The following is a 130,780-nucleotide window of genomic DNA, read 5'->3' as shown; positions in this document are numbered from 1 at the left end:
TACCCCTCACTCCTGACCTCCTGCTCATTCAGCCCTAAAACAGTTCTGCTGATACACCCCAATCCTGATCTGCTTTATTCCCTGCCATTCCGGTCAGGGACTTAAAGCAGTTCTGCCTCTGTGCTTTCAACATGACCTGGTGCACCCCTTCTGCAGAGCAGAATTGTGTAGTCATTGGAGGCTTTATGCTGTGGACCAAATCACCCCTAGAGGACTAGACTGAGACCTCCAAACTCATTCCACTTGTGTTGAGAAACCTACAAGTCTCCAGATATGTGAGATGCCTCCCCCAACTCGCCACCAAGACAAAAAGCTCCAAAATTAACACTGAGAGAGAGACGAGAAGTCTGCAGGAAAATCAATTAATGATAAAACCCTTCAGCAAACACAGGCAATTTTATCATTTTATGCTGCTATCTAAGCAGTAATATATATATGTGTGTGTGTGTGTGTGTGTGTTATGTATATTAAATTACGTCTCCAAGACGCTGGGTCAGAAATCTGTGCTCCTGCAGCCTGCTTTTTAATCTCCTATTAAACACTACATCTTCTGATTGCTTTTGTCAGCTCTCTAAATTTAATAACTGAACTAACCATCTTCTCCCATTGTTCATATATAAATAAGTATTGGATCGATACAGCGCATCTTAAAAAAGCCCCTGCCTTTGAAAAATGAGAGGAGTGAAGCCTTGCCAACAAATGCAAGAAAATTATGACTTTGCACCTCCAACACTGTTTATAACCAGAAAAACCCTTCCATTAAATGTTCTCTGGCACAAAAAAAAATTGGATCAATGAGGACTATATGAGCTTTTATTTTCTGAGCTGGGGAATAGATTGCCTGGGTGTCATTCATCCTCACCTTCCCTACGCTCCATGGCTAAATTTTGTGATGTAATTAGGTCACCAGTTACTGCAGTTGCCACAGCCTTGTAATGTTTGCGATGTCCCTGGCAGACCAGATGCCAATGCACGCCAAAGCTCCAGGCCAATTCACCTGTGTATTAGTAGAGATCAAAATGATGATGAAATATATGAGAGTATAGTTGATGTTTAAACTTCATGAAAGCTAATGAGATGTTACTTGCATTGTTTTCACTTATCTGTATCCAGCTATAATTCAGAACAAGCATTTACATTATGGATACCCCTGTAACCAAATAACCCATCAAACGAGGAAGAAGCCTTGTATCATGCAAATAAAGAACTTTAACAGACAAGTGCTAATTTCAAAGCAAGTGGTCGTTGTGTGTGATGATCGGAGGTCAAAGACTCAAAATGCATTCCTTGCTCTCTGTCTTCAAAGGCAAAGCCCACGTGGGTAGTGACCCTGTCAGCTTGTTCTCTGTGAGAAGAGGCTATAAGTATGGATTAAGGGAATTATCCTTCATCTCTGGACTGTTTGGATTCTTACAGGGTGGAATAACTGAATGAGAAGACTGAGATCCCCAGAGTTATTCTGGGTAGCCTGGAGAGACTTTTGGGAAACTGATAGATTACTACATTTCTGCTACTATTTGGACTTCTAGATTGTGCCTCAGCTGTATATATGTTACATGCTTTAACCTCTCAATAACTCTCATTTCCTTTTCTTAACTAATTAACCTTTAGGTAGTTTACTATAGAATTGGCTACCAGTGTTGTCTTTGGTGTAAAATATAGGGCAGGCTACCAAATGATCTGGGGTAAGTGACTGGCCTCTTGGGATTGGAAGCAACTTAAATTGGTCATGTTTGGTATAAGTGACCTTTTATCACAAAGTCCAGTTTGTCTGGGTGGCAGGATAGACTGGAGAGTCTAAGGGAACTGTCTGTGACTTCATGGTAAGACTGGTATAGTGATCCAGGCGCTCACATTTGTTACCAGCTTGGTGAAATCTAGTTATAGAACACACCACTAGTTTGGGATATCTGCCCTGTTTTCTGACCGTCTGCCCTAAGGTGGGCACTCATGGTCATGAGCGACTCCAGACAGCATGATAGTCCGTCTTTAGTGGCTGGTCCACATAGAACATAACAGTCTACTGTTGTTACTAGCTAATGGAGTCACTCCTTTAGCTCAAGTGGTAGAGGCCTGCGCAATGATACTGAAGGGGATCAGTCGGTATGGCTGTAATACATTTGAAAATGTTATGCTCCCACCCTGTAATGGCTGGTTCACATAGAGGATAATAGTTTACTACTGCTATCATATAATGGAATTACTCCTTTAGTTCAAGGGGCAGCAAGTCTGTGCTATGGGGATGAAAGTCCTGGGTTCAAACCCTGCTAATGACCCAAACAGGAGGCGGAAGTGGGTGTTGTTGCATCCTGGCTCCGTCACCCCATCCTCATATCTTTTCACCAGTTCTCCCCATATTCACATATCAAGATTCAGTCCAAAATTCCCTTAAGTGACACTAGAATCTCGAGTAACTCCAGATGAGTTGCTCTGGATTTATACCATGCAGAGAAACTCTATTGACTTCCCTGGAATTATGTCTGATTAAGACTGGCATAACTGAGTAAATAATTTGTCCCTGTCTTTGAAAATGCACCAACCTTTGCTCAGCACCCCCACCCACCCCCATTCCCTCTGCTCTTTTAGCACTGACCTCCTATCTGGTCTTCCCTGCTGGGAGAGCCTTCTTCATTGCAGCTCCTGGTGGCCTCCCTCTCTCTCGTCCTCCTCCTCAGTTCTCCATCGTCAAACCTCACCTCAGCACATTGCTTCTCTCCCCTGCCTGTGCCTCATTTATCCAAGATTTCCAACTGGACTTTTCAGCCCTCAGGGGTTTGGAGAGGCTGCCGGAAGGTATCTGGCACCAGGAAGGACAGACTGTTTTGGCAGAAGACTGGGAGTCAGGACTGCCTTCCAGAGAGAGACTAAAGAAGCTCCAGCTATTCAATTTATCAAAAAGAAGATTAAGGAGGTGACTAGATCATGGTCCATAAGGCCGAGATCCTTAAAGGTAGATAGGCACCTAAGTACAGTACCTTTTAGAGCCCTGTCTGAGGTGCCTTCACGGAGAGAGGATTTCTGAGAGTAGGGGGCTTTTTGGTTTAGCCAGCAAAAGCAAAATGAGAGCCAGTGACTGAAAGCTGAAACTCAACACATTTTGCTGGGAAATAAGGTGCAAATTTGTAACAAGGAGACTAATTTAACCATTGGAACAACTTACCCAGGACCAGACTCATTCTCCATCACTTGGAGTGTTCAGATCAAGCTCCGACGTCTCTTTCTAAGAAATATACCCTGTGGCTGAGCTACAGTATCAGGCTAGAGGCAGGAATTACAGGGCAACATTCTCTGTTCTGTGTTGTGCAGGAAGGTCAGACTAGATGGTCTGAATGGTCCCTTGTGGCCTTCAAGTCTGAGTGAAATCTTGTTCCCACTGAAGCCACTAGAAGTTTTGCTGTTGATGCTAATGGATTCCAGGATTTCACCCTATGAAGCTCTTCTCAACTCTGCTACTGCCTCACTAGTTGACCTTGGACAACTCAATTAACCTCTCTGTGCCTCCATTTCCCTACCTTTTCAAATAGAGATGGTCCTACTGACCTACCTCCCAGGAGAGGGATTGGGGTGAATCAATGTTTGTACAGTGCACTGAGATCCTCAGCGAGAAAGTGCACAAGGGGCCTGCCTTGCCATGTTAAATGAGCTCTCTCGTGCACACCTGGCCGTCAAGGAGAGAGGTGCCATTGCAGTCCCTGGGGTTACTCCAGATTCCCGCTGGAGGAAGTGATGTGAGAACACGGCTCAGAGACTCTCTGAGCCTGGTGATGTTTGCTCTTCCCTGGTATGTCTCCTCAATAATGGGCAGAAGGTGGGTAAGCGCCTTTGGGTTCTGGACAGACTCCGCTCCTGCTGTCGTCTTGCTCATTGCTGCAGAGCTCTCTGCTCCTGCTGCAGGAAGGAGGGAAGCAGGCAGTTTAGTTTAATGAGTATTGGAGCCCAGATCCTTAAACACTCCATTTCCAGGGCCCGGCACTTGGTTATAGGCCATGAATTTTTGCAGCTGTTGATTAATGGGGAAATAAATGTCCAGCTCTGTAAAGCCATTGGCCTCGATCTCTGGTAATGGCAGCTGGTAGCAACATCCACCCTGCCCCCTTCCTTCTCATCTGTGCCAGCTCCTCCCAAGACAGCAGCTCCCTCCTTACCTTGGTGAAACATGGGCACATCTAGATGCTTCCTGGTGCATAACTACAGAGAGCATCAGATGGCCTTGCAGCTATGAGTGGGCACAGAGCGGGGCCCTGCAACGGGGAACGATCCCGAACAGACCTACACGTGCTGCGTGTGTGTTGTGGGGAGAATACGGCCCCTTCATGGGGCATAAATCTAAGAGTGGGACTGCGCTTGTGTTGGACTGACATTCCAAGGAGGAAAAAATATGCCAGGAGGGGGAATTCCTTCCCCAGAGCCGTGTAAATCACTCTGGCTCAGCCAGTTGCATTTAGATCAAGCTCCATGCAGCCAGGGGCAGTAGTTGAGCTAACAGTGACCTCTGCCTGCTTTGCAAATTCCGGATGGATTTACTGTGGGCTGTCTATCCTCCTCCACCCTGCAAACACTTCATGCTGCCAGCTGCTTCGCATGTCAGCAGCTGACGGGCTGATGCGCAAGTGCCAGGCAGCTGCCTGGTGTAACAGAGACACAGGGGTGGATCATGGAGTGGGAGTTTGGAAGGGGAAGGGTGGAAGGGAATGTCTGGCAGGGCGGGGGCTGCTATGTGGGGGAGGAAGGTGAGAGACAGGCCCAGTCAGGGGAGGAAGAAAAGGAGACAGATTGAACAGCTGAGTCATCATCACTTTGTTACCAAGGTAGAGAGTGTGATTGCTGCCCAGAACTCATGGCTATTGGAAATGGAGGGCTTTGAAAGAAGTGGCATCATCTAGGGGGGTAGGGCACTGGGAGTCATTCCTCACTCTGCCACTGACCTGCTACGTGACTGTGACCAAATCACTTCCCTGTTCAGTGCCTCAGTTTCCCCATCTGTAACATGGAGATCATACCACTGACCTCCATTTGTTCTTGAAGCTTATGGAGGCAACATGCAAGGAACTTAGCATTAGCCACCACCAACCTGTGCAGCTGGTCCGAGGCTGTGGGTGGGTGATGAAAACAGGGTGAGGGCTTTGGAAATCTATATCCCCTCCTTCCTATTAAAACAATTCTGCCTAGATAACCCTTAAAATGATTTGCTGCCCTTGAAAAATTACCTGGAGTCCTGCTTCTACTGTGGGCTCATTCATGAAGGCCTGGTCTACGCTAGAAATATTATCCCAGTATTATAACCATGTTGGTTAGGGACATGATTTTTTTACTGATATACCAGTAAAAGCCCTAGCGTGGACATCTTTATATTGGTATTCAGGTGCCCTATACTCTTACAATTAATTTCACTTCCCAAAATGGAATAGGGTATACCAGGATAAGCATTTTTATACCAGTGTCACTGCATCCACCGTTTGCCACTTTAAGCAGTAAGCTTTCTAATGTAGCTTGGACCTTTGGGACTGATCCAAAACTCACTAAAGCCAGAGGAAGTCTTTCCAGTGGTGTCAGTGTGCTTTGGATCAGGCCCTAATACTCCCTCACTCCTGTGATTTGTGGAAACCAGCCGTGTTTCATGAATAGTTTTTGTTTCAGTGAACTGACATTTATTTATTTTTGTTAAAAAAAACAACAAAAACAGTATGTCAAAAAATTCCCAACCAACAATAGCTGCACCCTCTAACACAGAACACCCCCGAGCCTGTTGCTCTTTTCTCTCTGTTACCTATAGGCTCCTATTTACACTGTTCAGGATCAGACAGTATTATTATCCTCCCCAGGTGGCCAGTTGTGAATTCTGCCAGCACAGAACATGCCTTCGAAAAAAGAACCTATTCCCCCATTCGGAAACAGAGAGAGATATTTGTAGTAATGGGGGGTTGAATTCCAATCGTATGTTACACTCCAAAGTCTAAAGGGTGAGATAAGCAAGGCCTCCTTTGAACAGTGCATTTTCAGTCACCCGTCGAAAAAGGACCTGGCAGTTCCATCCTTTTGTTTCTCCCTGGCTTCAGAGAACAGCAAACAAGGCGTTTTTATTCCTTTGTAGGCAGAAGGAGGGTTCCTTTACAGGGAAGATGGGGGAGAAAGCAAAAGGGAGGGAGAAAGGAAGGAGGCAGAACAGAAATGAGTATAATTAAAACTACTTATTATTCATGTTGCGGTAGCACCGAGGAACCCCCATCTTGGACCATGATCCCATTGTGCTAGGTGCTGTACAGACACCTAACAAAAAGATGGTCCCTGGCCCACAGAGCTTACTTCATATTAAAACTCTGGATACAAAGTCTCACAACTTTTGGGGAAAAATTAGATCTACATGAGCACTCTGTCTGTGTCGCCCTCTCCTGGCTTACGTAGTGCAACTCCCCATGTCATTCACCAGCCACTGGAGGGTAGATATTCAAAAGAGGCATCATCAAGGCCCAGAGCTGTGTGCGTTGGGTGCTGGGCTCTGTTGAAAATCTGCCCACTGGTGTCACAATGGGAGCTGCTGGGTGCAAGCTGCTGGGAGCTGTCCCTTATTCCAGCACCTAACTGGGAGCTGAGTTGTTCTGCAAAATTTGGCCCTGGTTGTAAGGACTGAGGGTGAGATTCACAAATATATTTAGCTGCCTAATTCCCATTGATTTCCTACCCTGAGCCCTTAAAACTGGCTACACAAGACAGCTGGTTGTTTTGGAGCTAAAGGACCTAAGCTCTCTCCAACACACTGGTGGATAAGAGCTCAGTGCTTGTTTCTGGCCCCTAACTCACTGACGGCACAAACCGAGTTCAGAACTAGACCAGAACTTTCCCACATTGGTGGGTAACTCAACTCCCCTGGACCGGCTGAGCCTTTCCCATCATGTGCCTTTTGTTAGCTGGCCCTTTAAATCTGGGAGAAACAAGCACCTGTAACCCTAAGGTGTCCATTTTGCACCAAACTGCCCTCCTCTCCCTTCTAGCTAGCAGGGATATTTCCATGCTGTTAGGTTTTCCCTCCTTCCTTTATACTTGAGTCCATAATCGAGCTTCTTTGAGGGCTGGCAGGTGCATATGTAAAAGCTATATTACTGTCTCTTGGAAAGATGAGGGCCTGCTCTTGTTCACAGCCCTTGCAGACCCACTCCCTGAGCTCACCAGCTAGAGGCTTGAGTCTTTGGAATCAAAAGTGAGGAGATCAACTGCATGCACTGGGTTACTGGTGAACCATGTAGGGCTGGGGGCAGCTGGCTCATGCCTTGGAAAGAAAGAGTGTCTTTTGTTCATGCAGTCATCTATCTGAGTCATTCAGGAACAGCTTTGGTGGGGCTTGGAAGAAATCTCATGTAGGGTTCTTAAGCAGAAATCCCTCCTTAATATAGTGCACTGCAGAGGGGTAGTGTGAAGTGGGGAAACAAAGGACTCTGTGGGGAGGGAGGGCAGGGGTGTGCAATGATTGGAGCGGCTTTGAAAAGAATCCTCTTAAAGCCAGGTAGGGTGAGTTGTGCCTCTCTGTTTTAGGGAGCAGCCTGTTTTGTTTCTCTCTGGGTTGGGGTTCTTGCGTGCTCTGAATTCTAAGAAATAAAGCAGTGTTACATTGCAGCCTGCCAGCAAGAGTATTCCATGTTGGATGTGATTTCTCAGTTTGCATGCTGCGAAACATAACAGACTGATGCAGAGATGGGCTCCCCCTGCCTCCTTCCTCTGCCCTTGGGAGCAGAAGAACCACAGCTGGGAGCCTGGAGTGCCTTGAACCTCTACCACAACTGCATGTAAGTAGAGAGGGGAAGGGGGTGTATATTTTGTAGAGTGAGGAGTGCCCGAGGGAAGGAAGGGGAACATGGCTTGCAGCTTCTCTAGCTTCACTCCCGTTAGGGTTACCCCTAAATATCCAGGGCCAAAGGGGGAGAGATCAAAACACAGCCCCTCTCTTGGAATAACTTTCCCACACATCCTGTGGACTTCACACTCCCTAATCGCTTTCCCTTGTCGAGTCTGTTGGGTCTACAGGTGTTTGCTGCCATAGGTCTGCCTGGCAGCATACACGAAGCTTAATTACAGACTGAGTCCAGCTGCAGCTCTTTTCAAGGCAGCTATAGTATTGTGTTCAGCTGCACATGGCACACAACCTATTAATTAGCACCACCTTGCAGCCAGTAAACGAAACCCGTAGCAGCTTGCTCGGTCTCGGTAAAGCGTTTGGGGCCATTGGGATGAACGTCCCAGAGGCAGGAGCCGTGTTTGCTCGGCTTATTAACCAGGAGAGCAGAGGAGGAAAGTTTATTGCTTGTGACTTTGGTATTTGGTGCTGGATCTGCAGCCCTGGAGACTGAACCTATAGCTCTTAGGTAGTCATATGGCCCTGCCTCAGGAGAGACACCAAGGACAGAGTAGACTATGGGAACTGAGCTCTCCTCCCAACCACTAGAGCTGATCCCTCCAGATCTGCGTGGAGGCCATTGGCAGGCAGTATTGGGGACGCTTGCTCTCCTATCACCCAGGCAGTCCCTGCTGCATGATAAATGGAGAGCTTCAGACTCCAGAGCAGTGAAGTTGGCCCTAAATCCCACCCGCTTTTGAAAGCAAGGAGGAGGAATTCAGGGGGCAAATGTCACATTCCATTACCCTGGTATCACTCCACTCAAATCAGTGGGACCCAGGGAAGGCTACGTCGGGCTTCAGAGCAGAAATAGGCTCCAGTGCTGCCACATGCTTAATCAGACAGGGAGAGCTGTGGCTGGATCCATAGGATGGAGTGTAACCAAGCGAGTGCGCTTCAGGGTTTAGGGGGCATGATCCGAGCCCTGCTCTTGTGCCGAGCGATAGCTGGTGATGTCACGAGAACCTTGCATTAGCGGGATACTCATCCTCCTTCTTATATTTCGTCTGTGGGATTGAGCTGCTCCTTTCTCCATGCTGTCCCTTGTGGTGCGGAGGAGGGTGGTGTGACGGGTGAGGCTGGGTGATGCGCTGTTGTGTCAGGTGTTGGGCTGGATCCTGATCTCAGCCATGCCGGCGGACACCTTGAGTAAGCGAAGGGGCTGCTTTGGATTTACACTGGTGTTAGCGAGAGCGGAGTCTGGCCCCTTGTCAGCGAGGCTATCAGGAGCTGCGCCACAGTTTGTGTGGAGCAAAGGAAGTTGCATTTATTCACTGGAGATCGCCTGGCTGGGGGCCGCAGTGCTCCTCGGATGTTCTGCGAGTCCAGATGGTGAAGGGGGAGATAGAGGCTGCATTTCCCAAAGGAAATTCCATTAATCTCTGCTTCCCCCTCACCAAACTTCTCAACTTGCCTCCACAGACTCCTTAATCCTGCCAGTTCGTGTTGCCTGCAGCTGAGAGACTCTTAGCCTGGCACGATGTACATGGGAAAGCCGAGCGGGTGGGAGAGGAAAATGGCACCCACCTGCCTCCAACGGGTGGGGAACTTGATGGGGCTGGTGGCAGCTGGGACAACCCTGGCTGGATGGGAGAGGAGCCCACATGCTGAGCGGACACTGGGTTGCTCCTGTCCTTCAGGGTCACTGGCACTCAATGGCATAGGGAGGAAGGGAGGCGATTGGTCACTTGCTCTCCCCTTTCATTAATTTAAACCCTAGTTTGGGCCACATGGTGCCGCTTTGTGCGCTGTTCAGTGTGAGGGAATGGACTGGGCAGGGTTCTGATACTGGGCATGGCAGGAGGGTGGGGTGTGATCAAGCTTGTTGCTTTCACCCTCTTATCCCAAGGCCAGTTTCCAGTGTGGTTAAAAGGAATGGTTCCCTGAAGTAAAAGACCTGGGCTCTCACTGTGAGCCTGGAGCTCACAGGATAGGGGAAGACCTTGTGGCCTGCATGGGCTGAGGTTCCCCCTTTTTGTACCCTCTGCCCCCATCATAGGCTGCAGGGAGAGGGGGGGGACTCAGAAGAACGAGCTGAGTTCTAGGGTAGGCTGAAGAGGCCGGGTTATGGGTCATGTGGCTGGAGACCCCGGAACTGAAACCACTTAAAATGCCTGGCAGGTGAGGGTATGGGTGGCAGGGCAGGTAGCACCACTCCCCTGCATTAAGTTGAATAAAATTGACAGCCTGGTGCTTAAAATCCATCCCCTTGTTTGTCCTCAGTCGCCAGCATGCCTACACCAAAGGATCGCAGCTGGAAGGCCAGGCTGCAGTGCACCCACAGGGTGAGGACACCACCCCATGGAAGCCAGGGATGAGACAAGCATCCTTAACGCTTTGGGGTCTGGAGGCTCCGGCAATTCATTGTCGATCGTGTCTCTGTTTTTGCATAGCTCGTGAGTTCATTGTTCTGATTAAAGGAGGGGCTATAGCGGAATCTCCTATTTCTCTTCTACCGTGGCTTCTATTATGTCTCCCTCCCCTAGGTGGAGAATCTTTGACATGTGGTATTTCTAGTTGCTTCAGGCCAGGAGAGAGGGAGCGGGGGTAGTGGGGAAAGAGAGCAGCAGAAAGGGAATGAGACTGGGATCAGTCACTAGCCAGCTTGATAACAAATTCAATGACACAGAGAACAATTTTTCCCTGACGCTGCCAATTCTTTAATGACTTTGACGCTAAGGGCCCCAAAGGAGGGGAACTTTGACTCTGCAAAAAACCCTTTGCTGAAGCAGAATTGCTTTATTTAAGGCTACGTCAGGCGTGTTTAAATATTAAAGGTTGAGCAATAATGGATGATATTCGTTTAGGTTGTAAGTGCTGATTGGTAGCCCTCATTTACCGAAGGCAAGTGGTTGTGGGCATGTGCGTGCTGGTAGCAATAATTGGTCTTTTATCTTTTGGGCCAGCTGGCCCCTAGAGGGTGACATGAGCATATGTAACCCCCGCTCAGTGTATGCTACATGTTACCCTTTGTGCTTGATACACAGGATGCTGGTATGCTACAGCTCTCAATCTGCTACTCTGGCTCTGTAGTGCATGCTTTTAGCCCTGGAGATCCCCAGTGTGTCAACCAAGATGGCAGCTGTCACACGAGACCCATTAGGAGATCCCAACTGGGTTGCCATCTGGCCCCTTTGGCTGAGTAAGGCCAAGCACGGCTCCCTCTGGAACCCATCAATGCTGCTCCAAACATCATCCAGTGGGAGGGGCGCAGGAGCAGCACTTCCCGGAGGTGCCTTGTGTGTGCCTGTGTCCACAGTGAGTATATGAAGTAAAGCATGGGGAAGGACAGTTTCTGAATCCTCAGAAAGGTCTGGCTACCTCCCACCATAGAGGGGAGAGGGGAATAAAGGTGACCTCTTTCCATGACGCAGAAGCCCCCGGCCGAGGAATCAGACAGACACACCTCCCTTCTTTGTGCTGCTGGTGTTTATTTTGGGTTTGTTTTTAATCCCTACTGTTCAACTTTACAAAGTCCTCATGCCGATACGTTGGTTTATGTATAAAATATGTACAGGAAAGCACTGCAGGAACCATCGCGCCCCCTAGGCCGGCCAGGCGTGCGAGTGAAAGAGTGCTTCTCTCCTTGGCGGGGGAGGATAGGGTCGAGAAACGTAACGATTTCCAAGTACATAAGCAAATATTTACAGGTGACAAGACAAAAAGATATATCTCCATTGTCGTCTCCAGGAGAGAGGGGAGCAGCAAAGCCCCCTCCCAGCTCCATTTGTTATATTGATTTATAAAGACTGCGTGTATCGATTTTTACAGGCGGTGTGTCTGCCAAGGATGTACAGCTCCGACTTTTGCTTGTGCTGGCAAGAGGTCGCAGAAACCGCTCCAGCCATAGACTTTGGCGCAGCGTTATGGAACAATGCCTCCGAAATACTCCCATGATCTAGAGTAAATGCCACACAAATGGGGAGTCCATTCCAGGTGTGTGTGTGTGTGGGGTGGGGGAATCCAGCCTGAGCTTTCCCCAGGGCTGTCCTGGTGTTAATGCAATGGAAGCCTAAAAGCTGTCTTTGCAGATAGAGATCTCCCTTTGAGCTGCTTAATTTATTTGGAGTAAATAGGAGAACCTGGCTGGATTTCTGTGCCCGCCTGGAATGGATGCAGCTGGGGGATGCTCGAGTAGTTACAGCTTCTAATAGGATTTGGTGGTTAGAATGGCTTGTTAGAATGGAATGCCTTTAAATAGCCATGAAAGTAGATAAGCAGGGTGTGAGGTTAAAGGCAGTGGCCACCAAATGCTGTTCATTGACTCATTGTAACACAACTGAAAATGCTGATCTCTAAAACTAAACCCTGATGCCACTGATCCGCAAAATTCCCACTGATCTGAATGGGCCTGGGATTTGTCCCCCCATGTCTTCAAGCTTGTGGAGAGTGTAATGTGGATTAAATCTACAGCTGGGCAAGGGTTTCCCAGTACTTTAGCTTGAGGCACTGGGAAAAACCCTGCTGTACTTCAGTCTGGGTCTGGCTTAAACCCAGGAGCTGGGAGAGCTGCTAGTTTATTTCATGCTCTGCCCCATTGCATTGCATCAGCTCTGCTCTGCTTTGCTCGGAGATGGTGTAGAGGAAGGCGTGCTGCCCTGCATGCATCCTCTCCAGTCCTCATGCAACAGCTTGGGCAGCAGCCAGGCAAAGAAACAAGGTAGCGTCCCTCCCGGCCACTCTGTGAGTGAGAGGATGGGGAGGATAGTAAGGAGCAGAGACGGAATTACAGACCACAGAAACATGCGAGTGAACTGCTGTTGTGTTCCACTGCAGCTTCCGACCAAGGAGAGAGTATAATGCCAGGAACCATAAGCTCTGGGAAGAATGCAAGGGATGGATGTCTTCCCGCCCTGCATCCACTCTCACACACACTTTCGGACCTGCATGCATACAGGTGCTTGTACTTGTGCAGGCATGTACTTGTAGACTTTTGTATACACACGCAATGTTGGTCTGTGCTCACACATACTCGTGTCACCACATACACCCAGCTCACACACGTGCACAAGCACTTTAGGAAGGGGGTTTAAAGCTAAACCAGAGTTTGCTCTGCCCGTGCTCTACCTACAGGGCTGTCTTCTAGGATCTGCATTATTCCCTCTTGCAATGAATCATTTGCAGTGGTGCTTGATTGTAAATACACTGAAAAGTCCTGCAGTTCTCTAACCACTGAGAGCTATCACCTCTCTGCCAGCAAGTTATACATGCTAGGATGCAGCTGGCACAATGGTAGGAGAGCGCGGTATCCACAGCTGCTTCCACTAGCATTGATACTGAATTATCATGGTCCACTCCAGTGGACTGAGAATGAGAATGGGCGCCAGGAACTCCTGACTTCTAATCCCAGCTCTGCCACTGACCCCTTCTATGGCCTTGGTCACATCACTACACCTCTCCATCTTGCTATCTCTGCAATGGGAGCCCAAAGGGGTATTATTTTAGAAATGGAGCCACAGCAGCAGCCCTTGAGGACTGAAGCAGCGCTAAGAAATGAGGCTGCTGGCTTGTTCTAGTTCTAAAAACACCCATCAAGCACCAGGGTGCTGGACAACTTCCCCTCCATTGTTGTATGTTACCACTAGGGCTATTTCACTGCATGTGACACAAGCTGCATCACAGAGTGTGACGCATGGGCAGCCCAGCTCAAGGGGTTAGCTTCTGGGACCACTCTCTCACCAAAACTCTTCAGCCCCTGCCAACCTAAATCACACTTTATTTCCTTAAATCTATGCGCACAAGAGGGCGAGAGGTCATGAACAAGTGAGCGCAAAGGTCTGCACAAGTTGGTACTGGCTTTGCGTGAGTGTGTGCAGCAAGGCGTGCAAGGGTTTGCGTGAGAGGGCTCAGAATTAATTGATATTTGCACGGCAGGCTGCTTGCACAAGTGGTTTGCAGATGCACAAGCGAGCCTTTGCATAAGTGGGTTCTATATGTGCACAGCTATTTGCAGGGTGGGGCCACATTCAGTATCGACACCACTATTTTCACAGGGGAGGGCTCTCCTGTGCACACCTGAGCAGGTGTGATATGTGATGATGGGTGTACAAGGGAGTAATCGCATGAGACAAGCTCGTGGACCAGAGGGTACGTGGGTGCGTCAGTTTCTACTTCTTGATCCCAGAGCGTGGCAGGTCCCCCAAGTTCAAACTGTCCATGGTCTATGCTGGTGACACTTGACTGGAGGAGACGGAGGATACCTCGGTCTTGCTCTGGGATACGGTCGAGGAGACGTCATCATCCCCAAAGGGGTTCTTACCGCAGCAGATTGTGGTGATCATGCAGTTACGGAACTGAAGGGAGAGAGAGAGAGCAGTGGCACCTTTGCACAGCACATACCTCCACGATGGCCAGTGGAGCCGTCCCTCTGGTCACCAGACAAAGAGCACTTTGCTGGGTTAGATATAATACCTCGCCCACTACAGAGATGCTACCACCTCGTGGCGAAATGTGGCAGCTGTTCCAACTGCATAGGCAGCACTAAACAAATTAAGGCAGAAAGCGACAGATACCAGATTCAACTGGAATTTGTTCTGGGACTGGAATAGCAGGGGTGTGCTATTAGGCAGGAGGAAGATGCATCTGCACAGCTGTGGTGAAGCTCATGACTTGAGTAGCAAGAAGACTGTACGTCAGGATCAAGATGTGTTGGCAGCACCGACACTGGACTGGGATAATAGAGGGATTGAGTTGGGTTGGCAGGGCTGGGTGGTGTCCCAGGGAGTGGAGTAGCAGGGGTGCTGCAGGTTGGGATCAAGGTGCATTTGGAGAGCTGAGTAGAGGAGCCCAGGGATGGAATAGCAGGGGCGGAAGCTGCAGGTCAGGACTGAGGTGCATTGGCTGGGGACGCAGAACTGTGAGAGCAGGGGGTGCTATAGGCCAGGTTCAGGGTGCACCCTTAGAGTTCTGGGGGAAGCCTAGGACAGGAACAGCTTTGGCAGGGAGGGTTCCTCTGCCTGGCCCTGGGAGTCTCACCTGTTTGTTCATGAGGACATAGATGATGGGGTTGTAGAGAGAGGAGCTCTTGGAGAAGAAGGCAGGCACTGACATGAGAGTAGCGGTGAATTCCGCTCCCTTGTTGGTGAAGATCCAGAATGCCACCAAGGCATAGGGCGTCCAGGCCATGAGAAAGCCCAGAACCATTAGGATCACCATGCGGGTCACCTCCCTCTCCGCCTTCTGGGTGCTTGCCGACTCCTGCTGCTGCGCGGCTGCCTGTGGGAGAAGGAGAGGGCAGTGAGCCAAGGAGCATATTGCACAGTGCTGAGCTGTCTCCCACCGGGCAAGCTAGAGAGAACTGGATATCTGACATGGCTGGAGTCAGGGGACAGAGAGCAGGTCGGAACCCCTTTGCTGGGAAGGCTGACCCCTGGGCCGAAGACATTTCAGTTGGTATTGCGTTATGCCCAGAGGGGATCTAACCACTGCACAGAACATGGATGAGATCCAGGGGCAGGGGCTAGCTCCACGGCTCTGAACCCGGGCTAGTTCTGGAGCACAGACTAGATTTACACATGGAACGTGGAATGGCTCGCACCCAAGGCAGCACCCACCAAGTCATAAAGTGCAGCCGATAAACTCTCTTACCTGGAGAAAGGAGAGGCTGAAAGGGGCACACGCGTGACCCTGATTTGCGCTTGCGGAGAATCATCCCTGCTTTCGATCCCCCTGTGAGGCTTTGAGCCCCCTCACCGCCCGCTGATAAATTATGGGTGTGAAGTTTTATGTCTCTTGCCTCTCTGCTAAGCCTGGGCCTGCCTCCAGAGGAGATGGGGGAGTGAACAGAGCTAACACCGGGGGCGATTCATAGATTACAAGGCAAGAAGGGACCACTCTGATTGTCTAGTCTGACCTGGCCAAACCCATGCAGGCTTGCATTGCCCACTGGATGGTGCTCCTTGTGCTTCAGGGAGCCTGTTCTCCAGCTGAGGACCAACACCCTCTACCCTCTCATGCTCGTCTCTCTTCGTCAAACCCTGAGCAGCTCAACCCACACACTACCTCTCGGACTTTGCATATGAGCCGCCCGTAGGAGAAGAAGATGACCACCACCGGGATGATGAAGTGGATCATGAACATGTAGACGACGTAGGATTCATTGTGGTAGTCAGGGTTGAGGGTGTAGTAATCTGGGCCACAAGAGCACTGCATGCCCTCGGGTATGTATCTGCGGAGTGAGAGAGCAAGCAAAGCAGAAGGGTTAGGTCGCGCATTTCACAGGGGCCCCCGTGAGTGGGGCTGCGTTGAAACTGGTGAGGTGACCTAGAGTCTCTGTGTCTGCAGCAGGGTGTCTTGCCCATGGGCTGGAGAGCCTGCGGCTAAGCCAGCCCTTGATTACAAGATGAGCCCCACAGGAGAGCAACCAGGTGATTGCAGTATAAAAGGCAGCAGGCACCTGCAGGCAGGGTGTGTTTGAGAGCGTAGCTGAGACTTCCAGAGGCAGGAGGAAGCCTGGCAGTAACCCAGGGAAGCCCAGAACACAGGAGGTTGTGTGGTGCTGGAGCTGCTGGAAGAAGGCACTGCAGAGAGCACGCATGGTTCTGCAGAGCCCGAGCCAGGTAAAGCCTGTGAGTGGACATTGAAGAAGGGAAGATGGGGAACTTCGTGTGCGTTTGGACTTCTGAGTTCTGGTTTTGGATAAACTCTGTTGCTAGCCGGGGGAGAACGGGGGAAGAGTGAATGAAGAGATTGAGCTCAGAAGGTCACTGGAGCCTAAGCAAGTTCATAGAGGGGCTTGGATGACGGGGAAGTAGAGGCAGAACAGCCACAGAGGCAAACCTCGCCACGATGGGTCACTCGGCAGGCACGGAGTAGCCACGGTGCTGCATTAGCAATTCCTGGAGCCTCTGAGAATGATAGCACCAGCCAATGGCGCTGTGGCCAGGCACTGTGTGTGCTCCTTCCAAATTTCTCGGCCCATGCCCTTCAATCCTGACCTGCAGCCCCCACCCTCTGCAATGCCAATCATAGAATCATAGAATATCAGGGTTGGAAGGGACCTCAGGAGGTCATCTAGTCCAACCCCCTGCTCAAATCCTGGGCTCCCCATGCCCAGCTCTGCCAATGCACCCCCTCTGGCATATTGGTGTGAGGCAGAAGTGCATGCTTCCACATGGGGCTCTGGTGAGCCTGCCGCACTCCTTCTCTGGGTGACGAGAGCTGCCGTGCCCCAGGGCCATGCAGCCCAGGAGAGGATCATGCAGGGGCGGTGATTCATTCAGGAGAAGGCGGCATGTTTGCCGTTTGCTCTGTGCTGACACATTGCACTTGGACATGTAGACATCAGTTTGTTGTGACAGACGCTCTCTCCCACGGGGAGCAGGCGATTTATTCCCGTCCCTACACGGCTGAGCATTTGGCTGCCATGTGCCACCTGTTCTTTCTCCTGAGGAGCAGAGATGACGGGGAACCTACTATGGCTCAGTGCAGGTATGAACTCTGAGGCGTCTTGGACTCCCTGCTGCTGAGAGGCTGCGTCCCTGACCATCTTGCCTAATAGCCATTGATGGACCTATCGTTTGCGTCTGTTTAAATTTTTGCCTGTAGAATTCAAAGTAGAATAAGATTCTTTCCATAGGCTTTTCAGAGGAGCCTACAGAATTCAAAAGAGGATTCTTTCCCTGCTGTAAAATTCTATAGGAAGGATTTTGATTTTAATTAGACCTATAGGATGGATCTCGTCCTCTATGAACTCCCATTGGACTTCGGAGTAATATTTGTTGTGGGTCGAGCTTGGGTTGTGGGCAAAGCTAAATGGACCCCGGTTACACTTCTGCAGCATCCTATTGGTTTCATCCCTAGTCAGTTCTTTAGTGCTTTTCCATAAAGAGAGAGATTTGTGGGGGGCGGGGAGGGGGTCCAAACTAAAAACCCCTCTGATATTTCTTAGTTTATCAGATTTTGGGTTCCTATGACTCAAAAGCAGCTTTGTTACTTTTAATAGCTAATGTCCTGATCCCTGCAGAGTCACGTAAGTAAATTTACTCAAGCAAGTAACCCCATTGACTTCAATGGGTTTGCTGCCAGGAGTAAATCTAAGTCTTTTTCGGGATCAGGTCCCAAATTTGTGCAGCAGGAGGGCTGTGGCGAGGGCAGTTGCTTTGCCTGTGCTGGAGGGGAAATGACAAGTGAATTCATGTGAAAGACACCAGATTGACAGCCCTCCTTAATGCTCAAGTCCTGTGTTTATCCACGGAGTCTATACAGCAGAGGATTCCCATACTGTGCTTCAGTCCTGACCACCCAGCTCCTGGCCAGTGTGATATTTGGGCTCAACTTGAAACAATAAGGTCTACGCCATGTGTAACCTTAATCTTAATTCATTGATTTAACTGGGATTTACTGTTATATGTAAGGATTAGCCCCGGGAGCTGCCATTGCGGGATTGGGCCCCTACCTTTTCTTCACTCAGAATTCTGCTCTTGCTAGGTTAGTCTGCAGTGACTGCTGGAATGGGGACAAGTGTGTGCGTGGCTGGCTCCCCGGAGGAGAACACAGCTGTTCGACGGAGCGCAGCTGGTGGCCTATGGCATTAGACAATTGTATTATGAGCAGACCGTGCTTCCTCCTTGCTCACAAGCAAGTACAGAGAGTCTCTTCTCCCTTTGCTTGGTGGCCTGGGCTCCTTTGTCATTTCCCCTCTGCGGTAGCAAGAAAAGAATATGTAGGTCTGTATTTGCCCTTCCTGTGGTGAGTTCTCACTTCCTGTGGTTGGGCTGATCAGAGAGCTTTCGGGCCTGGAACAGCAAGGGAAGGGGTTGCAGGTCGGGATTGCGGTGTCCCAGCAGAACTCTGTGTGGGACTCAGAAATGGAATAGCAGGTGGTGATGTTGGGCCAGAATGAAAAGCATTGGCAGAGATGGGGTGAAACCCGGGACTGGACTATCAGGAGATACTGAAGATCAGGACTGAGGTGGTGCCTTAGCAGCGCTGTATGTGGGGAGTCTAGGACAGGAATAGCAGCGAAGGCTGTCGGGTAGGATAGAGGTGCGTTGGCAGAGCTGTGTGAGGAAGCTTGTAATGCCCAGATGCATGAGGTTACATTTTCAGGAAGCATCCCAAAGCACAGAGTCTGATTCTGCTCTCATTAGCGCTGGCATTAATCAGGAGTAAGTCCATTTAAGTCAATGGCATTACCCCAGTATCAACCCAAGATACACAGATCAGGTTCAGCTCCATAATTGCTTCCATGCTTCCAGGGCTCATGCACAGGGGGACACCTGGGTATTTGGGATTCAAGTATTTAGATGGCAGTCTTTGTCCGGATGGTGTAAATACTGTCTGTGTTTCGTATTACTCACCTGGACCAGCCAAACAGGGGTGGAGCAGCGCAGGAAAAGGACATGACCCAGGTAAAACTGATGCCCATCAAGGCATGGGTGGCAGAGAAGCGGAAATTGCCCATGGGCTTACACACCACGATATAACGCTCTATGGCCAGGACAACCAGCGACCACAGGGCAACCTGACCTGGGGGAGAAAGAGACAGACAGAGCAATCTAACATGAGTGAGCTGTTAAAGGACATTGGGGACAAGAACTTGTCTAAACCTGCTCTTATCTAAACAGAGGGGAAGGATGGTCTGGTGGGTACAGTACAGAACCAGGAGTTGCGTCACAGGGCTGAACTGGATCCGGTACCCTGCAGCTTCCCCATCTCACTGTGGCTTGAGCAGAGTCTGCCTTTAGAGTGCCTAAGAGTCTGCCCCCAAAATGGCCATATAAAGAGCCCAAGGGCCTTTTGAGTCTCTGAGTGTCTTGTTTAGGGCCCTGGTCATTTGTCATCCCCTAAAGTCAATGGGCCAAGTCTCGACCTGGTGTGAGGAAATACGGCTCAAGGCATGAACCCTCGCTTGCACCATGTCTGAACCTGTCCTGATGGCTCTAAGAGTCTAAATGGGTATTTGGTATGTGTTCCCACTGCAGGAGAATGAGCCTGGGCAGGTGCTGGTGTGTTTATTTATCAAAGGATAATCAAACTTTAGGGGATTATGAGTGTTTAGCCTGTGCCATAAGCCTGTTAATGCCCCCAGCACGTGCTCATCCGCTGATAGCTACACTCTCTGTTCAGCTTTCATGAAGAACAGTAGCTCTTGCGGCTTCCCTTTAGCATAAACTTTTTTCTTTCTTTCCCCCCACAGTTGAGACTCTCCTTGTTCTTTGCTGGGTAGAAATGGGAAGCCTGGATAAGACAGAGGGCCTGAAAGAACGTGAAAGGTTAGAAGCTGTTGTCAGGCACAGAGATGAGGCCTTTTCACTGAAGGAATTAGTGATGACACTAAGTGGCCCTTCCTCTGCTCCCTAATATAGACCTGGCCCCACTTCCAATCCCTGGCATAGACCAGATTTGTTGAGCCTCTTTTCCTGGTGGCAGGAATATCCCCATTGCCTCAAATGTATTCAGGAGTGAAAATTACCCAGTGAAATTTTAGCCTTTTTTTTTTTTAAACTCCTTGCATTGATTGAAAACTGTTCCCTTCAAGAATTTGCTCTCTGAGCTGTGTTTGGTTGGCCGGATAAGTCCGCAGGTATCATCTCTCTTTGCTGGTTGGATGAGCACAGAGATGTAAAATTAATTCATGTTGCTTGAAAATAGACTTTTTTTGCAAGTGGTTGTGCCACGGAGAGTCGATCGCAACCCTGCTTGCAGGAGTGAAAGATCAAAGAGCCACGAGTGCGGTCAGATCAGTTGGGTTTGAAAACACCGCTGGATAGTCACCGCTGGAAAATTTCTGCACTACTTGTGCAGCTCTGCTCAGAAATAGAGACTGAACCCTGTTTCCACTCCTTGAGACTGACCATGTCATTTTTACTCTTATTGAGAGCAACCATATCTTCCTTCAGCTCCCTGATACACAATTAACCCTCATTCTGCTCCCAGGTTTAGACCTTTCCTCCTCTTCCATAAGCACCAAGCTCCTCATCTCTAGCCCAGAGGAGACTCATTTTCCCTTCCCAAATACAGATGGGGTCATCTGTCCTTCGCTGATACTGATCGGATCTTCCTTCTCCTCCCAAATACTGACCTGCCCTTCCTCCAGTATAAAAAACCTGTCCTTGCTCCAAACTGCAGCATCGCTGCTGTAAGATGCATTGCTTTGGACCACTGGTTTTATATAACCGTGATAGCATCTTCCACTGGGAACCTGGGGCAAGCTTACATGCTCCTGGAGTTCTTACTGTTGCACCAAACATTATTTTGTATTCCCCATGACAGCCCTAGTATCGATGTCTTCCACTTCTCCACGGAACTGGAACAACATGGGGTAAGTTTCCCAGGCACTGTTCTAAAGAACCACCCTAAGGGAATTTCAGTCTCTTGGACTTTTTAGTCCTGGACCCTTCTGCTGAGGCTACCAATAAGGGGGCCCAATTAATGTTGGTTGTGATGCTGCCTGTCAGGGGATAAAGGCCCACCCATTTGACGCAGGCCACTGACTTGGTCTCTGATGTGGTACTAATGTCTGGCCGGGTTGACATGACTAGCATAGCCCAGGAGGTGAAAGCCTTTGTATTAGGGGGCAGTACTCAAACCTGGGCATCTGCCTTCAGGTGCTCAGTTCTGTACATGAGTGCTCCCAGCAGCACTGCAGATGCTCAAATACATGCGTTAGCCACCTCAGCCCAATAGCTCCAGGTCAGACCATGGAAGGAAGAGTCATTTTCAGTCAGGCTGCCAATGAGCGTTGAGAGTGACCTGCTGGGAAGGGCTTCCACACAGAATTCAGCAGGGCTTATTCTAAACAGTGGTGGAGGATCTTGCTAAAACCATGGCAGTTTCCAGATTAATCTCAAGATGTGCTTGCCTTCGTGTGGACCCTAGCGATGGGCTCAAACCCAGCCCTTCCCAATTCAAACACCCCTGAACTTTGGGTCCCAGATCCTTAGCTGAATTTTGCGGCTTGGGCTGATTTCTTTTCATTGCCTCCTTTCTGAAACTCCTGGTGTGGTTGCAGTCAACATGGGCTTCCAGAACAATTTTTAAAAGTCCCCAGTCTATTTTGGGCATGGCTCATAGCTTGTCATTGGGCTGGTTCTCAAATCACTGTGCCATACTGTTGTGTGAGGATGTAGCATGGCCGTTTCGTTTAACCATGTGGTACCTTTGCATTACAATGCAACACACCCTTCCGGGAGTGGCATAATGTACTGATGCCACATAAGGCATGTCTACGCTGCAATTAGGGGATGTCATAGCTAGCTCAGTGTCACCAGAGCAGTGAATCTGCGGTAGCATGGGGCTGTACAAACCTGCCTGGAACCCTGGGTAATTACTTGCATGTCTAGCCCGTGCTGAAACGTGCAGTGTCTAGCCCACTAGTGCAGCCAAGAATTTTTCAGTGAGGAGAAACAGACTGAATGAAAGCCATCTGCCTGGATGGCATGCTTCCAACTGGAAATAAACCCAGGGCAAACTAGACCTTCCTTTCGCTCCTCCTTCCTCCATCCAGGCAAGTGCATGCATCATTCCCCCTTCCCTGAACATCCTCAGCTCCCGCCGCTGAGCTCTTACCTCCCAGTGTCGCAAAGAAGCCCTCCACGGCACAGCCCATAGGCCCGAAGATAAAGTAGCCGTTCCAGGCCGTGTAGAAGGTGACAGTGAAGCCAAAGCAAGCCATGAAGAGATCGGCCACGGCCAGGTTGACCAGGATGTAGTTGAGTGGCTGCCGCAGCTTCTTGTGCTTGAAAGTGACAAGGAGGGTGAGGAGGTTGATGGGGAGCCCGGTGAAGATGAGGAAGAAGATGTAGCAGCACACGATTCGGTACTTCCAGGGTTCAGCTAGGTAATACTGTGGGTACTCAAAGGGGCTCCGCACCAGCCCTGTTTTATTGGAGAGCGGCACATAGAAATTGATACCTTCTGTCCCGTTCATCCTTCTGTTATTTTAGCAGCTGCTCTTTATTATTTAATTGTTTCTTTCTTTTTTAAAAACCAATTTAATTCTATTGTCGACCTCAGTAAAAAACAATCCCCCCACCCCCAACAGAAATCCTTAAGAGAATGCAGAGCTGGTGTGTTGTCCCTCATCTACATCCCAGAGCTGGCAGCGCCAGGATCCCATCGGGGTTTTTATATCCTTCGCCCACTTCTGCTGGAGTGGAGGAGGGAGTGAGGGCGGGAGGGGCGGATTAGGGTCTAGGCTAAGTTTGTATGACAAGGACAACGGGATTGAGAGGGGCTGATGGTTTAAGCGCCCTCTAAGCAGCTAGTTGGCCCCAAAACCTGCCTTAAGGCGTATTAATTTCCATTAAGTGTTTAATATCTTTGAAGGAATTTGGTTTATTTGGAAGTGAGGTGAGGCAGGAGCAGAGCGATAAATTGACAGGTGCTAACCATGAAAGAATGATAGGTGGGTAGAACGGTAGAACAGAGACAGGAGTATTGGAGAGGAATTTCTGTACCCACTTGAATTCGATGTAAATGGTAACCCTTGTGACTGCCCAGTAGCTAAGAAGGTGAGCTGGTCAAATTATTTGAGAGGAAGGATGGTTTGGGAGTTAGTGCACTGGCTTAAGACTTGTGAGACCTGGGTTAAATTCCCAGCTCTGCCACTGACACCCCGTGTGGCCATGGCCAAGTCACTTAGTCTCTCTGTGCTTCAATTTCCCATCTGTACAATGGGCTCTGTTCCACAGGGTGGAGGGTCTAGTGGTTAGTGTAGGGGATGTGGAGTCAGGACTCCTGGGTTCTATTTTTTACCTGCAATTGTTTTTGCTTCTGCAATTGTATTTGTTAGTTGCCAATATTCAGCAAATAATTTGGAAAAGCAATTTCTGACTGCTGGGTTGTTTGTAATCTGCTTGCTTGGACTGTTCAGTATTTGATATTTGCTGTGTGTGGTTGGTCACTTAAGTCACATGGTATTTTTTCTGCTCCCTCACTGGCTTGCTGTCTGAAACTTCAGACAGAAAACAGGTTTCAGAGTAGCAGCCGTGTTAGTCTGTATTCGTAAAAAGAAAAGGAGGACTTGTGGCACCTTAGAGACTAACAAATTTATTTGAGCATAAGCTTTCGTGAGCTACAGCTCACTTCATCGGATGCATTCAGTATTTTCCACTGAATGCATCCGATGAAGTGAGCTGTAGCTCACGAAAGCTTATGCTCAAATAAATTTGTTAAGTCTCTAAGGTGCCACAAGTCCTCCTTTTCTTTAGACAGAAAACAATGACTCTCACCCTTCCAACGTTCAGATTAATAATTGTTCATGGGAAAATTTATGAAATGTATGGGGTTTCATGAACATCTGAATACTCAAAATAGTGAACTGGATTCTGAGCAGAATCAGGTCCTCTCACTGCAGGTTCTGGCCTCATAGTAGGGACGGCTGAAGCAGCAACACTTGAATTTTGGATTGTAGACGCAGAGCTTGGCAAACCTGAACCCACACCCAGACTGGCTCACAATAGAATAGCATCTGAATAGGTGCCTTGGAACATTGCAACATTAAATGTACTTGAGCGATATCATCAGCTTTGGGCATGTCCACATGTTGGGAAGCAACCAGCCTTCTTCTTTTGCAAGGCTCTTCTTGACCAACCACTCCTGTCCACGGCCAGCTCCTGCCTACCTCCTGTCCTTCAGGAGGAAGTTATTATCATTGTTGTTTGCTGGGATGCGTTGTGGTAGCATCTACTAGCCATAGTTGTGCCCAGGAACCAGTTGTGCTAGGCATTGTACAAACACAGAACAAAAAGACTGTCCCTGCCCCCAAAAGTTTATAGTCTAAATACGTACTGGGGTTTCTAGGCTGACGTCTCAACTGAATTACTTTGTAAGCCAAATGCTGTTGCGATGCCAGGCTGCCAAATGGAACTAGCAAGAACAAATGCAGATGGTTCTGCTGGGTTCTCATTTCCATGCAATCCTTTCTTGCAGCCCCTGGTGCAGCTTAGCTGGGAGGTGGATTGCACTGGGTCTTTGTTGCAATTAGGTTTCTGAAGTATGTAATTGAACATCTGATCCTGCACTTGGAAAACCTTAGTGCTTTGAAGGGATACAGTGACTGGGAAATATCTCCTCCTTCCACTTTGGATGGTGGGCTGAATGTATAACCCTGTCCCCTCACCCTGCTCCTGCCCTGCTTTGGGGGATGAGCTTTTTTAAAAAAGGATATCATGGAGTCAGATCCATTGACTCATTCCACACAGACTCCTGGAGGAACAGCTACCAGAGGTTAATGAATTCCATTGCCTGCTGGGTTCTTGAACCAGAACCCCTGGGCATGTTCAGCTCCGAATCCAAACTTTGTAGCTTGGGGTCATCCATGACAGATGGATCTGAACCAGAACTCCAGCTCTGAACCTTCTCAGATTTTTCAGAAGTTTGAATCTGGATCAGAACCACATGGCTAAATCTCTAAGCATTTCCAAACTGACCTTGATTCAAACCAGTGATTTAGAAGTGAAAAGCTCTATAGCCCCTTTCCCATGCCCTGCCCTATCATGTCATTTTGCCCTAGAGATTCTGAGGACCATGTCTTCAAAGAGATACATGCCAACAAGCGTGCGCATGACCGGGGTGCAGAACCCCCAGCACGTCAAAGTCCCAAGCATGCATTTGCACATGTGTTATTAAAAGGAGTGGTTCATATATTTAATCCCCTTGAGCCAAACAGTCTGTAACCTCAAAAAGAAAAGGAGGACTTGTGGCACCTTAGAGACTAACCAATTTATTTGAGCATGAGCTTTCGTGAGCTACAGCTCACTTCATCGGATGCATACCGTGGAAACTGCAGCAGACTTTATATACACACAGAGAATATGAAACAATACCTCCTCCCACCCCACTGTCCTGCTGGTACCAGGCTTGGGGAGGGGAAAGCACTGTGGTGGCCTCCCAGCCCATCCCCTTTCCCCAGAGTGGCTCAGCTAGCCACATTAGGTGGTGTATACAATTCATTACAACATACTGGCCAATTAGGAGTCCTCAGGTCTTTTCGGCTCTGCTTCCACTCCTTGATCTGGACTGCCCTGCAAGAACCTGTCTCGTCTACGAGTATGCCATGGCTACGCAATAAGATGGTTGAATTAACCCAGCTGGGCCTTTCCTGGCCTCTTTAACTCATTCCAGAAACTGCAGTTACAGTGGGTCAGCATTTAATTTTGCAGAAAGCTGGCATATCTGTCTGCCTATATCCATATATGTTTGTCTGTCTGTGCTCATCAGTATAATATCTAAGCATGGGGAAACATGTCACCAGGTTTCACAGGATACTAAATACCTAATTATTTGTGTTTTGTTTTTCTTGGGCTGTTTTCTATTTTTGCATCGGGGAAGAAATATTGTATGTGTCACCCAGATTGAGGCGGGCATGAGTCCGAGTCCCAGTTTAGTGTCCCAGTTTATAGGAGAATGAGTCTACTACAGCTGCTAGCTAAAGGAGTTGCTCCGTTAGCAGTAGTGGCTTGTGCTTTTAGCCCTGAAGAGCCAGGGTTCAAACCCTGTTGTTCCCAAGCATGGTCATTATATGCATTCCGTGCTTGGCTGAGCGCCTTCCTGTAAAGTATTGCAGATGGTGGAAATAGAGTGACAAGAACCAGCTCTCATATTATTTCAACCCTGAGGCGGAGAAAAGCCATGGAGCTCCACAGCCAACCAAGGGTTCATTTAGTAGACTTGGGTGGACACAGCACTGGAGCGTTATTATTGTTTAGCAGTTATATTACAGCACTGCCTAGAGAGGCATCAGCTAAGTCAGGGCTCCATTGTACTAGGTGCTGTACAAGAATTGACGGCCTGACTCCCGCTGGGAAGAGGAAAATACTGTTTGCACCAGCCGCTTAAAAAACTACCGACTGTAGACTGACTCCCCTGGAACTGGGTGCAGGCTGTCCCCAGTGACTGCAATGCTGGTAGCATCCCTGCCTGCCTGGTAAATGCCTGCTTGGGTGCTATTCAGAACTGTACCCAGGCAGGGAGAACAGACAGCAAATCAAGCAGCAGCTGGAGAGGCTGGTGCATGATCTGAGGTGGCTGTTTGGAAAGGAGAAGGTCTGGAGATGGCATGAGAGAGAGTGGCAAGAAAAAGTGTGTCTGACCCACACTCAAACTGAGGGAGTAAATGGGAAGGAAAGGAAGGTTTCGCCCTGATTCCTCAGTGCTGAATTTGAGTCAAGGGGAGGTTACATCGCTCCGTGAAATCCGTCAGAACTGGGTCAGAAGTAGCCCCAAACTCATATGCTCCCTTTCTTGTCCGAGCTCCCCACTTTTAGTTCAGGATGCTGGACGCTGCTGCAATGGGAGAACTGCCTAAGGCTTCTTAACAGAGCTCTCCTGCTAATCTGTGACATATGGTGGTGTACATGACCCTGATCTGTTAATGCTGTAAGCTTCGGTCCCTTCCCGCCACCCACCCTCCTCAGAAATGAGGTGGATGGAAAAAGTCCGCATCATCTCCGTGGAGAAACTAGATCGTCCCAAAAGCTGTACGCGCGTGGGGCCAGGGTGGAGGGAGGTTTAAGACGGAGCTGAAGGGCAGGAACGGAAGGCCAAGGGGTAGGAAGAATGGTATCTTTATCGTTGGCATGCTCTGATCCTCCAGCTTTGGACTGAAAGGACAGAGAAGTAGGACATGGCTGGCGGAGACCAGAATAATCAGGTCATTGAAACCAGGGTGCCCTGGGGTAAGGGTTCCAGATAGGCAGGCTACCCCCTTGGAAAGGGGCTAATGCCATCTTGATACACGAGCGAGAAGTAACTATGGTGCACCAAGTCACAAAATGATCCAACCTGATTCTTTCTCCTCTCTAGACTCTCCTCGGGTTCCTTGCTGGTAAAACACAAACATCCCTTCATTCCAGAGAGCTCCCTTGCCATCATGTCTCGAAGACGCATTTCCTTGAAGGTATTTTATACCCCTCCTGAAAGTGGCAGAGGTTTCTAAATGTACCAAAACTGGATTCCCCCACAATGGGTCAATTTTTAAAGGGTTCATACTTCAGGGTCCATTCAGATGAGCATCCAAAAGTTCATATATTTCTCTGAACTTTTGTTTGCAAACAGGCAGGGGCCAGTTTAGCTATAGGCAATCTAGGGAGCTGCCTAGGGCAGCAGATTTTTGGGTAATTTTCTAGAGTGGCTGATTTGGCCTGGCTGCCCCTTCATCATAACAGAGGGGTGACTGGGCCAAATTTGAGTGTATGGTGTTGCGACCTGGTACATGGGGTCACAATACCACTCAGATTTGCTCCTGTCACCCTGGGTCATGAGGGAGGGGAAGCTGGGCCCAATCTGCCACCTTAGGCCTACGAGGAATGGGGCGGACACTGAAGTTTTGCCTAGGATGGCACATTATCTTGAGCAGCCTCTGAAAATGTGGGCCGGGAATCTCATGGGAATGTGCATTTCCACCTTCCAGACATATTTTCATGAAAATAGCCATCCTGACAACATTTTTGTGCTTCCATGTCCTCTCCTTAGAAGTGTAGACACACAAAATGAAGAATAATTGGGGAAGGAGGAGGAGGAACTAAGCCAGATATTTTTGGACTTCTAAGAAAGGTTCAGCTGGAGTTTGGGAAGAAAGTCATATGGTATCCAAAGAGATTCACATACGTGGACCAGTTTACATGAAGTAAACTGAAATAAAAGTAAAATGAAGTAAATAGAAGTCCCTGGACTTGTATTCAATTTTGGAGGATGAAAGTCAAGAGGATTGTATGTGGATTTGAACTTAGGTCTCCTGAGGCAAAAGGCTGGAGTAGTAACTCAGTGTGCCTGCATCCTCACACGTTTATGGACATGAATGTTACCTGATCTAATCTGATACCGTAGAAAAAGCTCTTTGATTTTCAGTAGAAGTGGGCTCCAGCCACAAAGTTCAGACCTGGATCCAATTCCAAATTTTCATAGAGGTGAAGGATGGATGAATCCAGAGGTAGACTGACCCCTTTTAGAGATGGGATTGAGCACAAAATATGGGAAATATTGTATGTGTTGAATTTAGATCCTGTATCTGGATTTGAACTTTACCAAAGTTGTCAGGTATTGAGATCAAATTCCAGTGGACACCCATGCACCATCCTGAAGCTACAAAACTAAGGGAAGCTAATAGAATTTTCAAATTCACCCAAGTCTCATGGGCTTTCAGTAGCACTTAGGCTCCTAAACCATTGAGGTGTTTTTGAAAATTTTACCCAGTTTTACATATAACATCCAGATGCTGGTGAATTGGTAGGCTCCATGTTTGCTGGCACCCAGAGATAAAGTCTCGGGATCAGATACCCAGCGGATGTAACTCAGATTAGCCCCATTGACTTCTATTTGGGCTCCGGTGATGAGGCTGGCAGATGTCTTTCCAGCATCATCATTCTTTTCATGAGGTCAGTTTTCTCCCTTTGCAGCCTAAGGTTAACATGTAGGTAGAGCAAAGATCAAGCTAGGTGCGGCAAGCTCTGGTCCTTGGTTGACATGGATTTAGAGTTCTCACTAGGTCAGCTGCAGTCAAAGCGATACCTAAAGGCCTCAAGTCAACTCGGAGGAGGAAAATGATACAGGGGAGGATGGCTGGTTTTTTTTCCAGGATGTGAACTTGGATTCCCCCAACCTTCTATGCATCAGTAATGAAAATGGAAAGTGATAGCTTTAATCTGGTATCTGTTAGGCCAGGAAACCTCATATGACACCTCTTGGAGGGATCTGCACGATTTAATGAACATCATCATACCAGACAGGTAAATGGGGAATTTGGGCCCTGTCTGGCAATTCTACCTCCTCCCCACCCCACACACACACTTCGGGATGCTCCTCCTAGGTGGTTGTATAGTACGCAGCACAAAGGGGTCCTGATCATGATTGGGGTCTCTAGGTGCTACCGTAATACAAGCAATAATAGTAAATGGGAAACCTTCATTAAAAGGCTGTGAAATGGGTTGGACTTGGATGAGAGGCTATATGCCAAATGACTTAAATCACTGCATTGACAGCCCTGGGGATCCCAGTTCTCCTCTGTCTGCAGAACCAGGTCCTGCAGGAGGAGGGATAGTGATTAAGGCACTGGACTGGGACCCAGGAGGCCTGTGTTCAATTCCCAGCTCTGCCACAGACTTCCTGTGTGACCATGGGCAAGCCACTTAATCTCTGTGCCTCAGTTCCCCATGGGGGTAATAGCAGTTGTGAGGATAAATGTCCATTTGTGATTGGCAGGTGCTCTGATACAGTGGTGGTGAGGGTCACACAAGTACCTAGATAGCAGCGTTTCAAACTCCCCTACAACTCTGATCCACCTGCCTCCTCTAGGGTTGAGAGGGGACTTTGGTGTCCCTGGCCCACTTACTCCTTTGTCCTCTCTGAGAGAGAATCAGCAAGGAAGCGGCTGTATTTGTGATGGGGATGCTTGGAACTGAGACCGTCCAGACCGTTACACACAAGCTACCATCAGATGGCAACAACTTTCAGCCTCTATGATGACTGAATTCAGAGAGGAAAAGTCCTCTCTCCTGTTACCAACCAATCTATGCCATCTGGTCCCCCAAATTGTATCAGACCAGATCCTCAGCTGGCGTAAATCGGTCTAGCTCCATTGACTTCATTGGCATGGGCACCTGTTTACATAGCTGAGGATCTGTCCCCATAGTTCTTTTGCAGCTGAATTTTCATCAGGCAAAAGCCCAAACTTTCCCAGAGTCTGAGTCACAAGCAGCTCAAGTCATGATCCCTACCAAGATCATAGTTGTCTTGTTTCTTCAGAGGTCAAGGGCATTGTAGGGAAATACAATTCCTGCTTCCCTGCCTCGTTCTGATTGATGCCCCGAATTCACCCCCTCCCAATCTGAAAGGGTCACACATCTCAGTGCCTGCTCTGTAATGGATTCCTCCCGAGCCGTGTCTCCACTTTCTGCCTTTCTTCCAAATGCTGGACCCTTTCAGGAGCCTGGTGTGGTTAGCTTGTGAACCTCAACGACCATTCCCTTCCCTGCTTCATAACATCCTCTCTCCCTCTGACCGGTGTGCAGAGGTTAACAAAGAGAAAACGATTTAGCGCAGGCCGAAAGGGAAAGGCTTTGGTGGCACAATAGGGTTTGAAAGGTGCATGGCCGAGAGGAGCCCTGGGAAATGATGAAACAATGTTACTGCTGGCCCAGCTGTATGGTTTGGTGACTCTCCGATGAGGAAGGAGGCCTTTGTGTCTTAAATAACAGGAAAAGTGATTTGTCCCCTGTGTGGTGGGAAGATTCTAAGTGAGCAAGCTGAGTCGAGGTAAAAATTCCCTGTGTAGTCCCGCAACGTCAGCCCACTGACTGGCTCCAGCCCTTTCACAGCTAGGGCCTGATTCAGAGGCCTGGACTACACTAGAAAATTTAATCGGCTTAAAAACGTCAATCGGAGCATGAAAAATCCAACCCCCCTGAGCAGTGTAGTTAAGACAACCTAACCCCCAGTGCTTCTGTTGACCTAGCTAGCACCTCCAGGAAGTGGATTATCTATGCCGACAGGAGAACTGCGCCGCTGTAGCATTTCAAGTGTAGACAGGCCTTCAGTCACAGTAAGGCCCCTTCAGCTGGTGTAAATCTGCTGCAAGGACTCTACACTGGTCCTGCTCCCAGCATGGAGGGGTGGGGGTATCTAGCTAAGGTAATTAGATGGCTATTACCATAGTGACTTTAATGTTTTTATCCTCCCAATGTGTCCATAAGGCCGGTCTCTTGTCCCCATGTTACAGATGGGGAACTGAGGCACAGAGAGGATAAGTGACTTGCCCACAGTCATACAGGGAGTCTGTGGCAGAGCAGGGAATTGAACCCAGGACTCTTAAGCCCCTGCCTAGAACCCAAATCATTAGAGCATCCTTTCAACGCATGTAAAGAAATAAAAACTCATCAGGAAACAAACAACCCTTCCCCAACCCATACAAGCCCTGACCCCACAATCCTCCCCACCCCAAAATAAACTCAAAATATAAAAATTCCACCCCATTAATGCTTGCAGCCTCTGCTTGTCCCCCGCCCCTCCAAACAGACTCAATCTGGTACAATAGGCTAGTCTTCCACTAGAATGTATTTTGGCAACCTCAGTGAAGGCATCCGACTGCTAATCTAGCAGCTAGACATGTCAAACTAGGAATATTGCCACCCACGGTAAATCATGTGGATAAATGTGAGTGGAACTATTTGTGGGTGCAAAATTATGCCCTTAGAAACCAGAAGCCAGTGCTGAAAGCCTGGCTCATGGTGCAGATTGTTGCTATGTGCATTTGGCCAGGTTTATAAATAATGCCCTGACCTGGATACCACTTTTCAGAAAGGTTTGTGCATTCCTCCCGGGGAGGGAGAGGGCAAATCTAGGACTGTAGCATTCTTCTTTGCCTCACGCCCCCGAAAAGAAGTCCCTCTCCCCAGGACAGATAGGAACTGTACGTAGCTGGTGAGCTGAGCTGCTTATCCCTGGCTTGTGAGCTCACCTGCCGGGAAAGGGGTTAAAACGAGATAAAGCCGGAGTGTTATGGAGACCATATGGAAGGGGAAGAAAACCCTTTAGCCTGTAATTGGATTCATTCCCAGAAGCTCCTGGTGGAGGTGAGCCTGAGTGGAAGTGACAAGTCATGATCTGTGAGGTGCTGTCGGATGTGTTGCCCAAAGCAGGATGTGTGTTCACAAACCAGTAGATCAGTCCATTAGGCTGGATCAAATAGATTTAAATGTGTGACAGGGAGAAGTAGAGCACAGATCTATATTACAATTCAGTTTGGTGTTTTCAAGTCTGGATTAACTACTGCAGGTGACGGTTCTAAGCAGAAGCTCCTAGCCCTCTGGCGGCTAGAGAAACGCACGTGTTTGCAGGGTGCAGACCGTTCCTCTTTGGCCTGCATTTATCTGTATTCCAGGCTTTACAGGGTTGTTTTCATTAGGAGGAGAAATCGATGCTATGAGTCAGGTACAGTCTTGTTTATTTACAGACAGACCCCCCCCCGAAGTCCTGGTTCCCTCAACACACTACTGAGTGTTCCCTGAACAGCAGCAGCTTGTTCAGAAATCTCTGTGTTGGGCCCACCAACGGGGTCTGTGCCCAAGACTTGCTGTCTGTGTTCCTCTCAGGGTCTTGCTCATAGTGCCTTCTCCAGACTTCCTGCTGGAATGCACAGGTTTGCAAGGTACACTGCAAAAATATAAGAGCCCTCGAAAGATCAGTCAGTTGCATGTGTTTTATGAGGATCAAGCGTACTCCATCTCCCCTCTCATTCATGGGCCTCCCTGCTCACCACTACTGATCAATAGCATCCCTGGGACAGCCCCAGCAATTGCTGACATGGAAAAGTAGGGTTCTCTGGGACACAGTCGTCTCCTGCCCATAGAACGAGGGATCCCAAAACAGCTGCAGATCTTGGTCTTTTTGTGTGTGGCACTGTCTACTTTTTTAAAAAATCAGGAAAACAGGAGGTAGTATATTTTATTGCCTTAGAAGACACAGATTAGATAATATTACTTCATATCTAGTATATTGCTACATGACATGGGCATTGCTAACCCAATGCAGCACAAACACATTGTCATGTGTCCGTTAGCTGCTGTGAAACAAACCAAAGACATCTTCTAACATGGGTGATCAGTGATGCAAGCAGGAAAATGTTGTCTGTTCCCATGAGGCCTTCCCTCACTTGCTGCTACCGAAATTAACTCTGAGCAAGCTTTGCTCTCCTTTCTAAAAATATCACACAATAGTCTAGAAGGGGCAGAGCCAGCAGCAGCATTGCCGGGTGGTAGAAGTAGAGGAGAAGGAATCAGGAGACCTGAGCTCTGTTCCTGCCTCTCCCATTGAGTCACTGTATTAGACCAGCATGTTCCGACCTGAGTGCCTATCTTTAGGCACCTAAACAAAAACTGCCTGATTTTCAAAGGTGCTGAGCACCCACAGCGCCCTTGGACTTAAATGGGAGTGGTGGGTAGCTCAGTACCTGTGTTGTTTGTTATCTATTATCTCTAGTGTGGTAGCATCTAGGAGCCACAGTCATGGATCAGCACCCCATTGTGCTAGCTGCTGTACAGACACAGAACAAAAGGTTGTTCCCTTCCCTAAAGACCTTCCAATCAGGCCATTTATTTAGGTACCTAACTATGGATGGTTTGAACCCTTTGGGCTTCACCTCTTTGTGCTGAACTCTGAGAGATGTGTATAAGAATGGCTCAGAGGTGTGTTGCGAGGTTTAATTACTCTGTGTGAAACATTCTGAGATTCTCAAATTATAGGTGCAATACAAGTGAAAAACATTAATTAATGCCAGTTTTTTGTGAAAAATTTTGAAGAAAAAAAAAGTTTTTTGGGGAAAAAAAAAGTTTGTTTTTTTCAAAATACCCCAAGAATTTTTTTTCCAGTTTTTCACTTGGGGATGGGGGGAATGTTTTTGAGAAACATTTTTGGTAAATAATTTTGGATTTTGTTTAAAAAAAAATCTTATTTCAACAAGCAAATACCAAATATTTTTTATCAAAAATAGACCAGTAAACTGAAAACTCTTCCCAAAAGATATTTACCAAATAACTTGGGATAGGTGGGGCCCGGGGGGATGTCAGAACTGGAAAATTTCAACCAAAACGAAAATGTTCATTTTGCCAAAAAGCCATTTTTCATTAAAAAAATGTTTCAGCGGAAAAAAAATATGACCAGCTCTAGGGGCAATGCCAGGAGAAACAGATCTAAAGTACAGAGAGGCTGGCACTGGAACAGGGACTGGTGGCTGCCCTCCGTTAAAATGAATCCACAGGCCTGTAATTTTGGAGATGCCTGAATTATTTATCCTTGTTTACGTGGGGGAAGCATGTTCTAAGCTTGTGTTTCAGGTGCTTTAATTTTGCCCTCTTTTCAGTGCCCTCCTTGTTTTAAAGCCTCGTCTGGAAGTACTCCAGACCACCTCATGCACCTTCTCTCTTTGCCCTTTATCCCGTAATTGGATTCTTTCCTTCCTCTCAGCTCATGTTGGCCTCCTCTCGGCCCCTTTACATAAGGGGCCTGATTCTCTGCTGCCTCTGCATAGTGGATGTAAAAATGCTGCCACAAGCGGGAGTGAGCAACGAATTCTGATTTGGGAGCAGGTTGGACCCAGTTTGCACAGGTGCAAAGGGTGGTGCAAGGATGCAAAGTTGCGGGAAATATGGGCAGAATCAAGCCCTGTATTGCCACTCTTTGGACCTGATCCAAAGCGCATTGAGGTCAGAAGAGGTGCTCTGTTGATTTCAATGAACATTAAATCTGTCCATTTTTGCAAGAACCTTCTTCTTTGCAGCTCATGCCATCTGAATCCACTTCCCTGTCTCTCTGAGCATTGCTGACTCTTCTTTTCAAATGTAAGTTTCTTTTCATTTTTGTCTCTTGCCTATGCCACTTTCTTTAGTGCTATTATTTGTATTGTGATACCAACTATGGGCCCTGATCAGGATTTGGGGCTCCATGGTGTTAGGTGCTGTACAAACACATAGAGTGAGACCCCCAAAAGCGTATAGTCTAAGTATATAGATGCATAGAATTAAAGGCCAGAAGGGACCATCATGATCATCTACTCTGACCTCCTGCACATCGCAGGCCACAGAACCTCACCCACTTGCTCCTGTAATAGGCCCATAACCTCTGGCTGAGCTACTGATGTCCTCAAATCTTGTTTTAAAAACTTCAATTTACAGAGAATCCGCCATTTACTCTAGTTCAAATCAGTGAATGACCTGTGCCCCCACGCTGCCAAGGAAGGTGAAAAAAAAAATATCCCCACATCTCTGCCAATCTGACCTGGGGGAAAATTCCTTTCTGGCCCCAAATATGATGACCAGTTGGACCCTGAGCCTGTGAGCAAGACCCACCAGACTGACTCCTGAGAAAGAACTCTCTGTAGTAACTCAGAGCCTGCCCTATCTAGTGTTCCATCTCCAGGCATTGGAGATATTTGCTAATAGCAGTCACGGATGTTCCATATGCCATTGTAGGCAACCTCATCATACCATCCCTTCCATAAACTTATCAAGCTCAGTCTTCAAACAAGTTAGGTTTTTTGCCCCCACTACTCTCCTTGGAAGGTGGATCCAGAACTACTCTCCTCTGATGGTTAGAAACCATCCTCTAATTTCAAGCCTGAACTTGTGGATGGCCAATTTGTATCTATTTGTTCTTATGCCAACCTTGGCTCTTAATTTAAATAACTCTTCTCTCTCCCTGGTGTTTATCCTTCTGATGTATTTAGAGACAACAGTCATATCTCCCCTCAGCCTTTGTTTTGTTAGGCTAAACAAGCCAACCGCCTTGAGTTTCCTCTCAAAAGGTAGGTTCTCCGTTTTCTCAGATCATTCTAATAGCCTTTCTCAGCTCCTTTTCCAGTTTGACAAAAACCACAAGGAGTCCAGTGGCACCTTAAAGACTAACAGATTTATTTGAGCATAAGCTTTTGTGGGTAAAAACCTCACTTGATCTGAAGAAGTGAGGTTTTTACCCACAAAAGCTTATGCTCAAATAAATCTGTTAGTCTTTAAGGTGCCACCGGACTCCTTGTTGTTTTTGTGGATACAGACTAACACGGCTACCCCCTGATACTTTCCAGTTTGAATTCATCTTTCTTAAACATGGGAGACCAGAACCACACACAGAATTCCAGATAAGGACTCACCAGTGCCTTGTATAATGTTAATAACACCTCCTTATATCGACTGGAAATAACTTGCTTGATGCATCCTAGGATTGCATTAGCTTTTGTCATGGCTGCATCATATTGGTGGCTCATAGCCATGCTAAGATTGACCAACACACTCAGGTCTTTCTCCTCTGTCGCTTCCAACTGATACATTCCCAGCACATAGCAGAAATTCTTGTTAGTCCCTAAATGCATTACTTTGGACAATTACATTTCATCCCATTTCTATTACTGTACTTTCAAGGTCATCCAATTTTTCTTGTATGATATTCCGTTCCTCCTCCATATTGGCAATACCTCCCTACTTTCTGTAATCTGAAAATTGTATTAACACCCTCCCACTTCTTGTTCCAAAGTCGTTATTGAAAATGTTAAATAAGATTGGTCCCAAGTCTGACTCTTGAGGAACTCCACTAGTAGCCTCCCTCCAGCCTGACAGTTCACCTTTCAGCATGTTCTGTTGTAGTCTCCCCTTTAACCAGTTCCTTATCCACCTTTCAATTCTCATATTAATCCCTATCTTCTTCAATCAAACCAATAATTTCCATGTGGAACTGTATAAATGCTTTACTGAAATCCAGGTAGATTAGATCTACTGCATTTCCTTTGTCTAGAAAAGTAGTCATCTTCTCAAAGAAAGAAATCAGGTTGCTCTGGCATGATCTACCTTTTGTAAAACCATGTTGCATTTTATCCAAATTACCATTTAATTCTAAGTCCTTGACTACTCTCTTTCAAAATTTGTTCTAAGACCTTGCATGCAGTAGAGGTCAAACTACTGCGTCACCTTTTTCCCTTTCTTAAATACAGGTACTATATTTGCAATTCTCAGTCATAGGGTACAACCCCTGAGTTAACAGATTCATTAAAAACCCTTCTGATTGCATGAAAGACAGCGGGTAAATACAACAAACAAACAGAATGGAAGCAGAAGGTAACGAGACTATTACGAACAGCATGATAATTCTTTTTCTCTTCCTCTGTTGATATTTATTTTGTAATTCCATAACTCTGCTGTTTAACTTAAGAATTTTGAGGTTGTTTGTATGAAAGAGGCTGTACTTTAATCACTGGATGGTGCAGTTCGTTCCTTAGGCAAAATTCCCCTTGATCTGAATGGGAGTTTTACCAGGTTTGGGGCAGATCCTGCCATCAGGCCTTTGAACCCATACAGCCCAGATTGCAGGATCAGGGCGTGAAATCTTGGTCGCAGTGAAGCCAGTGGGAGCTGTGCCATTGACATCAATGGAACAATGATTTCATGCAGGTTGCAGCACCATGTTTTAGGTCTGAGTGATTCTCTGCACTTCCTCATGCGTTCTTTGAATCCCTCTTGCCCCACCTTGTAAGTGTCCATCCACGGTGTCAGAGCTAAATATTATTATTCCTGTTGGAGTCTTGCCTCTCTTTTCACCCTGCAGGCATGTGGCTGGATTTCCTCGTCTCCTTGCGGAACGAATTAATGCCCTACTGTCTGAAACAAGATAAAGAAATAAATAGAGAATTCTTATCCCTAGTTGCAGATAAACTGCAACATTCACCACAAAGGATTCCTGGAATGAAACAGGCACCTCTCCATTGAAAGTGCTGATAAATCCTATGCATCCAAGGCTGGCTTAATCCAGCTCAAGCTATCGGAAAATCTCTAGGGACCCAGCAGCACTGAGAACAGCTATTTCTTGTCATGCTACAGTTCTCACATTGACAGATAATCTCCTTGGGCCAGGCTGACAAAATGCTCAAGATTGAATCCCGGGGTTCTTTCCCCTGGGGGTTTAGACTTGTTCCTTCCTCTGGCAAAAAGTCCATTGGTTTCAGGGAGGGTTGTGCCCAAGGAAGGACCTGGCCTGGAGTTCGGTGATCATGTTCTCCTACCGGCTAACCAGGACCTCATTTTGCATCCTCGGTGTGAGAGAGACTTCCATACGTCATCTTCCGGCTGATCTGGCTGTGCAAGAAGCCCCTATGAATGAGCTATTCAATGCACTTCTCGGTGCCTTAGCATTTCATCTTGCTATGCTTAACCTGCTCTGTTGTTCAGCATGGGAACAATGCAGGGGAGGAGAGGGGACAGGGAGAAGCAATAAGAAAATAAAAGGTCAGAGTGTAGTGTAGGAAGGCTAAATTGCACTTTTGTGAAATCTAATAAATATTCTCTGGCAGTGGAGAAATGAACTCTTTTCTAAAATGCTAAGAGACTTACCTGCTCCTAGAGTCAGGGCATAGGATTCAAATGGTCAGATGCACACGATGTTTTCCATTTACCAGCCTTCCCCTAGCTGCCTGTGGAGGATCTAGCCTGGTCATTCATTACATGTGTGACAGATATCGTAACCCTATGCAGTATCCTGAAAGGCTTTTATAGTCAATTTACGTCTGACTGTGTTCTATTCCAGCGGGGAAAGTTGCCACAGCTCTTTCCAGCAATAAAAAATGTGGGGGTTGGTTAAGGTGAATCACATTGGTGTTAACTCCTCCAGAGCGGTATATCCCCCCACCCTGGGGAGGTTTGAATGTACTAGTTCAAACTGATTTTTCCAGAAACCAGCAGAAGGGAGTGAGTTGTAGAAGGGAAGGTTCCTGACTCTCAGTTTTATGTTCATGTCACTTAATTAACCAGATCTCAGCTAGTCGAAATCAGTGTAACTCCATCAAAACCAGTTGCTGATTTATACCAACTGAGGATCTAGTTCTAGGTTTGTAGTCGTTTGGAAATATCAGTGCTGTAAGAGTTAAACGGATTTCTGCATTAAGCTAAAGCTGGGATTGCTAGCTTTAAAATGGATCTTTCCACCATCAGGTCCTGAGATGACAGCTCATTCAAAATTATTCCCACTGCTTCCTTTGACACCCATTTATAGCTTGGATGCAGCTGATGTGGGAGCCTGATCCAGAGCTCACTGCAGTCGATGGGAAGACTCCCAGTAATTAGGCCCTTGGTGCTCTGGATTTGGTACGTAAACCTGGCAGACACTGTGGGGAGAGAGAAACAACAACAGATAAACTCCGCACTAATCTATGGCATCAGTATTTGCTGCTACAAGCAGGAGTGTGAAGTGATGTCTGAAATCAGCAGGAGCTAAATCCTGCTATTGATTCTCTCTCCCATCCCGTGCTACGCACCAGTGAATTAACATGAATTACACTGCCTGAGTAGTCGGGAGAAATTTAACCAGTGTACTTGGAGGGGATGGGGCCAGGAGTTTGTCTGTGCCTTTGAAATATTTATGCCACAAATTAGCATGTGTTCTAAGCCCATGAATTTCAAATATTTATATAGCTTTAATATTAAGGAAAATGTATTAAAATTTCCCATAGGCGTTTTATTCATTAGTAAGGCTCAGCACTCGTAGACGACAGTGCCTGCTTGGTAATGCATCCATGTAACAGAGTGCAGAAAAAAATGGGAGCGTGATTTGTCTAATGCAGTGGTTCCCAAACTGTGGGTCGGGACCCCAGAGTGGGTCGGGACCCTTTTTTAATGAGGTCACCAGGGCTGGCGTTAGGCTTGCCGGGGCCTGGGGCCAAAGCTGAAGCCTGAGCCCCACCAACTGGGGCCGAAGCCTGAGGGCTTCAGCTCTGGGCTGTGGGGCTCAGATTACAGGCCCTCCTTCCCCCAACCTGCCGCCTGGGGCTGAAGCTCTTGGGCTTCAGCTTTGGCTTCCTCGCCTAGGGCAGCGGGGCTTGGGCAGACTCAGGCTTTGTTCCCCTTCCTGGGGTCATGTAGTAATTTTTGTTGTCAGAAGGGGGTCACAGTGCAATGAAGTTTGAGAACCCCTGGTCTAATGCTATCAGACTAAGACTTTCAAACCTGGAAGTCTCAAATTAAGCCCCCTCTATCCAAATTACCTGCCCAAAAGTTCTGAGTTCCTACTGAAGGTAATGGGAGCTGCAGCATGTGCAGCTCTTTGAAAATCACGCTGCTCATTTAGGTATCCAAAGACATACTTAACAGACTCACTTTAGGCAACTTTAAGGTGCTTAAATCTTGGTACAGATCGTCTGCCTGTCTGGGGTGTTCCAGGAAAACCCATACAAATATCATTGGCAGATTGAGGCTGTCCAGTCACTGTACATTCACACACCACTGCGGGCAGCTGGGCTCACTGCCTTACCCTAGAGGTGAAATTCAAACTCTGTTAGCTTCTTATGCCCTGGTTTTATGCAATCCTTTTGCCGCAACACTCCAAGCACAACACACAAAGGGGAGGGAGGAGAGTACAGGACTTAGAGACGAGAGTTCAGTGCAGAAGATTTGGAGAATTAGCTTTGCCATTATTCCTTGACATTGCAATTGAAATACATTTCCAGGAGGTTTACAGTCACTGCCTGTTCTCTTCTAAAATTACCCCACATTACGGTGAATGTTTAGCCTATTTCAGCTACAAAGCCAGTTTTGCACATACTTTCATTGAAAGGAAGATACTTTAGAGGAACTGAAGCTTGTGAGCCGTTGCAGGCCCGAGACTGGGTTGGGTATTTTATTTTTGGTCACACTTCTCCTGTAGGACACTGTAGAGCAGCTCCTCAGCTGGGGGCTGCAGTCATGGACCAGGACTCTTATTGTTCTAGGCGCTGTACAAACATCGAACAAAAAAAACAGTCCCTGTCCCAAAGAGCTTGCAATCTAGGTAATGGTTACACTGAAGTCAAAAGAGCTACACTGATTTACACTAGTTGTGGATTTTGGCCCCTAACTTGTAAATTCTGTAGATGTGCCCGGGGTTGCAGGAGGGTTTATATAGTCTGTGCTGAAGCTTGTCTCTCCATGGCTTCATTGCTATTTTTTGCCATGCTAACTAGCTTAAAGCTAGCACAGGTGTGTCTACCTGAGCTGCAGTCATGCCTGTGATTTCAGAGGAGCCATACCTTGTCACATAGGTAAATGGGGACACAGCCCTATAGCTGATAACCTGACCTGTAGTACCCAGTTAATGCAAATCTGATTAATTCTACGGTCTCCCCTTCTATTTTCAAGGTTGTTCCTTTGCAGTGGGAGATCTCACTGCTGATGGACTGGAGATCTGACAAGCAGCCACATTGCCCTGGTAAAAGGGGTGGAGAGGTGTGAAAGTTTGGCACTTGGAAAGAGCGACCTTTCTTTTGCTGCTTCCCAAGTCTCTTTGCCCTCTCGTCAGCCGCATCCATCACAGCCATACAAAAATTGAAAATTCGATTAAAATGAAAGCTGGTGTCAAATGGGTTTTCACAAGTTCTTTAGGGAAGAAAAGCTAATGAGCATTTGCACCCTCTCCCGTTGCCCTCAATGCACACTTGGTCCCTGGGAGCAAAACTATTTGATCTCTCTTGAAGTTTTACAGCTGCACTCATATTGCTGGCCCTGCGATAAGCCGTAATAAATACAGAGGGATCTTGGAAGCATCTTAACTACTGGCACATTTTTTAAGGAGTGTTTTGGACCAAATGGAAAGTTATTGACTGAGATGACAGCAGGGGGCCTATTGTAAAACCCAGATGAGGTTCCAAAGTTTGTACACATTGTATTGACCAGCTGTAATGCAGAACAGAAGAGGAAAAACATTTTAATTCACTTGTTTCGCAGCTCCCCCTGCGCGCGCTCTCTCTCACACACACAGCTTGTACCTGGCAAATATTGCAGGTGCTCAGCACTCAGTCAGAGAGGCAGGAATGCTGCTTCAAACAACAGATGTAGCACCCTAGAAAGCCATTAAGCAGAGCAGGATTTAATACATTGGCTAACTTGTTTGTCCTTTTGTTTCTCACTCGTTTATTTTCAGGTTTCCTTGTAAGCTGCCAGCAGTCCGAGAAGATGTGAAGCTGAGGTCCTGACCACTTGCCATCACTTCAGTTCCTGTGAAATCGTCATGAGAGCTGGAGAGTTTCATTGTAGGGTCAATGTCAGATGGTCAGTGGCCAGGGGGCGGCTTCCTTCCGAAATATTCCCCTGCCGTCTGCGGGGCGAGATATTCTTCAGACCCTACCCTACATTGCATGGCTTTGCAATGTGCCATTGGGGACTGAGCACATTGGTCCATGGGAATCTTTTTATGGACCTCAGTGGGTTTGGAATCAGGCCCTTCAGGAGCGGACTCTTTTTTTGCCCTAGATGCAGCTGCATTTCAGGGATGGGTGAAACGAGCCTTGGCTGGGATTTTCTAAACTGTCCAGGCGATTGACTGGCCTGATTCTCTGGTGCTCTGCATCCTGTCATCATTTACACCAGTGCACAGTGAGTGTAAAATGCTACCGATAGCATTTTACTCTTACTTTGCACCCTTTTTGCACAGGTATAAATGACAACACAAGGGGCAGCGTGACAGATTCTGAGCATTTGTGTCTAATGGTGTCCAGAGAGGATGGATGACCAGTAATTAGGGCACTAGCCTCGGCTTGGGAGAGCTGTGTTCTGGTCCCTGCCCTGCCACAGACTTCCCGTGTGACCTTGGACAAGTTACTTTTAGTCTCTCTGCCTCAGTTTCCCCAACTGTAAAATGGGGATAATAGCCCTGCCCTACCACACAGGAGGGTTGAGAGGTTAAATGTATTACAGAATGGCAAGTGCTCAGATATTATGGGAATAGGGAATATGGGAATATGGGAATACCATACAAATAGATAGATAAACCTCCTAGACTACTTTAAAAGGCTCAAGTTATCCATAAAGTGCTCTGTGATGAATGGTGATAGATTAAATATGTAAAACATTATTTATTATTTTAATATTTGGCTCTACATTCTTCTAGGTCAATCCTTACTTTAAATCCATGCAATTGTAATATCATAGGTTACATTTTATTACATTTATTTACATTGACTTACATTTTGACATACAATTTATATTGACTTACATTTATTTCAGTGGCATCATTGTTATTATTTGTTGGCATTTTGGTTGCATTTACAGCCCACCCAGTCAAGATCCAAACTTTACTGTGCTAGGTGCTTTATGGACACACAGTAAGAGACAGCCCCTGTCCCAAAGAGATCACACTCTAAATGGACCAGACAAGCAAAGGGTGGGAGAAAGGAAGGTTCATTACTAAGGCTGCGAATCATTCACGGAGGTCACGGCTTCTGTGACTTTCCGTGACCTCCGTGAATTTTGCATGCTGGTGGGGCTGACCCCAGGAACACCCCAGCAGCTGGGGAATCCCAGGGGCCAGCCTCACTGGCCGCTGATCTGGCAGCCCCAGGCAGCTGGTCCCCGGCGCTGCCTTGGAGCAGCGGTCCAGGACCAGCGGCTGTGGCAGCAGGGCCCCAGGCCGCCCCCAGACCAGCAGCGGCTGTGGTTGGGTGGCCCCGGGCTGCCCCCGCCTGCATCAGCAGTGGTGAGGCCATGGGCCGCCCCCACCTGGACCAGCAGTGGCGGGGCCGTGAGCCATCCCCCACTCAGACCCGTGGCGGCAGCAGGGCCCTGGGCCAACCCCCACATAGACCAGTGGCGGTGGGGCCCTGGGCTGTCCACCACCCAGAGCAGCGGCAGGGCCATGGGCCACCCCCCCACCCAGACCAACAGCAGCATCTGGGGGGCTCCGGGCTGCCCCCCGCCCGGAGAGGCAGCGGAGCCATAGGCCACCCTCCCCCAACCCAGTGGCAGGGGACCCTGGGCCACCCCCAGCTGCAGTGGGGCTCTGGGTTGCCCTCCTCCCCCCCCAGCAGAAGCGTGGCCCCACGTGGCCTGCCCCCAGCAGCAATCTTCAGGAGCGCCCTCCTCTCAGCAGGTAAGATTTAGTCACAGGTATTTTTAGTAAAAGTCATGGACAGGTCATGGGGCCTTGACTTTTTGTTTATTGCCTGTGACCTGTCCATGACTTTTAGTAAAAATACCCATGTCTAAAATGTAGCCTTATTCATTACCCCTGTTTTGCAGATGGGGAAACTGAGGCACACAGAGATTAAGTGACTTGGCCATGGTCACACAAGGAGTCTGTGGCAGAGCCTGGTATACAACCCAGATACCCTGAGTCCAAATCCATTGCCATAACCACAAGATCATCCTTTCTCTCTGGCATGAGATATAGGTCGGCTCTGAATTTGACCCACAGTGTTTCCATAGAGCCAAATCTTCTAGTGAGAATGAAACGTTTGCTGTTATCTTCCAAGGGGCCAGGATTTGGTTTGTGATGACCTCACACAAGCATTCTGAGGACTGCCACTTGTGGAGGCAGGCTGTGATCTTCCTGGGAAACTGGGAACTCTTAAAAAAATTCCTTGCAGAAGAAGTTGCTGCCTGAGCAACAAAGCCGTTTCTAGACACCCCAAGTATTCAGTGACCGCTTCTGGGAGCCACGGGCACCACTGATCATTGATGATGTAACTGGGCGCTTGTGGTGGGCCTATAAAGGGCTAAGAGATCGAGCAGGAGCACACAGGAGAAGTCAGAAAGCCCTGACTGCCAAGGAGAGACTGCTGCACTCCCTAGGTAAGTGATGAGTGTCTTCATTTCTGCTTGTGATAATGCTGCAATGGACAGTCAACGCTCAAAGGTTTTGAGACAGGGTCAGCAGAGGACAAAAGTTCCATTTCATGAAGGATTTTGAGATTTCAAAGCCTAGGTCCTTTCCAAATGGGAGCAGAAAACCAAACCTTTCTGACTTCTCTGTGAAGGAAGATTCTGGGGGAAAAGAAAAAAAAATGGGGGTTTAGACATGATCGAATACAGGTTTTTTTTAAACCGAAAAGTTTCATTATGGAAACGTCAAAACAGGACATTTCAATGTTGCCAGAACTATTTTTTCCCTCTGGTTTTCTTCCAAAACAACATTCTGACAAAATCGAGCTTTTCTGATTTTGGCAGAGCTGGATATTCCAGTGGAATATGGTTCCATTTAAATTTCTCTCCCCGGTTCTAGTGATCATTCCTGGTTCCCTTACATGAACCTTGAACTGTATATCACTAATAAGAGAATCAACCTCTTCCCATCTGGGGATGTCCCGATGCTAGAGCTGAGGACTGGGACTCAGGACTCCTGGGTTCTCCAGCTTGTTTTGTGGACCGTGGGGTCTCCATGCCTCACATCCCTCTCTGTAAAATGGGATGATAATATTTACCCACTTCATTTGGGGGGGAGGAGATTTAGTGAACTGTTAGGTGAAATTCACCCCTGTGCAGAGATCCTGCACAAGGCTGATATTCTATTATAAGCAGGACTTTAATGGGGCATAGATCTCTTGCAGTGAATTTCACCCTGGAGATTTTAAAGAACGTTGAGCTCCTCGGGTGGAAGATACTTTCCATTTTGGGGCTATTGTTGTTATTGTGCCTTGTCCCCTCTTTCCTCTCTTCCTTCCTTTAACATTATTTACCCTCCAACAATTCCTCTCTCTTAGTTCCCCCACGCACCCATCTGGTAATGCCCATTATCATGATATCTAAGCTCTTCTCCGCTCTGATTTCTCTCCTATTCAGAGATCTTTCATCCATTTTTCCATGGAGTTTAATTTCTTGTTGCTAATGAGGCTGCTGCTGCTGCTACTCTCAGTCTCCATCCAGATACATCCCACTGAACTCTCAGATAGGGAGAGCCAATCCAGCCTACCCTGCTACCCGCAGAGTTGCCATGGCAAGAGTTAGTTGATTGCAGCTCAACAGATACTTTTAAACAGGAGAGATGCCTCAAGCCTAATAAGAGGGATCAACATCACTGTTTAATCCAGGCGGAAGGTGCTTTCTGCACTTCCCTCTCTTTATCAGCATTGATTAAACTGACTCCCTTCTCATTACCTGCCTGTTAGACCCATCAGACAATGGAATATGTGGCAGAGATTCAGGGAGCCGTATAGGAATAGAGCACTCCAGGAGATAGATGCCCTGAACACAAGAGATGGAGCAGATGCAACTTCTGCCTAAATTAACCTTTTGATGTCCCTCACTGATCCTGAACCAATGCTCAGGGAATAAAGGGCTTGACTGCTCATTGTGCTGTGAGTTGTGTCGTCATTTAGACCAAAGGTCCCAGATCAGAATGGTGGCATTTTTACCGGAAATGCCAATGCAAGGTGCAGGGCAATGTAGAATCTGGCCCAAAGTGCCCAGAATACCATGCTGTACTGATGCCCACCCTGGAATCTTACCTCTTGGCACTTTCTCTTTCAAATGCTACCTGTGAAAGTAACTCACAAACAGCAAGCTATAGATTCGCCTGGGGAGGCACCGAGCTGGAGTCTTAAAATATGAAAGACGTGTCCTGTTTACAAAGTAAGGAAGGGATGTTCAGTGGACTGGCTGGATGGATAAAGTAAAAAACAGGAGCTTTTCTCCAGGAACAGAGAGAGAACAGCTTCACAAAGGGCTAGTAAGTGGGAGATGAAGGAGGTGACTGGGGTATTTGTTGCGGGAGGGCAGTAGTTTATTGATGTTACGGAATAAATGAAGACACAAAAGAATGATCCTATTGAGAGAGAATGTGCATCAGGACATAAGCATGGTAGAATCCTGTTTTAAGGAAAGACCTAGGCAATCCCCTTTTGATCAGTACAGCCAAGCAATCGCTGCATGGCACTAGGTCACATGGTGCAACTGATTTTACAGCAGAATCTCCCAGTGCAATCAGTAGGTCTGATAAACCAGCCACTAACTGCCTAGGGTCAGGAAGAAACCTCACCATGTGGGCAGGATGTTACAAAATTGTCTGTTGCGTGAGTTTTTAGCAGCTTGGACTGGCCCCTGTTGCAGTGGGGGGGCCGAGCCTCTGTTGCCCCAAACCTCATAAAGTCATCTGCACCTGTGCAAAGTGAATGCAATATGGGGGTAATCCACTACTGGGTCAGATCTTTTGCTGGTGTATATCAACACGATGCCAGTTTACACCACCTTAGAATCTGGCCCTACCATTCTGTTTTGGTATCATTTTGCACAGGTGTAAATGACAACACTTAGTGCAGGACAATGGAGAAGCAGACCCAAGACCAGCACACACTGTGATCTGATACAGAAGTCCTAGTGTTTTTTATTCAGTGGCATCTGAGATGGCTCTTCCTTGGCTTGCCTGGGCTAGCACAATGCCAAAATGATCGGGTGGCAAATGCTGTGGGACGGAATGTTTGTTAGTTTCTGTTGGTCTGTACAAGTTTATATTTACATGAAATCTAATTCTGGGGCCAGATTTGACCTGACAGTGTCCCTTTAATAATGCCTCAACCAAAAGCTTTTTAAAAATAATTAAGGATCAGGATAAAATTGGGTAAAGCAGTTACGTAGTGGGACCAGACTTCATTAAATGTGTTCAAGAGAGAACGTTTTAATATTTAAAGAGGAGATTTAATATTTACATAAATCCTCCCTCTGATGTGAAATTGCTGCTAAATCAGGTTGGAAACTGGTTTTTAAATCCCTTTAAACTGGTTTCCTGTAGAGCTCGGGTGGCAAATGATGTCTGCAGCTCTGTATGACCTAGCAAGATTTATTAAAGGGCTCAGCCCACCTGTGGGAGTTGCCCATACTGTCTTATAGGTCCCTTATGGGATTAGAGACACTAGCATGCTGGCTTGATTTCCCTTCTCCCCCAAAGTTTATTGAGAGAAAATAAAAATAATTATAATAAAACAGTTATACTAAAGCTGCTAAATCAGGACACTTCCCTCACTATGGAAGCTCAGCGTGGTAGCTTGAAGTATTTTCCCCTGAGCAAGTCTGGATTTCATACACACTGTAACGGAGGTGTAGTGTTGGCAGAACTGAATAGGTATTTAACGCTCCATAAAACTGTAGTTTAAATGTAAGAAGTTACTGCCCAGGAACACACCCATGAGAACTGGCAGTGTCTAGTGCTTAGAAAGGGGTCCTGCTAATAAGGACTCCTTGGTTGTATTTTCAGCTCAGGGACAGAGTTAAAGCATGGGATCTGTACTCTGCTCTGACCACTAGACCCCACTCCCTAAAGCACGACCCCTTAATTCTGTTCCCAGCTCTGCCATTGACTCAGTAACTGGGGGGCAAGTTACTTTGCCTCTCTGTGACTCAGTTTCCCCAATTGTAAGGTGGGGATAATGCAGTAAAGCACTTGGAGATCTTTGGAGGCAACATGCTAGGTCAGGAATACAAAGCATTATATTAAACCTGTTTATTAATTATTAATTATCCAGCTAGCAAAACCCAAGCATTCATCAAGTGCTGTGTATACAATTTAAAGTGCAAACAACTGGTATTGCATAAGAACCTGCTTCATGGAAGCACGCACTTAAGCCAGAGTCTGTTGGCGGAGTTCTAGGCAGGGCTGCATGGAACCTTCCCTTTCACTGCATAAAGGAAGGATTTCCCCTCTGGAGCAGATTTCCCCTGCCTTCCATCCTCTTCTGTGTCCATCTTCCAGGCTGCTAGAAGTCAGGCTGGGAGTCGAGAGGCTCACGGCTTGAAATGCACAGAGGTGCTTGGAGGTGGCCCTTCCTCTGGCTCGTGATTAGAAAATGAAGCTGCGTCTTTGTTGAGTCAGGCCCCGATCCAGCAAGGGTCTGTCGCAGGCAAGGAGTCCCAGCGAAGTCAATGTTCCAATGAACCCGTCGGTCCCTTGCTGACTCAAAGCCTAAAACCGTTGCGTTCTAGAGGCGGGAGTCTAGAAGTCCAATCGGCTTAGAGGACCCTTCTAGGAAGAAGACGAGGTGGCTGTCAGTCACAGCTGCTGCAGGTTCAGAGGGCATTTGTGTGTTTTAGGATGATGCAGTAGTCAAAGCAGCCTGTCAAAAGCCGGCACAGTTCCAAACTCTGCTTGCCAAAGGAAGCAGACATTCTAGACATCTCAAAGTGGGGAACTCAATGGGTATCTGCGCCTTATAGCCAGGGAGTCATTCTAACTAGAGACACACAAATGTATGCTTCACCTCTCAGTGTAAGTCAGACCAGGCCCTCCTCAGCCCGCAGTTGCTCCATACATTTTTAGGCCAAGATTTTCAAAAGCAACTGGTGATTTTGGGTACCCACTGCCCAGCATAAAGGGGCCTAATATGCAGGCAATGCTGAGCACCTGCCCTCTGGAAATAGGCCCCTTTTAAGGGGTCTGAAGTTGGGCACCCAAAACCACCAGTCACTTTTGGAAATCTCAGCCTGAACCTTTCAACATTTGTTTTGTTCAGCAACCCAGAGTTCCGGGGAGTTGGGGGGAAACCTTCCTTCCATATCATTTTTCGGCAGCATGAGGTCTGCCAGGAGAGCGCTCCCATATGCAAAATCTAAACGAAAATGTTCAGCCTCCAAAGTAGTTTTCTTTTGTACAGACTGAGAAATCCTTCCCAGCCAGTGGCATTTCCCAGCTCTGTGCTGTGCAAAGCAGGTGCAAGCAAGCCCAGGTATCTTTACCCAAGTGCTTGCTGAGAGCACTTTGCCTCCCATACCAGGTAAGCATCCCCAGCTGCCAAATCGTATGGTTCACTGGGTGTAGACCGTAGGGAAGAGGGAGTTGCAATTCTGGGATGTTTATCGTTCTTAAGATTGGGCCATTGGCTGGAGGTCAGGCCCTCAAGGGGAGGTTAAACTGTCACTCAATACCTAATGTCAGTGACAGAAGCAGCTTGGAGAACAAATATGAAGTCTATGGCTGTTGATCAGAAATAAAGGCCAAAGAAACCCAAGCTCTGTGTCCCAGGAAGGATAAATTGTCTGAACTATAACTCGGGGTTATTCCTTTCTGGGCTTGGTTCTTTGTTCCTGTTGTTGGTTGAACTGCTGTGCACCACGGCAGGCAGCCATCCCTGCTGGCATGTTCTGACCTTCCCCTCTCCTGTGTTGCTCAGGCTTTCTCAAGCTTCGTGATGGTTTCCAGGAAGGTGGTGGCTTCTCTGCTGGTGGTGTACGTGGTGGCCATGCTGGCTGAACAGACTGAAGGCTACCTAGCCTTCTTCACTCGCAGCGACATCGAGAGGATGCAGGTAACCTCTGAGAACCATACTGCAATGGCTGGAGCCCTGCGTGGTGCAGGAAGGCACATCCTGTGCACGCTTCCCACACACAGCTCATAGTTCATCCCCTCTGAGCAGAGACACTACCGTTTTGATGGGTGGTTTCATGATGTTGCCATAGAGTTTAAGGCTTCATAGAGTTTAAGGCCAGAAGGGACCACCACGGCTAGTCTGACCACCTTTCAGGCAGAGGCCACTACACACAACCCAGCCACTTCCACGCCAACCCCAACCACCAGAATTAGACCAAAGTGTCACAGCCCTCATGAGACTAAACTATTTTGTGCCACAGGCAGAGAACAGGAGGCACTGAGGTGCAGTAATGCCCAATGGTGCAGGGAATTGATTGAATGAAAATATACCCAGATGACCCTCGTCATCACTAGGGGTCTGGCTGAGAGCAGCAGATCCATTTGTCTTATGCCTTGAGGCGACCAGTTTTCAGAGGTGAAGGGCTAGTGTGCTAACCCACTAAATCCTTAAGTGCACCGGTGCCAGACCTCACACAGCGCAGGTGAGAAAAGACAAGGAGGATGATTTCTTTAAGTCCATGTCGTTGGAAAAGTGGGGCAAGTCCGGGGGCACTGGCTCAGTTTATTCTCAGTCGTGCTGCGGTGGAGCTGATATCCCTTAAGAGGGTTCAAACCACCAATCTTCCAGGCAACAGCCTAAGACTGTATTTATAGGGTGATCGTCTACAAGCGTGCTCAGAGTGCTGACTTGGGCCCTGATTCAGGAAATCTTGTAAGCCTGGGCTTAACTTTAAACACACATTTATGTGCTTGCCTGAAGAGCAATGCTTTTCTTAGCTGGGGCTTTCAATGGGAGATGAACCTTGGGCCAACATAGTTCTTACTGATGTAAAGCTCTCAATGGGTCAAAGGTTCAGACCAGCTCTCTCAAGTCCATCTCTAGTGGAAATGTAGCTGGAACAGACTCCCCATAGCATGACAGGTCCCACAGCAGAACTGGAATGTGGTCAGTAGGGCAGCTTATAGGATCCTCAAAGTGTGAAAAGCACTTTATTCACCAGTCCCGCAGAGGAATTTGAGTGAAAGACTCAGGATTAGGTTGCAAGAGCCAGGATTCAGTTGAACATAAAATAGGATAGTGGAAACAAAAGGCCCATTTACATTCGTCTGTGGATATTTTTTAACGGTTTTCTTTTATAATTGTTAAAAGAGCTAATGGCTTCGATTTTTATGGAGAAGCTGCAGTCTCCCGTCATAATTCTGTGGTGCCTCTTTGTTCTAACAAATAATTAACCATGCGCCAAATAGGTTTCAGTTCTGGGACACGCACAGAGGAAAATCCTTTCCTTTTGATGTGAAACTAATGTTGCTGAAAGGTGCCAGGCTGACAGCCCTAGAGACTAATGTTCTCTGTTTTCACACAAGCTTCTCACATCCCCCACCCCACCACCACCTCACTGATGTGCTTCATCCTGGAGAGACCATGGGTCAAATCCTGGCCCCATTGAAATAATTAGCCAGGCTCCCCTTGACTTCAGTGGGGCCAGGATTTCACACCCTGTGTAGGAATGAGCGGGGATGGCCTATTCCTCCCTTGGTGTCTCTGCTGAGCATCCATGCAGCCGCTTCTTGGGTGGAGCATGGTCATTCTTCACCACTATCAGAGGGCAAGGGGAAGTACGTGGATCCAGTTTAAACAATAAGGCAAACTAATGAGAAATGGGAAGCAGCCATGAAAGCTTCCCCATTGTGTCTCAGCACTAGCCTATAGAGTGTATACTGATGTGGACTTTTGCAATGTGTCATCCACCAGTAGCCCATACAAACTCGCTTCCCCCAGGGGTGCTCATCACAATCAAGGGTCCTCTGGAGCGAGAGGGGAGTCCCTCTTATTTTTTGTCCACAATCTGCCTCTCTCACACTGAAAATACCCCTTTTAAAATTCAGTGTAGCAGTTAGGGCAGCACTATGGACCCACCTCCAGCAGACAGACCCTGCCTTGAGCAACCACTGCAAAGATCCCCCCCCCCCGCCCCCCAGCGGGTTCCCAAAGCCATAGTATGAAATCTTTCAACCCCCCTCAATTGTTGCTGCTCTCCTGAGGTTTGCGCTGAGGAGGGATTTCACTGCATATATCATAGAGGGACAACACAACCCACCCCAGAATGGCCTATTAATAACGCATAGCACGAGTGACATGCTTCACCCTTCGCTGAACAAGCAGCCACTCTGCCCCACCCCAACCCTTGTCCGTGTGACCTTCCTGATCCTTGGTGTTTGTTCTTTACTGTACCTTGCTGTGTAGCTGCAGGAGAAAGAGAGGAACAAAGCGCAAAAGAAATCCCTGATGTTGCAGAAGCGATCGGAAGGCAGAGAAGTCACCGAGCTCTCTGATGTGGAGGGTGTGGACGAGGGCGAGATCATCAAGGTGAGGAGAATGGTGGAGGGGACCCTTAAGTATATGAGGAAACCACACAGGTGCAATTGGGTGTCCAATAACCACGTTCGCTGACCAGATACAAACATATGAGGCCTACCTATATGTGTACATTGCTGCTCTGTTAGGTTCTGATGGCTTCTGCAATAGAAGACAGTAAGGGCCACTGGCAGGCTCAGGAATCGTTTAAAGGGATACTACCCAATTCCTATAAACTGGACCCAGACATTGAGCAAGTTTACATCACAAGATGGGCGCAGGGTGCACCTCAGCCTTGCAGACTTGTCTTGAAAGTTTAGTAGCTCAGCCCCTGAGTCTACTTACCCTGCCTGGCATGCTGATGGTGAAAAATCTACTGATATTTTATTTACCTCTCAATAAACATCTGCCACTGCTGCTCAAGATTTTGCAAGTCTGCTTCAGGCTTTTGGTTTGGGATTTATCTTGATATTTACTAAAGTAGGCTTGTTATCACCTGTGAATTGTCCAGCACCTTTGAACCTGAAGGATTCCTAAGGACCTTGTAGAGGGGGTACCAAGTTTACAAACTTGAGTCCATCCAGCTTCACTCTTGGACTCTTTAATCAGCACTCAGAGGCAGAAAAATACCTGTTTTAAAACCTAAGAACATATTGGGCCATCTAGCCCAACATTCTGTCTTCTGACAGTGGCCAATGCCAGGTGCTTCCCAGGGAATGAAGAGAACAGGGCAATCATCAAGTGATCCATCCCTTATCATTCAGTCCCAGCATCTGGCAATCAGAGGCTTAGGGACACCCAGAGTTTGGGGTTGCGTCCCTGACCTTCTTGGCTAATAGCCATTGATGGACCTATTCCCTATTAATTTAGTTAATTCTTTTCTGAACCCAGCTATGCTTTTGGTCTTCACAACATCCCCTGGCAATGATTTCCACAGGTTGACTGTGCGTTGTGTGAAGAAATCCTTCCTTCTGTTTTGTTTTAAACTTGTTGCCTGTTAATTCCATTGTGTGACCCCGGTTCTTGTGTTATGTGAAGGGGTAAATAACACTTCCTTATTCACTTTCTCTGCATCAGTCATGCTTTTTAAAGACTTCTATCATATCCCCCCTTCGTCGTCTCTTTTCCAAGATGAAGAGTCCCAGTCTTATTAATCTCTCTTCATACGGCAGCCGTTCCATACCCTTAATCATTTTTGTTGCCCTTCTCTGTACCTTTTACATTTCTAATATATCTTTTGAGAGATGTGGCGACCAGAACTGCTTGCAGTATTCGAGGTGTGGGCATTCCATTGACTTATATAGGGGCATTATGATACTTACTGTCTTATTATCTTTCCCTTTCCTAATAGTCCCTAACATTGTTCACTTTTTTGATTATCACTGCACATTGAGCAGATGTTTTCAGAGAACTCTCCACGATGACTCCAAGATCTCTTTCTTGAGTGGTAACAGCTAATTTAGAACCCATCATTTCATATGTATAGTTGGGATTATGTTTTCCAATTTGCATTTATCTACACTGAATTTCATCTGCCATTTTGTTGCCCAATCACCCAGTTTTGTGAAATCCCTTTGTAACTCTTCACAGTCTGGTTTGTATGCATCTTGAGTAATTATGTATCATCTGCAAACTTTGCCACCTCGCTTACCCCTTTTTCCAGATCATAATGATTATGTTGAACAGCACTGGTCCCAATAGAGATCCTTGGAGTACCCCTCTATTTACCTCTCTCCATTCTGAAAACTGACCATTTATTCCTACTCTTTGTTTCCTGTCTTTAAACCAGTTAGTGATACAGGAGAGGACTATCCCTCTTATCCCATGACTGCTAGTTTGCTTAAGAGCCTTTGGTGAGGGACCTTGTCAAAGGTTCCCTGAAAATCCAAGTTTTTTTCGGCATCTACGTGCCGATCTGAGCCCTCGGAGGCATGTTTGCTCAGTCACCCAAGATAGAAAATTGGGCTCCTCAATTACAGCCCAGGAATTGTTTCACTCACCAGTCAGTGCAGCCACTTCTGGGTTGGAAACATCACTATTCTTCATCAGCAAAGGGGAAGGAGAAAGAATGTGGATCCATGGGAAATGTACCAGGGTAGGATGTAAAGTCTAGCTGAGTTGGAATTTGGCCAGGACGTTAGTTAACACATCTGTTCTTCCAAAACTGTCTAATATTAGTGTCTAAACACTGAGCATTCTCAGTCTGAAACATTAAATACCAGGCACATCCTGGAGTCTGACCACCACCCCCAAATGTGGCCTGAGCAATTCTGTTCACTTTTGTTACATCCTAGCAACTGTCCTGAGGTGCTGCATGCAGAAATGTGCCTCTTCATACAGCTCTTACTCAGGCATCGGAGTCAATAGAACGACTGGCCTGAGAAAGCGTTGCAACACAGGGGCTTGTCAAGTTCAAGGATCACTTTCTCCTTTGGGACCTCTGCTAATTGTAGAGGCAGTATGCTGTTCATTGCCAGTGGCCTATCCGGCCTACAATACCAAGCTAACATCTGGATGACCCAATGGATTGAAACTCTGGGATATCTAGCAACCCAAGAGTGAGTAAAGAGTTCAAGGACAGCCATAAAGCCTGCTGCAGTTTCCACGATATGCATCTGAAGAAGTGAGCTGTAGCTCACGAAAGCTTATGCTCTAATAAATTGGTTAGTCTCTAAGGTGCCACAAGTCCTCCTTTTCTTTTTGCGAATACAGACTAACACGGCTGTTACTCTGAAACTTATCCCTTGTGAAGACCCAGTCCATGTCAATGTCCACCATAGTAAGGGTGCAGTCCCTCTTCCCTTTCATGTCCATAGGGAAACTCCCATTGATTTGAACGGTGCAGGATCAAGCCCCAAATAGGAGACTAGATCAGCCCAGCTTTATTCCATGTGACAGAACTTCCAGCTTGTTCCTCGTGCTACAACTTTCAGTGGCTGGCTACGGGGTTGGTGGGGAAAACTCTAGCAAGCAGTAGCACGTAATTCTGTGCACAAGATCCCTTGTTTTTCAACACTGATAAAGTAGGAGGTTATCCGTCTCCCCCCCTTCTTTTTCCTTTTTTTGTTAACTGTGCTTTCCTTCACAGCTAACTGCTCCTGGAGAAATTGGAATGCGGCTCAATGCTAGGCAGCTGGAAAAATACCAGCACGTCCTGGAGGAACTGCTAACTGAGATGCTACTGGACGCTCGAAATGGTACTGAAAGGAACTTGAACTGTGCCTCTCTCCCTCCCCGAGTGATATTTATATTCTGGGAATGGCTTTTGTGTCATGTTTGCTCCCTTTACAGAGTCCTCATTTTTCCCCCCGCCCACCATGGGTACACTTTGCGCTTAAGAACATTAAGCTCCCTTCTCATTGCCCAAATGGTCTCTCGGTGCTGCTGTCGATTGTTACAGTGACATCCTACCATTTCCAAGCAACCACCCTTGGTACTGCTCCCTGCGTTCACGTCCCTCCTCCGTGGCTAGGGAACGACCTTGCAAACACATTGTTCCAGCCGTTTGAAAATGTGTTCGCGTAAAAGCAAGACTGAGGAGCTGCCTTCTCCTCCTGAATGGGTATTGAGGGCAAAATGCACTTTGCAGGCCAGCCCAGGTGGGCCACTGAATAGCTAAGGAGAAATCAGTGGGAGTTAGGTGCCTAAATACTTGATTTTTGAGTCTGCTTCTCTCTTCCCCTAAGGCCAGAGTGTGGCCCATCCTGCACACCAAGCGAGGGGACTAAAAGAGGGTGTAAGACCCCCCCCCTTTACTCCATTGAGCTGTCTACTCACACCAGGAGTACCAGTGCAGAGAGGATAGCAGCCTTCATGGGGCTGCCAGTCCCCATATATATGTGAGTGGAGCTTTGCGCTCCACCCCAAAATGCAATCAGTGTAGTTGTGTCAGCATGCTGGGGACATCCTCTGTGTGTCAGAGGTGGCATATCTATGGGGGATCTTACTGTATTAAGTATTATGCATCGTTGTGGGCCAGGGATTGTATATAATTCCCTGAGGGAGACCTCCAGTAGCTAAGAACAGGGGTGGGTGATGAGGCAAATTCATTCAAACTGGAACACCACACGAGAGGTCCCACCCCCTGGGAAGGCTCGCTTATACTGGCTCAGACTGGATTCTCTAGAGACCAGCGGACAAAGAAAGGACTTTTGTACAACTAGCCTGAGTTTAAAGTGACTGTGGGCCTACTTTCTGATCCAACAACCGGATAGGACCTTCTGTCCCAGGGACGACCCAGTCCTTCCTGGAAAGGGTTGGAAGGACTTGACCTGTTCATGGGGGTTCTTGTTCTGAGCAAAAGGTGTTCTGAAGTTGAAACCAAAGAAAAACCCCTTGGTGGGGTTGGAAGGGCTGACTCCTACCAGAGCTCTTGTTGGACCTGGGGGATGATCTCTGGAAGCCTTCTTAGCACATGTGTAGGTTCTTTTAGTGTTTTAGTGTTTTCTCTGTAATGCTATTACCTTAAGAATAAATGTGCTTGCTTAGAAAGGGCTGTGCGGTAGCTTGTACCTGTGGGCAATTATGTTCCTTTTAGCCTCCGGGGAGAAGCAAACCAGACCTGTTTCGTCAGTCTGACTTTCTGGGGAACTCACAGTATAGGCAGGGAACTGTGCAGTCTGGTAAAACCCGGTCTTGAGGGAGAAAGAAATGCATCTGCACCCAAGAGAGCTGACAGCTGAGGAGCTGGGAGCCTAGAGTGGGTGCCCTTGCTGGACCACAAGGGGAAAATACAGGTGCAGTTGCCCTGAACTGTGACACACTGCACCAGCCGTATGCCTAACACCATGTAAGTTCCCTTCCCCAGCCTCCTCCACCAAGGAAGGAGAAACACAGTCTACTTCCCAGTCTAATGCTTGGAGAGCACAACCTAACGCTGTCCTGTACATGGGGCTTCTGGCAGAGCGACAATTTAGCCTTTGCTTTCTGTCCCAACACTCTCTGAAGTCAAAGGGAGACTTTCCATTGTCTTCCATGGGCATTGGGTCGTACCTTTATAACAGTTACACATCAGTGTATCTCTGTTCTTTTCAGTGCAAATATTCTCAAGTTACAGGGGTGTGACAGAGATCAGAACCAGGCTCTTGGCATTACCAAGTTGTAGGTATTTGGGGGAATGTTGCTGTGCACAGAAACTTAAGGGCTAATTGAGGTGCTAATTGTTCAGCCCTGAAGTCAATGGGGTTTGCCTTAGTGAGGACGGAGGGCCAGATCACGCATCTCCTATTCACGCTGTTGTGCACATATGCGAGTCGCCCCGCTGAAACCAATGGGACTATGTGAGTAAAAGCTCAGCAGAGCAGTGTACAAAAGGACTGCACAATCCAGCCCTAAGTAAACACTGAGTAACCACTAAGGACCCCAGGATTTAGGGTGAAATTTTCAGCAGAATGCAGCACCCATATATTAGGCCACATTGGCCAAACAGCTCAGCACCTGCAATCGAGGCCAGATTTTCAAAGGCCTCTATCTAGGTGTCTGAATGGGAGCTGAACTCTGAAACTCAGGCCGCAATTGTGTTGCTGAGCACTTGAAAACCTAGCCCTGAGTTCTTCTGATAACCTGGCCTTCGGTATGTAAAAACTAGAGGCAGAAAAATTCTGTGACAGTAGGTTATTTAGTCAATTCATGCATGCCCTGTTGGAGAACAGTACGGGATTGTGATCTACAGTCAATTCTCTGGGGCTGTATCCAGTCTAGGTTTAAATAACCCTAGCAACAGGGCTTCCACCATTTCTGTGGGATTACGGTTCCAATTGCACATGCTGGTTTCAGTTTGTCATCATTTCTTCAAGAGTGGAAGCTGAGGAGGGTGGGTATTGCGCATAAAGCTGTAAAGGACTGAAAATTGTACGTAAGGCTTATAAAGGATTAGGAATTGTATGTAAAGGACTGGGAACTGTAGATGAGTCTTGTATAGGACTGTATAAGGCTTATAAAGGACAGGGCACTGTATATAAAGGACTTGGCAGTGTATGTGTGGCTTATGAAGGACTGAATTTGTTCTTTCCTCTCTTTACAGTTAACTGATGTCCTCAGACCCAGAAGAGCAGAGTGATGCTTCTTGCTGGACTACAGGTCTATGCTTCTGTAAAACTAAATCTGTAAAGTGCTTCAAAAGAAAAAAATTTGGATGCAAGGTAATAAAATGTGCAGTTGAATTAAATAAATGACTTGTTTCTTTAAAATGTCTTTAATAATCAGATGGTGAGCTCCAAGTGCATGAAAGAATCAAAATGGCTCTACAATGTGATGCTTTCTGGGTATATAGAATAGCACCTTTTGTCTGAAGAGCTCAGGGCATGTTGCACATACTAAATAATTAGGCCTCATTCACCCCAATGCAGATAAATATTGTTGATCTAGTTTTACAGATGGGGAAACTGAGACAGAGGGTGGTTAAGTGACTTGCCCAAGGTCAAACAGCAAAACCCCTGAGTTCTGCCTATCCATCCCTGATCTACTCTCTAGAGGATGTTGCCTTCAAGAGCTTGGAATAGGATCCTGGAGTCCTGACTCTCTGTTCCCCAGTCTGATCACTAGAGGACACACTCTCCCACAGCTGGGAACAGAACCCAGAAGTCCTGACTCGCAGTTCCCTGCTTTAATCACTACAGAACACGTCCTCCTGCTAGACCACACATCATGGCAATACTTCGTCATAACTATATGAAAATCCATCTTACTGACAGGTGCACTTTACCCATAGCTACTACACTGTGAGTACACGTGGCTTATCGTCCATGCTCACTTCTGCCTTGCAATAACACACAGATCCATGTTTATTTCTACTTTGCAAACACAACTGAATGTAAATGGTTAATTTAATGTAATATTCATTATGATGCATTTACATGCCTTTTGCTTAATTAAGAACAGTCACTCTATAGGTACCATGGAATTTAACATCTGTAAGATGTGAAATAGTGAGACAAATATGTCTGAGTGACAGGTATCCAATTCTAATCCAATTTTATCCTCCCAATTTAACATAAATTCTGCTGTCACTGTGGATCATTTAAATAGCTGCAGTATTAGTGCCAAAATAACACACATGCGATTGGAACTGCTCTGTATTTTGTGTTTTGAAAGCTGGTCCCTTTTTAGGAGAAGATAAATCTCCTCCCATATAACAGTACATGTAGTCAGGAGAGCTTGCCAGCTTTAACATGCATTTCAAACACATATTTCCACTGCACAGACTGATCAGGCTAAAGTAGCTGGAGTTTCGCAGGGATTGTTGCTGAAGGGGCAGGTTACACTATAAAATCACTGGTTACTGAATCTGAGGAGGGAAGATAATAAATGTGATGCATTCAGCAAGGCTGAAATGAAAACGGTGTGGTCTCATAGGGCCAGATCTTTGGCTGGTGTAAATCAGCTTTCCATGGAGCCAGCCCAGTTTGCATCAGTTGAGGATCTGGCCCACTGACTTACCAGATTTACAGCATAAGTGAGATCAGAGACTGGCCTGTTGTTCTTAATGGGGCACTCTCTACAAACCTGAGCTGTTCCCTCCTACAAGGGGAAAACCACGGGATAGGGAAGGAAAACTGGGTGAGGCTCTTCTTGAAGGAAGACCTAGGAGGTTCTGCTCCCAAGCCCTGCAGCTCTCCTGACAGCTGTGTGGGTCTCTGATTTGCTCCAGGCACAAGGCTGCACCTGCCCAATCTCTTTCATCCTGCTCTTTGTGATGCTGCCCTGTGAGGGCTTCCCCAGTTGGCAGATGCCCCTGGGGCTCCCCCCATGCAGGGACACTGCCCAGTGCAGAGGTTCCCCAAAAGAGCCTCTGGCTGTAGCAACTTACTTGAGCCTTGTCCTCAGGGCTGGCAATGGGGCCAAGACAAAATCTCTTGGGGAGCCCACAACCTGAGGAAGCTTCCATGGAGTCTAAGGGAGGGTCGGTTGGTGCCATGGACATGGTTGACCCTGTCTTCCATGCAGGAGGCATGAGATCCAGTTGTGGCTCTAAGGGGTGCGAACTCCCCCTTTAGACTTTTACGTGGGCAGAAGATGGCTCTGCCAGTCAGTACTTAGCTCATGACTCTTCAGCTGATGCACAAGCCGGAGTAGAACCCAGCTCCCTCTCCAGTAGCTCTGCAGGGCTAAGAGGAGTTACAGAGAGAGAGAATGAGAACATAATTTTGTCCCTGTCTGTCTGATCTGGCTCCAGATACACACACAAAACAGTTCTGAGCAGTAAGAAGGGGCCATCTGTGCAGTCAATTTTCTAACCCTTGCCATCATCAGAGCGGGCCCCTTTCTAGGCCTGACCTATTTTGACAGGGTCTTTTTAACTAGCCTTCTCCTTTCTCCTGGTTCTCTGTACACACACACTCACTTTTCCTTTCCCTTCAAGCTGCCTGCCTCTGATGTGCACCCCTGTAATGAACCAAAACAGAAAGCTGGCTCCTGCACCCATCTGTATGCACAGCATCCCGGCTGGCTGCTTAGAAGTGTCGGTTCTTTTCCTTTCCCTTTTTCCTCCTATTGTCAGCATTCGATTACCACCATCATCTCAAATAATTCCTTGCACTAGCAGCAGGTCATCCAGTTTCCAGGGCAGCAAACTCCATTACCTTACCGCAAGCCGATACGTGGGTAGCTGTGAACTCACCTCTCAAGAAACTGATCACATTTTCCTCTAGCTAAGCTGGAGGCTGAAGAAAAGAAAAAGACGAACTAAATATAAGGTCTTAACCTCCTCAGAAAGCCAGGCAGACTCAGGACATGTCACGCGATCTGGCCAGAGATAAGAAAAGTTCCAGCCACACCTGTGCTGAGCTCATGAGTGATGGGGTGTCTGGCAGGCACAAATACCGTGAGTATCCAACGTAAGTGAAGAGTGCTCGGTATGAAGGATTGCTGTCTAAATACCATGTAACTCTAGAGAGATGGGGCAGGGCTTGCAGCTACCTTCCCTCTTGTATTGGGTGGGGGTTAATCGGCTACACCCCTTTTTATGGTGTGGGATACTCTCCCCCGCTGCATCCAGGAGGTGCCTGGGGATGGTGCAGCCACGACTCCACATCTATCTACTCACTCAAACCTTCCTTGGTGACATTGGTGAGGCCTCATCTGGAGTACTGTGTCCAGTTTTGGGCCCCACACTTGAAGGATGTGGATAAATTGAAGAGAGTCCAGCGAAGGGCAACAAAAATGATTAGGGGACTGGAACACATGAGTTATGAGGAGAGGCTGAGGGAGCTGGGATTGTTTAGCCTGCAGAAGAGAAGAATGAGGGGGGATTTGATAGCTGCTTTCAACTACCTGAAAGGGGGTTCCAAAGAGGATGGCTCTAGACTGTTCTCAATGGTAGCAGATGACAGAACGAGGAGTAATGGTCTCAAGTTGCAGTGGGGGAGGTTTAGATTGGATATTAGGAAAAACTTTTTCACTAAGAGGGTGGTGAAACACTGGAATGCGTTACCTAGGGAGGTGGTAGAATCTCCTTCCTTAGAGGTTTTTAAGGTCAGGCTTGACAAAGCCCTGGCTGGGATGATTTAACTGGGAATTGGTCCTGCTTCGAGCAGGGGGTTGGACTAGATGACCTTCTGGGGTCCCTTCCAACCCTGATATTCTATGATTCTATGATTCCTCTCCCGTCAAGTAGGCAGCATCAGAGAAGCCACTTAGGCTGGCCCACTACCACAATCTGGGCAGGTCTAATGAAGTCGTGTTGGTGTGGGGGGAGTAACTTCTCCCTGCTCCCCCATGTGACCATGTTAGTTTGAGCCATGGTTGATCCTACACTAACTAAAGCAGAGCTGTTCAAAGTCACCACAGGGACTTGAAGGCCCAGTTTCTTTCATTTTCATGGGAACTGGGTGTCCAGACTTAGGTGGCTTTGAACATCTCAGCCTGACTGGCTCTGCAAACTACTTAGGGCCTGATTCCACCAGGGGGGCACCTCACTCTGTATGTAACCCCATTGAAATCAGTGGGGCTACTCATGGACTACGGTACCACAAATGTGAGCAGGAGTGACAGAAAAGGGCCTGTAGAAATTACAACTAGCAGACCCAACAGTCTCTATAATCTGCACTCTGGGTGAGACACTGGGAATAAACAGGTAGCTGCATAGCAGCTAATGGTACTATGGGCCAGTCTACAGCTTCAAACAGAAGTCGCCATCTATCGTCTTAGACTGTGCCCATCACTGTGGTATCTGTGCACCTTTGGCAAGGGTAAGTGGACACAGTTTGCACTAGTTTTCTATAAGGGGGGATTGGGTTCCACAGGAGGAGGAGGAGGGGTGACAGCCTCCCTGGGCCTACACCGGGGATGGAGGCCTCGTCTTGCATAAGGTCAGACCCTACGCATTCCTCATCCAGTCCCTCTCATCCTCCCTTCTGTGTGGTAGGGATGAAGTGGTGAAGCCACAAATTGCCCCCCCCCACACCTCCGTTTCACATCAGCCAGTTCTGGCACCCCTCTACTCACTGATGAAGATGAGCCAACCCAATCTATAATTATCTATATAATTATCCCACTGTAGCTGCCATTCAACTGCAGAGGTAACAGCCAAGAGTAATTATGATGAAACCTGTCTTAAGTGTTCACTCACGGGACCAAAACAATCAGTTGCTTAAAGAATATAGCCTAAAGTAGATAGGGGCAGGATTGAGGATTGGCCTTAAAGTCCATGAGTCTGTATTTCAGGGTGGTCTCTGAAAACAGGGTGGGGCTCTGAACACAGTAGGACACACAACTAAGGGCATGGGAAGGGGCAGAGGTACCAAGTTTTTCTGGATTCATTGGTGTCAAACTATTTTCAGTCTGCGGTTCTCAAGGCTGGGTCTCCTCGAGTGAGGGCCATTCCTACCTATTCCACTTATCTTTGATCAGCAACCAAATGTTCACTGGGGAAATAAAACAGCACAAGAGAGACTGCTTTTAAAGCAGAGGCAATTTAGGGTGCCTGGATTTTATCCCAGGGGACAAATCTGGTTGCACCCCGGTGACACCTCAAGCACATCTTCTTGCTGTATTGAAAGGTGGCATAAACCAGCAATGGCATAGGGTGCAAAGAGGCTGTTGCCAAGGCGCCCGGCAGTGTCCGCCTGTCACCCTGCAGCAAAGGCCACCATCATGCCACGCTGCAGCCTGGCACCAAAGCCCCCCCTCCTGCCAGGAGGGCACTGCCACCAAAGCATCGCCCCACGGCAATGCAACCTCTCATCGGTCACCCTCGGCAATGCCACGGGGCGTCCAAGTGTCGCCCCCCGGCAATGCCACGTGCCACCGATGGGTCATCTGGAAGCCAGGACATGAGGGCATTTCGCTGGCTCAGTCACAAATAAAAGGCTGAGCTAGCCACCTCCCCCCTCCCCCTCCCCCTCCCCCCCCCCCTCCTCCTGTGTGTAACTTGTTTCCTGTGAAGGGCACAAAACAGCCTTCCCGCCCAGCCCCTGCATGATAAGGGCTGAAGAGAGAGCCCCTGGGACCAGAGCTCTGACCTCCCCAAGATGGCGTCCCTGGGAGGTGTCCGGGAATGGTTGACTTTCCCAAGATGGCGGACGCACCGGCCCGGCTAGGCGTCACAAAGCACTTACATCGACCTTCCCAAGATGGAGACGAGAGGCCTTTCCGCCTCTCCCAAGATGGCGGCCCTTGCGTCCCCTCCCGCAGGGCGCTTCCGGCCTAGGCCCCGCTCGGGCGGTAGTTCCGGGCATGGCCGGCCCGTCCGACGCCGAGCTCGGCCGCGAGCTGCGGGCCTTGGGCTTCCAGCCGGGGCCCATCACCGACTCCACCCGCGAGCTCTACGCCAAGAAGCTGAGCCGCCTGCGGGCCGAGGCGGCAGCGGCCCCCAGCATGGCCGGCCCGTCCGACGCCGAGCTCGGCCGCGAGCTGCGGGCCTTGGGCTTCCAGCCGGGGCCCATCACCGACTCCACCCGCGAGCTCTACGCCAAGAAGCTGAGCCGCCTGCGAGCCGAGGCGGCGGCCGGCCGGAGGAGCCAGAGCACAGGCGCTGCCCCCAGGCCTGAGCCGGCCTCGGCCTCCGGCCCTCGCCGCCAGCCCAGCCCCCTGGCCCACCGGGCCCACAGCCAGGGCCGTAGGGAGAGTGAGGAGGAGGAGGGCTCGGAGGAGGAGGATGGGTACCAGCCCCCTCACAGGGATGTAACAGCGGGGCTAAACCCTTGGGCCCTTCTGGGGAAGACAGCAGCCCCCGAGGGGCTTGCCCCCAGCCCCCAGTGGAGGGCAGAAAGGGGGTTCAACCCCAGCTCCCAGTGCGGGGCAAGAGATGTCAGATTAGCCCCCAGGCCCCAGTGGGAGACTGAAAGAGAGTTAGCCCCCAGCACCCAGCGGGGGATGAGGGATGTGGGGTTAGCCCCCAGCACCCAGCGGGGGATGAGGGATGTGGGGTTAGCCCCCAGCACCCAGCGGGGGATGAGGGATGTGGGGTTAGCCCCCAGCACCCAGCGGGGGATGAGGGATGTGGGGTTAGCCCCCAGCACTCAATGGGAGACGGAAAGGAAGCTAACCCCCAGCACCCAGTGGCGGACAAGAGACGGGGGGTTAACCCCCAGCACCCAGTGGCGGACAAGAGACGGGGGGTTAACCCCCAGCACCCAGTGGCGGACAAGAGACGGGGGGTTAACCCCCAGCACCCAGTGGCGGACAAGAGACGGGGGGTTAACCCCCAGCACCCAGGGAGGGACAACAACAGTAGTAGGGGGATTAATCCGCAGGATCCCATGGAGGACAGGGGGAGAAGGGTTAACCTCCACAAGTCAGTTGACAGCCCCCAAGCAGGGTGCAGTAGGAAAGGGTAGGGGTCTGGAGTTCTACCTTTCCTGGTTCCTGTACCTGGCCACCCTGGTGCTGTTGGTGATTTTCCTAGGCATCCTCTGGGTGAAGATGATTTGGCCAGCCTGGCTTCTGGGGGCAGAGGAGAACCGTACGTGGGGGATTAAACTCATTTTTAAATCGCCTCTCCCCTTTTCCTCTCCTTCTTTCTCTTCAGTCCCCTCTTGTTTCCATCCCCCCTATTGTCCATCTTCACTGCATTTATTTTTCTTCTCCCTCTCCTCATGTGTTGTCTTTGCCTCTTGTCTCCCCAGTCCCTTTTCCTGGGGCACCTTGTTAGTCATGGAAAAGTGTCTTGTGGTTGTGTTGTTTTTTTTCAAGTGAACTTGGCTTGAGATTCTTCAAAACCATAGATTTTTATGGGGAGTTAAATTTTCATCTAGCAATGAGGACATATTTTATGATCCATCATAATGATGTACTGCCCATATAATTGCCCATCATCTGTTTTAATGTCATTTTATACAAAGCACAGTCATCCAGTGTCCTTGATCTTGACCACTTCAAAGGTAGAAGACTTGAAATTGCCTTCTGCTGCTTACCTCCAAGAACATTGGATTTTAAATATGCAAAAAAAGTGACATGCTAGGTCCCTACTGTAGCAGATTAAGTCTCCTGCTAGATTAAATTCACAGAAATCTTCTGTTGGTCTGGTTCCAAAATGAAGGAAAAGGGTTTGTGGAAGGAATTTGTGAAGTGTGGTTGCCAAAACGCAACACAGGTGTAGGTGTTTTGTGCATAGAGTAGGTGAGCAGGCGGCCCTGTTTTCTCAAAGTCAGTGAATACTGCAAGAGCATAAAACATCTCTTCTCTCTAGAATTATTTGCAAAATGGTTTGGAAACTCCAAACTATTTGCTTACTGAACAAAATTCCCTGTTTCTGCCCTGATATGTGTATGTTACTAATTTAGGTTTCGATATGGCCTACCTTAGTTGTTTCAATAGCACTGTTTGATTAGTAAGGTAATACTCAATGGGATGAATGGTAGAAGAATCAGATGCTTTAAAAGTAGCTATTTTTAATCACTGCTTTAACTACTAGTTATTTTCTCTGTCAAAGTTTTTATTTTCCGGCTGACTAACCCTTATTTTCTTCTCTCTCTCAGTTAAACTGTTAACTGTGGATTGTGAGACAAGGACAGATGATGTAAGTGTAAATTTAAAGTTCATTTTAAAAAAATCCTTACTGTAGGGGCAGGCATCTCAAAGACAGTTAACTATTCTAGCAAATTTCACAAATCAGTTACTGTCAATATCACTGCCAAATAGCCTGTATCATTTTACAGGAGGAATTTAGTGGTTTACTAGAGTTAGATTTAATAGGCTTCTTTTTCTTTTTTTGCAGGCCAGACTAGATTGTGACTGTATAGAAGAATGTGAAAGTTATAGATTTAAGCTACTGAAGATCTGAATCACTTGGTGTTATTTTCTTTTGTTAATTGTAACAGAAGTGACTTTGATTTGTGACAGAGATTTTGCCTATATAGTCATCTTTTCTAATAGAAGCTTTAAAAAGCTAAATCCCTAATCTCTGTTGAGATGTGTTTATGCAGCCCTGATTTATTCCACAATGTGCTATTGAGAGAGACAGAATTCTGAATCAAATTCAGAGTGGTGATATATGCTGGTAAATTGATAGTTGGTCTCTTGTGATGTTCTGGGGAAGTATATCGTAAATCTATTTACTGTACCTGAGTTTGAAGGAACTGCTCCCTCAGCTGCTGTTGGAGTAGAAGGCTATGATGATTGGGAATTGGAGGCATTTGCATTTCACAGGAGGTGCTCAGCAATGTACAGGATTAGGCCCTGAGACTTTTTGCCTCAGTAATCCTGTATTTTAATTTTACCAAGTTGAAGTAGAGCGCAACTGAACATACACTTCTATTAGTATTTTATTTTTGTATTTTGGCTGATCTAATTGCTATCTTGTTGCTATTGATGTTTATTATCTATTTTTGACTTTCAGTTCTGTCAAGCTAAACAGAAGGACATTTTAATGGCCATGCTGTATGAATTATATAACTACCTGGCAATACAAGCTGGTGAGTTCTGATTATCATTATAAAGCACTTAGGAGGGTTGAGCAAACTGCATCTCCCAGCTGGCTGGACATTTTCCTTGTGCAAATGACTTTAGGGGCACTGAGAAAGCAGGCAAAAGGTGAAGGAAATGTTTTCTTTAAATGTGAATTGTGCTGTACTGATGCACTTATGTCTCTGCAAAGGTACCTGTGTTTGTATGGTGGCGGCCTTATTTGCAGATCATATATTGGGAATTTGAGATGCAAATGCTCAACTTTATAACTTTTTTTTTTAAACCCAGTGCCTCAAATGCTTGCAAGACACCTGAGTCTAACACCAGAACGTTTCTATATGTTTATGTAAAACATTGGCTTAGAGCACTGGCCAAAACAGTCCAACCAGACATTAGAATACAAGCGGCTGCCCGGGTCAATGACTAGTGGTTTCATGTTGGAGAAGGAAATGCAGTCAGAAGTTTCTTATATTTTCTCATTATTCAGTCAAGCAAATATTATTAATATTGTGCTAATGGATAGAATTGTCAAAAGTGCTTGAGTTCCATTTTGAAAAGTGACTTAGGAGCCCAACTCCTGTACATGTTCAGTGAGTCTTATGCTCTTAAGTGCCTAAATCACTTTTGAAAATTTGTACTCAAAAGCATAGTAGCCATTATTTAATACGTCTGTTCTGACTTCTTTTCAAGTCAGGGTTTCATGGTCTGGGTTTGTTAAGTTTAAGTTCAGTTAAGTTGAACATCCGCCATACCTGATGGAAAGTGTCCCTAATGCATTTGGCCAAATGTGCAGTTTTGTAGAGTGAGATGGCCGTATTCTTCTTGGCTAGTGTGGTGGGTAGCGTATACCTTGAAGCAATACATTTGATTGCCCTTATCTTAACCCAGTGGTTCTCAAACTTTTGTACTGGTGACTCCTTTCATGTAGCTAGCCTTTGAGTGTGACCCCTCCTTATAACTTAAAAATGCTTTTTATATATTTAACATCATTATAAATGCTGGCGGCAAAGCGGGGTTTGGGGTGGAAGCTGTCAGTTCACAACCCCCCATGTAAGAACCCTGTGACCCCCTGAGGTGTCCCGACCCCCAGTTTGAGAACCCTTGTCTTAGCCTATATACAGTAGCTACAAATTTGATTAAAGGTCATAAAATTATCTGGCTAGAATATTTAACTCCAGTCTTCTGTGTAAACATTTTGGCTACAGCTAAAAGTGATTTAAAAGAATAACACTTCCAGATGGTTCAGGGCATTTCCTGATTGTTTAAGAGTTGTTTTTTTTCAGGGTTGTTTCCATCTATTCGACTTGTTTTCTAGGTAGTTTTGAGTGTGGAAACCCTGAGAAGCTAAAAAGTAAATGCATTCTGGTTAGTGAAGCAAAGGATTATGTGGCGGTAAGTAGGATTGGAATGAGTGTTAATTGTTGTGTATTGCAGTTAATTTCTTTCTATCTGTTATTTATTGCTTTATATAACAATGTACCATCTGCTTCATTTCTTCATCCAGTTCTGAGTCTTTCCAATCTTTCCAGCTGTTCCTTTGGCCAGTCCTGTTCTCCGCATTTCTTTCAGAAAACAATCTTCTACTCCATCTCTCTGTCAACACTAATTTAGCTGTTGTAAATCTAACTAATGATTAGTTTCAGAGTAGCAGCCGGGTTAGTCTGTATTCGCAAAAAGAAAAGGAGGACTTGTGGCACCTTAGAGACTAACCAATTTATTTGAGCATAAACTTCTGTGAGCTACAGCTCACTTCATCGGATTTTTAACTAATGATTTTTTTAACTAATTTTTAACTAATGATTGTTGCTCCACCTTAGTTGTCAGTCTTTTGATGCCAAAAACGTCCCTGTATTGAGGAATGGAAGCAGTAAGGTTTTCCCCAACTCACCCCCAAGTGATAGGAGGCAGGCTGTTTTGATCTAATGTTCCACTTCTTCAAAGAAGATTGTCAGCAAGATTATGTTGTGTTTAGCAGTTAGTCTCAGAAACATAAGGAGAATATTGTTTTACGGTGTGCTTCATGTATGATGTACCAAGTTACAAATTCTAGTCAAGATTCCAGGCCAGTCTGTAGATTTGGTTTGCCTCTCTGCCAGTTTGCCGAGTTAGTTAAATTGATAAGAAGTAATCTAGCAAAAAAATACAGGTAAAGCAATTTTTCCCTTTACGGCAAAGCAATAATGTTGTTCCACCTTCGCAAATGAATGCAGAACTAATCTTTTTATCGATTCTTTCACGTAGAATGTAACCGGCAGTTCCCCAGAGAAGTTTGAAGATGCCCTGCAATGGATACTGAACAGTAACAGTGATTTAGGGATATGGTGAGTGAGTGGCTGCACAAGCTGTTCAAGTTATAATTCACAGCACGGGCTGATCTTATGTAATTTGATATTTAGTGTATATTGGCTTGTTGGCATGTCGCCTATCCTGTTAGATCTCGTAAACTAAGCCAGGATTGGGGTGGTCAGTACTTGAATGGGAGAACCTCCAGATTACAAGTAGCGTGCTGCAGTAACTGTTGGTGATTCGGTAGGCGATGTTCTTTCCTGAGTCAGTGTCCCGGCGCTGTGCTCGTGGAGCTGCTGTCTTTCAGATGACTGGTAAATCTGAGGTCCTGAATTCTTGTGGTTATTAAAGATCCCCTGGTACTTACTGCAAGATTTAGGAGTGAGGTGATACCTTTTATTAGACTAACTTCTGTTGGTGAAAGAGAGAAGCTTTCAAGTGGCACAGAACTCTACTTTAGGTCTGTGTAGCTCGGAAGCTTGTCTCTTTCACCAACGTACGTTGGTCCAGCAAAATATATTCCCTCACCCGCTGTGTGTCTTTAATATCCGGGGATCAACACTGCTACAACAGCGCTGCAAAAAAATTTGAAGTGTTAGTCCACATGTCCTGCCCATGTTCCAAATCTGTGTGATTATAATCTGCCTTTTAAAATTCTCCCCTGCGCTTTCCACTGGATACCGCTCTCTCCAGTGTTTCTGCTGCAAATGCTGCTTTGGTGTTCTAATGTACAGCTGCATTCCACTACTGAGGTGACTGAATTTCAGTAGTGACTGAAGCAATCCTGGTAGTTAGTGAGTAAAATGCTGTGGGATCTGAGGATGAGGGTTGCTATTTTAAAAAGAAAATTCTGAATGGCATCTTCAGAGTGTGTCTGCATTAGCATGTATTACTAGCAGAATACCTGATCAATGGAAAGGCTCCCATTACCTTTACCGGGTGCTGGATCTGTGTGAGATAGAGTAGTTCCTCTTCTGCTTCATGGACAGCCATGATTTTAACACTTGAGAGGGGAGGGAGGAATATTTGTATTTGACAATCCTGAATTTTGTCTAGTTAGAAATCATCATCCTGTGAAAATCAGCTTAAGGTTTTGTTCAGCCCTTTGAAAAATATAAAATGCTATATAAGTCCTTTCTGTATATTTATAAAGGCTCCTCTGCCTGTCTCATTCGGATATCCTCATGGACTGTGTGGGAGATATTAAGAACCACTAATTGTAGGCAGGGACCCACTATAGACATAGTTTAAAGCACCAAAACGCAGATACATTATTTGAAAGCAAACTTATTTTGGAGAACTGTCAAGGAAGGAAATTATTAGCAATCTGAAGTTGCCCCTTTGCAGTTATCAGAGATTAGATTGAACTAGCATGTATTGTTATGCCATACCAGCACATCTCATGATTCTATGAGTTTCTGAAGGATCTAATGATGCAGGGAAACAAAATATTAAGCCTTATAGCCCTTATAGTTGAATATAACATTCAGAATGTTAACCCAATGCAGTATTGTCTTCCTGAGTCAGTGGACATACTAACATAACTCACAAAGATGTGACCTGTCTCCATTCAGTATTAACTCTGGGGTCTAGTAATGATAATTGAAATGTCAATATAGTTAGCTCTTTCACTGCTATGTAACTCATTTCAGGAGAAACACTGGAGTTGTGGGCATAGCTTGCGTAGAATTCCATTTTTTTTTCCTCCCAACCTGCCCCCTACAGCTACTGCTGTAATCTAATGTTCCAGGTGTTGTCTATTTCTTTAAAAAAAAGACGACAACAACGAGGAGTCTGGTGGCACCTTAAAGACTAACAGATTTATTTGGACGTAAGCTTTTGTGTGTAAAAAACCCCACTTCTTCAGGTGCATTCTTAACAACTTAATCAACAGCTCACCAAATTGATCCAGTGTTTGGCAGCTCATTGTGAAACTCAGTAAGAATGTAGAGTGTGCTAAAAACCTGCTGTTGGCCTTTTCACAGACGTTATGTGAAGTTATTTTGACACTGCACTAGTAAAAGCAGAACAAAATAAGATCGCTGTGCTTGGTAATTCATTTAAGATTTGGACTATAAATCAGACAAAGTGGCTGTGAAACAGTTGGGTGTCTCCAATTACAGCAAGGCTCAGTTAAAAAACTGTAAGCTGCCAATGGCTTGTTGTTTGTATGCTGCTGGACTAAGGGTTCAAGTAATTTGCACTACCTGTCTACAGTGGGCTATTCATTACATCTCTAGAGTGAATTGGTAGCTTTTAAAAAAAAAATCTTAATCCATCTCTTACAAATTGGAGCACTTTCAGTTGGATTTACCTAATGCCTACTGATTTAATAGATCCAAGAAGGAAGCAAACATAGATGTAGATTGGTCTGTCTCTCTGTGCTATAAGTGCAAAGGGAATCTGATTGCGTAGTGGATGTACGAATGAATTTGGGAATGTGTTATGAACTGTGCCATAAATGCTTTCCAAGATTGTGTCTGGTTTACGTTAGCCATATTTGATTTGGTGTCACTTTTCCAGCTGAACTGTTTATGCTTATCTGTAGCAAGGAAAACAGTGCAGGCTCCACAGACATTCACATGCTCCCAGCTGCTCTCTGCACAACTGCTGATGGGTGACTCAGTAAACATTTCCATTTCTCTATGCTGGGAGAGGGGAATCCAATTTTAAAGTTGAATCTTCTGCACCCTGAGAAGTGCTGTCAAAGCGTCTGCAGAGGGAGACTTCAGTTTACCAGTGGGAGTTCTGATCCTGCTGCCTTTTCTAAAGCCATATTCCTCCCGTGCTAAGCAGCCAGTGCTGAAATGTTCTGGAAAGACCAGTAGTGAGAATGCTTTAGTGTTTTCTACACGGTTTGCTGAAAGAGTTACAGCTGCTGCAATGTGTTTGCGTACCTTGTCCTGATTAAAGCCTGTTGCTGGAGTGTCTGCACTCTTCAGAGGTGGTTTTCTGCCTTTTCCCATCAGGTTAAAAGGGGAAGACCCATCAGAACCGGTTACCAGTGTAGACCAGGTGGTGTGCCTCGAATCCACCCGTCCTCGGATGGGGTTAGGCTGTCGTTTCCGCCGGGCAATAAGCACTGCCATTATGAACCTTTTCATCTTCTTCTGGAGTAAGCCTTTAGCCTTCATAGCTGAGCTTTCCCCGTCCGTATAACCACTCCCACAACCACATTAAACTAGTGATAAATGTTAAAGGAATTCTCTTGGTGAGTTAATTTCTATCTAATTAACCTGTGATCTAGCAATAGAAGGAGACCTGTAGAGACCCATTGTCCTGCAGTAAGTGCTTTTCCTTTATTTCAAACCACCAAGTTCATCAGCTGTCTGTCTCATTTAAGTGTTTCTCAAGCATTCGTTGTGATGGCCTGCAAAATTAGTCTAGTAACAACCTGCCCAAAGATTCAGTTCTCATCCCTTCCTTGTACAACACTGTTCAGTCTTCTGGCATCACTGTTAATGAGTTGGAGTATTTCTTTGTTTTTTGTCCATTTTTTGTATTGTGGTGGTGCCCAAATGCTTCAGTTGAGATCAGGGCCCAACTGCTAGGTGCTGTACAGACACATGGTGAGTTCCTGCCATGCTGTGAAGAGCCTATAATCTAAATAGTCAAAAGACAGACAAAGGAAGTATCATTATTCCCATTTTACAGATGGGTAACTGAGGCACAGAGAGACTGAGTGACCTGTTCATGGTCATAAAGGAGATAGATGGCAAAGTCACGACTTAAATCTACATCTCATGAGTCTCAGTCTGGTGCCTTAACCACAAGGCCTTCCTTCCTCTCCTTTCTGACCCCTTATTTCGAGAGCAGTGAAGCACGACTGTTCTTCTGGATTATTGTGGGGTGGGCTCTGTCAAAGTGAGGGGTCTTGAATTTTAATGCCGTAGAGACCAGTCGTCATCCTGATTTTTCTGGCGGAAGGGAACACTACAGGTGAGGTCTGCCAAGAAATCCCTCCCCTTGGGAGTTTGACTCCAAGCACTGTCCGTTTCAGAATTCCCATGCGTTGTGGTTGTCACAGTAAACAACATGAATAACTCCGATATAGTTCCAGGCGGGCCCTGGATAGCAGAGAACAAAACCAGTCTCTGATAAGAGTAGGAAATAGAGCAGCTCACATCCACTGAACACATGTATATGAGTGCACATGCTTCCATTTGTGTTCTTCCACTCATAGGTCTAATTGCCCTCTGGGGGATCCTGTTACTCCTGAAGTATCACTGGCGGAAGATGGAAGAAGAGGAGCAGGCCATGTATGAAATGGTGAAGAAAATCATAGGTAGAGGCCAACTGCTCTTTGGCGATCTAATTTAAAATGGTCTCTTCGTTTCAGACAGTTTCACTCCCCATTTGCCCCATTCGGTTTCCTCTTACAGCTGCTGTCCAGGATCACTACAAAGAGTGGGAACAGAGGTTGGAGCGATACCCATATGTAGGCATCCTTCACGTTCGCGACACCCTCATCCCACCCCAAAGCAGGTGAGCAAATCCTTTCCCTTTAGGAAGGGGGCCTTCAGCTCAGGTCATAGTGTACTTTGTGGGTAACCGACTGGAAGCAGACTTGTTGGGGAGTGGAGTGTGAGGAGTTTTAGAGGAATGAGTCTGGCCTTTGGGATTGTAACAGATTCTGACATAACCCAGACTGTTATAACCCACTCGGGATAAATGGGACCGGCCTAGTGCTATGCAGTGTAGTTGTAGCCATGTCAGTCCTAGGATATTAGAGAGAGAGAAGGTGGATGAGGCAATCTTTTATTGGACCAATGTCTGTTGACAAGAGAGACAAGTTTTCAAGCCACGCAGAGCTCTTCTCCTAGTGCTGACGTTTTGAACACTCACACAGGTGTGCTGTCATGGTCATATCAAGCAGAAATTAGCTTTTGTTTGCTTTTCCTGGCTGTTGGGTGTTCCGTTTGTGTTCCCTCATCTAAACTTGAATCAGATGTTATCCTGAGCGTCTCCACCGCTCTGACCTATCATCTGGCCAGGAGGACTGCAGTGCTGTGCCTTTCAGAATTGAGGCATCCAGTGTGTAGCCAGAGCATCAGAGTAGCTCTTTCCTGAATGGCTCTGTGCATTGCCTGCCATGGGAGTGAGACTAAGCTCATTAATCAATTTGGGTTTCCTGCCAGCCAGAGCAAAGCAATTGCCAGTTAGGCAAATGTAATTGGGAGACACTATCCAGTTACAGGTAGGTTACTGGGTTTGTTGCTCTTCAAGGAGGCAGTGTGGTCAAGTAGCTGGATCACAGAATGGGGCGTTAGTAGACAGGGGTCCTGTTTTTTCTTTGCTGCAGTATGCCATTTGCCTCATCTCTAAAGTTCAGTTTCCTCTTCAGTAAAATGGAGATCGTCCCTACTTTATAGAGTACTTTGAGATCCATGCTGTTATGAAGGACAAAGCCTTAATCATTCTCATCCTTAATCAGTCACTGTACTACTGGTAGGAAAAAGGTCTGATGTGGTTTGATCTGATCAAAAAGGTTTGAGCTTATTTGCCTGCATGCGGTCCTGAACTGAAAGTTGGGAGCACAACTAAACACGGATCCAGAACTGGGGCAAGCTCCACTTTGTGTTCTAAAATCTAAGGGAGCTCTGCAAACGTTATTGCAAGTGTCCTTGGGGAAAAATACTAATTGGGGTCTCCTTGCACCACAATTCAAGTTTGGAATTCTGTGCAATCCATAAGCCTCCTTGTACTGCCTGGAGGGCTCATCTTCCACAGTATTAGAGCCATGTATAAAGAGTTGGCGCCTTGACGCACTGTCTCAGAATTAGTTCTGAATGTTCGCTTTGATCTCCTTTACTGTCTATTGGAAGGCAATGGGAGGAGGTTAAGAGTCACTTTGTAGGCAGTGACAAGTGCGCTAAGCAAGCAAACATAAGGCAGAAATCACTATTCCGTTTTGCTGCTACTTCCAGGAAAAAAATGAAGCGGGTCTGGAACAGAGCTGTGGACTTCCTGGCTTCCAACGAATCGCGGATTCAGACGGAGTCACACCGAATAGCAGGAGAGGATATGCTGGTGTGGAGGTGGACACAGCCCTCTTACGTCTCCGATTCAGAGCACTAACCCGGAGCAAAGGAGGAGCCGTTGGTTCAGTCTGTGCAAATGGACAATTCCCTCTCTGGATGTGGGAAGGGATGGACAGGAGTTCTAACTTTCTCAGTTTAGAATCATCCCGACCCCCTTACCCTCTATTTCTGAGAGACACTTAACAGATTATTTTTAGGGCAATAATCTTGGCTTGTTAGAAGATGGACTTGAGCTAGAGAAGGAGCCAGAAGCACACCAAAGCTAGCTGTCCAGTGAGTGTTTGAGCTCCATGAGTAAACAAACATATAATCGCCCTTTAATATCTAACAGAAAGGGGCAAGGGATCTCTTTGCCCAAAGGGTAGGAGGTTTAAAGGTGATCTTTACTGTGGGAAGACCAACAAGTGGTTTTACCCATCAGCAAATGTTTTTTAAAAGAATTAATATTTCCCATGGAAACATCAGGAATGGGAGTTAGGTTCCATTAGTTTATGCTTTTATCTCACTAGCACACCAGGAATCAAGCATTTAACTGACACTTAACAGAGAAGAGCTCTGTATTTGTTTTGCCTTTACAAAGGGTGGGTGGGATTGAGTGATGGCAGTGTCATGTGCCTTGAGAGATTTGGGGGGCTGGAGGAGAGGTGATGATCTCCTGTGCTTTGTGTGTCAGCTTTCATTGTGCTTTGTCTTGTACCAGGAACGGGGGAACAGGTGGCAAATGACAGAACACAGGTGTACGTAAGGAGCACGCTCTTATGGCTGCAGCCAAAAACGATCACTCCATATGTACAAAAAAAACCCCTTGGGAATGAACATCCAGGGTGAATGTACATGTCTATACTGGGCAGCGCAATGTGTGTGTGTTCTTTTGGAGAGCAGATACACAATGCTTACAGTGTTGATGCAGGATTTGTTTGCAGAAGTTAATGTGGCAATGCCACAACACTTAATGAAGAATTGATCTCTGCTCATTAACACTGCAGGCATTGTAGTTTGTATTTCCAGCTGTTTGGCTACATATGTTTGGTTTTATGTACAATTAGGAAGTGTTTGTTTTTGAGGAGAAAATAGCACTGGAGTGTAGTGGCCTAGGCAGGGCTGAGATACTGTTGTTCTCAGGGTTCCCAACATCATAAACTTGTTGTCCCAATCTCCACTCAGACAGCCAGGACCAAATCCATTTCAGCCATAACTCCATTGGCTTCACCCCCTTATGCCAGCAGTGATTTGACCCCTTATAACCAGTGGATTTTATTTCCATTAGTGTCATAAATATAATATGCGTGTGCCCGTGTTCATGGAGAGCTGCTGCTTCAAGATTCAGGATCAGCAGGCAAGCTTGACGAGGCCATTGAATCCTGTCCATGGAATTGCGTTGAGAAGTAATTTTATAAAGTACCCAGGAAGGGTTGAACTGGTTTCTTAATGTCTGGAAGTGTGTTCTAACCATGAAGCTTGCACTTCTACTTCCCCTGCTGGCCACGCTGAAGTTTGAAGGATTAGTGGGGCTTTTTCACCTATGCATTCTGCTGGCTGCCTCAGATTCATTATATATCCTGCTGGCTTGTCAGAGAAACTCAGTTCGGAAAAGCAATCTCCAGAAACAAAGCAACGGGAGGCCTTATTAGTTAAGTAGGAGAAATCCCATGCTGAGTTGAATTTTATCCCCGTATGTTCCCTTTTATGGCATAGGCAGGGTGTTTGAACAAAAGAGGAAACTCAACAGCTGTATCCAAGACATTAACCATCTTTCCCACGGCTTATTGATTAAAACCATTGATAAAATAAAGGCAGCCTTTATTCTTTTAATGTGCAAGGACAAGATCTTCATATCCATTGGTGCTTGCGAAAACTCCCATTGTGCCTGCTGTCTTTTTAAAATGTATATGGTTTGTAATTTTTTTAAACCACCGGATCTAGAGCAAAAAAGCCCAACACTGCACTAATCATTTGTACTGTTGATGAAATTCTTTTTTTGTAGGATGCGTCTCACGGAGTTGGTGCAATTTATTACACATTTAACTTGTGTCTATACATTTAATTTGCGGAATAAATTTGTTAATATTATATATTAATGTTTGTATTGCAGTAGTCAAGGACCAGGATCCAGGTGTGCTAGGTGCTGTACAAACACAGAACAAAAAGATGGTCACTGCCCAAAAGAGCCTACAGTCTAAGTATAAGACGAGCCAACAGGCAAGCACAAGAAACCAGTGAGACGCTACTGGTCAGCATGATAGTCAGTGGTCTTAGCCCATCAGGAGCTTTGTTAGTCTCTAAGGTGCCACAAGTCCTCCTGTTCTTTTTGCGGATACAGACTAATGTGGCTGCTACTCTGAAACCTGTTGTCAGGTTCTTTTTTTATTTTGGGTTTTTTGTTTTTTTTTTCAGTTTCCAAATGGCATTTTATCAGCTTTTGTTTGAACATTGAATTTATCCTCATTTTGCAATCCAAAATATTACCTGAAGTTTACTTTATTGTTTTTAAACTCTTTAGCACAATTTAGTGGGTGTTCGGGCTGCTATAGTACAAGGCAGGAGAGATCTTGCCCTTTGTGTTCTCATTGCCTTCTGAGCACTTACATTTGTAGGCAGGTGAAACTGATTTCTGTTGGGAAATTATGATATTCCTGAAAGGTGTAGACTGAGAAGGATTAATCCCATGTGGACACTTGTGAAAAAGGGGATGACAGCTTTATGTGTAATGAAATATTACGAACATTAACTTCTAACAGCCGATTGACCAACACTTGGCCACATCATCAGTGGTTAAAGCTGCAGACGTGAGAGCAAGGAGATAGGTAATATGTTTAAAAGTGACTGTTGATTTTGGGCGCCATGCGTTCAAGGTGTCATGTACCCACGCTCTTAAAGCCAGATCCCTTTAAGGCAGCTCAGGTCGGGCATCCATAATCATTAATCGCTTCTGAAAATTGTGGTCCTGGGTTCTGTTCCAGTCTGTCACTGACTCATGGTGATGCTTTGGACAAGTCACTTTACTTCTGTGTCTCAGTTAAGAGTAGGATGACACCTGCCTTTCCAAAGTGGCGTAAGATCTTCAGATGAAAAGGGCTATACAAATGCCAAGGGCTATTGTAGGAAAACTAGGGAAGCAGGTGGCTAGGGTACTGGACTGGGACTCAGGCGATCTGAATTCTGTTCCCACCACTGGCCTGCTCGGAGACCATGGGCAAGTCACTTCCCCTCTCTGCTCCTCTATTTCTCCATTTTACAGATGGGATAATGATATTGACCTCCTTTGTAAAGCAGTTTGAGACCTACTGTTGAAATGGCTGTGTGAGTGGTCGGTAGTACTATTTCCTTTACCCTCGTGTGTCTGCTGTAGAAAACTCATGTCATGGTAGCACTTCTGCCAAGGATAGCAGGGAGAAAATAGCCATGACGGGGTGAAGGGAAAAGATCGGAAAGTCCCAACCCACCTCTTAGATATCTGAGAGGCCATCTTTCAAATGAGCCTGCCAGGTAGAAATAGTTTCTAAACCTTGCAAGAACATGAGCAAGCCCCTATTCCTGCTAGTATCCATCCACCTAAGTATTTCTAATGCATCTCTGTTAGCTGAAGCCTGTGGGTCAGCATGACTGTGCATCACAAGCTGACAGTGGCTTTCACAAGCAGGCTCTTGAAACGAGCAGAGTTTGAATCATCAACACTTAACTTCTATGGCCACAGCTGACTCATAGGCTCTGGGTTGGTGAGATATGTTTGTTTATCTCATAATGTATGTCTTGGTGACAAAGAGGCAACTCTTCAATGGCACAAAAGAGAATTAGCTGTCCATCTCCCACTGAAAGCTGACAGGAATTGGGTACCTAACTCCTTTTGCTGTCTTGGAAAATATTCTCTAAAGTGTCTCTCTTGTTGTTTCTAAGGTATCTGAACAGAAAAGGGTAGAAAGAGGAGTGGTGCTTAATGAAAAGTTAAACCTCCCTCCTCCAAGACCGCATTTCTGTTTAGATGCTAGTGCCCAGCATAGGTTGCTAAGTTACAGCTGGGATATATGCAGAGTTAGGAAATAGTCTGGGGGTTTGGTGTACCTATCTGTCTGCCTGCTTCAAACCAAACTGCCAAGAACTCCCCCGTAATGATCCCTGGGAGACGGGGCAGAGGGAAGCTTTGGGTAATAACTTTTTGAAAATGAAGAGGGCTTTAACCCTATATAACTAATTTAAGGCTATCCTTACTGTCTGTCTCTATTAGGAACCCTAGTTCCTGCTTGCTCTGTAAAACTGTACTGACAGTTCCAAACACCTGTACAGCGCACTCTGTAGATCCCAAAGTGCTTATACAAAAGATGAAGAATTGTCCCCATTTTCCAAATGGTCATTCAGCTATTTGATCAATCTCCCCTGTTCAGTGCTTTCCTTACCACTTGTACTGACTTTATCGTTTTTAAAGTCTCCCCCACTCTCTGTAAGCATTAGGACAATGTGAATAAATCCTCAAATGGGGGGCTGATAAAGCTCTCTCATCCCCTTGTTGTCATATAAATATATATATGTACCAGCAAGGAATCTAAAATAAAATTTGCCCTTTATCTTTTTATTTCCTTCTTCCGTTTAAAGGTTTTCATATTATTAAATGTTTGTCTCCCACCGACATGACAGCTGATGCTATGCTTTATTTATGGGAGGCATAGTTAGGGAGCGGTGCCAGTTCTACTGGAAAGAGCAACATGAACTAAAGAATAAAAAGAACATCCAGTGCAATCTGTCCAAAGGGACCCACCTCCAAAGGGCTGGCCCCTTGTTTCAAGCGATCCCTCCCAAGCAGCTCCGGGCTTTCCACTGCAACTTCGTTCAGCCTTTAGAGAATGACCCTTTGCACTTGTACAGTGCCTTCAGGGCAAGCATCAGAAAAGCTCCAATGAATTAAGCCTCGTAACACCACGGTGAGACAGGTGCCACTGGTGACAGGTAGAAAAGGTGGAAAACAAGTTGCATAAGGCTACACAGAGCCAGGGATGGAAGCCAGATCCCTGGGCTTCCCATCCTCTGCTTTAACCACTGGCCCATGCTTTCTCACTGAAAAACAGCCTCTCTGGAGCAAATTATTTTTATGGCTGTCTTAAGGCAGGCTGCTGCAGCTCGGACCATTCCTAGGGGGTTCAGATAGGGCCTGATCCAAAGCCTACTGATGCTAGCGGGAGTCTTTCCATTGATTTATTGGTTTTGATCAGGCCTCCAGTGTTCATGTACCTCCAGCTTGGTCCGTTAGCCCTCAACTGATGTTAGAAGATCTTCCCTCCTTTGCTTGTAGCTTGTCATACAAACCTGGCACTATTCATCTGGCAGGAGTGCTAGGCTGGGTAGATTTAGCTCACAGATGGCTCGATGGCAGCATAAGACCTACCTATTCATCCACCTCCTATAGCAAATGTTATTGACAGCACCTATCACAGCCTAAGAGCCCTGTTCCAAAAGCTGGAAGAGGGAGACTGTACCCTGCCCCTCTGGACTTCTCAGCCCTCCCCAAAACATCACTTGGCAAAGTATTTTCAGCCTTTGCCTTCCTACCACCAAAGGTATATGAAAATTAAACCATCAGCCCCAGTAGAGCTGGAATGGCTTGGCTGGGGTTGGATTTGGCTTTGTGCTCAGATCCCAGAGCAAGGCCCCAGTGGTTAAGTAATGCACACCCTGCGGTGGTATGTTAGGGGCAGTTTAATGCCTCACAGCTTATGGTTAACTGTAGCATGTTTTGACAACAACAAACTTTTCCTATGGACCTGGATCCCTATTCTGCTACTGCAGTGAGAGTAGCTCCCCTGGAGATACTTCAATATCCTCTAGCAACTTTGCTGGGAGTATAGGGAGTCTCTCAGTACTACCTTTCCTGGTGGGAGAAAGTGTCTTTGCCATTGAGTAACACTGAGCTCTTGGGAATCTCCTTTAGGGCCAGGCTTTAGTACTGTATGTAGCACTAACTATTCCAGAAAAACAACTGGATTCTAGAACCAGAAAAATTAGAATGTCGGGAGGGGACATTTCATGGTACCAAAAAAGCGTTAATGGAGACATTAAAGGAGACAAGGAGTGGATGATAGGGGGCTGTCATCCCTCACCGGTGCAGTAAAGCAGCCCCAGGCTCAGAAGCAGTAAGGGTCGAGGGTGTGTCCTGCTGGAAGCCAGTCTGTGGTATAGTGATTGCTGGTTTGTTTACATATTTTTTTCCCTACCTATAAGGTCCTATACATGCAATTCCCTGGTTTAGTGACCGCATCAGAAGGACGTAGTTGGTCAATCAGAGCATGGCTTTGGAGGCGAAGAGTCAAACCCTCCATTGATGTTAACCCACGCCACCCCACGACTGGCACCTGACAGCCCCACTGTTTCTGGGCTTGTTTCAGCTGCTTCCTCTGTCCCTGGTAGTGGGTTAGGGATGCAGGGTCTCGCCACTTGTGGGTGCTGGTTTGCTATGTGCGTGACTTAAGACCAGCAAGCAGGCAGCTGTTGCTTTTGCACCACCTATCCCTGACTCTCGGGCGTTACTTCCTTTCAGTGTGATTTTCAGCTCCAGCTAGCGAGGTGCTATCTCCATCTAGACCAGCTCTGGCACTTTTTTTTCCCCAACTGAGTCTGGATTTTTCCATCCACTCTTTCCTCCAGATGGCTGAGCCATGGATCATTCATATATTTTCAGCCCAGCTCTACAAGTGAGATAAAATTAGCCTTTTAATCTCAGGAGAAGTAGCCGCTGCAGTTCATACCGGGACAGGACGCCAGCGTCAGCCGGTGTTTAGATAACCTAGAAAAGCAGGAGGGCATCTATTCCTCATCCCCCTCCCTCCAGCCAAGTATCTTGCTTAGCGCTGTGCATCAGGCTTGCATTTTGTTAATAACATTAAGTAAAGGCTGGGAAATGAATTTCACTGTCACCCTGGGAGAGAATAAGATTTCGATTATGTTCTGGCACAGCATGGAGAGGCTTGTTCAGCTAGGCTGCTGGCAGGGCTGCAGCCTCACATTTAAAGGGACACAGGCGGGGCGGGGGGAGTAGAGTGTCCTTTTCTCTTGCCTGTCTGTTTGCAAGAGCAGTCTGTACAATTTGGGCTGTTTCCTTTTCTAAAACAGGGATTTATTTTAAACAAACACTGAAATACTTAAGCGGCAGCAGCTGTGTGCATGTAATGACACCCCAAGAAGCAAGCAGAGTGCATGGTGCTGCACTATCAAGCCACCCTCCAGTAACTAACCAGCATGCAGACACCACCACGCAAAAGTAATCCTCTGAGAGTAAAGCGGTATACACCGTTCTCTTCCGTAGAACAACCCGACATTACTAGAATAATGTCTACAGCCCGGCATTCATGAGCAACCCTACAATAACACAAATGAAATGCCCAGAATCCTGCAACAAATCTGCCTGCCCTCTTTGCACAAGTGCACAAGCCCCTCTATGTTAATAAGCTAGTGTGTGGATTCCTGTGTTAGCATACAACCCTCCAATAACAAACTAGCCTTGGTGTGGAGGTGGAGGAATGCAAACGGTGGTAAGGAAGCAAGGGAGAGGGGTTCCAACAAAGGAAAGAGAGTTGAAAACCTCATTTTAAAGACTAAAAGAAATGCCTTAATCAAGCACGTTGTTCCTGAGACTGTGTTTCTGTGGCATACATCCAGTTAGCACGTATCAGACAAACGTTAAAGGAATAGTGTGTCCCAAGGATGCACAAAATACAATTCTAGGAACCTCCTACTTCAGCAACGCAAGGTGCCAAGAGAGAACCTCTGACCAACCTCGGCTGCAGCCTTGAGCCGGCCACGGGTAATACGATCTTTGTGCCTACAATTAGTTCTTCTTAGCATAGTTTTAATATGAGAAGGGGCTAATGTCCCCCTAGAGCACTTGGCTTTTTAAGTACCTGAGTAATTGCCTCTGGTGCTCTGTGGCCCATTCAGCTAAGGTGATCAGCCCTGCTAGCAGTCCCAGAGACCTTGCAAAGGCTACAACCTCAGACTATTTCACGGGCTTCTGTCCAATCAACCTCAGAATACTTGTCTTAATGGTACCAGAGCTGCAAAGGGACATCACCTGGCATGACAAAAATGAAGTCTCTTCAGTTAAAGCATGCATTATAAATACATATGACATCCAAGAAGAGTGGGGTTTATGGGGCAGGGGTGTGGGCAGGGGCTAGGGCTTGGAGGCCAGGTATCCCTGAGTTCTCAGCCTGGCTCTCTCACTGATACCCTCTGTGGCCTTGGACCGGTCACTTGCACTTCTCTGCCTGTTGTGTAAAATAGGCACAAATGATACTGACTTCCTGGGGGGTGAGGCTTGGACTTGTGGTTAATATATTGGCCTAGGGTCAGTTCCCTGCTCTGCCCCAGACTTCCTGTGTGGCCTTGGGCATCTCACGCCACCTTCCTCTTCGTCAGTTCCCCATCTGTAAAGTGGGACTAGCTTATCTAGGGGGAGGAATAGCTCAGTGGTTTGAGCATTGGCCTGCTAAACCCAGGGTTGTGAGTTCAATCCTTAAGGGGGCTGTTTAGGGAAATGGAGCAAAAATTGGGGATTGGTCCCCCTTTGAGCAGGGGCTTGGACTAGTCTATGAATCTTCTATTCTATAATCTTCCTTTGTCTACAGTGCAAGCTCCTAGGGACAGACTTGTCTCACATGAAAACAAAAAAAATCTCACTTTTGTCATGAGTGTCTCCTCAATCTTTTGAGTTCTCTAAAGTTCCTAATCCCACAAAGATTCCTTACAGCTTTTCATGGCGGGGAGCTGGTATGGGGGTTATTTGGGAGGTGTCTGAGTTTCGCTTTAACTATTTGTGGGTGATTTTCAGTTGTGTTTGAAGTGATTCAAGCCAATGGACATCCCATCATTTCCTCATCTCTGGGGGGACTGTTCCCACAGTCTCATCAAAGGAAGTTTTTCCTGATGTTCTCCTTTCACTTATTCATGCCTGTGATGTTCACTGATCACTCAGTGATTGCAAGAGCTCTTCTGTATTCTATGTCTGGTTCCAAGTTTAGCTGTGCATAACAAAAGCTTCAAAGCACTCCAGCCAGACTCTCTGCCTGGGAAGTTCAGCCCATAAAGGCACAGACTCCCTCCATTCCCCATTAGTCCTCCCTTCCTCTCTGTCATACACCACCACCACCCTTCTCTCTACTCACAGTCCCTGGTGTAAATGTGTTCGGCCTTCATGTCTTGCTAGGTGGAAAATTCCTTGCAGTGCTGCCCAGCTAATCTCATTGCCTCTGCTTTGCCTGTTAAATTTGCTCCCTGGCCACGGGATAGCTTAGCTAGCAGAGACCAGGGAGGAACCATCACTATCTTTCGCAACTCTCTCTCATGAATTAGTACCAAAAACGGGTAGCTGAAGATGGCTACAACTGATTTCACCTCTCAGACGGATCTCTCCTTAGGTGAAACATTTCAGTGCATTCTAAGGAGCGGATGCACCTGAGACCCTTTCCTTTCTCCATCCTAAGGGTCAGGAAGAAATGCACTCCATCTGGCCCCTTTCCAAAAGAGCAGCTTCTAGGCTGTTACTAACTCTATCCCTTCTGACAGGTTTCAGAGTAACAGCCGTGTTAGTCTGTATTCGCAAAAAGAAAAGGAGTACTTGTGGCACCTTAGAGACTAACCAATTTATTTGAGCATAAGCTTTCGTGAGCTAGCTTATGCTCAAATAAATTGGTTAGTCTCTAAGGTGCCACAAGTACTCCTTTTCTTTTATCCCTTCTGAAAGGAACTTTTTTTTCAGCAGGCTTTTCTAGGGCTGGCCCTTTAAATGTGGCCCAGTCACACAGCTGCAGCCCTCAGGGGCCATTTTACAGAGGCTGCTGCTTGCTATTTGCCTGCTTTCTTAGTTGGTAAGTTATATGTTTTTCCTCTTCCGGCTGCCGTTTCCTCCTCTTATCATGGGGTTTAGTACCTAGCACTGAGGCACTTGGCATTGGTAGTGGTCAAGCAAACGTTAGATGAACACCTAGTCTGCCCTGGTGTCCTGACGAGGCTGCAGTATTGCTAACCCCAAGTGTTCAAGAATCTTCAAGCCTGTCCCTTAAAAACTTGGCTTTAAAAAACCCCAGATTTTAAAATCTGGGCATTTTCTGCTTTGCCTTCTGGTGCTAGAGCCTTTTGAGTGCACGCAGGCTGTGTTTTCAAGCTTTTTTTCCTGCAACTATGAGAGCTAGAACTTACCTTATTAATAAATGAAAGCTGAGAGTCTTTTGTGTAACTCCTGGAGCAGGGGATTTATGAAAAAAGTATGTGGTGAGAACTGGCTGCTCTGAGTGTGATGCTTGCTGTGGAAAGGGATGAATCTGATCATCTTTTACTCTGATGCCATTTTTCCTGCTTCCCTGGGTGACCGGAGAAGTATCTCTACAGCTTTGCCTATGCAGATAGAAATTACTGTAGTGGAGAGGAAGGCTGGTCCAGTGGTAAAGTCATTAGCCTGGCCCTTGGGAGAGTAGGGTTCAGTTTGCTTTTCTGCCACCAACTTCCTATGGGACCTTGGGCAAGTCACTTTGTCTGGGTCAGATCTGCAAAAGTATTTAGACTCTGCATGTCCATTGATTTCAGTGGCAGTTAGGAGCCTGCATACGATTGTGGCTCTGTGCCTCAGATCCCTATTTGCAACGTGCCCTACCTTACGGGGATGGTGGGAGAACAAACATATGGAAGATTGTGAGATGCCCTGCTGTAATGGGGCTCCTATAAGTAACTTAGTTACTGTGACACTTTCCACAGTATGCATCCGATGAAGTGAGCTGTAGCTCACGAAAGCTTATGCTCAAATAAATTGGTTAGTCTCTAAGGTGCCACAAGTACTCCTTTTCTTTTTGCAAATACAGACTAACACGGCTGTTACTCTGAAACCTGTTAGTTACCCATGTCCAGTCCAGTATCCGGTCACTCACCATGGCTAATATCAGGTGTTTCAGAGGAAGCTTTAAACTCTTGTTTTTCCGTGGGTACCAAGTGAAATTCACAGGAGGACCTAGGGTGCTTAACTGCTACTTTAGGTGCCGAAGTCCAACGCTTTGGCACCACTAACCTCCCCCAGCTCCCTTCTCAGCTGCTGCCTAGGGATGAAGTTGCAGGGTGAATGGAAGTTTAGTTAACGATAATAAATGATAGATATGATGGAGCCTGCTCTGTATTACCCAAAAGCCTTCAAAAGTTTCCCCAGCTTGCTTCTTTGGGTTGTGATTTGGGCCGTTATATTTGTGTTGCCCAAGGTTATTAGCCTCTTGATGGGAGGCAGCCCACAGTTCTCCTACCAATACAGGTACAAATTCCCAGCCCACAGCAAATAAGCAAAGTCAGGTGTCCAAGAATTTCCCCTGACCTCCATCTGTTGTGGTTTCTTAGAGGAGGTTGGGAGCTCTGCACCCACAAACCAGGTGACAGTATTGTTAATAATAATCCTGTTTATTACCGTAGTGCCTAAGAGCCAACTGAGAGGGGCCCCATGGTGCTAGGTGCTGTACATACATACACAGAATAGGATATGGTCCCTGCCCCTAAGAGCTTACGATCTGGATAGACAAGACAGAGGTACGGTGGGGCTGTGGGGAAGGGATATAACACCCAAGCAGAGTGAACAGTGTGATGGTAGCAAATGGCCTGAGATGAATGCATAGCTGATGGATGTGCTCTCCCCAATAACGTGAAGAACTCCTGCAGCGAGCAATCTGCGGGCAGAGAGAGAGCAGTTTGTCAGGCACTCGGGTTGAGTGAGCTTCTTGGCCGCTTGCTGAGGGCGGAGTTACGGCCTGGGCTGTATAAGAGGCGACATTTGGGAGGGTGCTCTTCTCCCACGGGGTCCTTAGGAGCCATTCTGGGCGCGGCGACTTGATGAGTAGCAGTGTGTCTGCTTGTGTATTTTATCTCCCCCAGACAAAGCTGGACTCTTAGAGCAGGGAGGTTTTGGTGGGGTGCAGGAAGTTTACGACTGGACTTGGAGAGATGTTAAAGAGCGGATCCAAGTCTAGATGCTGGCAAGTCAGCTACTGCCCTAGGAGCCTGTTCCTGATTCTGCACCCTTGACTTGGATGGGAGCAGGATTGGGCCCTGGGAGAATAAATGGACTTTGGCTGAACCGTAGGGTACTCATGGCCTTTCCGTGGCCAACTTGTCCTGATGGTGCACACCCACAAAGAAGCTCCTGTAGCAATTCCCTAATTCTGGGATGGTTTAGGGACAGCCCAAGGGCCGAGTCATCGCCCTGTCACTCATGTAAGGGGAACCAGAAAGGTCCTTAGCAGCCTCTTCAGCTCCCATGCCCCAAGCACATCTCTCCTGGTGCAAAGCAAATACCAAGCTCTTCCCCAGACCTTTAACTTGCCCATTGGGATTAGTCCACAACCCCGGCTCTGCTTTCTGACTCGGAGCATTAGCGGCTCGGCTTGGTTCTTCACCGCAGAGAATCCCCAGGACTTGAGCAGATTAGAAAAAAAGGCCCTAAAGCATGGCAGCCATTGCTGACACACCGAGCACAGATGTAGCTTCTCGTCATGACCCATGCAGGATTGGCACTTCTGCCGAACTGAAAGACCCCCTTGTGAATAGACCCAATGCCAGTTTAACAGCTGGGCATAAGCTCAGGAATGCCGAAGAACCACGCGTGAGCGTGATCCAGAGGGAACCACAGGGTCTGCCTGAGTCCAGCAGCCTCAGTAACCAATTTCTTTGCATTTACCACTGAGGAAGGATGGTCTAGTGGCTAGGGCACTAACCAGAAACCTGAGTTCAATTCCTTGCTCTGCCACAGACTGCCCCTGTGGCCTTGGGTGAGACGTTTATGGTATGTCTACATTGGGCTGGAAGGGTGCGATTCCCTGTTGGAGGAGACAGATCTGCACTCTCTCTGATTGAGCTAGCACGCTAACGATAGTGGGTAGGCGTGACACTGCAAGCAGCGAGGGGCTAGCTGATCCTGTCTGAGACCATAGATATGTACAGGAGGCAGTTGGCCACCATGGCCACCCTGCTACTTGTAACTCAGTTGAGCTAGCAGGGACATGCCTCCTTGAGCTGGAAATCACACCGCCAGCTCCATGTCATGGCCACCCCCTCAGTGGCTCTGTTCCCCTCACATGGCGATCACAGCACTGCCCTGCCTCACAGGGATGTTCTGAGCCCAAAAGCATTAAAGACTGTGAGGGGCTCAGATAGAAGAACCACGTGTGATCTAATTTCAGTATCAGAGACCAGCTATCGCTCCACAAGCCACTGTCTGGGAACAGCAGGCACAGAAGACCCCAAGTATTGGGGGTTTAAAGGTTTCCCCCAGGTCTGTAGACTGAGGCCCTGATCATAGGAGCTTGCAGAGACAGGCTGAGATGATAGCCCTGGGAGAAGGGAGACCCCTTCTCACCTCCATGGGCTGTTAACTCTAAAGTTGAATTACTTACCTGTGTTATTGAAAAGCTGGCAGATTTTTGGGGAGAACACATGCAGAAATGTAGATTCGGGGAGGAGGCTTGGGGTAAGGAATCCCCGGTGATGCTGGCCAAACTGTCCCTCTGATTTGTAAAAAGAAAAGGAGTACTTGTGGCACCTTAGAGACTAACCAATTTATTTGAGCATGAGCTTTCGTGAGCTACAGCTCACTGTCTCTGTCTCTCTTGGGGGCTAAAATTATAGGCCAGGACTTTCAATAGGGCATAGCACTCACAAACCAGGCCAGATATTCAAAGAGGGTACGCACATTGGGAGCTGAGGTCTTTTGAAAATCCATCCCCAGTGGTGGGTGCCCAGCGCTTGAAAATCTCACCCTGAGCTCTGGTAAATTTGGCAATAAGGTCCACCTGCTCTAGCTGAATGCTGGGTTGTCTCTGAAAATGGACTGTACAGCCAGGGCATTTAGTATCTACCTCTATTCCATGTATCTATCTTTGCTGCTTCTCTGGGGGCTTTCAGAACAACCTGTTATCACAAAAAGAAGGGACTTTAAGACACAATCTTGTTTGCTCAAGTACTAAAGTGACTAGACGGTTCCTCACAGGGGGGAAAAATGAGATTAGCTTTTTCCCTCTTTCCTCAGACAAAGCAAAAGAAGAATTATGCTTTTTCATCTGTGCTGTGATGGTGGAGATAGAATGAGCCCGTTGCAGGCGCCTTTCCAGGATGCTGACTGTCTGTAACAAAGAGCTAATGGCACTCTTGCTGTCTGAGCATAAAAGCTCATCGTCTCCTTTACTGGCTTAGGTAAGATTGACTGAAAGAAGCCGGCTTTTACTGCTGTAATTTATAACTTGCTGGGAGTGCAGTTATTTTGCAGCCCGTGGCGTGCGGCTGACTCCACAGAGGCAAGAGAATGAAAGTTAGCTCTTGACCTTTCCACCAGATGTGTGCCTGTTTTCCCCGGGGCGGGGAGGAGATATGATAGGAAGGGATGGGCTGTCAAGTTAATCTATAATTACTGGCAGGTGGGCTGATGAGATGGAGGAGGCTCTGATGAGATCATTACATGGGGTGAAACTGAACCTCTGGTATTAATTTTGGTACGTTACATCCCAGAATCATAATAATGAGCCTGGCTAGGGCCCGCTGGTCAGCTCCTTGCTGCAATTAACTTCCTCCTGTGTCACTAAGTACAGGCAGGTTTCAGAGTGGTAGCCATGTTAGTCTGTATCAGCAAAAACACGAGGAGTCCTTGTGGCACCTTAGAGACTAACAAATTTATTTGGGCATAAGCTTTCATGGGCTAGAACCCACTTCATCAGATGCATGGAGTGGAAAATACAGGAGTGGGTATAAATACAATCTCCTTGTGGCCTGTGGAAGGGGCAGAGTTCTGCTGAGCGGGAGGCTCCCAGCCTCAGAGGGCCCGTCTTCACTGCAGAATTAGATGGGGTGATCTGCACCCAGGTGTGAGCAGCCACACTGCAGAGCTGTGCTTGAGTTACTGTGTCCTCACTGGTGCAACATGCCAGGGTTGTCGTGTTTCACCAAGCCCAGCTAGCCCCCAAGCAAGCTGCTCCTTCGCAAACCCGCGTTAAGCACAGCAGTTGTGTTGACAAGCCGTTGGAAAGCTCTCACCCCGCTATCTCGTGCAAAGCTTCACCAGGAGAGAGTGAGGGAGCCCTATGTCATGTCCCACAGCCACTCAGGGCACTCACCTGCAGTCCATGAGGGTCCCAAGGGGGTGGACCCAAGATACAGCATCCCCCAATACAGTGGTTTTCAAACCGTGGGTCGTGACCAGAACTGGGTTGCAGAATGGAAGGCACTGGATCGCGGCAGCTCTGGTCAGCACCACTGGCTGGGCTGTTAAAAGTCCCATCGGCGGTGCTGCCCGGCTAAGGCAGGCTAGTCCCAACCTGTTCCGACACCGTGCTGTGCCCCGGAAGCAGCCAGCAGCAGGTCCAGCTCCTAGGCAGGGGGGCCACGGGGCTCCGCGCGCTGCCCTGACCCCGAGCACCGTCTGGGGGGGATGGTGCCTGCAGACGAGAGCACCCCAGAGCCCACACCCCCAACCCAAAGCCCTGACTCCCTCCCACACCCCAACCCCCAGCCCAAAGCCCCCTCCCATACCTGGACCCCTCATTCCTGACCCCACCCTGCAGCCCTCACCCCCGCACCCCAGTCCTCTGTCCCAGCCCTGAGCCCCTCCCACACCCTAAACTCCTCATCCCCAGCTCCATTGGGTTGCAGGCATCAACAATTTTCTTCAACTGGGTTTCCAAAAAAACAGTTTGAAAACCACTGCCCTAATAAGTCTCTAGCTGAGCGCTTCTTTTGGGTGGTTCCCCAGGGCCAGCAGTCTGCCCCCAGCTCTGGGTGGGGGACACCTCTCAGTTCACAGCCCCCAGCAATGATGCCATCCTCCCCGCTCCCTGATGTTCCCTGCTGCACTCACTGGCCGACCACAGCCTCTTTTGGCCCTCGGGGGTGCCCGAGACCTGGACAGCTGCGACAGCAAGAACCCCGCCCCCCGTTGTGGTCCTGGCCCCATCCGCGGGAGACCACCAGAGTAAGACACCCCTGCTGCTGGCTTTTGCCTCTGCTGATCCAATGGATCCCGCTCCACCCTCTGCTCCGTTTATATTCCGCTCCTCTGCCTGCTCTGTCGTGCCGCACGCCCTGCCTCTCTCACAGGGGAATGTGCAAGAAGAGAAGCACCGGAGCAACCTTTCCTAGCAAGAATGGGGAGATACAGGCTCCAGTGAGCATGGGCCGACTCCCTCCTGCCCTCTGTGGCTGAGGTGCCCGTGGTGAAGCAGGAGGCTGAGATCTAGTCCCAGCCTGTTTAGTCTCAGGGAGACCAGCTGTTTCTCGGGGAAAGCCGACGCACAACACAGGGCAGAACGCTGGGTGTAAATCCCCCCAGAGGGACTGAGTGCGCAGTAGCTGAAAAGCACAAGGAGGGGCTCTCATGACGAGCCTGGCAAAATGGCAATTTATGAGCCCGGGGCACTGAGCACCCACGGTTAGCGCCGACCTCAGTGGGTGCTCAGCACCTGTGAAGAGCAGACCGGCTGTTTCGGACGTCGGAGCCGAGCTTCAGGCAGTGATGGGGCTGAAGTGTTGGCACCGGTCTGTTTGACCTCCCTTTAATGAAAAGATGCTTGACTTGTTTAAGGCCAGGGTGTTATAATACTGATATACAATGGCCATCTGTGTGGCCTTTCACGGTAGAGAAGAGCCAGGATTCTGTCTCTCGCAGGGACTTATCTGGTCCCCTTTCCCTGATGATATCTGAGCCCCTCGCAGTCTTTAATGCATTTTCAGAATATCCCTGTGAGGCAGGGCAGTGCTGTGATCGCCATGTGAGGGGAACAGAGCCACTCAGGGGGTGGCCATGACATGGAGCTGGCGGTGTGATTTCCAGCTCAAGGAGCCATGTCCCTGCTAGCTCAACTGAGTTACAAGTAGCAGGGTGGCCATGGTGACCCAGACCTTAGCCCATATATTTCTTTCCTCCTTTGTTGTATCTGGCAAATAGGGGCCTGATCCTGTCAAGCCCCCTCAGCACCTCACAGGATCAGTCTCCAGTAGAACAGGAGAGTCCTTCAGCCTTCAGAGTAGTATCTTGATCGTGCTGTCGGTTTCCCATCAGTTTAAGGAATGACTGGTTTGTTTAGCGCTGAATCCCATTAATGATGGATCTAGCAGAGCCTTCTGGTACATTATGGGCATTCACCCACCTGTATTTTAAAGGCACATTCTCTGGCCACACCTGAGGTCTCTGTATCATTACCCCTCCTGTGTGTTCTTGGCCACTGTCACATATACATCCCCAGTGCTTGTTCTGCAGAGTCCTTGTCTGACAACCTAGCATGGGGCAGAGCACGCTTTCATGTGTGACCAGCTGCAACTCTTGTCGCTCACACGGCTGTCACCTGCCCTAAATAACTTTCCTCTGCACCTGGGAGCAATCAGGGACTCGGGCCAGGGAGAACAAGCCTCTCCTTTCCCCATCTCTTGCTCAGGGGGCAGGGGAGATGAGGGCTCCAGATAAATTAAACTCGTAAATTCTTGCTCCTCCAGTTCCCAGAGGGGACCAGGATTTGTTGTAGGACAAACTTAGTAAAGTGAGTGGAGAGAGACTAATTCCAAGGACACGTCTGTGATTTTTCTTTCCCTGCTTTGCAGGGTCTGGTTTTTCCCTATTGGCTTCAGTGAACTTAGACGAGAGGTGGATGCATCTCCTAGTTTCTTTAATCCAAGCACAATATTGATGTAACCTCTGGCAGCCCCTTTTCTCATTGCAGCGCTAGAAGCTGCAGTCAGAGCCGATTGCATTGCAACCAAGATGCGTTACCCCCCCGCCCCCAGAGAGACACCCGACCGTGCAGTCCTGAAACCACCTCCCCCTTAAAACAGGAAGCTTTTTAATTGGGGAGGGAAAGGACAAATCAAAACATGATATAGAAGCACATTAATGCTCCCTTGTAAATCAGAGCCTTCTGCACACGAGGGCTGATTTGTCACTAGAGCTGAGCAGGGAACCAGTTTTCCCATCCCGAGAGAATTTTCAAGATGAAAAAAATTGTCTCCATCCCAAATCAGGACAAAAAGCCCAAATCTCAGCTCTCCAGGATGCGGTAATCTGAAGAAAAGCATTTGGATCAGGTTAATCGGAACGTCTCGCTTCGATAACTTGGCGACGGTGTGTTCAGCTTTTGACTCCTTCGCATTCTTTTGACCTTTTACGCTCTGCAAAACTGGCATTTTCTGACCCCCAAAAATCATTTCATCAGAAATTGCTCGTCCAGCTCTGCTTGTCACTGCGATTGTGGGTCCAGCCCTTGGATGGAGGGGGCTTCCCTGGCTGGTGGAATGGCTCTGCACCATCCCCTGCTTGTGGCAGAGGCCAGATAGGGTCTAAAAATAGCCACTGCCTAAGTACCGCCCCATCAGTAGGTACTGGGCAGCTAGCCCAAGCTTTCGCTCTACTGTTCTTGGAGGCTAGTTTGAGGAGAGCTGGTGTGCGTACGTCTGCCTGAACACTGCCCTGCTGCTGTGTCGATTGTACCTTTAGGGTGTGCTCCTGGAGGTATGGCGTGTGGCCAGAGCATTGCGTGCACCTGCTGTTCCCTCCTCCCGGACCAGCGCCTGGGGACTACAGGCAGCCCGGTGCAGGTGAGACCAGCCCTGCTGCTGTTCTAACTCGGGTTGGGGGGCGGGGGGCCCGTTCGGCCCCGGCAGCCTGAAGGATCAGAGGAGCGTGAAGGTGTTATTAAGTCTGAACTCCGGCCCAGCTTGAAATCCTCTTCAACAAATGGACTTGGGGTTAGAGAGGGGCCCGAAGTGAAACCCTTGATCCCCAAATCCCTACACCTTCTGACCCAAGCTCGCCCCACCTTTACAACTGGCCGCACTGTGGGCCCAGCAGGAGCTGTGGGCACCCAACACCCTGCAGGATCAGCTCTTGATTGATAGAAAAGGAAGGAAACCCCCCTAGTGAATTTTGGGAGCCAGGCTTTGCAGCTAACGGGTCCAGGCTGTGCTTAGGATCCAGCCGGTGCAGTCATCTCTCAGGAATCCACCAGAACATCACATCATGTTAGTATCCCCTTGGCACCGACAGGGGGCCGCACAGCCCGCATGGAGCTTAAAGAGGCTTATTGCCTTGGGCCAGCCAGATAACCATGATGTTTTGCTATTCAATACTCGGCCCCTGATTTATTGAGCAATGCTCGACAATGCCTCCTGGCTTCTCTACAGAGCAGGATTCGTGACGGGTTTGAGTTGGGCAAGCGCCTTCTTGGCTACTAAGTTGATTTCTCTCTCAACCAGTCAGTGTAGTGGTTTCTTTCTCAGTCAGTGAACAGACACTGATACATCCCCATGGTTAATGGGCAGGAGGGGAAATGGCCTGGAAGGTGTGCTCTTGGGAGCCTTCTCCCCATGCTGGGACTCAGAGGGCCAGAGGCATCCCTGCACTGGGACTGTGATTCATTATTAGTATTACGCGGGCAATGCAGGGACCGAGGGGAGGGGCAAGCTATTTGGAGCCTCTGAGAGCTGTCCTAACTTGGGCCACTGATGAGATCCCCCCGATGGGCCACTGCAAGGATGCAGAATCGCCACCTCCCCCTTCCTCCTCCAGTCCACCCCAGAACAGCCCCGGTACCAGAGAATGGGGATAGGGTGGCCAACTGTCTAATTGCATAAACCCAAACACCCTTGCCCCGCCTCCTGCCCCGCCCCTTCCCTGAGGAGGGGGTTTGGGGTTCTGGCTCTGGGAGGAGGTTCAGGGCTGGAGCAGGGGATTGGGGTGTGGGAGGGGTTGAGGTGTGTGGGCTACAGCCGGGCGGTACTTATCTTGGACGGCTCCCAGTTGGCGGTGCAGCAGGGCTAAGGCAGGCTCCCTGCCTGCCCTGGCCCTGCACCACTCCCGGAAGCGGCCGGCACTTCCCTGGAGCCCCTGAAGAGTGGGTCAGGGGGCTCTGCCTGCAGGCACCATCCCCGCAGCTCCCACTGGCCACAGTTCCTGGCCAATGGGAGCTGTGGAGTCGGCGCTCAGGGCGGGGGCAGCATGCGGAGACCCACTGCCCCTCCCTCAGGGGCCGCAGGGATGTGCCAGCCACTTACGGGAGCAGCACAGGGCCAGGACAGGTAGGGAGCCTGCCTTAGCCCCGCTATGCCACCAGACTTTTGGCGACCTAAAATCTCCCTGTTTGGCTTCAGTAGCCTCCGGGAGATAGAGCCCAATTCGGGAGACTCCCGGCGAAACCGGGAGGGTTGGCAGCCCTAGGTGGGGATCCTGTGCAGGGGACACAGAGATGACTCTGTGCCCAGCATAGGGTCCAGTGCACTGGGAATACTCCTGGGTGAGGGGCTTGGTTTCTTTTTGCAGCAGCCTCGCAGTGGCAAAGGGGCTGCAGGGCAGCTGTGAACATGGCCCTTACAGCCCGGCTTCTAGACCCAGCTTCCAAGCAATAATCCAAAGGGTTCTTGAGGGGCCTGATTCTCCCTAGATCGTGCCCTGCCCAGCCCTGTGCAATGTGGGGGTACAGCACTAGTGTTTTACATCACCTTGCACAGGTGTAAATGACCACCCCTGGTGTAGTTCAGCCGGGAGTCAGGCCTAGGGCACATAGGCCATTAAGCATAGGAGTCAGCATGAAAGAAGGTTTTTATAACTCCTACTTAGAAGTCTGATGACAACCCGATTTCCGTATGGAATTTTTCCCTTTGGCAAACGCTCATTCCCCTTTCCCCGCCCCTTCGCCAGTCTAATGCAACAGCTGCCGGCGTGGCTCCCTATTGTTTATTTCCTTTCTTGAGCGCCAGCAGCTTCGGTTATGTCACTGCAGGATTGCCGGCAGCCCCGGGATTAGCGCTTCTTAGCTAAATTGGCCAGCCAGGGCGTCTGCGGGGATCCTGTGTAAATCTTATCAACAAGGGGGGTTAGGTGTGGGAGGGATGTTCCTTAGTGATAGAGGGAAGCAGGCAGAGAGGTGAGGTGAGGTCAAGCTTGGTCGGTAGGGTCCCACCTGCATGCCTGCCTGCATAACAGGGGCAGGAGCCCTGCAGAGAACTCTTGTGTGATTTTGGCCTCAGGCTGTAAGTAAAGGTGCCTCAAGGTCAGGGATCCCTACAAAACCTAGGACCAGCTCGGGGGGCAAGAAGTCCTGGAAAACTTTTCCCGAGACTTGGAGTCTCTCCCTGGATTCTGTACCTAGCAGTGGAAAGCCACAGAGAACGCGGGAGCAGAGGAGAAGGGATCAGATGCAATTCCCTGGTAGGCTCCCTGTGGAAACACCATCTATTCTGGTCAGGGAGTTATAAAAAGAGATTGTATCACTTAGGAAAGTACAGAGCTGGGGGGGGGACCTGGTGTCATTCTCCACACACATCTGTGCAAAGTGGGTGTGAAACCCTGCCATTCTCATGGGGGCTGTTACCCCCACAGTGCACAACTGTAAATCACAGCGCAAGGTGCATGGCGGTGGGGTGGGGGGATTGAAGGCGAGTCTTTTCACTGCGCTTGATTCTCTGTTCCTCTGTTCCTGTGCTTGGGGCAGACATGGGAAGATGCAGATGCTTTAAGCCTCCTCTGCATTCCTTGTATTAGGACTCCATTCAGGGGCCGGCCTGCCACCACAGTGTAAGTTAGAGCAACTCCTGGGCTGCTCCTAGAGTCTGCTTTCCATAGCTCCCTCTGGGCTCTGAGATGCGGAGAACCATAATAGGGCAGTGCATTCTGGCCCCACCCTAATGCAGAGGCCTGGGAGGAGGGCCAGTGCAGAGCCTTTCAGTTGTGGGGGGTGGGAGGGAGTGGCTATTCTAAGGGGAAAGTTTCTGCCCCCTTTCAGGCCAGAGCAGCATAAAAGGGCCAGACAATAGCTGAGAATCAGATCCAATCAGTGCCTAAATAAGAAGGTGATAAGCATCTTAGAAATACCATTTCACAGATCAGAGAGGGCAGGATCCCGAAGTAATTCCACTGACATCAGTGAAATTACTCCAGATTTAAATGGGCATAACCGAGATCAGCATTCAGCCCCCGGCCTTGAACATACCTTCTTCACTCTGCTGGCCTAACTCCTCAGAATCACTTAAACCAACCGAGGAACTGCCCGAGGAAAATTTACTCAAAGTGAGGTCTCCAAAACCACATAAGATAAATGTTTTTAAAAAAATGCATAGGCTAGATGTTAGGACTAAAGAAAGAGATCAGAAATGACATTTTGTTGAGGGGGTTTCCTCGGGCTACGCAGAGAGAAAGACAAGGGGCAGGCTTTGATCAATTTTCCCAACAATTTTTCCTAACTGAAAAGGTTGTTTAATGGTTCTAAATTTTTCAGTGTCTTTTTTTTTTTTTTTTGTAGCTGACCTTTCTTTCTCTCCCGCAAACCATCTCTTTTCAGAATGGAGGGGACTGACTCACAGCTGCCTTCACTTTGCGTGAGTTACCCTGGTGTAAAACTGAAGTAACACAGTGGGCTGTGTGCATACAAAAAGGACATGGCTTTAATTGTACCAGCGAAGTGAATGCGGCACAACCCTCCTAATGTAGGTGCCGTTATACAAGTGTAAATGCTTTTACCAGGATAGCTGTTCCTGTACGGGAAGGGAAATAAGTTAGACTGAGACAACTGCATCCACTCTAGTGGTTGTACCATATCGGTAAATAATTGTTATACAAGTACAAAAACGGTGCGTAGAGCAGACCTAAATCAGATGAGAATCTGGTCCTTTGTTTCATCTTCCAGATTCGTCATCTTCTGTCAGATTCTTAATCTCAGCCGCAGCCCCAGAGCATCAATTCAATTTCTCAGTGCTTTATGGTCCTGTTTTTCCCTGCCAGTAAGAGGGAATTATTATATCAATAGATTGTTATCTCAGCATCAAGATTTTCCTCTCAAATCCCTGCTGTTTTCATCCAGATCTTTTCAACTCCTTGTTCACTGCCACCATTGTGGCCTTAATTATGTGTAGTGATTTACGAATATCCACTGAGTTATTGTTTGATGAATCAGGGAGGCGGGGTGGAGATGAAAGCCGACAAGTGCCCTTTGTGATCACAGGGATTATTGTGGTGGTAGTTATATGACAGTAGTGCCTAAACAAACCACCAGTTGAGATTGGGGCCCCATTGTGCCTGGTGCTGTATAGACACATTAGTAAGAGACAGTCACTGTCCCAAGGCATTTATAATCTAAGTAGAAAACACAGACAAAGGAAGGAACAGATGGGGAAATCTAAGGCCCAGAGAGATCAAGTTATTTTACCCAAAATTATGCAAATTGGACTCCTGAGTCTGAGGCCCGCACCCTAACCACGAAGCCAGCCTTCCTCTCTCATAAAATTCATTTCTAGAGGCAGTTTGGGAGCAAAATGCTAAAGGCACCTCTTATCCATGGACTAGTCATGTGGGTAGGCACTTGCCAGTGTGAGCAAGGGCTGCACAATCTACTCCTGGCTTGTTAGCAGATTTACTGGTGTAAAATCTGGAGCAACTCTTGATTTCAGTGAAAAGGTTCCAGATTTACGCCAGCGCCATTGAGATTAGAATCTGGCCCCTAATTTAAAAAAAAAAAAGGACGTCACCATGAGGTGTCCAGCACATTTTATCTAGTAAAGGGTTACACAGGCTTCGGGGATGGAGAGACGTGTCGTCACTCGATAATCTAATGCCACTGGGCAATGTTATATCTCTCCCGCTCTGTGGCCGGCATATGATTATCCTACGCAAGGTGGAAGAATTGGATGGTGGCGGCAGAGCTCTGGAGAGGTGGGTTTGTGGCTAAGGTATTAGGCTAGGACTCATCAGTTCCTGGCTCTGCCACTGACTGGCTGTATGGCCGTGGTCAAGTCACGTAGGATATGTCCGCACTGCAAACAGGAGGGATGACTGCGGTATGCGCAGGCCAACTTTGAGCTATCTCACTGAAAAGAGCCGTACAGCTGTTGTGGCACAGGCTATCCTGAGTACAGTCCCACCTGGGACCCAGGCCATTGCGGCTAAACTGCTGCTCTGAGTGAGCTGGTCAACCAAAGCTAATTCAGGTGTGCTGGCTAGGTCGACCCTCCGTCTGGCTTCTTCCCCACCTTTTACATGAGGATAACAAAACTACCTGGGACTGTCTTGTCCCTTTAGATTGCAAGCTCTCCAGGGCAGCAGGTTGTCTCTTTCCATGCATCTGTGCAGTGCTTAGCACGTTCCGATCTCAACTTCCAGCTGCTCCTATAATCCAGATGAGTACAGATGAGCACACCGGTTCTTGCAGAGGGCAGGGTAGTATTCCTGACCTCTGCAGGCGATCTGCTCTCTCACACATAACTTGAGTGCAAATGTTATTTAGGGTCAGAGCCTTGTCCAGCCTCTCTCCAAGTCCAGTGGCAGCATTTGCTTTGCTCTCCCGCTCCCCCGATCAGAACCTCACATGTGCCAACCACATGTGGCATAAAAAACAATGTCTCTTTGTTCTGGCTACAGCCCCCACTCCCCAGCACTAGGTGGGACACAGGTATATACATAGCTTTTATGGCCAGAAGGGACCATTGTCATCATCTAGCCTGGCCTCCTGTACAACACAGGCCAGGGAGCTTCCTCCGAATAATTCCTAGAGCAGATCTGTTAGAAAAACATTCCCATCTTGATTTAAAAAATTGTCAGTGATGGAGAATCCACCATGACCCTTGGGAAATTGTTTCAGTGGTTAATTATTCTCACTGTTAAACATGTAGGCCTTATTTCCAGTCTGAGATACAGCCATCTATCTCCATTTTTAGTTGTCAGCGAAAGGAACGTAGGGAACTAATATGCTGTCCTCACATACACTCTAAGGAACAATCCCACATTGGCAGGGAGCTGAATGAGCTAATAGGCCTTTTCCATCTCTCGCTCTTGAGTCAGGCACATTACAGGGAGATTCTGTGGGTATGTCTTCACTGCAGAGCAGGGGTAGGCATACCCATGTTAGCTTTTATCGACTTAGCATCGGTAACAATAATAGTGAAGACATGGCAACATGGACTAGCAACTTGAATATGTACCCAGGGTCCCTAGCCGGATTGTATTCGGGTTGCTAGCCACTTCTGCCACGTCTAAGCCACTGCATGCCTACCTGATCACACTTTGACTTTGCAGAGAAGATGCCCTGAGTCAGTTTTCTCTAGGCAGCTGTACCACTAGCCTGTCAGCAGTGTGGTCTAGTGCAGGGTCCGTGTACCCCTGGGGCTACGCAGAGGTCCTCCAGGAGGTGCATCAACTACAGGCTGTATAAAAAGCACTAGTGAAGTCAGTACCTACTAAAATTTCATGCAGACCGTGCCTTGGTTCTACCGCTCTATGTATTATACCCTGAAAGGTAAGTACAGTCTTTATTTTCCAATCGATTTATTGTATAATTATATGGTAAAAATGAGAAAGTAGCAGTTTTTCAGTACTGGCATGCTGTGACGCTTGTGTATTTTTGTCCGATTTTGTAAGCAAGTCGTATAAGTGAGGTGAAACTTGGGGTACACAAGACAAGTGAGATTCCTGAAAGGGGTTCATGAGTCTGAAAAGGTTGAGAGCCACTGGTCTAGAGGGTAGGGCGCTAGACAGGGAGTCAGGAGACCTGGGTTCTTTTCTCGGTTCTGCTGCTGAGTGAGTCACTTTCCCCTCTTTAGGTTTGTTGTCCCCTCTGTAAACAGTCTTTCTTTGCAAAGTGCTTTGAGATCTACAGATGAAAAGTGCTGTGTGAGAGCTAACTGGGGCTGGCTTGTCGCACCTCTGCCATTCTGCTTCCTAGTGCCGTTGCTTTCATGGAGCTGATATTCGCAAACCACAGGTGGCTGAAGGTGAAATCCCATTGTGTCACCCAGCCTGCCTCACTCCAGCAAAAGAGCACTAACATGTACGCACCCATCTGTCCAGGCTCATGGGATTAACAGATCAGAAGAATGTTTTTAGAACCACCTGGCTGGCTGTGTAGCTGGCTAGCTAATATCTGTCCCCAAACACCTGCTGAGTTTCACAGCCTGCCAAAGGTGAGCAAACAGGGGCCATATCCCCCTACTGATAGCAGCCAGCTTTGCAAAGGCCAAAGCTATCCCAGATGGAGCAGAGAGCCTTTTAAAAGGGAAGCAGGTGAGAGGCGAAAAACAATAGCTCAGTGAAGCTTTTACGAAAGATGATGCCGAAAATAAATTAGCGGGAAGCAGAGTTGTTTTCCTGGAGTGCTGATTGCAAAACCAAGCAAGGAGCTCTTACAACTAGCCAAGAAAAGGAACACACTGCTCCCTGCATCCAATGAAGTGAGCTGTAGCTCACGGAAGCTTATGCTTGAATAAATTGGTTAGTCTCTAAGGTGCCACAAGTACTCCTTTTCTTACTGCTCCCTCTAGGGATTCCCATGCAGCTCCCCTTTATTTGCCAACTTACTCCTAGCCAAGGCATCATTTTCTTTCCCTTATTGTTTGTGTTTTCTTCCTCCTTTCTCCCTGTAATCCCCTCCTTCCCCCACCCACTTGCCTCAGCTGTTGGCTGTACATAACCCACGGCTGCCAGGAATTTCCCATAAAGTCAGGTGACTCCCGCTGGATGTCAGCTCACTTCCCTGCCCTCCTCAATTCCATGTACCGAGGCTGGGCTTTCAAACTTAGGCTGCACTGAAGGGAGCCAACCGGGCTGACCAGCACCCAGACAAACTGGGATACTCATACAAAATCTCACTGCTGGGGTAAATGTCCTACCAGCCAGGCAGGCGCTGATGGGTGAGTATTTTTGTCATGGGGTAGTGTCGTGCGCTCGCTACACGCCTCCTTTAATAACTGCTTATTTGATTTTGCAAACGGGCAGGGAGATGATGAAGAGCTCTTTGAGCTTGGCCTGCCTTGGTAGTATGGATCGGCAAGCGGCAAAGGGAATGTAAGAAGAATGCAGGGTAACTGGCTGAAATGAAAATTCAAAAAGGGCTCATTAGACTGTGCAAAGATGAGGCTAATTTCCATTCTCAGTTGCCTTTCTGGGCTCTCCAGAAATCCTGTGGCTGACTGGCATAATTCTTACATATGCTTCATTATGTATTTGTATTATCGGACACAATCCCTTTGTGTTAGGCGCTGGACATATACAGAACAAACAGACAGTCCTAGCCCCAAAGAGCTTGCAATTTAAATGTAAGACAAAGACAAGAGACAACCAGTTGATATAGACAGACAGGGGAGCAGAAATGCCTATGACCAGACAACACCTGGCTGTTGAATGGCAGTGTGGATTTGACGGTTGTGTTGACTAAACCCCAGGGATGGACAGAGCCGGGGCTATGTGGGAATCTCATGGATTTTGCTGGTTGCGGATTAGCTTTTCAAAGCCGGGGTCTGTTCTGATCCAGATCCCAATTTATCCAGACCTCAGTGATGGTGGGGGGAGTGGATTGGATAATTATTCTGAGGGCAAGATCCTCAGCTGGTGTAGATTGGTGTAGGGACATTAAAGTCACTGGAACTCCGCTGATTTGCACCAACTGAGGTGCAAGACACTAGTCTGGGTCCAATTCTGATTAATCCTGCCTGTAACAAAGCTAATTATTTTCCTTAGGTTGAAGAGCTCCCAAATAAAACACCTATTTGGTGTTCAGCTATTACAGGGATGATGCCTGTATAAGCACCCGGGTCGATGGATGGGGGCTCTAGAAATGGGTCTGCTCTAACCCCCCCTCAAACGCTGGGGTGTCTGAAAACTAGCTCTTGCTCAGAAGGTGGCAGATCCGGGCCTCCTCTTTGCTGTCACGTTGTGTATCAGTTTGTACATTTGCTCTAGGATGCAGTCGCTGAGCTGCTAAATGAGATGGGCTTTGGGGAGCTCTGCTTTAGTCTGTGCCTTTGACTCCAAAGTATTTTCCTGGCTACAGTGGAGCAGATTCCTCTGGCAGTCACGCTGGTCTAAATCCAGAGTAACGGCAGCAGCAGTGCCAATGAGCTAACTCTGGATTTACACCGCTGTCAACAAAATCCCAGTCTGTCCTGATGCATGTAACTAGGACACTTGGGAAAGGGGAGCCATAGCAGGAGGCAAAGCCTTCCCATCCGAGAACAGCAGCGTGTCTCGTTCAGGTTCACCCCAGGCCACGAGCTTCACTGCAGCGGGGGGAGTTAGGTAGGCTTAGCAGAACGGGCCCTGTGAGAGCAGCAGCCTTCCTTCGGCTAAGTTAGCATCAGCCCAGAATGGCGAGTGCAGTGTGCAGGAGCAACTGGAGCTGACCCAGAACGAAAGGGTAAAAAGACACGGGTGTCTCCGTGAAGTTTCAGGCACCTAAGCAAAGGATGATGCAAGGACAGAACATTTATAATCACAACAACCATATGCCCACATGTCATGGCGCTGCACGGGCTGGGCAGCGTTGCCAAGGGCTTACAGAACGTTTACCCAGCTACCAGATCGTGACTGTTGCTTTGCACTTTATCCCAAACGCCCCAGCAATGGAAGGCAGAGGAAATATGTTTTTTAGCTGCCTATCAATCCAGGCTAATGCGATTTCTACCCTTCCTCCCTATGTCCTGCTGCTGTACAAAGCAGCTGAATAAATCCATCGGTGCCGCACACTGCATCTTTGCATCATGTTCATGAGGGACGTTGGCACCAGCCATAAACTTGATGAACATCAGATTATTTCGGGAAGGGAGATGCAAGATAAAAGGGCTCAGGGCTTCTGGCCCTAAGGATTTCTGGGAGGATGGTTAGAGCTCCTTGCAGAGAACAGAGCTGTTCATTCTTGGCACTCTGCCCCCATAGGTAGCTATTCTTTCCCCATTTGGCCGTGGTCAAGGGAAGAGCAGAAAAAGCAGATTTTAAAATCCCTTGAGCGCGAATGTGGCACCTACTTGGCTGTGCATGAAAAGTCTGTGTGGAAATACAGCGAGGGCCGGATCTGAAGTTCAGGAAAAGGCTTATACTGATTCTGATGAATGTTGAATCCAGCCCAAAAGCAGCCTCCCGCCGAGGACACAAGGGTTTGTAAATAAGTCTGGGGCTCGGACGAGAAACCCACCTGTGCAAAAGAGAAGGGAGAGTTAATGATTCTAATAACGTTTGAAAAGGGGAAATTTAGGGCTGGTGAAACAAGGTCGGCTCCGGAGGCCTCTGTTGATCCACAGAGCAGGGACCCTGCATGGACAGCGCTTAGGGCAAACTGTTCCCACGCTGCTACAACCAGTGTGCCACATGCCAGAGCCCTGTGAAAGAGCGGGGATTTAACCTGACCGGTCAGCCCCCACGCTGTGTTGCAGGGAGGAGCTTTAGTGTGTTTTGAGGCCAAAGATCAAAGGGAAATGGTGTGGTAATACAGGATGTGGAAGAAATGTCTGTCTGTCTCTGAATCTGTAGCTATCTAATCTATGGGCCATATCCTCAGCTCCTAAACTGCATTAGCGCCATTGACGATTTATACCAGCTGACTATCTGCCCTGAAATCTGTCCGTCTACGGATTTATCAGCTCTGGAGCCTGGATTTATCAATAGACAGACAGATATTTTCTATTTCTTTTCGTCCAAGTAAAACATAAATAGCCCCCTAAATGTTTTTAACTAGATTGAATGAATGTCTTTATTTTAAATGCAGTAGAACCTCACTCAGAGTTACAAACATAGGGTTACCATATTTGAACATTCAAAAAAGAGGACACTCCACCAGGGGAGGAGGTATTTGCTCATGCCCCCCAGCCCCACCCCAACTCCACCCCTTCCCTGCCCTCATTCCAACTTCTTCCCCAAAGTCCCCGTCCCAACTCTGCCCCTCCCTGCCCCATTGGACCCCTTCCCCAAATTCCCACCTCTGCCCCACCTCCTCCTCTGAGCGCGCCGTGTTTCCCCTCCTTCCCCCCTCCCTCCCAGCTGTGCGAAACAGCTGTTTTGTGGCGCACGCGCTGGGAGCTCGGGGGAGGGAAAGCGGGCACTCTCTCGAGTGATCAGCATTCACTTTCTTTCTCAAATGATCAACATTCACTCTCTTTCTTGAATGACCAACTCTTCTTTCGGGGAAAAATAATAATGGCAAAATCCCGGATGTTTTTAGATATTTAAAAATTCTTCCCAGATGGTGATTTAAGAACCAAAAAGCCGGACATGTCCGGGAAAATACGGACGTATGGTAACCCTATACAAACACCTCGGGAATGGAGGTTATTCATAACTGTGAGATGTTCTTAACTCTGAACAAAATGTTCTGGTTGTTCTTTCAAAAGTTTACAGCTGAACATTGACTTAATACAGCTTTGAAACTTTACTATGCAGAAGAAAGATGCTGCTTTCCCTTTTTTTTTTTTTTAGTAGTTTACATTTAACAGAGTACTGTACTTGCTTTTTTTTTTTTTTTTTGGTCTCGTCTCTGCTACTGCCTGATGTCATATTTCCGGTTCCAAACGAGGTGTGTGGTTGACTGGTCAGTTCATCTCTCTGGTGTTCGTAACTCTGAGGTTCTATTGTACAAGGCCAGATACTGTCTGTCTGTCTTTATTTTGCCCCATCACTGTAGAATCTGAGCAGTGAGATTTTTGCCTTGGGAAGAACCTAGTGGAAACTGAGTAAGGACCTCATGATTTGGACTTGATAATATATTTATTGTGCACGTGTATTGTAAGATCACAAATAAATAATATAAACTGCTTTCACTTTTAAAAGCTGGCCTGCTTGAATTGGTGGAACAGAAGAGCTAAGCCTGTGTGCATCATAGCCCTCTGCTGGCTAGAGTCTGCTGGCTTATAATTTATCTCTGCCTTGGGCAATACTTCCAACTCTTGTCCTCTAAAATGGGCATTGACTATAGGGCCTGACATCCGACACACCTAAGATAAGGAGTGTTTTTTAAATAGTGGAGCGTTTCCCCCTTCTAGTCCTTATGTGTGGGAAATGCAAATCACCGAAACACACACAAATGCACTTCTGTGTTTTCATAAGAGCTGACTGGGAGTTTGCGAACATTTTGAAGAAAAATGTTTTGAACAAGATTTTGAGAAAATGTTCAGGGATTTTGACCAAAAATATGGGGAGGAAAATTCACGAAACATGTTTCTTTTTTCAGACAAGTAAAAATTTCAAACATTTTGAGATTTTGTCAAAAAAAAAAAAAAGAAAGAAGAGAGGGGCATTTCCCGCTCCTTATATTTGGACTATCTCTTAGTTCTACCCACAGAGTCACTTTTTGCTACGTGGATTGCATCTCACCGTCTTTGGAGGAAAAATAAATCCCTGCAGTTTCTAATGAGAAAATTTGGAGGATTAAAAATGATTTGTAACCCTCAATGTTTTGGGTTTTTTTTGGCCTAAATATCTTTCATCACTTGAGATAATTTAAGCAACAGATGGGATTAATTTCAAGGCTCCCTTGTTTGAGACAAGCAGAGACACGCTACTGGTGACTCATTGAGGGCTCACGGTAACATTTATGTGGTCAGGATGGACTGCTTCAGAATGCCAGCAAATCAAAACAGCCCCTTTCACTTAGTGCAGCTCTTGTTCAGAGTTTTGCTGAGGTGTGAACAATAACAGCCTCGTGAAGCTGCTTTTATTCCTGACGCACATTGAGATGTGAAGGTTGCTAGGACGGTGAGCGCATTGTTTCAGTTATTTTCCAGCCTTGGAATATCTCCAAAGCAATACATGCTGGATTGAAATCACACTTTGTTCTCTGGCTTGAAAGGTGATTTACGATAAATCTATTAGCAAACAAACAAACAAAAAACACTTTAAAGAGCAAAATAATCGGTAAAAGTTGATGGAACTCAGAAATGTTAAATACTTTTGTTTGTTCTCGAGTGGCTCTAAAGACATACATTGAAAAACTCTCAGATAAATGGCTCAGCATTGTGCCTTCAGGAAGTAAGTGCTAGTTTAGACTGTATCTATGCAACGTTATGGCAAAAATCCCATTCTGTGGCATAGGGTGATGATAAAATTGGCAGGGGAAAGAAATCCTGGGAAATGTTAGAGCTTAAACACCTCAATTTGGGCAGAGTGGAGGGGAAGAAATTTCCCCCAGAAAGGGACTTGTTCTTAAACCTTTTCATCTCATTTCTCCTTGGGGACGAGTGTATGTTCCCTTAGTCCAGTTCATCTAACTTGAACAAGTCCTCCATGCGAAAACCAGGCACCCAAGCTGAAGTGTTCATTTATTCAGGGATTTCATTATTAACAGGAGAAAGTGTTGAAGCACTTGAGCGTTGATTCTCCTGGTGTTTTCAAGCAAGAGAACTTGTTAGATTGGGAGTCCACTGCTGCTAAAAGCAAATCAGAGCGTACAATGTTTATTTTCAGTTTGATGCCACATTGCAAAGAGGGAGAATGGCCCGGTGGTTAGAGCACTAGCTTGGGAGACCAACTTCAATACCTGGCTCCTCCACAGGGTTCCTGCGTGACCTTGGACAAGACATTTAATCTCTCTGTGCCTCCATTCTCCATCAGCAAGTGGGCAGAACAGCTCTTCCCTCCCTCACAGGGATATATGTGAGGATAAATGCATCGAAGATAGCAATGTGCTCGGATGCTGGGGTAAAGCGAACCATATGAGTACCTAAGATAGGTAGACTCTGCTATTCCCACTGAATAGTATCTTATGCCTTGAGCTCAGTGACACTTCTTGTACACTACGGTGTTACACAACATGGGGCAAGGCCACAAAACCTGTGTCTTTGGCTGAGAGGAAAGGAAGGGCAACAGAAAGGAATTTCTCCAGACCCTTTCCGTGCCCTCTTTTGACTGGAATGGTCAAGTGCTGGCAGGTTACTGGAAGGCCAGATCACCATCCCAGAATGTCTCTACCATGCACTTGTTTACATTCCCAGTGTCCCATTTCACTCACCAATCCTGCATGCATAAGAACACATCTCCCTCTCTGTTTTCCAGCATTGGCCATCGGAGTTGGGGCTGGGGAATTGCAAAGAAACTGTTCCTTCAGGTAGACTGGCTTCGTAGGGCCAAATTCATCTTCAGTGCAACTGCAATGCAGGCCCTTCAGCAGAGGGACATTCTGTGGCTGGGGGCTCTCCATGCCTTGGGGGAAACAAACCTTCACAGGTAGAGCGCTTCTGGCAGCAGAAGTCCTGTCCTCGTATTCAGCTGCCGTGGGGCAGAGTGAATTGGGCCTATTATTATTATCCCCAATAACTGAGTCTAATCTTGCTCCAAATGACGTCAATGGGCAGTTTGGCTTAATAGAAATTGGGTAGGAGGGCCACCAGGACAAATACAGGGCTGTGTGTTTTTTTTCTAGTTGATTATTCTAGGCCTGGGGCCAAGTCCCATTTCTATGGAAGTCCATGGAAAGCTCCTATGGGGTCAGGATCAGGCCCTTTGGCGTAATGCATGTACTAGTTGTGGGTTTCCTTATGTTTTACCCCAGAATGGAGTATGTCTTGGAGAGATGCGGGGGGATTCGGGGTGGGAGCTGTTTATCAGCTTAGCTGTAGATTGTGGTCAGTGTTAATGTCACTACTGTTCCATCTTGACCTAGAATATCCTGATCCCAGCCTCCTTTAGAAAGGGGAAGGGAAACCTTTACTAATGTCCTAGTGTTAACTGACAAGGAATGTCCTGGTCTGAGGTTCCTCTAAGGGTAGGAGGTGGAGAAGCTTCCTGAGGAAGGGTAGGGGGTGGGAGATAGGCTTTATGTGAGAATGTCATTCACAGAGATTTCCAGAGTACAGAGGTCTTTATAAATAACCCACTGGCAGGGAATGTCCTAACCTTGGGACAACTTGAGAAAAGGTTGAGAACTTCATCAACAACGTGGTTTTAGTAGATCAGGATTATTATCCTAACCTCAGGTTACCTGTAGGAGGGGAAAGGAGCACCAAGATCATAGCTTGGTGTTAGCTGGCAGAAGGAATGCCCTGATCTAGCTAATCTCAGAGGGAGCCACATTAACCCGATAGCTCTCTTAGATTGCCCTTCCCTACTTTTTTTTGCCCCCCTCCACCAGATTTAAATTGGATCTGCAGCTCAAGCTCTGGACTCCAGCCATGTGCATGTATAGAGCTCACCTTATAAGGGTGGGATTTGCACATGCCTTCAATGTATAACTCTCCCTGCTTGCATGGGAGGCTTCTCTTGGGTTGGAGAGTGATGTATGCAGGAGCATAGGGGGAGCTATTGGAGGCAGCCTTAGCCTTGGGAGAGCTCCACTGAAAAGCAGGAAGGTGTTTGGAAGTGATTTGTTCCTGTTTTCTCACATTCTGTATTTATCCTTCACTTTGCAGAGATGTTCACTATAGCGCACTGAGAAGCCAGAAGACCTATTCGTGGTAAAGCAGCAAAGATCTAGGCTCCCTGGGGCTGATAAACCCAAGCCCATCTTCTGGTTGCTTCCCTGCAACAGACCCCGGTTCACTGCTACTTAAAAAAAAGAGGGCACTTCCATCAAGGAGCGTGTTTCGCTTTGGCCCAAGTACGAGTTGGCCCACAGGTCTCCAGATAGCATGGTGGTGCAGAATAAGTTGGACACGGGGGACCCCAGGAAAGCGGTCCTCTTGGAGCCATTCGTCCATCAGGTTGGGGGCCACATGAGCATGATGAAATACGATGAGCACACCGTCTGCAAACCCCTCATCTCCCAGGAGCAGTGGGTCTACGAGTCGCTCCCCACAGCCATTAAGCAGTTCACGCCTCAATACAAAGGTAAGAAGGAGCTGGATGATCCAGGAGAGAACTGCGGGGGCGGGAGAATTTATTAATGGTAGCCATGATCAAAAGAGAAGATGTTAGCTACCCATAATTTCATGGATCCTTTCCTTCCCTTAATGAGACAAAGGGCCCGATTCTCTTCTGGCTTGTTGGGTTTAATGCCATTGGCTTCCATGAAGTCATTCCTCATTTACTCCGGTGTAAGAGGATATTCTGGGCCAGTCAACATACTTCCAAAATATGCCAAGCCCTGAGTGCCTTCACTTCACTTTTACTCATGCAAACTCCCATTCGTTTCAGTGTTTTGCCTGAGTATAGATGTCAGGATTTTGCTGTATGACTCCAGGACCTGCAAATGCAACTGGTTTTCTTTGCCTTTATTTTAAGCTTCCTGGGTTTGCAAAATTGAGTTGAGAAACTCACGTCAGGTTCTATCTCTTGAGTTCTCTGGTACTTGCTGTTTCCAGTGGGGCTGAAAATAATGCAAGAAATCCTTTCTTGTCGTATTTTGACTCTTAGCCCCCACTGGAAGCAAGTAGCGCATTACATAGAAAAAAATTAAATGCTATCCTAACATCTTACATCTTCAAAAAAGGCAGTTTCTCTTGTCTTCCAATTTTAATGGAGTCATTGAGGATGGGCAAATTGGGGGGGGAGGGAGAGAGAGAGAGAGAGAATGTGTGTGTAAAGGAGGTCTACTCTTTGGAATCTCCAACACTTAGTAGACTTTCTCAAAATTCTTAGCAATACTGGATGGTTCTTATACACACTCTCTTTCAGTCTTGCAATCACTGTAGAGAAAGTTGTGTGGATTTCTAAAAACTAGCAGATCCTCTCTGATGCCTAGATTGGGCGTCTTTCTAACAAAGAGTGCTCCTGTTCCACCGTAAGCTTTGGGCTAGATGCTGGAATCACTGTATGGCCTGTGTTATGCAGGAAGTCAGACTAGCGGCTCGTAATGGTCCCTTCTGAATCTATGAAGCAGTGAATTTTAACAAGAGGAGTAGGTGATAAAGCCTCAGTGCTTGCTAAATTCCAGGTAGGATTCCTCCAAATAACAGGGGTTTTGGCTGGACTCTCTAGAGGTTAGTGCTGCTGGGAAAGCATCACTCAACAGAAATGTGAATTCCTGCCAAGTGCCCCCTTTTGGAGCTTGGGTGTTTGAGCTAGTGAGTCATTTGAAGCTATCCAAAGGTTAACTGTTCATGAACATAAGAATGGCCAGACTGGGTCAGACCAAAGGTCCATCCAGCCCAGTATCCTGTCTTCCGGCAGTGGCCAATGCCAGGTGCCTCAGAGGGAGTGAACCTAACAGGTAACGATCAAGTGATCTCTCTCTTTCTCCTGCCGTCCATCTCCACCCACAGGCTCAGACTTTTTTGTCAGTGCTGGTGGGTGCTCATGCCCCCCCACCCTGCCCCCGCCCCGCCCCAACTCCACCCCTATTGGATCCCTCCCCAAATCCCCGCCCCAGCCCCACCTCCTCCCCCAAATGCCCCGTGTTCCCTCTCCTCCCTCCCAGGCTTGCCGTGTGAAACAGCTGTTTTGCGGCACAAGCGCTGGGAGGGAGAGGGGAAAAACAGGATGCAGCGGCGCGCTCAGGGGAGGAGGCAGAGCGGAGGCAGAGGTGAGCAGGGTGAGGAGCTGCCAGTGGGTGCAGAGCACCCACCAATTTTTCCCTGTGGGTCCTCCAACCCTGGAGCACCCACAGAGTCGGCGCCTACATCTCCACCCTCTGACAAACAGAGGCTAGGGACACCATTCCTTACCCATCCTGGCTAATAGCCATTAATGGACTTAACCTCCATGAATTTATCTAGTTCTCTTTTAAACTCTGTTATAGTCCTAGCCTTCACAACCTCCTCAGGCAAGGAGTTCCACAGGTTGACTGTGCGCTGTGTGAAGAATAACTTCCTTTTATTTGTTTGAAATCTGCTGCCCATTAATTTCATTTGGCGGCCCCTAGTTCTTATATTAGGGGAACAAGTAAATAACTTTTCCTTATTCACTTTCTCCACACCACTCATGATTTGCAAAGAGTGAGAGATTAGCGCTTAAGTCAATGTTGTTAGATCAACACTGTCAGTGCAGACACTGCGTCGCTTTCATCGACTCTTGCTGCCTTTCAGAAGCCGCCCCACAATGCTGCACACTAGCAGTTAAATCAGTGTAAGTGCTCCTGGTGAGGGGACACACCGCTGACACCAGCATATTGTGGATGTGTAAAACCGATTCAATTACTGTGGTGGCCTACAGCAACGTAACTTAAGTCAACTTACTGTTCTCCTATAGATTTGCCCTTTGTGTGTGGAAACTCTACACCAGTTTAAACTTGGCTCATGTAGGTGAATTAAGAGGTGCAAGCAAGGTGGATGTGAGCCAGGTTTAAACTGATATCAGGATGTCCACACACAAAGTTGCTCCAGTTTAATTATGTGGGTTGCAGCCTCACACCTTTAGTTAAACAGGTCCGCGCTATGGGCAGACCAGGCCCAGTAAGAGCAGCTCGAGGGAGAACAAGCGCTTGTGGCAGGTGTCATGCTGTCAGCTTCAGCCCACGTGATAGTCAGGATTCTGGGCCAAGGTCAGCACGGTGGCAGCAGTCTAGCCGGGAGGCGGGTGAGGCTGCCGAATTACGATCCAGGAAGAGGTGGAGGAGTAGGCGGTGCAAGAGGAGGGGAGGGCGCATGATCTTTCCTGAAGAGGTAGAAAAAGGAAAAGGGGACGAGGGGGAAGCCCGTTTGCACGTGGTGGTGACGAGAGCATCCAAAGACATCCCCATTTCACGTGCAGAGCCTCTTCCCGCCTGACGCAGCCGATCGGCTCCGGTAACGCGAGACTGAATCACCACGAGCCTGGTGGCATATTAGTGCTCGCGTGCTGTCTGCGTATATGAGATGCCAGTGACCAGCCTGGGAGAAACTGTCCTCCTGGCTGGGCATCACTGTCAGCCAGCGAAGCGAGTGGCTGCCTCAGCAACAGCAGCAAATAGTTGTTCGACGAGCAAGTTTCCTCCTCAAGCATTTCTCCTGGAGGGTTTTATTTTGGCCGCAACAAGAGGCGATGGAAAGCAGGGCTTGTGACGGCTGGCTGTGGAGCGTGTCTGTTTCAGAGACCTCCTGCCACTTCTCCTTACTAAGTAGCTGCTTTTGTAGTTGCCTGCATTCCCTCAGGGTGAAAGTCACCCCTGTGCTGAGAGCCCAGCACAAACTGGGCACTGCTCACATCATAAGAAGTTATAAGGGGGGTCTATGTGATCCATCCAAGGCTTGTGCTGTCTTGACCTTGACACACATCCCTGGTAATTTCTCTCCCCTAATAATACACCTAATTTCCCCTCCCTTGTGACCCTGACTGAGCTTTCTGTACTCCGCCCTCCTTGTCACTTGGCCTTCAGCTGGGGTAAGATCTTCCGTGCTAGGAAGCGAGCAGAGCAAGGGCCCTGCACCGTTATTCTCCTGCTTCTGAACAGCTGCAGAGATTAACATGAACTGGTGAGCTTGGCACCTGGGTACCTGCAGCCAGCAGGCGCTTCCCCACAGGAGGTCCAACAGAAGGGAGGGAAGCAGTCTGGGGGAGGAAGTGAGGTGGGGAGGGTACATCATGCCACTGGGCCCATTGTAGAAGAAGGATTATTATCATCACTGAGCTTCTGTCTCTTGCTGTAGCAAGCTCACATGGTGCTCCCAAATATCTGCCTGCTGCCAGCTAACTGAGCTCAGCGCACACCTGTGCCAAACGTGCATTGCAGCTGAATTGTCACCGATTATATGTCAGCAGCATGAGTCACATGCCTGTTGTTTTATTGCCAGTGGCTCGGGAAGAGGGTTCTACAGGAGAGTTTTTGGTGTGCTGGAGAAATGGGCCTGATCTGGTTGCCCCAACTCAGTCCACACCCCTACCCAACACCCATAGCAACCCAGCTTATAATTTCTCCGTATACACAGCACACATGTCCCTTATAATTTCTCCTCTAACTCAGTACACATTACATAGGCCTTATCACTCCTCCCTTAACTTAATACACATAGGCCCTTTTTTACACACACACACACTCACACACACACACACATTCTCCATCGGCTTTAATTGTGCGATCTGTGGGCACTGAAGCCTCAACAACTGTAAAAGCGAGCCAAACAAAATGGAAGCTCATTCATTCCTTTCCTAGAACCCAGTACCTGTGTGTTTAGCCTGGGTAAGAATAGCAAGTTCTGACCCCCTAGTTAGCAGAAAATGAGAGAAATGTATGTAAAAGTTAGAGACCTCCAAGCCAAATGGTGCTCTATACAACTGTTTATCCGACAAGATATCGCGGAGGCCAGGGAGAAATAATACATTGCATTTCTATAGTGACTTTTGTCCTGAAAGATTCCAAAGCACAGAGAACCAGTGCGATGCAGCTATCTCTGGGGAGGCGCTGTCAACCAGGAGGATGGGGCAGCCCATAACACAACAGTTTCCATGCTGAGAGGATGCCTTTTGTTCATTTGTGAATGTAAGCCCTTGAAATAGACTTCTCTTTATATACAGATAGCATTTAATTATCCCTCAAAAGGAAATGACTGATGCTGGCCTGTAAGCTGTCGTTCCCTCACTCAGCAATAACCTGGCCTTTTGTTAATGAGACTCCACCGCGGGTTGCCATGCAGAACTAGCCCAATGCCCCTGGGACAATGAGGAGTGAACAGGTTTGTGGCTGTCAGCCCCATCCAGCCTGGCCAGACTCTCACAGATAAAGAAAGTGTTCATTTTTTTAAAGGCTACTTTGGAATAATAGTCTCAGTTAAATTCCTGCATGCTGGCATCTATTAACCCTTTCAGTCTGAGTCGGGATATGAGTGAACTGATCTTGCTAAGAGACACAGCTCAGGGATGCTCTAAGCTATGCTGGTTTGTTGCAGCACCTCTAAGGGCCTTTTATATATGTAGGGATTGCTGGTATACTATGTGTTCTGGCCATGCCCGCTCCTGATCTAATACACCCCTCTGCTTGGCGATGGATGGATGGAAAGAGAAGAGAGCTGGCCGTACAACAGGTGGGGATTCCCCCATGCCTGATCTTCAGAGGTGACAAGTAATTGTAGCACCAGTTGAAGTCAATGGAGACTGTGGGTTTCCAGCATCTCTGCAAATCAGACTCAGTATTTCCATTAGCTAGAAAAAGATAATTAAAAAAAAATAGATTAGCCTTGAAAAAACATGAGTTTAAATTAGCTTTGTGAAACCAAAGCATAATAGTGAGATTTGGAAAACTTCCATAAGGTTTATCCCTTCCTGCTTGCCCCTTATTGCCATTGTTGCTGAGTGACTTCCAATCAATAACAGATTTCGTCCTTTGCTTGTGAGGAAGAGGAGTGTTCCATCTCCCTTTTACACAAGGGAAACTGAGGCACAGAGAGACTAAGTGATTTGCCCAAAGTTGCACAGGGAGTCTGTAGCAGAGCTAGCAATCAAACCCAGATCTCCAAAGTCAGACTCCAAAGACTTTATCGCCTTCCTACTATCGGTCCTTTAGCCCTCTTCCTGATGGGTCATTGGTAACCTTCACAGAAGACCACTGACTATGCAAACCTTAGGCCAGATCCTCTGCTGGTGGAAATCAGCATAGCTCTGTTGAAGTCAATGGGGCCTTATTGATTTCCACCAGCTGAGGATCTGCCCCTTATCTCCAGCACTTGTTGACTGGATGTCGGTGACCAGCAGCTGAGGTTTGACATTGATGGAATGAGAAATTGGAGCAGGGATAGACTAAACTTTTCACATACTCAAATCTCCACCCTCTCCAGTCCCTACTCTCCTGGGATCCATTGTCAGGGTCTCTAGATAACCAGACACATAATACCAGCTATCTTCTAACAAACTGAATCAGCTGCTGTGTCAAAGGCTAATCTTTCTGAGGTAAGAAATGACCCCTCTCTGCCTTCCAAATAAGCAACAAACTCTTTCTGTGCGCAAGATCCACCATAATACCCCGTCTGTGCAATTTCAACATCCACCATAATGCCCCATGCTTTATGAGTTGACTCTCATTACTTTACAGTTTAAAGGGACACACCCTGTTCAGTGTAAGTCCAAATGTTCTATAAAATCTCATTTTAACCCACCATTGCATGAGTCTTTAAATTACTTTTTCCTCCCCAAATTTTTCCAGCGATGCCAACTCTCACTGTGGTATTGTGTCGCATGAAACTTAGTGTTTTTCTGAAAGCCCCAACTCCTGGAATCCTGTGATTAGGTGAGAAACTCAACTTTCATTTTTTTAAAAGAATAAGTTTATGTCCCTTATAATTGCAGAGAAAAGCTTGAAAACATGTCCTGAGTGCACCCTAAAGGCTCAAAAAACAGAAGACAAATAAATAGAACCCAAAACTTATTGTTTTTTGTTTTGTTTTGTTTTTTTAATTTCTTTGGTTTAAAAACCAATCTCCTGATTTGGGGGAGGCTGACCCATGATTTTGGAATGCTTGGTGTTGGAAAGAATGGATTTCCCTGCCATGTTTGCAACCCAGACACCACAGAATTGAAGTAATGTGTGGTAATTAAAGCCTTGATCCTGCAACTGTATCTGCATGGACCTTCCTCTGCATGCATGCAGAGCCCCAATTAAGTCTAAGATGCCCCAGGTGGAAGAAGGGACCGACCCATGCACGTGCAGTTGCACGATTGGAGCCTGAATTGATTAGAAATTGACCCAGCCGAGTTTCACTGTCCAATTTCTGTGAAATAATAATGAATAATAATAATTAATACCTAGCTCTTTTAGCGCGTCTCACCCATCGATCTCACAACTCTCTACAAAGGAGATCAATATCTTTATCCCTATTTTACACATTGGCCTGGTGGGTTTACATGACAATATTACACAGCTGCTTCAAGGAAAAGCACCTGCATTCTAAGCATTTTTCTGCAGCTCACCAGAATGCAGGACTGCATGAGCCTGACCCTGGGGTTTGTCCTGGAACTGTGCAGTGTTGCCTGGAGTAGGTAAGGCATCAAACGCCTGCAGATTTGGAGACAGCCTTGTTGTGTTGTTTTGTTTTTCCTTTTTGCCTGTGACATCTCGGTGAGTTTTGCAGTAAGGGGCGATAAAGCGGTGATCTGATCTTTCTCCAATCTATTGTTCTAGCACAGGTAGCTTTTGTCTCTTTCCCACGAATGAGCCACTGCTGGGAGAGATAAGGCTGTGCACATTAGAAAGAGGTGAACAAGGAGGAAGGGAAGGTTAAATGTCAAAAGGAATATTCTTGAGACCTCTGTCGCCAATTGGCACATATAGAAGTCCCCTGTCTTTATTGTTAGCCCCTCTCGGGGCTTGGGGACCATTATGTAATGATGACACTGTGCATGGTATTGTTCAAATGTCATCATTTAAATCCAACACCGTGTTAGTGTTCTTTAAAGAGCATCTGCACAGACTTGGCAGCTCACTTACCCATTTCAGGCAGATTAGATGACCTTGAGGCAAGCATTTTCCCTCCCTTCCACCCCACCCTGTCTCTCAGTGCTGTCTGTCTAGTTTTGAGCTGGCTACAGGATTATGGATTTATTTTTCAGACGCACTTCTGTTCAGATTCCTATTGCGCGTGGCAGTAAATAAACACACTTTTAAATTTAAAAATAAATACACGAGAGAAGAGGTAGCAAGCTACATAGCAAAACAGCTCCTGCAAATTGTAGAGATGCCTCTTGCATGCAGATAGCTTCTGTAAATATACTCTGTCTGCCTAGCTTGCTTTGTATGGAATGGGACAGAATTTTTGGTGGGACTGGAAGGAAGGGAATGGAAAGCACTTTAATGCGACAAAGCTTTGCTTTCAGATAATAAACCCACAGTTGGAATAAAAGAGAAGTAAAGTAGCAGCCAATATGCCTTAAACCATGTATTATATATTTGTTTTGTCAATTATGTGATATAAGCAAAATTCGCCCAGTCCCATAGTGCTATATAACATGAAACAAAATATATTTATTAAAGCTGGGATTTTCAAGTGTGTCCATATTCCACTGAAATTTTGATGCCTCACTGCCCCTTGCACCTTTGAAAAACGTCCCTGTTAATCTTCATATTAAGATATTTAAGACCTATCCATTTCATACTATATAGTACATTTAGGGCAAGACCAGCATGATTCAATGGAATTATGAGGCTGATTTACACCATCTGATGCTATGTAATTGGGACAGCTTTTGAATGTTGCACACAGCATTTGAGATATAGCTACAATGTATTTGATAAGTAATATACTCTGAAAACAGGTTTCAGAGTAACAGCCGTGTTAGTCTGTATTCGCAAAAAGAAAAGGAGGACTTGTGGCACCTTAGAGACTAACCAATTTATTTGAGCATGAGCTTTCGTGAGCTACAGCTCACTTCATCTGAAAACAGACTGTAGAGTTAACATTGAGGAGTCTTACGTTTGTCTCACAGTGATTGCATCGATTTACCTTAGATGAAATTGTTTTCTTATCTGCCTGCTATGCAAACTCAAACTGGGACTCTGAGAGGCAAGCTGGATGTTTTACTGGTTCTTGCATGATCATCTCTAATACAGATTTGGTAACTGGAATTTAGTTTACAATTCTGGGGGTGATGCACAAGCCAGAATAAAATCTAGCTCCCTCTCTTTAAACTGCGCTGGTGTTACAATGCTAGCACGAGGGGAGGGGGGGAAGATAAGGTCCAGATTTTCAGAAATGCTGAGCACCCACAACTCCACCTGAAGTGGATGCTCAGCACCTCCGTAATTCAGGCCATGAGCGCTTGTTTTAGTCTCTAGGGTGCCACAAGTCGTCCTGTTCTTTTTGCGGATACAGACTAACACGGCTGCTACTCTGAAAACTGTTTTAGTCAGCAAAGTCAGCAGATATGACTTTGAAGACAAGCAGGGGGGCAGTTCAGTGGAGTACGACACTGCCATTTTCACAGTCATTTCTGACGGTAATCTCTCTCTAAATGGAAAGAAGGGGGCCTCCATAATTGTTTCATCATATTTCCTTCGGAAAACAGAATTTCCTTTGTTCTAAACTTCGAAAATACATCTCCTTTCAAAGACTAATGAAACGGGGAGGTTTCCACCTAGGGATTTCTGGATAGGAAAACCAGATCTATATTTTGCCAAGTTGTGTGGTTCTTGCAGTTGGTGGCTTTTGTAGGTCCCTAAAGCCATTGTTACAAGCTGCTTTGGACTGTGGTTACCATTGTGGGAGTTGGAAATGACCAGGCACTGCTGTGAGAAGCTCACGTGGCTGGAATCCTGTCTAATATTGAAAGGGCAATGCTCTGACAATGCCTGTACTGCTGGACTCTGGGCTGGCGCTGCTGTGAGGAAGTTCACAAGGAATTGACAGAGGAGTCCTCCCTGTCAAATCAGGGCTGTTCTTAGCAAGGGGACCACTGCAATCAACCTTTCCCTGAAAGGGGATAGCTGCCTCGAATACAAGCCATGCCCATGAGTCATTTGTCATTTGAAGCGCTGAGGCAAGGGTCCCTGTTGTAAAACTTTGCTAAGAGAAGGGTAGATATGTAAAAGGTTGCATGGCAGAAAGGTTCAGCCATCTGATACCTATTAAAGTCAATGGAAGTTGCACAGCTAAAATACTGGGGGATGTTTTGAATATTCAAGGATGGTGCCTAATGGTTAGCACTCCAAGCTTTCGTAAGTCAAGCAAGAGAGAGGTATGTATCCAATTAGTGTTCTCTTCTGTTCCCCCCCATCCCCCCCTCCATGGCAAAGTATGGAGTGGTTGCAGAGGCAGTCTTCAATTCCTGATGGTCTTTAACTCCTAGGGAATAAACCATACAGTGCATTGGAAGGACAAGCCCAGGCCAGCATAGCTGATACACACAAAGGTAATTACTGTGGGCCAGTGTTCAGACCCGCACACACGCTTTAGCAGAACTGGCCCTGTGTATTTTCCTTAGTTTGCAATCGGAAGAATGTCCTCCAGCTGGGGCATTATTGGCTAATTCCACAGCCACTGATAGATTTCATGCTGCTGCCTACAAAAACCCCCACAAACCTTTTGGAATTTGGAAGGCTCTAAGTCACCAGGCTATCCTTTAACTTCAACAGTGCAAAGGGTGATACAGTTTGTTACAGTGCAAAGGGTGATAAAATAGGTCACGCTGCTAAGATACTTTTCAGAGTAGCAGCCGTGTTAGTCTGTATTGTGTTATGCTCAAATAAATTTGTTAGTCTCTAAGGTGCCACAAGTACTCCTGTTCTTTTTGCTAAGATACTGTTACGCTTGCTCTTGTTTCTAAAATAATCTGATAAAACTATTCAAGGCCAGCTTTCTAAGTAGTCAGTCTTCCTCTGTATTTTTCAATGGTAGTGTTTTTTCTTTTTTGCGGTCACTAAAAATGCCATTGGCCATTTATAAGAAATCTGAAGACTGACTTCAGTGGAGTTACATTAGAGATGAGTTTGGCTCAGAGCAATGGGGAAAACTGCAGAAATGAGCGAGAAATCTTTCGGTCAACAAAGCTATTTGACTACGTAACGTATTCATGGATGGATATATAATAGTTCTGCATGGCACTTGTATGGGACTTTTCATTGGCAGAGCTCACTGTGCCTTAGAAGAGTGTCTTTGTTGCCATGTGGGGAAGCTGAAGCACAGGGAGGCTTCAGCAGCAAGCGAGGGGCTCAACCTTGCTGAAAACCAAGCCCAAGATGTCTCAAATTGGGCTTCCCAAAAGCCCGGGTATCCAAAATTAGAGGCTACAATTGACACTGAGTCAAGGCAGAGCTGGGCCTGGAACTGTAGTCTCCTCGCCCAGAGTTCTGTCTGCCTCTCCTGGACAGAATGTTGAACCTGCTCAGATGCCACTGCATGGAGAACCCTTGGAGACCACAAGACCATAATGCTGGTACAGGCAATGGGTCTGACTTAATGCTGAAGACCTATTACTTTGGAGCAGAAATTCCTTAGTTCTGTCCATGCTGATGACCATGAAGTCCTGTGTGGCCGTGGAATCATTGCAATAGGCACTTCCCGACCTGGGCTTTACTGAAACTCCTTATGCCAGTGCAGCACTTTTCCTGCAGCCGTGGCTCTTCTAAGCTCCCGTGCTGTCGTGCAGACTGACATTTGTTTCACGGATTTCCCTCTCCCTTCCGACCCTCATTTTGTTCCCTGCTGCTGGAAAACTGCTCAAGAGCGAGAGACCTGAATGGCTCCTTGTCAGCGAGCCAAGCCCTCTAGAATCCTGCGTCTGGCCCCTGTTGGTTTAGCTGTTACGTAGCTTGGAAAGAATGAATGCCCAGGGTGGAGTGGAGAATGCAAAGAACATGATGTACAGGACAGCTTCCATGTGAGGCAGGAAGGTGGGGGTTGGATGGAATGGTAGTACCTGGGGAAGAGAAAGGAGCATCTAAAAAGCCTGCAGCTATTTTCCAGAGGCTCAGGGACTGCTTACATTTACAGGGCAGAGGGTCTGATTTCAGCAGTTGCTAGAGCACTAAGCTATCTATAAGGTGGGTAGAAAGCTGGCTAGATTGTCGGGCTCAACGGGTAGTGATCAATGGCTCCATGTCTAGTTGGCAGCCGGTATCAAGTGGAGTGCCCCAAGGGTCGGTCCTGGGGCCGGTTTTGTTCAATATCTTCATAAATGATCTGGAGGATGGTGTGGATTGCACTCTCAGCAAATTTGCGGATGCTACTAAACTGGGAGGAGTGGTAGATACGCTGGAGGGGAGGGATAGGATACAGAAGGACCTAGACAAATTGGAGGATTGGGCCAAAAGAAATCTGATGAGGTTCAATAAGGATAAGTGCAGGGTCCTGTACTTAGGACGGAAGAACCCAATGCACAGCTACAGACTAGGGACCGAATGGCTAGGCAGCAGTTCTGCGGAAAAGGACCTAGGGGTGACAGTGGACGAGAAGCTGGATATGAGTCAGCAGTGTGCCCTTGTTGCCAAGAAGGCCAATGGCATTTTGGGATGTATAAGTAGGGGCATAGCAAGCAGATCGAGGGACGTGATCGTTCCCCTCTATTCGACATTGGTGAGGCCTCATCTGTAGTACTGTGTCCAGTTTTGGGCCCCACACTTCAAGAAGGATGTGGATAAATTAGAGAGAGTCCAGCGAAGGGCAACAAAAATGATTAGGGGTCTGGAACACATGAGTTATGAGGAGAGGCTGAGGGAGCTGGGATTGTTTAGCCTGCAGAAGAGAAGAATGAGGGGGGATTTGATAGCTGCTTTCAACTACCTGAAAGGGGGTTCCAAAGAGGATGGCTCTAGACTGTTCTCAATGGTAGCAGATGACAGAACGAGGAGTAATGGTCTCAAGTTGCAGTGGGGGAGGTTTAGATTGGATATTAGGAAAAACTTTTTCACTAAGAGGGTGGTGAAACACTGGAATGCGTTACCTAGGGAGGTGGTAGAATCTCCTTCCTTAGAGGTTTTTAAGGTCAGGCTTGACAAAGCCCTGGCTGGGATGATTTAACTGGGAATTGGTCCTGCTTCGAGCAGGGGGTTGGACTAGATGACCTTCTGGGGTCCCTTCCAACCCTGATATTCTATGATTCTATGATTCTATCCCTGGGTAAGTGCACTGCTAAAGTATCAAAGTTCTGATACAAGCACCTTGAACAGAGTGGGATAATAATGCAAGCAACGACTGGTCTGTAATGGCTCTGTGCAGGTCAACCCGTCGCCTGAGAGGGACATTTTTGCCACATTCACACAATCCTCCCTCCTTTTGTAGGTATCATCTCGGTGTGCCTCAGAAAGGACAGCTTGGGGAACGTAGGCCTGATAGCCAGCCCCAGCCTGCCGACCGACAACTGCAGCTCCTTGGATAAGGAGCATTCGGTGATGTTATGGCAGGAGATCAAGCGGACGTCAACCACCAGCAGTGAGCGCTTGTTTGTCGAATGGAGTCAGACACCTTTCCCAAAGACCATCAAAGACAGGTGGGTGCCCCATGCATGAGTCGAGGGGCTCTGAAGCAGCAGAAGCTCTGCTTGCAATCTGAGCCGAATACAAGACTGATCGCATTTATAGTCTGTGCCTTCTAGGCACGAAGCCCAGGTGTGTGGTATGCTTATGTTTGGCATAGGAATATTCCAAACAAATAATGGGCCGGCATCGGATCTTGCTCTGGTTTTGCAACGGTGTAACTCCAGTGGAGTGACTCCTGATTTACTGCAGTGTAAATTAGATCAGAATCCAGCCATTGGCTTCAGCGGCGTTCTCTCCCCGTAATCCCCCAAAACAATAGGCCAGATTCTGATGTCACTTACACAGGTGCCAATCTGGAGCGATTCTACTGACTAGTGGAGTCACTCCTGATTGACACCTAGGTGATTGTGACCAGGATTTGCATCTTTTTCACAAACACCTCTTATTTGATCTCCACTTGCCAACAGGCAGAATTGCAGTCCCTGAATTCTGGAGAGAGCAGGGGATGCTTTTCACCTCCTCTGCCAGGTTGCAGGGTGCCCCAAAGCAGCAGGAAGGAAGTGAGGCCATGGCTGTGCCCCGTGGCCCGCAATCACTGCCCAGAGAAGCTCAACAGTGACAAAAGCTGCACAAAGGACAGTGAGCTGCACCCTGTAAAAGGCTGTAAAGGGTACGTGTGCAGCCTTTACACTCATAAGAATACCTCCTGATAGTCTCCTTGCATGGAGCAGCTCTGGACCACCCCCAATGCTGGCTTATGTCTACAGCACTCAATGGAGCTCTGAACAGTTGCTCTGCTAGAATTGCAGGGGAGACCTGCCTTGACCTTTTACATTCTCAAATGTTTTCAGTGAGACGCAGGATCATTCACTCTAACTGGTTCAAAACAGACCCAGCTCAGCTATCGTTTAGGGGTACGATTCAGCTCCCATTAAAGCCAGTGGGAGTTTTGCCACTGACCTCGATGAGAGAGGAATCATACCCATAAGATGGATGAGACCAAGGGCTGAATATACAGGGAAAACGAATCCACTCTCCCCATCAGAGGTGGTCCCTCTAACCCACAGATAAGGCACGTTGGCAGGCAGTTTGTCTATGCTGCCCCTGTTAAGGGGATAAATGGAGATCCCAGGCTTCCGTGCAATGAATCTGGGCCCTTTCACAGAAGCCAAACTCGCTTTAAAATTGCAGTGAAAAAATATTGGCACCAAGCAACCGCCTAACTTCCTGAAAAGGACTTTGGTTCGGTAGCAAAGGATCCCTGCAGGTTAGCCAGGATGAATGCTTATTTCCCTGAGGGGCCCTGAAAATTTCCCATATCGGGTTTCGTACTCTGCAAAAGGAGGGGAAAAGCCAGCTTCTTTTCTCGGAGCTTACAAACCAGATTTGCTGCTTTGGTGTACTTTGTCTAGCTGCCCAGGGAAGGCACTCTTTAGGACGGAACTTCAGTACCACACGGCCATCTCTTCGCTCATGGAGGATACAAATGGGAACCAGCCAGAAAGAAAGAGCTATAATCCCTGGGCACTGCACTGCCACCAACTGCACCTGAACCGCATGTCCTCCAAACTTGATGAGAACAAACTACATCGTATCCTTTTTCATTCCCGCCGTTCTTGCTGCACTTTGCTTATTGCATAGCGGTGATGCTGCGGGGGGAAAGACCAGCCTTCTGATGGAGAGTTTATAGTGTGTATATTGGCTGCTAATAATGGATCACAAGCGTAATCAATGAAACATTTTTATGTGTAGGTTATAACAGGCCCCAGAGCCCTTGGGCATGAACACAATGTAATTAACTGCATTCTGGAGCCTCTCAGTGTTTAAAAGAAACCCCACCTCAAAGGGTGGCCATCCAAAGTCAAGGGAGCCCTTCACGTAAAGGGATCAAAGCAGCAACAGCTTTTCTCCTTCGTAAGACATGTCATTTGATCACCGGTCATGTGATCAATGCCGTTTAACCCTGCCACCAACAGACGTGAGTGACTTCAGTGTTGATGAAAAGTGTTGGATTGACAGCTCTGAGCTGCATCCACACTAGAGAACTGAGCCATTGATAATTTACCTGGTGATATTGCACTTAGAATAAGTTGGCTGAAACTGGCGACAAGAGGCCAGTAGCCACGATGAGTGCTGGTAAAGGTGGATTGCAAAGTCTCATTACAATTGTGAATGATTATGGTGAACTTCAGAGGATGCACAGAGCCACCCCTGATTTAAGACCTATTTCAGTTGTACATTTAATAATAAGTCTCCTTAACTCATGTGTCCAGAGTTTCTGTTGCTTGAAAACGTGGTGTCAAAGTATCAATATCCCTGCATTCTGGACTTAAAGATGGGAACCAGGCAGCATGGAGATGATGCATCAGAAGAGAAGAAAGCACGCCACATAAAGAAGTGTGAACAGAGCACTTCTGGATCTCTTGGAGTTCGCATCTGCGGAATGCAGGTAGGGTGGCCTCTTGAGCCCTTCAATATTTCTGTTCTTCAAAACAAGCACAAGGAGTTACCACTTAATAAACTCTAAGGGCCAGATTCTCAGCTGGTATAAACTGCCATATCTTCATTCTTTATCTCAGTTGAGCTATCCCATTTTACACCAGCTATATATCTGGCCCTAGACACATACATTGCCCTGATTCTCTGCCTACGCTGTTCAGTGTTAGTCAGGACTGGAAGCTGGAAGAAAGAGGAACATAAACTTTCCATGCTCATTCATTTCTAGGAGCTGTCTAGTCTAGTCAGTGCAAATACCAGACACCCTTTTTGTGCTAAATATTACGGCTCTTCATGACTGAAATTGTCGCCCCTTCCTGCAAGATACTGAAAGCATAAATTTGTTTCACTTATGCCTCTGTGAAGATTTAGAACATTGCTCTGCTGTGTCTGCGGGATAATTATTATGATTAAAACACATATATAGCACTATAAATAGCTAGCGTCAAGTAGGTTCCTCTCCGGTCTTCAGCGTTCTGATACTGAACTGATTATCCTTTAAATTACATGTGGTATGGAAGCTAATTCTGTATCCACTCCCAGATCTTGATCGTGTCAATATTCCTGTCTAGATTTCCTTGTCATTCTTTATTTCTGTGCTTTGGAAAATAAGACTATAGCACTGTGCATTACCAGCTGAGGGCGGCACCTTTATTAAGGCCTTGTCTACAGTGGTTGTTTATCCCAGTTTCAGATACTGGTTTTGCTGCACTCGTGCAAACCCTTAGTGTAGATGGGGGTAAGTTGCTATAAATCACTATTTTCCCCTATGCATCTTATACCCATTTCAGGCAGGGGTAAATTGCACCAGTGCAAACTGCAGCTTATAGCCTGCCTACACTAGGGGTTTGTACCAGTGCAGCTATCCCAGTGGCTGGATAGCAGTAGCTTAAACCTCCCATGTAGACACGGTTTTAGATTCAGTTAGCGGCCTGCTGCATAAATTGCCGTATGCTGTTGAGACTGGAGAGGAACTAAGCATCTCATGTACCAGCTTGATTGTGGACCCTTTCATTTTAGATTAACTCTAAACTATGTGCTTTTCCTTCTGTCGAACTAGCTGGATTACTTACATGCAGGATGTTTCGAAGGTGCAATAATTTGAGAGAGAGACAATCTGGATTATTGTTCTTTTTATTCAAGGTTTACCAAGCAGATACTGGCCAATTTCTCTGCAAAGACAAGTATTATGGAAGGAAACTGTCACCTGATGGCTTCAGACAGGCCCTCTACCAGTTCCTTCACAATGGTAACCGTCTCAGAACAGATGTTTTAGAACCCATTGTGTCACAGCTAAAGGCTCTGCTTTCAGTCATCAAAAGCCAGAGTTCCTATCGATTCTACTCCAGCTCCCTTCTCATCATCTATGATGGACAGGAACCAAAGGAGAATAAAGAAACCTTAGACAACCATCCTCAGGGGTGTTTTCAGAACATAAACCGCACCATGCCACATGGGACGGGTTACCCCAAAGTTGACGTCCGCATGATAGATTTTGCTCACACCACTTATAAAGGTTCAAAGTATAATCATACCATCTACGACGGGCCAGACCATGGCTATATTTTCGGGCTAGAAAATCTTGTCAAAATTCTTGAGAATACCAGAGAAGGAGAATGACAAATGCTGTGACACAGCATGGACTTTGTGGTGATAAATATCCCAGGAAGGGACTGCCTATGCATGGGGCCCCTCCCGGCTTTTGAACATCCTGTGTACTGTTTGGAATGAGAGCATTGGTGCCTTGCTAGGAAAGCGCAGAAGATGCTACATGCCATTACCCAATCGAACTGTAAAAGCAAAGGATTGAAAAGAATCCATCGTGTCTGTGATCTCGCTAAAGATTTATTTTCCTTTCTTCTTTTACTGCTGTCCTTGATTTGTTTGAGAGCAAGAGGAAAGCATTACCTGAAAGAATCTTAAAATTAACATAGGGCCTGCTCACCTCCATATCACCTGCAAAGCCAAGAACGCTAAGCAAAGACCATGCAGTTGAAAGACTATTAAGAGGTGTTGGCAGGTCTTAACAAGTTGCAGCATTACTTTCAACCCAAGCTCAACATGATGGGCCAAGGACATTCAATGACACAAACAGAAGACAATTGCACTTTCTGATCTTCACGCCCCAAACACCTGGCACTTTTAAGACTGTGATAATGTGTGAAGCCCTCAGTACGGTGTGTATATATATATATACACGGTATATGTGGTGCTATATAAGAGGTGCTATGTTTAAGAGGTCCTTGGTGTAAGGAATTTATAGTCCCAAGGCATGAGTGAGGATGCTACAAAGCACAAACAGAATCGTACAAGTACTTAATATGCCCTGGAAGAATAAGGGGGCAGACTAAGGAGTTTTCTGAAGGAGGGGATGGAAAGGAGCCAGATATATCAGAGAGTGCTGAGTCTGTCTGATACTGATGTCAAGAGTGCCGATTAGGTGAGATACTGGTCATGAAAGGATTCTCATCAGGACCTGGTAGTGTGACATAAGGCTTGCCTGTGCATGAAACTTATTCCAGAATAAGGTACAGTGTGAATTCAAAGTGGAACAGCTGTTCCGAAATAACTCCGTGTGTGGGTGCTTGTATTCTGGAATAAGAGTGCCTTTTTCTGGCTTAGCTTAATCCACTTCCAAAGTGCAAAATAGTTATTCCGGAATAACTCCATGTTTGGACCGGCCCTCTGAGTCAGGAACTGGACATTTAGGGTCATTTTTTTTTTGAACTGTGTATGTGTGCGTGAGTGTGTGCATGTGTGTGTTTGGAGAACACACAATTGGGAAAATTTAACAAAATGCTTACAATATTTGTGGGCAGATAAGAATACGGAACAACCAATATAACCAATTCCTTCCTGTGCAATATGGGAAACCTGTTAGAATGTCCTTAAGTCAAGAACAGAGATACAAAGTGCAATTACTGGGGAGCTGAAGTGTAAATAAAATTGTCCAGGTCACTGTCACTTATTGTTGTCCACTTCTTTTCCTCACTTCCGGTGCCACCTGAAGTTGGGTTGTGTTTAGCACTGATTGCTTTAAAAGAACCATTCTTTTCACAGGTTTAAATATCCCCTTAAGAGAAACCCTTTCAGGTGTACTTTATTGCATGCAGCTGGTGAATATCCATAAATTATGGCTGGCAAATTCAATCGTCTGGCTGGCTTGTATGTTTTACTTAGGCAGGGTGAAATCAAGTTCTTTAATGGAAGTGGTTCTCGACACTGCATGTTCCTAGCATACAATCTCAGATGACCACAAAGAGCCACAGTAGCCCCACTTGAGCAGTCAAGGTGCCAAACCACTAACTGCTTTGGCCCAAATTGTACATATGTGATCCTAGCAGTACTTTAGAATAGATCACTCGATGATTACCTGTTCTGTTCATTGCCTCTGGGGCACCTGGCATTGGCCACTGTTGGAAGACAGGATACTGGGCTAGATGGACCTTTGGTCTGACCCAGTAGGGCCGTTCTTATGTTCACTTTCCAGCTTTGCCCAGACATTGCCCTTTTCTAAGATGAACATTTAGCTCTTTTCTTGCTGAGCATCCTCATTCTGCTAATACTGACATACAACCCTCCAAAAGGGAAAATATTCCCTCATTACTTATTGTTTACCTGGATAGATCAATGCACCCTTGTGCTGGTCTTCAAGAGTGCTATAACTCTGCAGTTGTAGTAAAGAGTGTGAGGAGACAAACTCAGGCCTACCTCCTGTCCTGGCTGCCACAGGAGGGGATCAGGAAGGGCTGAGGGTGAGGGGTTGGGTTGTGGTGTTCGATTGCTCCTCTGAAAAGGAGGAGTGTGCACCCTAGCCAGAGCTTCCTGCTGGATATAAACTATAGCCCTGCTGCTCTGTAGGTGCGCAAGAAGGGTGGAGGCCATAAGTAGCACAACTGCAGACTGTGAAGCATAGGGACTGCTCTCTCCAGGAGCCCCCTAAATGCAAGACACCCAAGAGGAGGCAGGGCCATGTCCTTGCTTTCCAATGCATTAGGGGCTCCTGCTGGTGTGCAGCTGAAGGCAGTGTCTAAATGCTGTAAATAGAACTCCTCTAGGACTGATGGAACAGGCCAAGAAAGTTTGGTTACATGCTGTGAAAGCCCCTGCGTTTCTCTAAGCAGGAGACAGGCTTCACTGCTACTTGCAAAGGGGTAAGAGGTTCCCTACTCGTCCTTTTCCTCTTTATGCAGTAGCACAGGGCAGGATTTAGCCTTCCGTCTGGCACGAGGTATGCCTCTGATTTAGAGTACAACCTTGCTAGCTGGGAGTGGAGATGGAGAAATGGATACGCCTTTCTATGCTTTTAAAATGGCCAGAAAGTGCGCTTGACATTAGCTATTCTGTGCCGCGCAGTCGGTAGCCTGGCATGGACATGTTTGCAGCACAGCAGAAACCAGATCCCTTTGTCAGTGGCAGAAAGCCTTGTACGTGGCAGAGTAGGCAGCAGGCTGTTAAATGACAGGGCAAAGCAACACCGTTCAGCAGCCGCCTTTCAAAACACACTGTTATTGCAGGCATGTTAGTCCCAGGATATGAGGACGACGAAGTGGGTGAGGTAATATCTTTTATTGGATCAACTTCTGTTGGTGGACAGGACAGGACAGGAAGGTACAAGCTTTCGAGCTACACAAAGTGAAGACTTCGGTATAGCTTGAAAGGATTTACCTTCCACCCCCAGAAGCTGGTCCAATAAAAGATACGACCTCACCTACTACCTTGTCTCTCTCAAATGACAGGTTATAAACCCGTGCATTAGTGACCCCTTTCACACAGCAAGCCTCTGAGTGTAACCCCCCCATAAATTAAAACACATTTTTTATATTTAACTCTATACTAAATGCTGGAGGAGAAGCGGGGTTTGGGGGTGGAAGCTCGTGACCTCCCACGTAATAACCTT

General features: G+C 47.2%; 4 protein-coding genes across 9 annotated transcripts; 3 read left to right on the top strand and 1 right to left on the bottom strand.

Moving 5' to 3' along the window:
• Window positions 1–14,046: 14,046 nt before the first annotated feature.
• LOC140901171 (blue-sensitive opsin) lies at window positions 14,047–22,757 on the bottom strand. Its single transcript, XM_073319517.1, has 5 exons — window positions 22,397–22,757; window positions 19,186–19,354; window positions 15,887–16,052; window positions 14,861–15,100; window positions 14,047–14,178 (listed from the first exon to the last, which is right to left on the bottom strand). The coding sequence occupies exons 1-5, from the start codon at window positions 22,755–22,757 to the stop codon at window positions 14,047–14,049; spliced, it is 1,068 nt and encodes a 355-aa protein (XP_073175618.1).
• A 21,697-nt stretch (window positions 22,758–44,454) lies between these two features.
• On the top strand, window positions 44,455–58,884 carry MLN (motilin). 4 transcript variants are annotated; one of them, XM_073320105.1, is made up of 6 exons: window positions 44,455–44,892; window positions 49,680–49,799; window positions 50,196–50,330; window positions 52,638–52,760; window positions 55,837–55,945; window positions 58,771–58,884. In XM_073320105.1, the coding sequence occupies exons 3-6, from the start codon at window positions 50,214–50,216 to the stop codon at window positions 58,776–58,778; spliced, it is 357 nt and encodes a 118-aa protein (XP_073176206.1). In that variant the 5' UTR covers window positions 44,455–44,892; window positions 49,680–49,799; window positions 50,196–50,213; the 3' UTR covers window positions 58,779–58,884. The 4 variants fall into 4 exon arrangements, with proteins under 4 accessions (XP_073176206.1, XP_073176204.1, XP_073176207.1 ...); XM_073320103.1 differs by lacking the exon at window positions 49,680–49,799; XM_073320106.1 differs by lacking the exon at window positions 44,455–44,892 and having other exon boundaries at window positions 49,590–49,799.
• A 5,453-nt stretch (window positions 58,885–64,337) lies between these two features.
• LEMD2 (LEM domain nuclear envelope protein 2) lies at window positions 64,338–80,486 on the top strand. Its single transcript, XM_073320355.1, has 9 exons — window positions 64,338–65,649; window positions 66,665–66,705; window positions 67,525–67,600; window positions 68,908–68,984; window positions 69,834–69,913; window positions 72,848–72,993; window positions 74,062–74,163; window positions 74,261–74,363; window positions 75,806–80,486. The coding sequence occupies exons 1-9, from the start codon at window positions 64,422–64,424 to the stop codon at window positions 75,954–75,956; spliced, it is 2,004 nt and encodes a 667-aa protein (XP_073176456.1). The 5' UTR covers window positions 64,338–64,421; the 3' UTR covers window positions 75,957–80,486.
• Window positions 80,487–89,008: 8,522 nt separating this feature from the next.
• On the top strand, window positions 89,009–129,030 carry IP6K3 (inositol hexakisphosphate kinase 3). 3 transcript variants are annotated; one of them, XM_073319895.1, is made up of 6 exons: window positions 89,009–90,115; window positions 110,045–110,462; window positions 123,188–123,395; window positions 124,797–124,975; window positions 125,658–125,833; window positions 127,024–129,030. In XM_073319895.1, the coding sequence occupies exons 2-6, from the start codon at window positions 110,264–110,266 to the stop codon at window positions 127,498–127,500; spliced, it is 1,239 nt and encodes a 412-aa protein (XP_073175996.1). In that variant the 5' UTR covers window positions 89,009–90,115; window positions 110,045–110,263; the 3' UTR covers window positions 127,501–129,030. The 3 variants fall into 3 exon arrangements, with proteins under 3 accessions (XP_073175996.1, XP_073175997.1, XP_073175998.1); XM_073319896.1 differs by lacking the exon at window positions 89,009–90,115 and adding an exon at window positions 94,320–94,495; XM_073319897.1 differs by lacking the exon at window positions 89,009–90,115 and adding an exon at window positions 108,417–108,863.
• The last annotated feature ends 1,750 nt before the right edge of the window (window positions 129,031–130,780 follow it).

Source organism: Lepidochelys kempii, chromosome 21, assembly GCF_965140265.1.
Source record: "Lepidochelys kempii isolate rLepKem1 chromosome 21, rLepKem1.hap2, whole genome shotgun sequence".
In the NCBI taxonomy this organism is placed as follows: Eukaryota; Metazoa; Chordata; order Testudines; family Cheloniidae; genus Lepidochelys; species Lepidochelys kempii.
The sequence above is the reverse complement of the archived record's forward strand: the minus strand, read 5'-3'. Positions and strand labels throughout refer to the sequence as shown.

Bases quoted from the DNA above. Each gene is read 5' to 3' on its own strand.
- LOC140901171 (XM_073319517.1), bottom strand. From the start codon at position 22,757: ATGAACGGGACAGAAGGTATCAATTTCTATGTGCCGCTCTCCAATAAA. The intron at 15,101-15,886 runs GTAGTGTGTGGG...CTTCTCCCACAG, and splicing joins TCATATGCAAAGTCCGAGAG to GCAGCCGCGCAGCAGCAGGA. The intron at 14,179-14,860 runs GTGAGACTCCCA...CTCTCCCTTCAG, and splicing joins ATGTCCTCATGAACAAACAG to TTCCGTAACTGCATGATCAC.
- MLN (XM_073320103.1), top strand. From the start codon at position 50,214: ATGGTTTCCAGGAAGGTGGTGGCTTCTCTGCTGGTGGTGTACGTGGTG. The intron at 50,331-52,637 runs GTAACCTCTGAG...CTTGCTGTGTAG, and splicing joins GCGACATCGAGAGGATGCAG to CTGCAGGAGAAAGAGAGGAA. The intron at 52,761-55,836 runs GTGAGGAGAATG...TTTCCTTCACAG, and splicing joins ACGAGGGCGAGATCATCAAG to CTAACTGCTCCTGGAGAAAT.
- LEMD2 (XM_073320355.1), top strand. From the start codon at position 64,422: ATGGCCGGCCCGTCCGACGCCGAGCTCGGCCGCGAGCTGCGGGCCTTG. The intron at 66,706-67,524 runs GTAAGTGTAAAT...TTTGACTTTCAG, and splicing joins GTGAGACAAGGACAGATGAT to TTCTGTCAAGCTAAACAGAA. The intron at 72,994-74,061 runs GTAAGCCTTTAG...TTCCACTCATAG, and splicing joins CCTTTTCATCTTCTTCTGGA to GTCTAATTGCCCTCTGGGGG.
- IP6K3 (XM_073319895.1), top strand. From the start codon at position 110,264: ATGGTGGTGCAGAATAAGTTGGACACGGGGGACCCCAGGAAAGCGGTC. The intron at 110,463-123,187 runs GTAAGAAGGAGC...CTCCTTTTGTAG, and splicing joins GTTCACGCCTCAATACAAAG to GTATCATCTCGGTGTGCCTC. The intron at 124,976-125,657 runs GTATCCTTTTTC...TCATGTGTCCAG, and splicing joins TGATGAGAACAAACTACATC to AGTTTCTGTTGCTTGAAAAC.